The sequence below is a fragment of the Puccinia triticina genome, chromosome 10A (genome assembly GCF_026914185.1).
Source record: "Puccinia triticina chromosome 10A, complete sequence".
NCBI classification, from domain to species: domain Eukaryota; kingdom Fungi; phylum Basidiomycota; class Pucciniomycetes; order Pucciniales; family Pucciniaceae; genus Puccinia; species Puccinia triticina.
In genome coordinates, this window is record NC_070567.1 from 6,748,557 (window position 1) to 6,864,762 (window position 116,206).

At 47.0% G+C, this 116,206-nt stretch overlaps 15 protein-coding genes across 15 annotated transcripts; 8 read left to right on the forward strand and 7 right to left on the reverse strand.

The window, feature by feature from the left end:
- Positions 1-529: 529 nt before the first annotated feature.
- PtA15_10A706 (uncharacterized protein) lies at positions 530-2,545 on the forward strand (the record flags this gene model as incomplete). Its single annotated transcript, XM_053160910.1, has 8 exons — positions 530-729; positions 806-831; positions 906-1,097; positions 1,188-1,529; positions 1,634-1,761; positions 1,847-1,942; positions 2,024-2,230; positions 2,309-2,545. The coding sequence occupies 8 exons, from the start codon at positions 530-532 to the stop codon at positions 2,543-2,545; spliced, it is 1,428 nt and encodes a 475-aa protein (XP_053024837.1).
- A 737-nt stretch (positions 2,546-3,282) lies between these two features.
- On the reverse strand, positions 3,283-5,225 carry PtA15_10A707 (uncharacterized protein; the record flags this gene model as incomplete). The annotated part of the gene is made up of 7 exons (XM_053160911.1): positions 3,283-3,323; positions 3,412-3,530; positions 3,630-3,964; positions 4,057-4,362; positions 4,428-4,669; positions 4,779-4,998; positions 5,076-5,225. The coding sequence occupies 7 exons, from the start codon at positions 5,223-5,225 to the stop codon at positions 3,283-3,285; spliced, it is 1,413 nt and encodes a 470-aa protein (XP_053024838.1).
- A 47,479-nt stretch (positions 5,226-52,704) lies between these two features.
- Positions 52,705-54,140, reverse strand: PtA15_10A708 (uncharacterized protein; the record flags this gene model as incomplete). Its single annotated transcript, XM_053160912.1, has 5 exons — positions 52,705-52,833; positions 52,919-53,011; positions 53,099-53,617; positions 53,700-53,802; positions 53,893-54,140. 5 exons carry the CDS (start codon positions 54,138-54,140, stop codon positions 52,705-52,707), a joined length of 1,092 nt encoding a protein of 363 aa, XP_053024839.1.
- A 356-nt stretch (positions 54,141-54,496) lies between these two features.
- Positions 54,497-58,256, forward strand: PtA15_10A709 (uncharacterized protein; the record flags this gene model as incomplete). Its single annotated transcript, XM_053160913.1, has 4 exons — positions 54,497-54,521; positions 54,644-55,137; positions 55,429-55,810; positions 58,252-58,256. 4 exons carry the CDS (start codon positions 54,497-54,499, stop codon positions 58,254-58,256), a joined length of 906 nt encoding a protein of 301 aa, XP_053024840.1.
- Positions 58,257-66,772: 8,516 nt separating this feature from the next.
- Positions 66,773-69,106, forward strand: PtA15_10A710 (uncharacterized protein; the record flags this gene model as incomplete). The annotated part of the gene is made up of 2 exons (XM_053160915.1): positions 66,773-66,828; positions 68,770-69,106. The coding sequence occupies 2 exons, from the start codon at positions 66,773-66,775 to the stop codon at positions 69,104-69,106; spliced, it is 393 nt and encodes a 130-aa protein (XP_053024841.1).
- A 73-nt stretch (positions 69,107-69,179) lies between these two features.
- Positions 69,180-69,533, reverse strand: PtA15_10A711 (uncharacterized protein; the record flags this gene model as incomplete). The annotated part of the gene is made up of 1 exon (XM_053160916.1): positions 69,180-69,533. One exon carries the CDS (start codon positions 69,531-69,533, stop codon positions 69,180-69,182), a length of 354 nt encoding a protein of 117 aa, XP_053024842.1.
- Positions 69,534-82,048: 12,515 nt separating this feature from the next.
- Positions 82,049-83,243, forward strand: PtA15_10A712 (uncharacterized protein; the record flags this gene model as incomplete). Its single annotated transcript, XM_053160917.1, has 4 exons — positions 82,049-82,352; positions 82,437-82,472; positions 82,554-83,066; positions 83,152-83,243. 4 exons carry the CDS (start codon positions 82,049-82,051, stop codon positions 83,241-83,243), a joined length of 945 nt encoding a protein of 314 aa, XP_053024843.1.
- A 1,090-nt stretch (positions 83,244-84,333) lies between these two features.
- PtA15_10A713 (uncharacterized protein) lies at positions 84,334-84,804 on the forward strand (the record flags this gene model as incomplete). Its single annotated transcript, XM_053160918.1, has 2 exons — positions 84,334-84,430; positions 84,557-84,804. 2 exons carry the CDS (start codon positions 84,334-84,336, stop codon positions 84,802-84,804), a joined length of 345 nt encoding a protein of 114 aa, XP_053024844.1.
- A 1,159-nt stretch (positions 84,805-85,963) lies between these two features.
- Positions 85,964-88,115, reverse strand: PtA15_10A714 (uncharacterized protein; the record flags this gene model as incomplete). Its single annotated transcript, XM_053160919.1, has 6 exons — positions 85,964-86,002; positions 86,081-86,591; positions 86,692-87,369; positions 87,536-87,653; positions 87,760-87,778; positions 87,894-88,115. The coding sequence occupies 6 exons, from the start codon at positions 88,113-88,115 to the stop codon at positions 85,964-85,966; spliced, it is 1,587 nt and encodes a 528-aa protein (XP_053024845.1).
- A 548-nt stretch (positions 88,116-88,663) lies between these two features.
- Positions 88,664-92,349, forward strand: PtA15_10A715 (uncharacterized protein; the record flags this gene model as incomplete). The annotated part of the gene is made up of 14 exons (XM_053160920.1): positions 88,664-88,794; positions 88,868-88,945; positions 89,129-89,411; positions 89,523-89,911; positions 90,000-90,067; positions 90,164-90,310; positions 90,425-90,591; positions 90,666-90,889; positions 90,996-91,104; positions 91,199-91,287; positions 91,372-91,693; positions 91,778-91,828; positions 91,990-92,111; positions 92,307-92,349. 14 exons carry the CDS (start codon positions 88,664-88,666, stop codon positions 92,347-92,349), a joined length of 2,223 nt encoding a protein of 740 aa, XP_053024846.1.
- A 923-nt stretch (positions 92,350-93,272) lies between these two features.
- On the reverse strand, positions 93,273-95,834 carry PtA15_10A716 (uncharacterized protein; the record flags this gene model as incomplete). Its single annotated transcript, XM_053160921.1, has 12 exons — positions 93,273-93,307; positions 93,380-93,471; positions 93,570-93,725; positions 93,800-93,894; positions 93,964-94,043; positions 94,120-94,279; positions 94,347-94,487; positions 94,578-94,843; positions 94,935-95,050; positions 95,131-95,221; positions 95,319-95,494; positions 95,623-95,834. The coding sequence occupies 12 exons, from the start codon at positions 95,832-95,834 to the stop codon at positions 93,273-93,275; spliced, it is 1,620 nt and encodes a 539-aa protein (XP_053024847.1).
- An 895-nt stretch (positions 95,835-96,729) lies between these two features.
- PtA15_10A717 (uncharacterized protein) lies at positions 96,730-97,196 on the forward strand (the record flags this gene model as incomplete). The annotated part of the gene is made up of 3 exons (XM_053160922.1): positions 96,730-96,751; positions 96,822-96,994; positions 97,050-97,196. The coding sequence occupies 3 exons, from the start codon at positions 96,730-96,732 to the stop codon at positions 97,194-97,196; spliced, it is 342 nt and encodes a 113-aa protein (XP_053024848.1).
- Positions 97,197-97,603: 407 nt separating this feature from the next.
- Positions 97,604-98,286, reverse strand: PtA15_10A718 (uncharacterized protein; the record flags this gene model as incomplete). The annotated part of the gene is made up of 3 exons (XM_053160923.1): positions 97,604-97,731; positions 97,799-97,891; positions 98,013-98,286. The coding sequence occupies 3 exons, from the start codon at positions 98,284-98,286 to the stop codon at positions 97,604-97,606; spliced, it is 495 nt and encodes a 164-aa protein (XP_053024849.1).
- A 669-nt stretch (positions 98,287-98,955) lies between these two features.
- Positions 98,956-99,768, reverse strand: PtA15_10A719 (uncharacterized protein; the record flags this gene model as incomplete). Its single annotated transcript, XM_053160924.1, has 5 exons — positions 98,956-99,040; positions 99,118-99,223; positions 99,300-99,459; positions 99,577-99,627; positions 99,694-99,768. The coding sequence occupies 5 exons, from the start codon at positions 99,766-99,768 to the stop codon at positions 98,956-98,958; spliced, it is 477 nt and encodes a 158-aa protein (XP_053024850.1).
- Positions 99,769-99,842: 74 nt separating this feature from the next.
- PtA15_10A720 (uncharacterized protein) lies at positions 99,843-101,897 on the forward strand (the record flags this gene model as incomplete). The annotated part of the gene is made up of 3 exons (XM_053160926.1): positions 99,843-100,060; positions 100,178-100,274; positions 100,368-101,897. The coding sequence occupies 3 exons, from the start codon at positions 99,843-99,845 to the stop codon at positions 101,895-101,897; spliced, it is 1,845 nt and encodes a 614-aa protein (XP_053024851.1).
- Positions 101,898-116,206: the final 14,309 nt, after the last annotated feature.

The window sequence follows — 116,206 nt, forward strand, 5'->3', positions numbered from 1 at the left end:
CCAGCAGAGCAGGATGGTGTGAGCAGGATCAAACAAAAATGAAGCTCCCCAGGAATCATGAAGTACTTGTTCATGCAACTTGCTGCATCTGCAAGCGTATCGGAAAGCAAGTCATCTCCTCTTTTATCTGGAAAAAAGCGCACACACCCGATCCTGGAGTGGCATCTGAAAGACCGTCTCGTCTGTTTGAAGTTGCAACACAAACGAAAACAAGAAGAGAGTTGCAGGGTGGGGGTCCAAACAGCACGCATGGGCTCCTCCGACTTGCGACGTCGAGGCTGCCGAAACTGGGTGATGGTCGTTTCGGTTGCTGTCCGATTCCGGATTCTCGAACCACATCTCCGAAGAAAACTGGAGCTTACATAATCATCCTCCATGAAACTCAAAAAGTTCCACAGCAACTGCAGGGCCCACGACCGTCGACAGCCCCCACGACCCACCACGAACCACTGCCGACTCGAGCTGTGAACAACCTCATCTAGATCTTGAACCAACCACCCACACCCCCAAGAAACATACCTCCGAAAACATGTGTCCCCCAGCTGACCAGACCAACGGTGACCAACCTGCTACGACCAACGGCCACTCGATAGAAGAAACCCATGTCCCAATCGACTCACAGCCTGCCCAAGAAAACACCAAACAACACAACCCATACGGCCCTAGACTGTCTGACTTTTTGAGCAACACTTCCAACTTTTCAATCATCGAATCCACCTTGAGAGAAGGGTTGGTGGACTTGCAAATTTCTACTTATCTCTCCCAAAAAACGACTGACTTTGTCGCTCGATTTTCTGAACCATAGAGAGCAATTTGCCAACGCTTTCTTTGGTGAACATCTTACACTTCCTGATTTACCCAGGAACGACAAGGACTAGCTGACGTTTTTCGCTTTGTTTTGAAAGATACCGAAACGAAAATCAAGATTGCCCAAGCATTATCAGATTTTGGAGTAGAATATATCGAATTGACCAGTCCCGCTGCATCCGAGCAATCCAGACAAGATTGTGAAAAGATTTGCAAGTTGGGACTCAAGAGTAAAATTTTAACTCACATTCGATGTCACATGGACGATGCCAGAATCGCTGTGGAAACAGGTTGGCCTCTCTTGCTTGAGATTTCCAGAATATGATATGAAAGACAAAAATACCCAGACAGGTTGTTACTTTTTTTTAAAAAAAAATAAGGGGTCGATGGAGTCGATGTAGTAATTGGAACATCGTCATTTTTACGCAAATATTCACACGGGAAGGATATGACTTATATCTTGAAAACCGCTGTCGAGGTGATCGAATTTGTCAAATCGAAGGGAATTGAAGTCCGATTTTCATCCGAAGACAGCTTTAGATCGGACCTGGTTGATCTTCTCAGTATCTACAGGGCAGTCGATAAAGTTGGCGTCAACCGAGTCGGAATTGCTGATACAGTGGGCTGCGCCAATCCTCGTCAAGTTTATGATCTCGTCAGAACTTTGAGAGGCGTCGTCGGTTGTGATATTGAGTGTCACTTCCACGATGACACCGGATGTTGTTCAGTTCAAATTTCTTTAACTATCTTACCTCTACCCAAGCTTTTCACGCGATCTCTTCCACTTATACTCGAAATTCCGCCCTCTGTATGCCCCATCATCCAGCCGTTGCAAATGCCTTTTGTGCCTTGGAAGCTGGTGCCACGCATGTTGACACTTCAGTGTTGGGAATTGGCGAAAGAAATGGAATTACTCCCCTCGGTGCACTAATCGCCAGGATGTACGTAGTGAACGTGAGTTTTTGTCTCTCGCCCCTTTTCCTCTTTCTACGATAAAAACGGAACAACCAGCGTTAACCCCATACCTAATTTTCATCAGCCTGAATACATTAAAAAGAAGTACAACCTCGCAGCCCTGAGAGAGGTAGAAAACCTGGTTGCACAGGCAGTCGGCATTCAGGTGCCATTTAACAACGTTAGTCTTCGACAAATTCCAACCTGTCTTCTGCTTTTTTTCTCAAAGCGCATGTCATTTCTATTTTTCACCGCACATTAGCACATCACTGGATTCTGCGCCTTTACCCACAAGGCCGGTATCCATGCCAAAGCGATCTTAGCTAATCCCAACACGTACGAAATCTTGAAACCCGAAGACTTTGGTATGACTCGTTACGTTCCGATCGGCCATCGTTTGGTTGGCTGGAACTCAGTCAAAAGCCGTGCGGAGCAACTTGGACTTCAGCTAACTGATGAACAAGTCAAAGTAGGCACCTTCGATGCTTCCAGCCCCCTCTTGATTCAATCATTAACCTTTGCTTGTTACACTGGACTGTTTCTGTAGGATGTCACGGCCAAGTTGAAAGCACTGGCTGACGTCAAAACACAGACGAGTGAAGATGTTGATGTTTTGCTACGAGTTTACCACTCACACATCACGGCCGGAACTCTCAGCATCGGACAACACAACACACTCGATGAGTTGTTGGAGGAACACAAGGGTCAGAACGGCTCTTTGAAACACGCCCCTTCAGGTGATATTGATGTTCAAAACAAGAGAGCTAAGGTCGAAGCTGCCTGAGAGCTTCCAGAACTTTTCATCTTGTTTCCTACCCTTACCTGTTTTTACTCAAAAGTCGACTATTCGACCCTCCTGCTCGAATTAGACAATTGTTTGATGCCTTTCTTCTTCCCTCTAATCATTGACGAGAACGAAGAGGCTCGCGACATATAGTCTCACTTCATGTTTTCTTTGCTTTTCTCAGCTTCTATGTACCGTCTCATGTCCCATGACACATTGGAAAACTCTACGGATCTACAAAAAAACATGAAAAAACATTATTGTACCTCCTATCCAACCTGAGAAACAGAACTTGATTTTCATGAAAATCACTTTCACGGACGTCATCATGCCTTCGCAATAAAAAGCTGTTTTGCGAGAATGGTCCATCACTTCGATCCATGTGGTGTTACAATATCGCTCAAAGTTGTGGTGGGTGTACGAGACGCTCCATAACATCGAATCACATGGCTCGATGGGACACAGCAGTCTCAAAACCCAGAATCAAAAATTGTGCCGCGAGCTCGCTGACTGGAGTGGGCCACATGTATTATCCTCTTCCAGGAAGTGTAAGGCAAATCATGAAAGATTAATTGAGTGGAATTTGGATGTCATGTGGTATTCCTATTAGGACGCAACAACATGGAATAACTGTTGCTGCAAGGGAAGGGACATTCCAACGTGGCAAGCCTTGCACAGCTTGGGGAATATCTCAAGAAGCAGACTGTAGGTTTTGTTTACATCCATAACAACATGATTCATCGGATATATTGACCTTCATAATTTGCCAGCATCCGCGCTGCCACGACGAAAAAAGAGAAATGGTTAGCTAATCAGACCATGCATTTGATGGAAAAGCGGACAGTATCAACAAAAGCTTGACTCACCTGACGACTTTGCGTCCATAAATAAGTTATCAGTTTCTCCAACATCCTGCAGATTGATGCCTTCTTGTCCAGAAACGGTACTCAGGATTGCACTGGGTGTCAATAATTGTAGGGCATATCTTTTGAATAAAAACAATGACGAAAATATGAAGAAAGAAATTAGAATCATCGGGACTAGCAGGCACGGTAACGAGGATAATAGAGAAGCGAATGAATACCGAAGAGAAGTTTCCATGGCCCGGTCCGCAAGTTTCTCCAGAGCGGCTTCATCCACTTTGAGATCTTCGACTTTAGCCCTCAGACTCAATATTGTTTTGCGCTCTTCCCGGTTGTAGGGCACCGTCCGGACAATCATACATCTATCTAACAGATCGACGGGTATCCCGTGGGGTGCGATGATTCCCTCTGAGCTGGCTGAACCGGATCCTAGTTCATTTTCTGTACCCCTGATCGTGCACATGCCTCGATTTGTGGCAAGGATAACATGAGGAGATATTGCCGATTCTAGTGCCCGATTCAAGTAAGTAAACGATTCGATGTCTAACATGTGGACCTAAACAAGTATTTCCAATCCAATTAGCTTTCATCGTGCTGATACAGACTAGAATGCCCCGGTGGTGGCGGAAAGAAAGATGTTCCAAGTACTTCGTCGATAAATAATACACCGGGGACGAGTTCGGCGATTCCCTGTGCGATGTACCGATCGACGACTTTGTTGATTTCTTCGCGCAATTTGTCAGTCACTTCTGTCCTTCTACCTTTGACAATTTGACCCATGACGCTCATGATATCTTGACCACCTTGAGGCCGCGCATTAGCCATGTCGAGATCATGGAGAGTGACATCCTGTACAATTTCCTTCTTCTTGTGAACCTCTCCTTTAGGTAGTGGCACGTATTCTTCTGCCTCCAAATCGAACTCTGTTGCGAATACATCTGACCTACCCACACGCTGGAGGCAAACAACTGTTTAGAATGATCTACCCTCTCACCAGAGCAAGTGGACGCAAGATTCACCTTGACAGCACCGGTATTGGCCTCGATGTAAATCACATCCCCGACGGTGACTCTCTCCTGTTGAATACTATCGAAAATGCTTGGATCGAGCCGAAGCTGCTTGGTACCCTTGGCAGTTTTAAGTGAGACTACTACATGTGAAATGGTTTTGCCGTAAGCTGAAAGTGGATTTTCGGTTTCTGCTGGCGTCAGTTCTGTCACTTCGCCTTCGTAGACCTCCTTCGTTTCTTTCACACGGAGCCCTGTTTATTCATCGTCGAGCAAGCAATAAGAAGCAACGACAGAGATTAGTGTCGTCATTACCACTGTTTTATTTAGTTTTTTCCCTTCGAAAGGATTCATGCGTCGTACCAATTGCGCGGCGAAAGTTTTCCATTAAAACCTCTGTCTTTTTTACTTCATTGCTGTAAACTTCGCTTCCAACCATTGGGCAGAAAGGCACTTTAGGACCTAGCTCCTGAGCCATTGCTAGTGCCAGCGCTGTTTTTCCGGATCCAGGTCCGCCAGCCAAGAGCAAAGCCCGTCCAGAGAACCGCCTCGTACGGATAAGATCTAACACAAGCCCACAAGCCTAACACAGAGGAAATCAAATTCCGATTTCTCCTAGTGTGATGAAAATTGCAATTTTAGAAGCTGTTGAATGCTGACCTCTCTTGCGCCCCGCTGGCCAATAAACCCTTGCCCGTCTTCCTTTCCTAGACCATCTTCATCGAGGCCGAGACCATGGATATGGGAGTGGACGGCAATTCTTGCAGCTCTAGATCCAGTGCTGGTAGCCTTAAGGGCGTTCGACCGCATCGTTTATCGTTCGGCTTAGAGCGGTAGATGGTGTTGGAATCTGGCTGCCTGGTATCGTGTTTTTCGACTGGACATGTAAAACCCCCGCCTCGCGGGTTTCGCAAACCTTTCACAAGACTCAACTCTGGCCTACATAGGGGCCCGGGGGACTTGTGTGTACACCCGGAGAGTCCTTCGACCGGTCCTCGAAGTGCATTGATGTGCCGGGTTCGACCCCGGTAGCAAGCCATATTTTTGTTACCCGCTCACCGGACCCCGACCGCGGCGCCCACGGCGAGCCAACTTGAGGAATTCGCTGACCGCGGGCCCCGCACGTGGGAATCACGTGGGAGGTCGCGCCGACCGCGGGTGGTGATCACTCCCGCTCCGGGTGACACCAAAACTTCAGGGTGGGGTCGCGGGGGTCGTCTCCACATTGCGTCCGACGTCAAGCCGCGGTTGGGGGCGCTCTGTGGTGTAGAGTAGACTCAGTACACCCGGGGAGTCCTTTGACAAGGATATCTCGAGGAATCCTCGTAGATTCCCCGTAGTGCCCCTGCGCGAGGTTGGACCAGCCAGCCGCTGGTCCACACGTTCACGTGCTCTCCACCAAGTGGATCACGGGGGCACCTCGTGATGGCCCCGAGGGTTCCACGGATATTTACACCACGGACGCACTTCGTTGCGTCTTTTCCGAACGCCGTTCGAAGTGACGGAAAATTATCAAAAGAAATTCAAAGTGGCCCCACTCGTTGGGATTTCGAATACTCCTCGATTTTTTTCCCAATTTTTGGGAAATAATTCGAGGAATAATTGAGTGGAAACTCAATCCGGCAAATATCCGGGATATCTGCTGGAGTTGCCGGAGAAACTCTGGTGAAAACCTTATTTGACTGCCATTCAAATCTCATTCGATTGCCCTCCAAACCGCTTTTGAGGTCATTTCGATTCCACTTCAACTATCATCCTCAGCCACCAACAATCGAACAGAATTCAAACATCACCAGAAATATTCGTTCAAAAATCAATCATCGCCAGCAGTATATGAACTCAAGTCAAGCATCCAACATGGATATCTCCCCCATTGCGATTTGTCTCCGCATCGCAAACTCGCCCTCCCAGCTTGCCTCCAACCCACCTTGCACGTTATGGAAAACCGGGAACCTAGCTCACACCACGACAACGAAGGAGGAGAAAACCAGAGTGGTATCTCCCAAAACGTAAGTTAACTCCCTCCCATCTTTGCCCTGATATTGATATCCATTTGGGCCATGCACTGATGGCTTGCACCACCCGGCTCAGGCCCAATCGCAGCCTTGCCGCAATGAGGCTCCAGCCCCTCTCTCAGGCAACAATGACGGACCCTCCCCCCGCGGTGCCTGCTACCTCGGAAGCGCAAGTCTACCATTGAGAGGCTTCAGGCACTCTGCCCGGACATGTTTGACCCGTCACGTGCCGAGGCCAAAGATCGCAAGCCGTCGCCATCTTTACTTGTCAACCAACTTCAGTCATCGGGCTCTTCAACCCCGCCAAACCCAAAGCGCGCAGAGTCAAGCTTCAGTTCCCCCCCCTCTGATGGCGACCTCACAATGGAGGCCTATCTCGACCTCTGCCACATCCAGCCCGGCGACACCCAGACTCACGCGGCAATCAAGAGGCACTCCCTCTACCACTGGTCGATCTTCAAGACCACCTTGATCCGAAGGCTCTGCAAACTGGGGATCCGCTATGGCCCGGCAGTCTTGCTCAAGGGCAGGGTCCACGAAGCCATGAAGAGACTGCACCAGGATTAACAATCCCAATCCTGTCCTGGAAATCCCTTGTTCTGCACATGCCTCGCTCCCCCCCCCCCCCCCCCCCCCCCCCCCCCCTCCCCTGTTCATCCTCCATTGGCGATGTTTTTTTTCTTGCTTATCTTACACTTCCACCTATCTTTTCCAGGCTTGTCCTGAATTTTATTTTCTGCTACTGGTCAGAAAACTTTGTGTTGTATGCTGCTGCATTCTTTATCTTATTCTCCAGATAATTTTATATGATTTCTTGGGTGCTTCCTTAAAAATAGATATGATAAATTTTCTGCTTATCATATCTCTGCCAACTTAAGTCTGTCTGCCAACTTAAGTCTGAAGAGTAACTCTGAGTCAATTCAACACCATCATGCAGTATAGTCTGGTGACAAGTTGAACATGCTTTAAAATATACACAGGTGTAAGGTAACATTTTAAGGTAAAATATATGGCCAAACAGCCTCCACAGGGGTAGGGTAAGAGAAATAAAAACAGGAAAACATTTACACAAGTCCCAAAGATTTTTTTTCAAAATTTGCTGATTTCACACACAATAACAATAACTACCAGCTTGGATTCACATCTAATTGCTTGGATTCACATCTAATCACTGACATCATCACCATCATTTTCTCCTTGCCACTTCTGAAGTCCCTCGGTCAATGCTTGCATCATCTGTGATCCTGTAACAACCATGTGCAGCAATCCTGATAGCTGGCGGTGGCGTTGAGCCTCGTGATGTGCAAATGCATTCAACAGATAACTATTGTGATTAGTTTGTTGGATGTGATAACAGACAGATGTGCCCTCTTGTCGCTTGTTCACTGGCACAGCTGCCTCCACTGCGGCACACCCTCCTTCAATGCAATTATGCTGTACGTTGAGGCAACACTTAATCCACTGATCAAATGATTTTGCTGTCAATTTTCCTGGTGACATAATGTTTGAGGTTTATGTATATTTGGGGGAATTTACTTACTGGGACAGGTACAATAGCATAGCTGGACCTCTTCTGCAGTGTAGGCATTTGGGTATGACGATTGATGTGTCCTCTCTGACATTCCACACGTCTCACATAATAGTGATTCCCTGGGGTGACCTCCCACAACAATTGGACACATGCAATAACTTCATCTTGATTTGGACCCCCTTGCTCCTCTTCACACAAAATTGGGTTGTCAGTGCATTTTTGTATGATAGCATAATTAAATTTTCCTGTGGTTAGCTTACCAAATAAAACATCCCCTTGTGAATTGTTTCCTTGGCATTCAGATGGATAGCAGATACTTGTCTAACACTGCTTTTTGGGTTGAGTCTTGCAGTAAGCGCCTCAGGAATCGGTTCAAGTTCTGCCTCTGGGATATTTGGTTTGTTTGAGTGTAAGCAGGGGTATGATTTCATGGGGTTGACTAAGGTGGAGTTGTACCCAAATAATTTTTGGATCAGGACATTTGATTTAAATATGTTGGTAACATTAGGTTTGGCTTGAAAGTATTCCCCTGTCTTGGAATCATGAAGGTAGGCGCCAGAGTATAATAGCCTCTCAATGTGATAGTTGCTGAAAGTCAGGGCTAAATTGTGACTTGGTGCTTGTCTGTTGGAATGGCTCGCACTACACTTTACCAATGAAGGATCAATGGTGGGCCATCATGTAAGTTGCCTGAAGTTGTGGAAAGTTGAGGGCATCAATGTTGAATGATTGCAAGCGGGCCTCCACTTCTTTCAATTTGCTCTTGGGTATCCTATTTGTCATAAGGTCAGCCATAAGATATTTGACACATCCTAGGAGGACTACGTGTAGTATCTCCACTGGGGTGTCATTACATCCATCAAATGATGCTAGTTCCAAATAAGAGTTGAATATTCTTGGATGGGAGTGTTCTGCAAGTTGGGCAATTCTGACCCGTTCATGGACCTTCTGAGTATGCAATTCCATCAACCTGTGTGTTATTTGGTCCTTCAATCCATACTCTGCAGTTTTCAACTTGAATTGATTCTTGGATTTTGTATAGTATAGCTCCCAAAGTTCATGAGATCCACTCTTGGTTTCATGCCACTTTCTAGCAACGGGTAAAGCTGGTAGGACAAAAAAGGCACGGAGGAATTCCAAACTGCACCGGTGTTCTTTTGATTGAGTACTGAGATGACACATCCTGCAAGGGTTATTGGCTTGACCTGGGTTGAATGTGCTTGTAATTTCTGCAGACATAGGTGAGTCCGCAAGGAAAGCAAGTGCGACCACCATATACAATACTTCGTGTTTCAGACCTGCATCAAATGCTATGCTACCTTGAGTTGCCAAATGACTGTGTGGATATTATACAATGTCAGAGACAATGAAAGGAACTATCCATTATGTGTTGTTCACTCACTTGATCTCTGCAACAATGGGCTCACCAATCTCCAAAGCTGAAGCAACATTGGAGGTTGCAATAAAATGACAATTGTATTCCATGTTGGTCATTTCAGGCAGCAGTCCTCCCAATGTGAAATAGTAAGAAATATGTTTGTTCCATCTCTTAGACTGGTTACCTGAAGTGTCATCAGAGTAGAGGGTAATGGGGACATGTCAAATGATCTTTTTACCTGCCCTCTCTCTCCAGGGATTGGGTATGCAAATAGGGTCGGCCCCAATTGGGGCGCCATGTTCTGTCAAAACAACACAAAAAGTTGGGGTGATACTTGTCAAAACAACACAAAAAGTAGGGGTGATACTATCATGTGAAGAGTTTCATTAACTGCTTACCATATAGCAAATTATCACACTTTGACATAAGCAATGATCCATCCTGATGGCGAATTTCTGAGTATAACTTGTTGAACTTCCTGACAGGAATATCAAGCAAATCTTGGTCGTTATATCCAATATTTGCACGTATGTAGAATATCATGTTACCAGACTGATTTGGTCTGGAAAATTTGGCACGAAAACACTTGCCCCATATTTCATCTTGATACTGGTAGAAAAATATTGGCACCACAATGTGACTATCTGGGTGATCCATCAAAGTTGTGGGCTCAAATATATAGTAGTGTTTGCCATTGTAAGGTGCCATTTGGACGCGGTGTTCTTGGTTAAGACTTTCACGCCACTTTTCACTTTGGTACAGAGCCCTGATGTTCTTCCCTTTGGTGTCATGTGGGTAGAATTGCATATGTGGGAGAACAATGGGATTTGCCAATTCCTGGGAAATAAAATGTCAGGGGAGATAATGTGTCAGTCAATTGCAAAATCAAGCAGAAGGTAACAAGTTGACCCACATGTCAAATCAAGTCATGCAGACTCAGATAATAACATGTATTATTAAATATGGAGACATGCTTGTTGATTTTCACATCTAAAGTCTTCCGGATCATATCCCAGTTTTGTTTGTTTCTGTCCCAATGGGGCAGCTTCATGCCCCACACAAGTAGGATGACCCGCAACTGGTGATACATGGTGCGTGATAAGCGATTGTGCAGATGGCCTAGCATGAGTGCTGAGACCAGATGCTGCGAGTTTGTATGTATGGTAAGCGTGGGGTGGTCTGATCAGCCCAGATTTATACATACAATCTCAAGGTTAAATTTGCCACTCACCCCCTTGGACCTAAAGGGAAACCAATTGGAATTTTCCATTGTTGCCTCTGATTGTTAATCATCATCATCATCCTCTTGACCAGGGGTTAACACTTCATCTTCCATCAATCCAGCCATAAGTGCATCATGAACCCACTGAAGCATGCCTTGATCCCCACCCATGACTTCCTCTTGATCCTCAGAACCAAAACCAAAGGCCGCACTGTCATTCATATCAACATCCACTGTTTGAGGCTCTTCTGGACCCATCTACAGGGATCCAAGATTTTGATCAGGAATTTCCACCTGGGGATCTGCAGGCACCTGATTCCAAACATGAGGGAGTGACGAGCTAGAACCATGTGTTTGAGAATTTGATTGAGCCATTGCATTTTGGAAACTCTGGAGTTCTGCCAACTTGTTCATATGAGTTCTGGTTTGAAGATGTAATGGTATGTTGCTCTCCTTGGCCCATTTGGATTTGCAAATCACACATCTGTAAAGGTATCTACCATCTTGATCCAAATTAGCCTCAAAAACTGAGGGTAATATATTTCCCATCAGAATAGAATAACACAACCAAAAAAACACCATATCAAAAAAACACCATATAAGAATCATAACCAGATGGACACAATCATATACCATTGTGTCAATGAATGCACTAAACAGGATGATTGTTTGGTGCCATAGCCACCAAGTAGGGGGGGGGGGGGAGGGGAGACTGAGGGATAATATGTATATCCTTGGAAATTCTGGAGGAACTTGAATGATTGGCTTGATAATTATTGATTTATTTAAAACAGTAGGGACTGATTCTTGGGGCTCAAATATAGGAATGATAGATATCTGATTTCCAAATTATTTGATGAACCTGAAGTTTTGTGAGATCAAAGGTGGGTTTAATTCCTTGGAAATTCTGGAGGAACTTGAATGATTGGCTTGATATTATTGATTTATTTAAAACAGTAGGGACTGATTCTTGGGGCTCAATAGGAATGATAGATATCTGATTTCCAAATTATTTGATGATCCTGAATGCCTTGAGTTTTGTGAGATCAAAGGTGGGTTTAATTCTGAAATGTTGTGTTTTGGCTGGTTGAACCCAACTGTGGGTGGTTTGTGGCAAGAGGCAAGGAAGTCAGGATTTTGCGCGGCATGCACGCAGCTTGGCCCCACAGTCAAGTCTGGTCCTCAGCAACGGTTGAGGTTTTCTCCGACCCCGTCGGAAGTCTGGCTCCATCGGAAAGGCCAATCTCAATCAGTTCTCACGGTTTGTTTCATTCCTGCGGTCATCGGTGAGTGTTCTATGAGCCACCACCCCCTAATCCCTCCCTTCAGTCGGTAGTGAAACCGCCAACGCTCATGAACGCCTGTAAAATATCAAACTGAAACCCGTAAGTATTTTATTTTGATATGTGATCCGACTGAGCCCAATGCTGATCGCTTATCTTACCCGTATGAGACCGCTGTAGGACACAGGTCATTGAAAAAGCAAATATGTTGCAGCCCCTCAGCGGGCACCCCTCATGGGACAAGCTTGAAAGCTACCCAAATCCGTTGTCCAACCCAAACTCAAACCGCGGGCCACTGTCAAATCCAAATCCCCTCCTCCCAAGCGATGGCGGTGTCAATCACGGCCAATACAACTACTCTAACATGGCCAACCCAAACTCAAACTGTGGGCCACTGTCAAATCCCCTCCTCCCAAGCAATGGCCGTGTTGATCACGGCCAATATAACTACTCTAACATGGCCGGATTCAACCACACCCCCACTCCCATGGCGCAACCCAAAGCGCAAGACCAACATGTCAATACTCGACTGATGGACGTGGCGGATCAGGGCCATGGAGGCCCGGGCTTTCCGCAAGGCCCAAACCCTCCTGGTGAGTCCCTCGTGCGCTGGAGGATGACATATGTAATAAAATTCCATCCCCGCACTCCTTAGGCGTTTCAAATCGCCAGAGCCAAGCTGGGCCCCAGCAATCGCCGACTTTTACCCAAATGGGTCCACCCCCCTCGCCATATCCGCCGCAGGGTAGTCCAGGTATGCCTTACAGCCCCCCTAGCGCCAGTCCTGCCCCGAGCCAATCCTCCCGTTTGAGTTTTACGGGCTCCATCGGAGTCCGCCCAGACAACCTTGAATTGATTGGGAACGCCCTGCAACTGGTTGAGAGCTCCTTCACCCTCAGCAGCGAGCTTATTCAACGGGCACAGCCCTTAATACAGGTTAGTGTTGTGAAATGCCATGGGGGTCACATCCACTAACCCCCCATCTTGATTGTAGATGACCTCAGAAGAACGCACCCTTGCGATCTTGCTATTGGCCCTCCACCGTGGCCCCCTCCCTCAGCAGCCAATCGCCATCCCAGTTGCGGAGCCAACTGCGGCCCACTCGACGCCGGACCCCTCGCAGGGCTATAGTCAGGATTTCAAGGCCCACCTCCGAAACACCGTACGCGAAGTCCTGCTCCAAGAGGACCTTCAGTCCTATGGCAGCCGGGCATCCCGTCGCTTGAAGGTGTTGGACACACCGTTCAATCGCGTCACCGTGAGTACCCATCCTGTGGCTCAGACCAATGATGACACTTCAAATCACTGACATGCGGGTCGCCAGGCTGCCATTGCCAAGGAACCCCAAGAGTTCCGCGCCACGCACCTACCGGCAAACTACAACAAAGGCCAAAACAAGGATTACTTTGAGGGCCTGGTCTCTGACTGTATCAAAGAGCAGAAATCAATCCTCGCCACTTTGCTCAAGGCTGGCATGACCGGCAAAGGATTGGAAAAGGTACCTTCCCTTTGGAGTCTCATCGCCAACATCTACTCCGTCTTCCATCCAACGTTCAAAAAACACGGTGCAAAGCAGATTCACTCAGACAAGCAAATTACCTCGGGGGCCAAGGTAAGGTTGTGCTACATCCGCTTCATGGTCAACCTCAATCAAGTCAACCTGCGCAACAAGAACAAGTCGAAGCAAGTGTCATTCTGGGACGACATTGACAAGGACCTTGCCTCATTAAGGAGGAAGTCCCTGGGGTATGGTACCGCTTACGCTACAATGATTTACGAGATTGACAAGCGACTCTGGGATGATGTGAAAACCATCCGGAGTCATGAACCAGCAGATCAACAACCTCCATCTGAAGAAGAGGTCAAGGCGCGTGCGCAATCTATTCTCCAAGCCCAAAATGCGCCTGAGGTCGAGATTGAACTTGGACCACCAAACTAGTATCCACTCCTTACTCCCCCTCCCTCTCGCTCTCTCTCTCTCTCCTCCAATCCATATGCCTCCTCCCCCCAGTTTATTATCTAGTTAGTTAGTTTGCTACATCTACCTCCCAGATACACGAGTCTCCTCCCCACTGTTTATTAACTTGTTAGATTGCTACACCTAACTCCCAGATACACAACATTATACACGATAAGAAATGATATTACAATACTATTTACACAAAATGAGTGCCCCTTGTGGGGCTCTGAGCCATTTGAACCCTGGCGAGCAGAACAATGATATTGCTAGGGGGTGTGGGGCGGGTACGAGGGATCAATTCCCCGGGTCTGCATCCCAGGCATATCGATTTCATATCGAACATTGAGTACTCTCCAATGTACGTTTGAATTTCAATTGAAACTCCAAGGTATCCCAAAGTCAAAAATCAAATATAATTCAAACACCTCTGAGTTCGAAATATATTCAAATGTAATTCAAAAAATAATTGAAGAGACTTTGGGTTTTGTTCAAAGTCTCCACCCAATCAATATTTGAGGTCATGGGCCCATCGGATTACATCCAATGGGTGTTCGAAAGGACTTCAAACACTCAGTTCGGACTCACTTGGTCAACTAGTTTGACAAAGTTGGCGACGTCCCCTCTTGCTGGCAGGGAGTTCGAACATCTTTCGATTGAACTTCGGAAGGCTTTTGATCTTTTGCGTCTGTGGTGTACAGATCACGGCGGACGCACTTTTAAGGTTTTTCTCCGAAAAACCTTTGAAGTGGGCGATTTCAGTTGGAGGACCTCCAAAGTCTAGGTCCTTCGCACATTCTCCGAAGTATCTCTGAAGTTTCCCCGAAGTTGCGGTGAAATCTTCGAAGTCCATTCGAATGTGACAGAAATATCTGTCCGACCAGCGGGTTGGACCGGATCAGTACCCACTCTGAAGGGCCTTCGGAGGTGGAACCCTGGCCTCCCAAGGATTTTTGGAGGTCATTTGGAGGCCCTTTGAATGTTATCCACTCCGAAGGGCCTTCGGAGCTGGAATCCTGGCCTCCCAAGGATATTTGGAGGTCATTCGGAGGCCCTTTGGAGTGGATAACATCCAAAGGGCCTGCGGATGACCTCTGAGTATCCTTGGGAGGTCATTTGGAGGCCCTTCGGAGTGGATAACATCCGAAGGGCCTCCGGATGACCTCCAAAGCTTGGGAGGTCATTCGGAGGCTCTTTGGATGTTATCCACTCTGAAGGGACTTTGCATGTGGAATCCTGTCCTCCCAAGGACATTTGAAGGGCCTTTGGAGGCCCTCCGGATGTCAACCGGACATCCTTTGGCAGACACCTTGATCGGAGCCAACATCCCCCACCAGGATGCTCCGCTCAACATCCCCGACCAGCTCCCCTCGGAGAGGAACACCTGTTGAATTTGAGAGCCTCTTCTGACTTCCTTACCATAGCGTTGTGGTACACAGAAATGTGAAAAATCAAAAGTTTTTCTCATGTACATATAGAAGGCCTCAAGATACCATCCATTGGACACCATAAATGGAATCCACGGCTAAATCAACCCCTATCCCCCACTGGAAGCATCACTGGAGCCCCACTACACTGGAAGTTAGACCCTCTGGACAGCCTGTAGCACCCAGTCAACCACCTGTCAGGCGCCCCAAGTCACATTCCCCGCACCATTCTATCCCCACTACATATATAGGTTTGGTTTTGTTTGTTATGTACATGACATCATGCAGCACTGCCCCTGCAGGCTGTGCCCCTTCAACTGAATGGTTCCCCGCATTCTAGTTCCTTCTAACTCCACTTTGTTTGGTCTTATTACATCACCTGATCATTCCCTGCACAGCTTATGCACCCCTTGCATAAATTATGACATCATCTGGCACAGCCCCTCATCATGTATGCACCCCTTGCATAAATTGTACACAGCCACTCCCTCTTAACTCCCTCATGTTGTACAGTCCAGGCCAGCTAGAATACCTCACTCAGGGGCTGCCCTGGAGCCAAAATCCCTCACATTTGTCTATATAAGGAGCTCTCTTCCCCCCCATTTGTAGTTCCTCAGTTTATTACTCATCAAGTTTTATACTCACCCATCACCCAAAACACTTACGTACCCACTCAACCCTCTTACTTACATATAACAACTCTTACATACTGAATAACAACCTTTTTTTTTATACTGTGTCACGAGAAACTTATCTTGAGCTAACTACTCCTATCACTTATTAAAACTTGCCAAGCTTACCTTGGTGGGTCTTGTAGCTGGTAGTATAGAAGGGCAGAGCTTGCACCTCCTTCATCCCCTTCTCCATTCAGCAAAAGGGTTCCACAACCACTTTTGAGTCTTACAAGGGAGTCCCCAACGTGATAGGATAACCTTTTTTGATCAACACCGTATTACCGGTTTCAACGACTCGAACTAACGTCAAAGGAAAACGACTTCTAGCGGCAAAAGGATCAAATTCATCGACAAAATCTACAAACTCAACGGCGTATTCAGTTATTCTGTTGGACAACTAGTCAAATATTAGACACCATCTTACGAAACAAATTACGTACCTCTGAAAAGAAACGTTACGACCACTCTGAGACGAGGATCTTGAAGAAGCAGTATAACTTATTAAACCAGGAAACGGGCAGAACGACCTTAGGAATCTGGATAAGTTAGGGGTCTGTTGAAGAGAACTTTGGAACTACTAGAAGGAGCAGCCTGATTTATTAAACCAAAAGACGGGCAGAACGACCCTAGGAATTTGGATAAATTGGTAGACTGTTGAACAGTACTTCCCAGATTGTTAAGTAATTTTTGATATCAAAATATAAGAAATAACCCCCAATTTGCCCTGGTAAAGAGACCAGAGACCAGATATTATTGTTTCTTTTTCAGAGCACAGTAAAACCAGTTATCAACAGATCGTGATATTACAAAACTAGGAATCAACAAGACAACATGAGTTTACCGTTCAGCGCACCAGATTTGGAAAATGGATTCGCTCCTCCATCGACCCCTTTTAGGAACAGACCTGCGGCCGGAACTTCAGCCTTGAATTGGAATACGGATACGACGAATCCACCTGCACCACCCAGAAAAGACAAAGGAAAGGGAATCGACCTTCAACTCAGAGACCAATATGAAGATGAATTGTCAGATTCAGACGAAACTCCTCAAAACACTAACTTACCGCAACGTAACAACACCACACGTCAACCTATATCCGGGTACGGAATTCACAACACGGAAAATATTCGAGAACCTATGTATCAACCTCAATTTCAACAACGACAACAACCGGTCCCACCCCCACCGTTTCAGCAACCACCTATTCAGCACCCACAAGCTTTTTATCCGCAGTACTACCAACCACCAGCGGTCCAACAAGTCAAACCGGTCATTATTAAGGAACCTGGTCTCTTAATTCTATGATGGCAACCAATTCATGAAGTTCTTAAAAAGTTTTGAAAGAACGGCCAATGCTTTCCAAGCGACGGATTACAATAAGGCGCTTCAGATTGGACGATTTGTGCGGACGGAGGAACTCAAGAGCGAACTTGAGGAGATGGACGGATACGACGACTGCGACTGGAAAAAATTACGAAAAGAAATGGTCAAAACGTGGGGGGACTTAGATAATACCATTATGTACACCACCAACGACCTAATCAAATTGACTAAACAACAAGCCAAGAGCGGGATTACGAACTACCGAGATTACAAATCTTACCTTGGAAAATTTACCTCAATCCTCAAGTACCTTGTCAAGAATGATCATATTAGCAAGGAGGAGGACGCGGCCCTGTTATTCTTGAGTGCCTTTTCAAACGAAAGTCAGAGAAGCATTAAACGAACCCTAGTCAACAAAGGGCAACTCCCAAAAGCCAAGGATGGAAGCAACAAGGCACCCAAATGGGATGATCTTGTGGCAGCGGCAGAAACCGAAATCCGAATTGATGAAGGCTATGTCAACTTCTCAAGCTTTTCCGAATCCAACCAAGTAATGCAGAAATCTCTAGATGCAAAGAAAGGCGATAGTCAACGACGAGACCGAATGGTTGCTGAAGCTCCCACCGCTAAGGTGGTTGACAACAAAATGGATGAAGTAATGCAAGAACTTGCTGCTCTTAAACAACAATTGAGAAGTGTTCTACCTGTCTCCTACAATCAACCTGGATCTTCCGACAAACCTGAATTTGCCCGCGGAAATACTCAACCGGCAACTCCATTATATGAAAGCAAGATTTGCTACTATTGTCTACGGGATGGGCATACAACCTTTAAATGTCCTGATCTAGCTAAGGATGAACGCCAAGGATTAGTGATTTGCAGGGGCAAGGATTACTTCTTGCCAAACGGACAACAAATACCTTGGGTATCTTCTAGACCTATACGATTGGTAGTGGCAACAGCTTTGGCGGACCCTCAAATGCAAGATGCAATAAGGAATCTGGCAGAATCAAGACAATCAGGAAACACCTCAACAGGGAATGGTCCAGTTGTGCAAACTTCAGCGCAGACCATTGACTGGCAACCACCTCAAATTGGAGCCGAGAACTACCTTAAAACTCACGCAATTACTCGATCTGAAGCCCAGAAAGGTCGTCGTAACGTTAGGATCCAGGAACCCAAAAAAGATGATATGGATGTGGATCAAGAAGACGAGATAGCCGACCTTACTCAAAAGGAAACTCCAAGAAGAGCAACAGAGAAAGTTTGGAGTCGAGCCCAAACTCCACCCGTTACCAAGAAGGATTTGCCAGAAAACACCTTGCTACAGGATTTAGATCATGTTAAAATCCCAACAACATTTGCTCAACTCACAGCTATTTCGCCATCTTATACGGAGCAAATCATTGCTAAGCTACAAGGACGTCTCCAAGGAAAGAATACTACAACTTACATGGCTACAGAAACTACCAAGGTTGCCGCGGCAATGGCCAACCCTCCGCAAGAAGAAGATCCATCGGACCCTTGCTACTATAGCTGCGCCTTAGGATACGTAACAGCCGAAATTGGTGGAGCTAAGGTTGACTTTATGGTTGATTCTGGCTCCATGGTTAATGTCATGCCTCAAACTGTAGCAGATGACTTGGATCTAGACATAGTATCAGTTAACATACCTATGAAAGGAGTCGGCGGAGCTAGGTGTGATATAACCGGTGTAGCTGAAAACTGTCCAGTAGGAATCGGACGATTTTCCGGTCCAGCCCATCTTTTTGTTTCGCCAAAAGCACAGGACTGTATCCTAGGACGACCTTTTCTTTTTGACTACAACTGCACTTTGGAGTACCATGAAACCGGTGAAACACTCTCTTTCCAAGGAACTAAAGGCAGGAGAATATCTGTACCTCTAGCTAGGATTGGTCACGGACAAGGCTGGGATAACAGGAAGGACCTTAGTGCCAATGTAATAAGGCCATTTACTGGATTGACTCCTAACCGGGCGGATAATGAAGAACATCAAATGTTTACAAAGAAATCTATTCAGCATTTTTTATGATCACCGGTGTTCACCTAGGGAATAACTCACTGAAGCTAGTTGAGCGGGTTATATCTCGAACGCCGGGTTTTCTAGACTGGCTCAAAACATTTTCTCTTGACTTATTCAAAAAACTACCAAAACAAACTAAAAAATATTTCTTTAAATTGATGCTATTAAAAAAGAACATATTGATTATTTTCCTTCTACTATTAAAAATCTGTAAAACAAGCACGACTGGACTTACCGATATGAAAACGATAAAACACAATAAAAAATTTCAAACTTCCAAGATCTCCGGACCGATTTCATCTATCAATACTGTACAATTATCTCGACCAACAAAACCAATTGGCTACCAAGAGATGGGACGTCTATTTGCGAAAGGACTAGGATTAACGGTTCAAACCAAATTATGTCAGAGCTGGAAAGACGGAAACCTATGGTGCATGACCAAGGACAAGCCTGTGGCAAAGAAAATCCGGCCCATCAACCAACCCATTCCTCAAATGCTAAATCCACCTCTTCAACAACCACCACTCTCACGAGATCCGTACAAGACACCACTCACACCAGATCCTCCAGAATTCGAACCCACCGCCAGGATTACAGAAGAACGCCTGAAGGTAGTCAACTTTGGACCAGAAGGGTGGCTTTGGGAAGAAGAATTGAAGCTCTTCAAGCACTTAATTGTAATTCGGGAAAAAGCGATAGCATTCACCCCGGAGGAGAGAGGACTCTTGAAGCATTCCCATGGTCTACCGTATATTATACCAGTAGTAGATCACCAACCTTGGCAGAAAAAACCAATTCCAATACCTGCGGCAATTAAGGACGAATACGTGGAGCAAGTACGGGAACGTATACAAAACAAACTTTACGAACAATCAACATCCAGCTACTCCAGCCCAGTTTTCTGTGTCCTCAAGCATGATGGAAAACTAAGAATTGTTCATGACTTACAAGAAATGAACAAGGTCACCATCAAGGATGCTGGGCTACCTCCTGCAACAGAAGAATTTGTGGAATCCTTTGCAGGGCGCGCCTGTTACGGACTAGGCGATATCATGGGCGGCTACGACAAAAGAGAATTGGCCCCAGAGTCAAGACCCTTAACCACCTTTGATACACCACTAGGAAGATTCCAACTTACAAGGCTTCCCCGAGGAGCAACAAATTCTGTGGCGGTTTACCAAGCTCAAATGATGTGGATCCTCCAGGACAAGATACTGGAACACGTAGGCGTATTTATTGACGATGGCAGTATAAAAGGACCTGTTTCAACATACTATGATGAGACACTAGAAGAAAATCCGGGAATTTGGCAGTTTATTTGGGAATACGCTCAAACTCTTGAAAGAGTTTTATTTCGGATTGAAGAAGCAGGACTCACCATCTCAGGAAAGAAGTTTGCGTGTTGTGTACCCGCTTTGGACATTGTTGGACACGTGGTCTGCAGAGAAGGAAGGCGTGTGTCATCCCAGAAGAAAAACAAAATCTTAACCTGGCCTACTCCGAATAATGTCACAGAACTTCGAGGCTTCCTGGGAATAGTAACCTATGTCAGAATTTTTATCAAAAATCTGTCAGAGATTGCTGCACCTCTCAGAAAGCTCACACAAAAGGATATCGAATGGGTCTGGGACAAGGACTGTGATCAAGCTTTCAACCGGCTCAAAGAGATCATTGGAGAAGACATCACCTTGAAAAGCCTTGACTATTCTGAAGATGCCGGACTTATTATCTTAGCTGTGGATTCCAGCTTCATTGCGGCAGGAGGAGTACTTTCTCAACAAGAACTAGAAACAGGACTTATTCGACCAGTCCTTTACAAATCAGTTGTCTTCTCGCCGGTGGAGTCAAAATATTCTCAGCCAAAGCTAGAACTCTGTGGCGTAGCCAGGATCCTCAAGAAACTACAAACACTACTGTGGGGTCAACACTTTGAGTTGCAAGTGGATGCACAATCTTTAATCCAAATGATCAACTCACCATCCCTTCCAAATGCACCTATGACCAGATGGGTAGCATTCATTCAGCTTTTCTCATTTGACATGGTTCACAAACCTGGTAAAACATTCACTATGCCGGATGCCTTGTCAAGACGACCAATAAGTGATGAGGAAGACGAATTCTACAAGGACGCGGAAGATTTCGAGGAAGAGGAACCAGTAATCAAAGCCTGCTCTTGGTTCAGAATGATTTCAGCTTCTACGCATCTTTTGGAATGGGAGGCACCTGGATTTTGGAAAGATCTCAAGGACTATTTGCAAACGTTACGTAAACCTGAAAGCTTGGGTCCTCAAGAATTTCAGAAACTCAGGCGGAAATCAGTCAACTACTTTATTCAAGATGGACAACTGATGCGTAGACACTCTCCAATGGCGCAACTAGTAATCTCAAACATATCTTATCAAAGTAGACTCTTACGGAAGTTTCACGAGGAGCTTGGTCATCGAGGACGTGAAGAAACATACCAACGCCTAGTATGCCAATTTTGGTGGCCAAGTCTGAAGAAAAAAGTCCGTTTATGGGTACAAAGCTGTGAACCCTGTCAAAAGAGAGACCGACTAGTACCTAGGGAAATTCGAAATCCAACTGGCGAAAACACTTTATTCGGACGAGTAGCACTGGACGTCTGTCACATCAAGGCTGGAAGATATAAATATCTACTTGTGGCTCGAGATGACTTATCAGGATGGGTGGAAGCAGCACCTTTGGTCAAGCTAACATCCGCAACAATCGCAAAGTTTCTCTTGGAGGAATGGGTTTATCAATACGGGGCAATCAAGACGGTTACTGCGGACAATGGACCTGAATTCAAGAATGAGTTTATCAAAGCTGTAGAAAAGATTGGTGCAAATTTTAAACCACCTACACCTTACTATCCTGAGGCCAACGGAATGATCAAAAGAGGACATAAACCAATTAAAGACACCTTGATCAAGATGTGCGGCAAATCTGGAGGAAAATGGAGAGAATATCTGCCTTTAGTGCTCTTTTCCGACCGAATATCAACAAAGCGAACCACAGGATACTCGCCGTTTGAGCTTGTTTTTGGACAAAAAGCAGTTTTACCAGTTGATCTGGAGATGGACACCTATCTAGCAATTGATTGGACGGAAATAAAAACTACGGAAGAACTCTTAGAAGCTCGAACAAAGCAGTTAGAACGACGGGAAGAAATTCTAGTGATAGCTCACGAAAAACTGATGAAAGTAAGGGAATCTTCTATCCGGTACTGGGATAGAAAGATGGCAGCACGACTTCGAAAACCTCTGAAACCTGGCGAATTGGTTCTAATCTATAATAAGAGTTTGGAAGACCAATGGGGAAAACGTTTTGCAAATCAATGGAATGGGCCATTTAGAATTACCAAACAATTACCAAAAGGATCTTATATCTTGGAGGAATTGGATGGTGTAGAACTTAAAAGGGCTTACACAGCTTCCCATATCAAACGGTTTTATCCTCGTGGACGGGAACTTGAAGAAATTCGACAAGACGAGGATCCAGATCAACCAGATTCATCAGAGGAAGAGGACAGCTTGGAAGATAACCCACCTGAAGACTCTGACAATGAGCTGGCCAACAATTCCAACTTTGATCTATCTCCTGGGCAGGAGACTAAACTGTTCAAACAACACAAACATTAATTGTTCTTTTTCATAAAAAAGTTGGGGGAGGATCCACTTTCCTTAAAAATATTCACTCATTTAAAATAGAATGAAATAAATAAAAAACAAACCTCTCCCCAGCTTTCTCTGGTCACTTTTGCTTACCCAGGTCAATCTTTCAAGACTCACACTCATCTATTTTCTGAATCTCTGTTCTTCATAAATATTCTCTCTCAAAAAGAAAAAAAAAAAAAAAGCTTACCTTTTTTTTCTCTTACAAACACTTACTTTTCTCTCAAGAGGTTGAGGACAACCTTTTAAGTTGGGGGAGGGGTGTTGAGGGATTCATTTCAGACTAACATAACATAAAAGATAAAATAAATAAAATAAAAATAGATACTTTACAAAAAAAAAATAAAAATAAAAAATAAACAAAACATTTTTTTATCCTTATATGATTTTTTTTAGCTTTACTATTATCTATCGATTTTTTTTCTTTTATGGTGATTTTACCCCAGGGAAGAACTCGACATAGGCACTGGAAACTCAAACAACTTAGTACAATCACAAGAAAACAAATAATATGATAATAATACTAACATCTTTTTAGTAGTGATTTTGTCAAAGACTGTAGTCGCCTTCAAGGTATCGACGGCCCCAGTGCTGGAAAAGGGCGACGCGTTCAAGATGATCGAATTCGCTAGTAGACGGGCTTTGATTTGAGTAGGTGATAAAGCCCTCGACGAAGCTAGTATACATATGAAACAAGGCAGCGGGTTCTACAGCGGTGTGCGGCGGGGCTTGACCTACATCGCGGGTTAAGAGAGCTCCAATCTGATGCGGTTGTAAGAAAGGTAACTCAGTGATACTATAGTCCCCACGATGGATCGGGGACGGAATTCGCGGGAAATCCGGGTTGCTATGGTGATCTTCACTAGCACCATTGTTATTTTCGGTATTGGACCTTGTATCGATTGGAACGACTTCAGGACTAGCGCGAAGGTTGTTCGATACCAAAGGATCAACCTCGATGGGTTGTTGATGATCGACAAGAGGAGTAGATTGACGATGGACAACAGGATCCCAGATCCAAGACGCTTCATCGAGCCAACTATTGTTGAACACAACTTGGTTGGACGATAAACCCTGCTCAAAAACAAAAACAAGAACCATCAGCCTCGAAGTAGATAGAATCTAGGATAAACTGCCCACTTACCGGCGATTGAGGCATGCTCAAAGCACCAGGCCGATAAACCGGTGAGTTACCCGAGGGACGCCATCCAGGACTGCGAGGACAATATTTGGGCGAGGCTGGGTCTGGCCCGGCCACTTCAGAAGAATCCACAGGGAACGGCGTGGGAGCACGGAAGCGGGGAGGCAAACCAACCAACTCAGGTGGATTTGCTGGGGCACCGGCTATAAAAGGAGCCTCAACACTTGGGGGGGCCTGATTAGCGTTAAATGGATCCAAAAATATTTGATCATATAGTCAGCGTGGGATTAACAAGAAGACAAGGAAAGAAACTTACAGTACCCACACTGGGGATCACTAACTCATCTGCTACGGAGGGACGACAGGTCATCGGGGAGGCTGAACGACGTGGCGGTACTCCAACGGAGAAGAAATCCATCCTCTCACGGGCCCATTGCATTCGGTCAGGCGACGATGGAGAGTGCGGCTCAAGAATAGCCTCGGACCCCAACTAAAACAAACTATTAGTATACATTCAGTGCCGACCAGCCATTCTGAAGACAGGCACTTACAATTGATTGCTGTCTTAAGGGATGATGGTTTAAAATATTCCTATTAACCTCGATGGAGTTCATGGTTGGGGAGCCGGGCTATAAGCGAGAAGAAAAAAAAAAATCAGCCGCCGCGGGCAAAAAAAAAAAAAAAAAAGGGAATACTTCGGACATTCAGACGCACTCGAGTCGCAGCGGAGCTCGCCCAAGGGCGCAAGCTATAAGGGTGAGAAGATCGCCTGGAAAGCATGTTTGAGGATGTAGAAGTGGATGTAGGAACTGCGGTAGATACTGATGTGGAAGCTGAAGGGATGGAGAGATAGACCAAAAGCGAGGAAAACAAGCTTCTTTTATACTCTTCAGGAGGGGATGAGCTGTTGTCGGGACCCCAGGATGTCGGCGACCCAATGGCAACTCACCAAACTGCTTTGGAAGACGATGCAACACCTCACCCATTGACCAGCTCCGCTGATTGAGACTCACCAAGGTATCGCCAAGGTCATTAAGCCAAACATATCGACGATGGCGGGCATAATCCAAGTGAAACAACTGGCACATGTTAACAGCACTATTCAAAACAACTCAGCAGTGCGCTCCTATTCAGTTGAGCCATGTACATAGAACAAGGTGAACAAATAAAAGAACGTACCTGGTGGTGCTCTCGGCTCCAGCCATTCAAGGTCGTCGGCCAAAGATTGTAGAAGACGATTCCATAAACAATTCGAGTCCAGCCCGTCGACTGAAGTGCCTGCCAGCTGCAGGTGGTGGAACGGGTCGATGAAGTGGCGAATTGAGTCGAGTCGGATCCAAGGCGGCGGTTTGTTGAATAGAGGTGACTGAGCTACCTCGCCGCCGAGGTAACTCCACCTCCGGTCGGAGCAGAACCAAACACGGCGCTGCAGCGCAAGCCGGGAGCCAACCCAAAACTCGAAGCAGACGGGTAACGGGCCCCCGATCACTACTCGACATCCGGGCCGCGCGGACCGAAGAGCGCGCACTACATGCAAGCCCAGCGCGACAGCTGCGGCCACTACGACACCACAACGACATAGCGACCACTACTGCGCAGCTGCGCGCAGCATTTTTGGACCCCTCAATGACAGCAAATTTTTCTTCAAGTCAAAACCCCAAAAAGTGACAAAAGTCAATTTTGGCCTATTTTTACTCCACAAAGCTCCTCAGCTCACGGTATCAGGAGGACGTCTGGCCGCCAACTTTTCAAGGATTCTGGAAAAACCACAGATATACATATCGACCTTCAAGCTTAAATCTTCAAGATACAGCCCTCTTCACAGCGGAATTGTCTGGGGACAGACAATAAGTTGGGGGAGGATGTGGTACACAGAAATGTGAAAAATCAAAAGTTTTTCTCATGTACATATAGAAGGCCTCAAGATACCATCCATTGGACACCATAAATGGAATCCACGGCTAAATCAACCCCTATCCCCCACTGGAAGCATCACTGGAGCCCCACTACACTGGAAGTTAGACCCTCTGGACAGCCTGTAGCACCCAGTCAACCACCTGTCAGGCGCCCCAAGTCACATTCCCCGCACCATTCTATCCCCACTACATATATAGGTTTGGTTTTGTTTGTTATGTACATGACATCATGCAGCACTGCCCCTGCAGGCTGTGCCCCTTCAACTGAATGGTTCCCCGCATTCTAGTTCCTTCTAACTCCACTTTGTTTGGTCTTATTACATCACCTGATCATTCCCTGCACAGCTTATGCACCCCTTGCATAAATTATGACATCATCTGGCACAGCCCCTCATCATGTATGCACCCCTTGCATAAATTGTACACAGCCACTCCCTCTTAACTCCCTCATGTTGTACAGTCCAGGCCAGCTAGAATACCTCACTCAGGGGCTGCCCTGGAGCCAAAATCCCTCACATTTGTCTATATAAGGAGCTCTCTTCCCCCCCATTTGTAGTTCCTCAGTTTATTACTCATCAAGTTTTATACTCACCCATCACCCAAAACACTTACGTACCCACTCAACCCTCTTACTTACATATAACAACTCTTACATACTGAATAACAACCTTTTTTTTTATACTGTGTCACGAGAAACTTATCTTGAGCTAACTACTCCTATCACTTATTAAAACTTGCCAAGCTTACCTTGGTGGGTCTTGTAGCTGGTAGTATAGAAGGGCAGAGCTTGCACCTCCTTCATCCCCTTCTCCATTCAGCAAAAGGGTTCCACAACCACTTTTGAGTCTTACAGCGTCTTGCAGAACCCTGCAACAAGCTGGATATTGGGTCGCCGTCTTGGAAGCCTCTGATATCACCAAACTCAGCAACTGGTCTCTCCCACCCAATCAATGGAGCAATCGAGTCAGCTTGATCACCAACAAAAATCTTCAATTCCTCAAGCGTGAGTCTTGTCCTGGATTTCTAGAACCTTGGAGCTGAGCCAGCTGGGATGAACTTTGGCTCTAGGTATGGGACAGGCTCTTGGATGCACAAATTGTGTTTGACTTGCTTGACGGGCTTCTGCCATCACCTGACACTGCAAGAAAAACTCTAGAAACTGCTTGCAGTTGAGATGCAGAAAGCTTGAATCAAGCCTCAGCTCAAGCTGGAGTCAAGCATCCAAATTCTGTGCTGGTGCACCTTGAGTGTATGCCTTGTTCAGCATCCCAATGCTGAACATTCTGTAGTGAGCATGCAGTAGGATGAGGCAAATGTTCAACCTTGAAAATGAGCATCCCCCTGAGCACCCTTTTATTTTATTTTATTAAACACTCCATATGCCATTGAATCCAGCCAGAATAACATAAAAAGGGTGTGTACACATGAAAGGGATATGTACATAAGAAATGAATATGTAAGCATGAAAGGGGAATGTGAGAAGGTGTATTAACACATAAAAGGGATATTTACACATGATGAAAGGGGTATGTATGCATGAAAGGGGTTTGTATGTATGAAAGGAGTATGTGCATTAAGGGGTATTTGCACATGAAAGGGATATGTAAACATCAAAAGGGTATGTAAACCTGAATGATAAAAGGGGTATTGAAATGGATGTAGAAAATTCAAAGGGGAAATGTAAACATGAAAGGTTCATGAACACGTGATGAAAGGGGTATGTACACATTTTGAAAGTGATACATGCACATGAAAGGGATACACACACATGAAAGGGGTATGTGCACATAAAGGGGTATGGACACATTATGAAAGGGGTGAATGCATAAAAAGGGATATGTGCACATGAGAGGGGAATTTGCACAGGTATCAACTCAGTATTTTGGAGCCTGTACTCAGTTTCTTGGAGCTTAGACTCACTCTTTCATAAATTATGCAATTTGCATGTAATCAACCAGTGCTTGATTCCTGCGTGAGGCACAGCTTGCCTTGAGCTCTTGCATCTCAACTGCAAGCAGTTTCTAGAGTTTTTCTTGCAGTGTGAGCTGTTATCAGTGCATGCAGCAGACCACTTGGCCCAGAAATTGAAACAGATGGCGGAGTCCCTAGATCAGTCCATCAATACTCGCCAGGGAAATCGCGCAAGGACTCAATGTAACTGATTGATGGCAACAAGTTTTTGTCGTACACATTGGCTGATCTTTTCTATGTGAAGCCGCAGGCTGGACACCCTTTGGGCAGTTGATGGGCTGACCAAAGCCACAATCCCTGGTACGGCTGCTATCCATTTCTTTTTTCTGATTGGGGATTACTAACCTTCCTTGGGTCTTCCCTCTTCACATTTAAAGCCCCCACATCCAAGTCCTATGTATCTGAAAGACATCACTGAAGAATCAAGCAGCAGATATGGGAACAAGAGGCGGTTAGGAGTTGTATCAAAGAATTGTAAGAACTGATCATTTTTTGCTATGCACTGATTATTAGCCACTAAGAATCTCCAAAAACCTAATGTCATATTTAATTATCAAAAAAAAAACCCACCCAGTCACCAAGAGTGATTGACGCAACGGACAAGTGAATGAGCTCCTAAACAGCCATAGATCACACTTGTCAGCTTGAGTCCCTTCAAGCAATTATTTGACTGATCCCGGAGAGATTGCCCGGCGGGCCAGTCATATAAGCGTATCGAGCTCAATTCTTGGAAGTATTTTCTCGCTTGGAAAGGGTTGTCAATGTGTTTCTTACCCTGCTGGACTCCTCAAGTCAGTTAGCTATCTCTCTCTCTCTCTGACAGTGAACCCCTTCATATAAATCCTTTCTAGATGCGAGAATTACCAATGATCTGTGGAACAACGGTGATGGAGAGTCAAGCAGGAACATAGATATCAAGCCTATGTTAAACAACACCCCATCACCACTTCAACGGATTGCGGAGAAAGGCCACCACCCTACGGGCTCAATTGACGACGCAGAGGAGGGGGAAGCAGATGAAGAAGAGCACGGGAGGGTGTATAGAAAGAGGTCTTTGGAGGAGGACGAGCACTTGGAAGGTGAAGGGGAAAACAACGAGGAGACCAACAAGATCTGCAGGCTGTTGTTTGCCCGTCCCGCTTTGAGATCCAGGTGTTCCAGAGCTACCCTTGGACAGTATGTCATGGATATGATTATAGCTATCTACATATAAGAAGTGCCCATTCAGGGGCACCATGAGCACTGCAAGCCATTTGTGGCTTATGCCACCTATGTACAGCAGTTCCGAGAAAGCTTGCCTTTCCGGACCTGCGATTCTGCCCCCCGAACTCGACTTCAACTTCAGCCACATCCCCTCTGTATTCTAGACAGCCCGGGTTATACAGGGCTGAGGGGCCTGACTGGGCAGCCTGGTGCCCGGTCATGCCCCACGGGCGCAGGGGAGCGGATGACCACTGGACTCAAAATTTGACGAGGAGTCCAACAATGCCACTCTCCAAAGCTAAAAGCTAGCTATCACAAAGATAGCTTTTGCACCAAATGCATGTTCCTGTATGGCGACGGCCATACAGGTGGCTGAAGTCGAGTTCGGGGGGCAAAATCGCAGGTCCAGAAGCGCAAGCTTTCTTTGAACTGCTGTATCCATTGCTGAACGGGCAGCAATTGCGACCCACCCAAACTGGAAATGTGGCCCATATGTGAATCGGGCCGGGTGGCCCGTTCCAACAAGCAACCCAATCAAAACCAGCCCACTTCAAAGTTCCTTCAAATGTGCCCTTCAAACCAATTGGAGGGCATTCAAAGGCGGCAATCAAAGAAAATTCGAAGTCCAAACACTTCAGAGCCCCTTCGGAATATATTTGAATGCACTTTGAATATTCCCTTCGGAGGAGAGCTGAAGTAGCTTTCCTCCGGAGATACTCTGAAGCGCATTCGAAATACATTCAACATCCCACTTTGGAGGACCTTTTTTTCTGCTGTGGACCAAGTTCCGCAACGTCCCCTGCTACTGGCGGGAACTTCAAAGGATCCCCGAATATTATTTGGGCATCCTTTGGAGTTTTGTGTCCGCCGTGTATGTACCTGTGGAATCCACGTGGCCATGTAGACGGGCGCTAAAAATGCGGCGGGATATCAGCCAGGCAAAAATTATCATTAGCAGGACTCGAACTCATAGGCAGCAAGCAAGCATGCCGGCCATCGAGAGGACATGCACACATTCTGTATTACCGGCCATCAAGAGCAAACAGTATGCTTCTTGATGACTGGTACTGACCGATCATCGAGAGCACATAAATCTTCTCGATGACCGGTACTGACCGGTCATTGAGAGCAGTACCGGTCATCAAGAGCAACGTACATGTGACACTCTTGACGGCTGGTACTGACCGGCCATTGAGAGGACAACGCACTCTTGATGGCTGGTTCCGGTCATCAAGAGCAAAGCTGCCCTCTCGATGACCAGTACTGACCGATCATTGAGAGCAAAGCAATCCTCTCGATGACCGGTACCGACCAATCATCAAGAGCAACGTACTACACTCTTGATGGCTGGTACTAACTGGTCATCGAGAGGACGGTCAGTACCAGCCGTCAAGAGTGTTGCATGTACGTTGCCCTCAATGACCGGTACTGCTCTTGATGACCGGTCAGTACTGGTCATCAAGAAGATTTATGTGCTCTCGATGATTGGTCAGTACCGGTCATCAAGAAGCATGCTGTTTGCTCTTGATGGCCGGTACTACAGAATGTGTGCATGTCCTCTCAATGGCCGGTCAGTCCCGGTCATTGAGAGAGCTTGCTCTGTGTGGCAGGTGTAACAGCCATCCAGAGGTGCACTTGCACCTGCCATTGATTTGCAATGGCAGGTGACAAAATGCCAGCCAGCTGACGACTGGGCAGGGGTGGGATCTTGGGGTGACATTTGAATTTTGTCAGCGCGACGAAATTCAAATTTTGTCACCCGTTTGCGGGCTGTGCAACTCGACCATTTCACATTGTTGCGCGCAGCGCTTTACGCATTATCAACCCCCCAAACAATGGTTTGCAATTGGTTTTTTTGTGAAGTTTTTTTTTTTTCAATTTTTTTTTCTCTCTTCAAAATCCAGCTTTCTTGGACTTTCAAAACCTCAGGAGCAGCCTGTGGTGGTCCTGGCTGGAAGTAAAAAAAAAAAAAAAAGCCGTGGAACCAACGTGAGCAACAAGCTGACGTGGTCTCCACGCGTGCCAGGAAGGCACATTGTGGAACCGACGGGGAAAAGTGTGAAGCCCATTGGCTCCACGTGGAGAAAAAAGCATTTTGTGGAACTGACGAGCTTACTGAGGGGTTACCAAGCCAATCCTCGTTGGTCCCACGGATTACCCTCCTGTTTTTGGTTCCAGTACGGGCATGGCAGGAAGTACCCTCGCCGTGTAGTTGGGAAACCCCAAATGGAGTTATACACGGCGGGGGTACTTCCTGCCACACCCGTTTGTGGAACCAACAATAGGAGGGTAATCCGTGGGACCAACAAGGATCGGCTCGGCAAGCTTGTTGGTTCCACAAAACACTTTTTTTCCCCGTGGAACCAATGGGCTTCACACTTTTCCCCGTCGGTTCCACGATGTGCCTTCCTGGCACTCGTGGAGACCACGTCAGCTCGTTGCTCACGTTGGTTCCACGGCATTTTTTTTATTTTTACTTCCAGCCAGGACCACCACAGGCTGCTCCTGAGGTTTATGAAATTACAAGAAAGCTGGATTTTGAAGAGAGGAAAAAAAAATTGAAAAAAAACTTAACAAAAAAACCAATCACAAACCATTGTTTGGGGAGTTGATGATGCGTAAAGCACTACTCACAACAATTTGAAATGGTCGAGTTGTGTGGCACTCCCTTGCATCCATGCTTGCCTCCTGGATGTGAGTTTGAGTCCCGCTGTTGACAGTTTTTGATGGGCTGATATCCCGCCGCATTTTTAGCGCCCGTCTACATGGTCATGTGGATTAGAGATCGCCCGTGGGTACCCGTGGGGGGTACCCGGTATCCATGGGCGGTAACCCGCCAGCCCTTGGCGGGTACCCACCCGCGGGTGCCGTGTGCAGGTCCGGGTATGTAAATTTTGGATGGCGGGTACCCGTCCAGGTACCCGCTGCAAAAGGTCTGGAGACGAGCAGTCGTGGACAACCTTTTGCAGCGCAATCATGGCCGCCCCTATAACATAAAACCCTCTCGGTGTCCAGCATGTGCTGGACACCAAGAGGGCATACACTCTTGATGTCCGGCACAGACTGGAAATCAAGAGGGCATACACTCTTGATGTCCGGCACAGACCAGACATCGAGAGGGCATACACTCTTGATGTCCAGCACAGACCGGACATTGAGAGGGTGTATGTATGCCCTCTCAATGTCCGGTAAGAGGGTGTATGTATGCCCTCTCAATGTCCGGTATGTGCTGGACACTGAGGGGGCATACACTCTTGATGTCCGGCACAGAGCGGACATCGGGAGGGTGTATGTACATATGCCCTCTTGATGTCTGGTCTGTTCTGGACACCAAGAGGGCACACTCTCAATGTCCGGCCCAGACCAGACATCAAGAATTCACACACAGACATCCCTCTTGATATCCGGCCCAGACCGGGCACCAAGAGGGTATACACACCCTCAATGACGGTCTATGCCGGCTTTGAGGGTGGTGTAAGCTCTTGGTGACCGGCACAGACCGGAAATTGGGAGGGTAAAAACACACCCTCTCAATGTCCTTCTGTGCCATCAAGACTGTATGCCCTCTTGGTGTCCAGAACAGACCGGACATCGAGAGGGCATATGTACATACACCCTCCCGATGTCCGCTCTGTGCCGGACATTGAGAGGGTATATACACCCTTGATGACCGTCCTGTGTTGGTCATCAAGAGGTTACACCACCCTTGAAGCCGGCATAGACTGGCTAGAGGGTTGAATCGTAGGCGGTACCCGTGATACCCGCCACGGGTACCGCCGGTACCCGCCCTATGGGTGCCGGGTCCAAGTCCGGGTATCTAAATATGCCCAAAATGACCGCAGGTACCCGTACCCGCCACGGGTACCCGGGTCCACTCGGCAATCTCTAACGTGGATTCCACGGGTACATATCTGTAAATATCCGTGGAACCCTTGGGGCCATCACAAGGTGCCCCCGTGATCCACTTGGTGGAGAGCACGTGAACGTGTGGACCAGCAGCCGCTGGTCCAACCTTGCGCAGGAGCACTACAGGGAATCCAAAAGGATTCCTTGAGATATCCTTGTCAAAGGACTCCCCGGGTGTACTGCCTGTGCTCCACCGCGGGCGGGAAACCCAGGGAGGTAAAATTATTGGATGGCGCCCCCAAACTTAACACAAGTACCTCCCTCACTTACGCTTGGGGAGGCCCAAAGGGCCCGTCTTCCGAAGGGAGGGACTTGCACCAAGTTACAAGGGGGAGAGCTACCAGCCAAAGGGTGTGGAGGTGATCTCACCCCCCTCTTTTCCCCAGTAGTTCTTGTTGAGATAGTGTACTAGCATCCCTCTATGTAGTATGCTTCTAATCTATACACCCACAACTTAGCCTATACTGTACATGTATATAGCCTAGTTGTTCCCCTCACTGAATGATGATTATACTTTGACTCATTGTGCTTGGACTTTGTCCTTGAAATCTTGTCAAAATTCTCTTAGTCTTGTGTCACCCAAGTTACCCTCAACAGCTCTTCTATAAACCTCTGGCCCTTGGCACCATTAGAAGCGCAAGACATCCAGCATACTGATTCCAGCTTGAAGAGCCCAAATATCTCTATCCTCTCCCAATAATCCCTGTGTAAATAAAATAAAATTTCAAGCTATCCGACCCCTTCAAGCCCGGATATCCCAATAGATACATCCGGTGCTAAATTCATGAACAAGTATTGCACAGGAGCCACAATTGTACATTAGATTCCAGAATCTATGAATTTAACACTGCCAACTGGCTGTATTGAGTCAAAAACCCGTGAGAGGGTCCATGGACCAATGATCCAAATCAAGGGTGGGCAGTTATCCAGATGAAAATCTGGCTGCAACTGACTGTAAAAAGCTGTAGAGAGGTGCAATAGAGTTTTTATTGTATCTTTGTGTTGCTTGATAGTCCTCCTAACATATATTCATTGTATTTACATATTGGCTCACTGGCTGCTTTTTAATCATTAAATCTAGGTCAAAAATTCAGTTATCCGTAACTATTTGGTTGGATAACTAATTTCAGGTTTCTTTTCAGGAATACTTTTTTACAGAGGTAAAGCAAATGGATCCGCACCTGTCAAAATCTACTTCCCAAAAAACCAGGGGATGATGGACTACAAATCACAAGCCACTGGCTATTTTTGGCCAATTGTTTCCAAAAAAAAGAGAATACACCTGAGAGTAAAGATGTCATCAGGTACCCGTTTCCGGGCACCGGGCACCCGTTTGCGGGTACCTGTTTTTGAAAACAGGTACCCGCAAACAAGTGCCGGGTGCGGGTGCGGGTGTCAGGTTTAAATGGGTAAAAACCAGCGGGTACCTGCAGCAACTACTTGCCAACACCCGCGGATTTGAGAGGGTCCAGATCTGCATGTTTATAGTTACATACAAGCATATTATTATCCATAATACTATCCTTATAAACATATGTATCCCTGTCCCCGTGACATCTGTCACTCAACCCCGTCATCAGAGAAATCATATCCATCACAGCCAATCCCCTCACCAACACCTCCGCACCCCTTAGTGTGGTGGCCCCTCACATGGCCAGCTATTCAGGAGCATCACCGCCGCCAGCAAGATCATCAAGGCCTAAACTCCACTCCCATCAAGATTTCACCCTCAAGAAAACAAGATCTTCAAGACCCTCAAGAATTCACCCACTCCCCATCTCACCTCCTCTTCCACTTCTCCCTTCCAAAGTCCTTCCCTACTTTCATTCCCTGTCTCCCACATCTCTTTCATTTTTCTTGGTCCTAAAACAGCACCAGCTGTGGGTTTATCTCTTTGTTTGCTTCTGGTTTCTTTCCATTTCTGATTGGTTTGTCTGTTCCCTGTCTTCTCTTCTCTTTCTTTCTTCTCTCTGCCTCATCTCACTGTGCTTTCCTTGTTTCTTTGTGTTGTTTCCTCTTTTCCTGTTTCTTTTGTCTTTTGTGTGTGTGCGCTGTGGAACTACTCAAAGGGCAGAATAGAGCTTGGAAGGGAAATGGATAGCAACACTAGTACTAATGTAAGCTATGCAAGGGTGTTGATGAGGCTGCCTTCCTGACTAATGCTGAGGGGATGAGAGTAACACTAAGAAAAAGAAGAAAAAGGTGTGGCTGATTTCTACTTGATCTTAGGAGCTAGTACTATGAGCTGACTACTGCCTACTGAAGGTGAGAGGGTTGGAGCAATGGTTGAAGGGGGAAAGCAATTGGAAATGATTCAATGGCAATGGGTTGATGAGAATGGGCACTATAATTTCTGTATCTAAAATTCTCTATAAATTCTGCATAAGGTACAAGTGAGGGGGGAAGGACAGCTCTTATATGAAGGAAGGATGAGCACAGACAATGAGGAGTTCTCTAGCTATGGGAATAAAGGAATGTACAAATGGGGAAGAGTGATGTGAACATAGTAACAGTATGTAATGATGAGCAGTGCTGAAAGGGGAATGCTGATTATGGGAATAAAAGAATGTACTAATGGGGAAGAGTGATGAGAACATAGTAACAACTTGTAATGATGAGCACTACTGAAAGAGGTAAGCACAGATCCAATGATGTAATGTGTACAATAGGCATAATACATGATGAGCATTGTATGTAAAGGGTTTAGTATGTAAGAATATGTCTGTGAAAAGAATGTAATGAAATGATTCAAGTAAGTTACTAAAGAAATGAGTATTGTAACTAATGAAGACTGTAGGTTTTCTGTAAGTCTTGTATCCTCTATAACTACTGAACCATTGGAGATAAGGGGGTACTATGTACGAGTGACTATGGTGAAATTTGGCGTAGAATCTGAATATGCAATAATAATGAGGTATTTGTGAAGGGTTATGGGGAGATGGGTAATATAATGATGAATATATGTAAAGAAAAGCAGTAAAATACTACTTATGGTTTGGAATGGAGCACCACAGCGCGCGCGTAGGGATGTGATGAAATGTATGTGACAGGTCGCCTCTTGCGGTCCAAGTTCGCCAAACTTGGATGATGGGACTTGCGGTGGCTAGTTACAATACGCCACAATAACTGCCGTTATTTGCGCAGCGTAACGCTTGCCATTACTGCGCTCAGGCGTTAGCGCTAATAGTAACGACCAGTTGTAACCCCGGGCCCGTATCGTAACGGACCTGTTTTTTTTGGTGCGTTACTTGCATTACTAGTAGCGTAACGCGTTAACCACCGGTTAACAAGATAAAGAGGGGCAAATGGCCCCCTCTGGATCATATTCAGTCCGATATCTGCCCCTCCGTGCGGGCAGATATTGTAACGGATGTCAAATTTCAAGCATCCTGGGTGTGTGATATTGTAACGCACTTCCGTTACGGTAACAAGAGAAAAACCGTTACCAATAACCGTACCGTAACTACCCACCGTTGATGGGAGAGGGATGGCATTCTGATCCCCAGAATACGGTCCATCCTGAGTTTATAGATCAAATCTTCAGAGTTCAAAACTTTTGAGCTCAGCTCGCCAATCTTTCTTCATCTAGAGTTTCGCGATCCCCTTTCCTTCTCTTCTTTAAGATCACCTACCCTCCCTTCAACAACAACAAACAACCGCCGCCAAGGATCCAAACCCCTGGCAAACATCTCAAAACCACCCCCAAACCCAAAAGCTTGTTGAAATTACTCAGGTGAAAAGAATTGTGTGTTGTGGGATTTGAACCCACGACCTTCTACATTCACAAGAGCTGCTCTTATACCACTGACACCGCCAGCAAACAGCTGACGTAACCCGGATTTCGTCGCGCTGACGAAATCCAAACTCAAATTCAAACTCGCGCCCCGGGTGTGTCGTCACCTGTTGTGGATTTCGTCACCTGCCATTCTCAGTGGCAGGTGCAAGAGAGCACGACTACCTCGATGGCCGGTGCTAACCGGTCATCGAGGGGACACACACACCTAGCTCCCTTGATGGCCCGTCTGTACCGGCCATCAAGAGGAACACCCTACACCCTCTCGATGGCTGGTCAGTACCGGCCAGCGAGAGTAACGCACTATTTATACCCTTGATGGCCGCTACTGACCGGCCATCAAGAGGTGATACACATACCCCTCGATGGCCTGTCAGTACACCGGCCATCGAGACAAAAACACTAAACTCTCGAAGGCCCGTACTGGCCGGTCATCGAGAGCAAAACTCTCTTGGTGATGTGTATACACATCACCCTCGATGGCCCGTCAGTACCGGCCATTGAGAGGAACATAATACACTCTCGATGGCCTGGACTGATTGGCCATCAAGAGGAAATACACACCCCACTCGATGGCCCGTCAGTACCGGCCATCAAGAGGAATATACTACACTCTTGATGGCCTGCGCTGACTGGCCATCAAGCGTGCAGCGCTTTGCTCTTGATGACCAGTTGGTTCACTGTGCAAGATGCGCATGTCCTCTCGATGGCCAATCAGTCCAGGCCATCGAGAGTGTATTATGTTCCTCTCGATGGCCGGTACTGACGGGCCATTGAGGGTGATGTGTATACACATCGAGAAAAGAGTTTTGCTCTCAATGGCCGGCCAGTACGGGCCATCGAGCGTTTAGTGTTTTCGTCTTGATGGCCGGTGTACTGACAGGTCACCTTTCGATGGCCGGTCAGTAGCGGCCATCAAGAGTGCAAACAGTGCCTTACTCTCGCTGGCCGGTACTGACCGGCCAACGAGATAATGTTGTGTGTTCCTCTTGATAGCCGGTCCAGACGGGCCATCAAGGGAGGTGTGTGTGTCCCCTCGATGACCGGTTAGCACCGGCCATCAAGGGAGTCGTGCTTTCGTCTTCAACTGCCACTGAGAATGGCAGGTGACGAAATCCACAACCGGTGACAACACACCCGGGGCGCGGGTTTGAATTGGAATCTGGATTACGTCAGCGCGACGAAACCCGGATCACGTCACCTGTTTGCTGGCAGTGTGAGCTAAACACACAGTTGGTCTTACTGGTGATATTTGGATATTAGATCATATAGCTTGACCCCTCAAATGGAGCTTGAAGCATATATTCCAACAAAGCTATCTCCAATCCCATTTTCTGCGCTCATTTTCACGCACCACCAACCTTGAGGGCAGCCTAAACAGCAACCATCCCCTCACACGACTGCCACCGCTAGTACGGACAGGAGTCCCTCATTGGCCGCACCACCACACCACCGCACCCCTCCGCCACTACCATGGGAGAAAAAAAAACGTCACAGGGCCACAGGATCACCAACATCTTCAATCTCCATCCCCACCAAAGATCCAGACCATTCTAAAAAAACAAAAAGCCACTCAACCGTCAAAGTACCAGACAATTCTGATGAAAGCAAACATGTTGTCTCCAACTCAGAAGCTGTGGCAAGCACTCAGAACTCAAAGGGTCATCAGTACATGTGTAGTAACGGCAATGCAAGAGAGATTCAATTCTGAGCCGGAAACAGATTGTGTACCTGTGGGTAACTGCCCACTGCACCCTCTGTGGGTGCTGGTGCGTATTTCACAATATCTGAGGCGGGTACCTGCACCCATTTGGGGTACCCGGGTATCAGATGCCATCTTTCCCTGAGAGGCAAGGCTACAGCTTTGTCTACTCAGAATTATCTTTGAGAGGTTCTGTTTTTTTAAATAGAGGTTGAGTTTAAAAAATGTGAAAATCAGGCCAATTTCTCAAAGTGCTCAGGCCGCGCGGCCAACTTTTGGCGTAAGCCTCTCCTACGGAGAGTCCCTTTGGGACCCCCGCTGTAAGACTCAACGGTGTTGATCAAACGAAGTTATCCTATCACGTTGGGTACTCCCTTGTAAGACTCAAAAGTGGTTTTGAAACCCTTTTGCTGAATGGAGAAGGGGATGTCAGAGGTGCAAGCTCTGCTCTTCTATACTACCAGCTACAAGACCCACCAAGCTCCACTTGGCAGGTTTTAATAAGGTGATAGGAGTGGTATGCTCAAGATGAGTTTGTTCAAGGCACGGTATAAGGTTGTAGTGCTATGTAAGGGTTTTTATGAGTTTAGTAGTAAGTTGTAAGTGTTGTGAGTGCAGGTGGTGAGTAAATCACTGATCAGTAATAGACTGGGGAACAGAATGGGGGGGGAGGGGGGGGGGGGGGGGGAAGAGAACTCCTTATATAAACAAATGTGAGGGATTTTTGCTCCAGGGGGGCTGTGCAAATACAGGAGTGGCTGTGTACAATTTATGCAAGGGGTGCTTGCATGAGTGAGGCTGTGCTTAATTTATGCAAGGAGGTGCATAAATGAGGCGGGGAACAATGGGGTTGTGGGGCACAGCCCGCAGGGGCAGTGCTACATGATGTAATGCGGATGACAAAAAAATACAAACTAATATATGCAGTGGAGCTGGAGTGGAGCGGGGGACGTATTGGTGTGTATGTGCACAGTGAGGGAAAGGTGACTTGAGGTGTGTGGCAGGGGTTTGATGGGATGCTACAGGTTGTCCAAAAGGGCTAACTTCCAGTGTAGTGGGGCTCTGGTTAGGCTTACAGTGGTTAATAGGGGTAAGTTTGGTTGCAGATTCCATTTCTGGGGTCTGTTTGGATGTACTGTGAGGCCTTCTTTGAGTAAATATACATATGAGAAAAAAACTTTTGATTTTCCCCATTTTGTATACCACACCGTTCATGAGGCTTTGTTAAGCTTGGGCACCCTGCCTACCAGCTTTGCCTCCCCTGTGTGCTGTGACACCGGAGGAGCTATTGGGGAGCTATCAAGACATCTCACCTATCACCTAAAAAACCACCATCCACCATCCACTCCATCTCCTCTTTAGAATCCAGTCAACTGGAATCTGTTGAAAATTAAACATCCTTGTATTAGATCAACGGTGGGCCAATGCGTTACGTTATGATATTTGGGCCTAAATGTTGAGTATCAGTTCCTGTGTTTCCTGTTTCATCTGCTTCCTACATTTCATTCACCTATCACATCCATGTTACACATTGTATGTAGACTACCTGAGGCAGCAGTCGTGGAAGGCCTTTCATCATCCTTCCACAAACCTCGACCACCACCCACATCCTGTGCCTGCTGTCCTCAGCTCTCAGCGCTCATCCACTCATCACTAAACGCGTAAAGTATGGACCATTATTTTTAAGAAAAATGTGTTAATTTTATCAAAAAAATATCCAGTTTTCAATACTTTACAATAAATTACAATACATTTTTGGCTGTATCTGTGAAAAATGGCCAATATTTGCTGTTATTTAGGGTATTTTTGTGTATTTTTGCACCCGTGAGTGTTATAGTTAACTCATTTTAAACACTTGATAATCAAAATTTCCTGTATTGTATCTTATTTTTTGATACTTTACAATACTTTACAGTTACACTTAACTGTAACGGCCCACCGTTGATTAGATGGACCTCTGGTAGTGGTTGAAGTGGAGAGATGTCTTCTCCAACAAAGTTCAACTGCAACAGATGAGGAATAATCAGCAAGGGGTTCCCAGAAATTATGAGATAGCAAGCCTGGGTGACACACATACAATGAAGGATTCTAGTGGGAATTCACAATAGCCAAATGGTGGAGGGTATTGGCAGGGAAAGCTAAGGCTTTCAAAGTGGCTGACACAGGAATATGTAAAAAGCAGGCTGAGGCTGCGGAGAACACCAAAAAGGCTATGAAAAACACAGAAAACAGACAAGAGAATGAGGACTGGAGTGAACTGGACTCAATGGAGCCAAAGATAAGTTGAGAGTTTCAATAAATCCTCCAGATATGCACTCACACAAGAACAGAAAAGGGAAGGAACAAGCAGGCAAGCTGGGCCTATGATGGTGTTGGCTTTATGGACCTCTTTGGCAGCGGCTTACCTATAGAGATGGAAAATGAGTACCTGCCACCCATTGGCAGGTACCCGCCCACACCTGTTTGGGACCGCCTGGTGTGTCCTGGTACAGGTATGGGGCCCTGGTTTTCCGGCGCTGGCAGGTATTTACCCGGGTACCCGCCATCTCTACCCGCCTCCCGGATACACTTATTCCTAATTCAGTTGTGATGCCTAGGATTTCACTACAATGTACAAAGCTGCTCTGAGGAACACCCAACAGGTGCTTGAAGTTGTACAAAGCTTCTCTGAGGGAGGCCCAATGGGCGCTTGAAGTCCTCCAAGACCACTTTGTGATTTTTACCAGGCTGTTGTCTTCATGGAGTTGCCAGCTGGATCTCAAATTAATAATGGTGCTGACAGTGAAAATTTGCATCATCTTTCCTACATAACATGAGTGTGTAGACAATGATTGCTCTCTCCCCGTCCAGCCTGACGCTTATGTATCTTTACAACCGCAATGCGCGGGTCCTGGTGGTATACCCACAGGCACATCACCCAAGTACCGCCAGCACCCGCCTGACAGGTACGGGTGTCTGATTTGGCAAAAGAAATTACTTACCACCACAGCATCTCAGTCAAGCCTTTTTCCTTTTTGCAATAACAGTGCTTAGAAAAAATCCTCTGAGAGACGTTGTGATGAACAAAAGTGGTCACTGCGTAGAATTGGCAGGACTCTGCCGCTCCAAGATGATTCCCGGGTAAAGTCGGGTGATCTGGAGAAACTCTGCTCTGCTGTGTTGTAGGGCTCTGAGTGGGATAAATAAAGTAAAGCTCTGCAGACGTAAACCGTAAAATAAAGCTCTGCTGCATGAAGAAGATAAATCTGCCACAAAACTCCACAAAACTGCAAGAAAACAGCCGTAAAGCAAGCACAAAAGCTCCACAAAGCACAATTGTAACCATAAAGCAAGTCTGCAACGTAAAACCCCACTCTGTACGCAGAGTAAAAGAAGCACAACAATCCCCAAGTAAAGTAAAAAACTGTAAAAAGAGAGTCTGTGGGGAGTATATGATGAATCCTCCCTCCCCCACTGTGGTTTTATAGAGAAAAGGAAGAGAAATAAAAGATATCCTCTGCACGCCATCCGCTAACTCCGTTCACACATGCACACTTGTCATCCACCAAGAGCTATACAAACACGCATGTCATTCGCCAAGCTCCGCTCTCACTCTTACTCCTGTTGTCTCCGCCGCTTGCCTTCAACCACCGTCAAACTCCTCTCCCTAGCTTCCACGCCCCTGTCTAGCCTATCATGTCAGGATCCCACACGCCGCTCTTTTGGCTGCCACAGCTTCCCCCAATCACCATCTCTGCTAGCCTGCTCAGCTTGAGTCCAGTTTCGCCGTCGAGCTCCGCGCGCCGCCACTGTAAAACCCCCGCGCCGCGGGCGCCACGGGTTTCACAAACCCTTCCACAAGGACCAGTTTCGACCCCATATACCACTGTCGCCACCGCCCTCTTAGCTCAGCAGAGATCCCCGACCAACCGACATCTCTCCTGAGCTAGGTAAGCCACTATTCCTTTTCCCTTTCCCTTTCCTCATTTTCATGATATTTTACGTAGACTGAGAGATCCCCGACCAACCGGCATCTCTCCTGAGCTAGATGAAACAAAGACTCCCCTACGTTAGCATCAGAACCCTCGAGACCGTTGTCTCTCTGAGTGCCCGTGCCTTAGCCCAGTGAAGAGCTCTCCGCTTTTCTGATCCCGACCGAAGTAATTTTTTCGGACTCTTTACGGACTTTTACGGACTTGAGCGCATCAGACCGGTTTGACTAAAAACTGGATCAGACTATTTCCTTGCGCAGACTTTTGAACTACCTACAAACCCGCTCTTCCGGACTCAACAGACTGTTGACACTCATTCACCCGACTTCTTGATAAGCCAAACCCCCTGTTCTGTTTCCTCTACGACAGAGGATCCATGTCCACTAGGCGAACCACATCTTCTGACCAACTCCTCCCCCTGGCCAACCCTGAGGAAATCTTGCGACAAGCACGAGCGGAGCGGCGGAGACTCCAACAATAAGCATGAGCCTCCACTCAACTCCGGGAATCTACAGTAATCAACAGACCTGAGGGGACCGCACACTTGACTCTTAACGCTACCAACATCAACCCCGCTCCGCACGGCTCCAACATCACACTGGTAGTTGGATCAGCTCCAGCGTTGCTCCCATCACAACTATCCCCCACACACTTCTCCCAAGAGCCATCCAACCCCTCCCCATTAGTCCCTTCTTCGTTGGGTGCCCCCGAAGCCAGCCAACCAACAAGCCACTTCACTAAGGAAATGCCGGACGCTTCCATCAACCCCGCCGGTCCCGAAACCAAACCGGGAGAGGATTGTTACCCAGGAGATTGCCCACCCGCCGCCCCTCTGAACGAACCGGACCCACCGGCGCCACCGCCTCAAAACGCATCCAGCAACCTGTCCACGAGGGACTGTATGAAAATGCTGATGTCGTCCCAGCAAGCTAGCATCGCCCAAGCCCACTCAGATCGGGTGTAATACGCGGCTCGACTGGCACGGGCCAAAGAAACGGCCGCTATCCGCGCGGCACGGTTGGAAGAGGCCTTTGCAAGACTACTCAAGGGACCCCTAGCAACTGGACGTTCCCAGACGGTAGCAATAGATCCCATATACCATTGGCGCTTCAACACATCCAACGCACCAAAATACATGGGCCCGTACATGGAAGTGGAGCCTTTTTTGGTGCGGATCAACGGCGTGGAAATCTTCTTCACATCTAAGGATGTCACGAAGGATCGGGACAAAATCCTCATCACCGGGCGTTTGATCGCGGAAACTAACCTGCTCTTGTTCTTTCAAGCTGAAGCCCAGAAAATGATCGAGAAGACCTGGCTTGAGGTCAAAGAGGACCTTTTCGAGGCGGCCCTCCCATCGCAGTAGCGCACTGCCTTACAGAAAGAGGTCCGTTATTTGAAAATGCTTGACTCGGAAACGTTCCGTCAGTACACAACCCGTGCTCGGACACTCCAACGGATGATCAATTTCAAATGGCATACCTTGTCCGACTTTCAACTCGCGGAGGGGATGGCTTTTGGACTCCTGACTGAATTGGAGAACAAAGTCAATAAACTGGACCTCCTCAAGCGAGAAGAATTCAAGTTTAAAGAGTTCATTCGTCGAGTGGGTAATTGCTATGACGCCCTCCCAAAGAAGACTTATTGCCCCAGGGCGGGAGCCACCAACACGCCATCTCAACAAAACTCTAACGTAGGCAACATTCCCCGTGAAGAGTACATCTGGCGAATACACTGTTACCTAGACTCGGTGGGGAAATTCCACCACTGTAAACAATACTGTGGGAATGCAGCTGGGACTTGCCCAGGACCAGCCTACCGCGGACCCGTCGACATCCCTCCAACCTTTGTGGTGCCGCCCAAACCAACCAACTATGTGGCACCATGGGCTTGGACCAAGCCCCACGGCACAGGAACACGGGCAGGATTGGCACAGCCGGGTCGACCAACGGGACGACCCGCTGGAGTAGCAGCCGTTACTGACAACAGAGCGGCATCGCAAGAACAATCGGCTAAGATGTATGACGACACCGATTTTGAGAAATATCACGCGGCAGCCATTGCAACACTCGACAAGATCGAATCCTCACTCGCCGACGAGATGAACACCAGCACCCCCACACCAGATGATGGCTCTGCGGCCTACGTGGCAACCGCTGAAATCCTTGATGCAGAGCACCGGTTGTTCACCGAAGGTGAGGCCCTAATCCTGCAACACCCCGGATTCGACCCTTCACTGCTTGGTAGAGTAGAGGGTGAATTCTCCGAAGACAACTCTGAGGAAATTGGGTATGTACTCCCTCTTCTGCCGTGCCGCCGGGTCCTCCATCAGTTCCATGCGGGCAGGTGCTTACGGGGTACGGTTCGCACAGCTCCAACAGCTAAACTCCCGACCCGGCACACCACTTCCGTCCATCGACCTCTACCGCGACATACGCCCAATTTGTCAATCATCCCTCTACACTCTACTTTTCCAACCGTCCTTGCTTGCCCAATTGCCCCCACCCAACCGCCGGACTTAACACACCGCCAAAAGACAGGAACCAATGGCAAGAATAGACAATCAGCCGTATCCAGTCTCTGTCTTGCTGATCACTCTCAATGGCCCGCGCCCCAATTCCCCCGTTATCCTTACACACATGCTCCGACTCACCCCCTACCCCCTTCTCTACACCCTCGCCGCGCTAAATTCCAGCAATTCACTTACCGCTATGGCCCTCACCCTTTTTTTCTTCTCAATATAGGGGGGGAGACTGTAAAACCCCCGCGCCGCGGGCGCCACGAGTTTCACAAACCCTTTCACAAGGACCAGCTTCGACCCCATATACCACTGTCGCCGCCGCCCTCCTAGCTCAGCAGAGATCCCCAACCAACCAAAATCTCTCCTGAGCTAGGTAAGCCACTATTCCTTTTCCCTTTCCCTTTCCTCATTTTCATGATATTGTACGTAGACTGAGAGATCCCCAACCAACCAAAATCTCTCCTGAGCTAGATGAAACAAAGACTCCCCTACGTTGGCATCAGAACCCTTGAGACCGTTGTCTCTCTGAGTGCCCGTGCCTTAGCCCAGTGAAGAGCTCTCCGCTCTTACAGCCACCCTCAGTTGTGCGCTCCGTTCCGCTCTGTTCTGCACTGCCTATGCTCCGCACTGATTGCTCCGTGGACAATTTGACACATGTTCCAGAATTGATCAGCACAACATGCCAAGCTCTATTCACTGCAGTCACAGTAACAATTTTCTGCGTGCAGCATCTTTTCAACAATGTCTAGCCCTGGCATATTTGCCTGAAATTGAAGAATGAAGGATGCTCTTGCAGGCTTGACTTTGTTTGGCAGCAGTATCTGTGGCATCATTTGATCACCACACAATTGATCAAATCACTTTGTTAGTAGACTCACAGCTCTAGGTTGCCCAGCCCCAGTACCTTCTTACAGGAGGGTTGCACTTGAAGAAAGCCAGCACATTGTTGGGCTCACAACAAGATTAGGGTCAATAATAATCAGAAGACAACCTCAGAACATCTACATGTCAAATTATCCAAAAAATCATTTAGATTTGTCTCACACTTCTGGGAAACCAATTGCCACTCAGTGTGCATATAAGCTGCTCCAAATTTGGAAAAATAATAACAAAAAATTGAAAAATCAAAAAGGACAGGCACTTGCAAGAGCAGGGAGAGTGAGATCACCAAGAATTTTGACCATATATTATCGGACTTACTTCGCGCACTGCGGAAAACTCTTTGCGCACTGTGGGGGTCGTCTTCTCGCCGTCCCGCCCCCAGTGCGCGCTTTCGCCACGGCTCTTCGCGCACTGTGCATTCCCCCAAAAAAATGGCTTGCATTTCTTGAAATATTTTCTGATGAATCAATAGAATGACTTTTTATGATCCCCCTAAAAAATAATCAAGTCATTTAGGGGTCTCCTTGAGCCTAGAGAAACTTGACATGAAAAAATCATATTTTAACGCGGCAGGGACCTGTAATTAGGGTGTTCATGTGAAACACCAGACTTGCAGCTGTGAGCTAGAAGGGCCGATTATGGGAGGCCGAGACGATGAGAAAAGAGAATGGGACGACTTATGCACCTATTGAGGTGCGTGAGGAGTGAGGCAAGAAAACGGATGAGTGAATGAAGAAAAGAGAAGCGGAGCCGATACAACTGTAGAACTAAATACAACTGCTAAACCTAAACAGAAGATAAATACAGTTGACGGATCCGCATGCTCGCCCGCCTTGCCGCAGTAGCCCCTAAAACCCTTCTCTGGCCTGTAACGCCACAGTTCAAAGTTGACTTGCATAAAATCATAACACCATAAAATCATAAAATTCTAAGCTGAAAAAAATATGTTGCACCCAAGCACTCAAATTAGAGCAACATTTCTAGAATGGTACATATGAAATCATCACTTGAAAGTTTTATAATTTTATGATTTTATGCATTGAAAATTTTATGATTTCAACTTTGAACACCCTTAATATCGCTTCCTGTGCCCCAGTAGCCCCAAAAATTTCACAGTATCATGGTAAATGTGCAAATTGATGACCTGATAATTTTCAGAATTTTCACCAGCTTTCCTGTAGCCCAAATAGGTATTGCGTTTATTATTTTGCGTATATGTATAACTTTTTTGTTACACACCAAAGGCAAAAAATTTTGAGAGCACAGAGAGATATGCTTCAAATTAATTCCCTGAAATTCCTAGCAATAGTGTGTCATTATAAAATGAGATATAAGGGGTGCGCAGCAGGCTTAGTAGGAAAATTACTGCTAACTTTATAGCTTTTTTGTTTCACACCCAAACAGTCCCAAAATTTCAGAAATGTTTTCATTGTGGATATTCTCCGCGCCATAAATTTCTTGGAAATATTGTGTCATTATAACATGAGATATAAGGGGTGCGCGGCGGGCTTAGTAGGAAAATGGCTGCTACATGTATAGTTTTTTTGTTACACACTGAAACAGTCTAAAATTTTCAGGAATGTTTCAATTTTGCATGTTCTCCGCGCCATAAAGCTCTTAGCAATAGTGTGTCATTAAAACATGAGATAAGTTAGCAGTAATTTTCCAACTAAGCCCGCCACACTACATCTCATGTTATCATGACACACTATTGCCAAGAAATTTATGGCGCGGAGAATATTCACAATGCAAACATTTCTGAAATTTTGGGACTGTTTGGGTGTGTAACAAAAAAGCTATACATTTAGCAGTAATTTTTCTACTAAGCCTGCCGCGCACCCCTTATATCTCTGGGAAAAATTCTGAAAATTATTGGGTCATGAATTTGCACATGTGCCATGATACTGTGAAATTTTTGGGGCTACTGGGGCACAGGAAGCGATATTACAGGTCCCTGCCGTGTTAAAATATGATTTTTTCATGTCAATTTTATCTAGGCTCAAGGAGACCCCTAAATGACTTGATTATTTTTTAGGGGGATCATAAAAAGTCATTCTATTGATTCATCAAAAAATATCTCAAGAAATGCAAGCCATTTTTTTGGGGGAATGCACAGTGCGCGAAGAGCCGTGGCGAAAACGCGCACTGGGGGCGGGACGTCAAGAAGACAACCCCCACAGTGCGCGAAGAGTTTTCCGCAGTGCGCGAAGTAAGTCCGTATATTATAGCAAACTTAACTAAGTCCCTGCCTGAGGCTTTGCCAGAGGTACTTAGGTTCTTGCATGAGAGAACCAGATATTTTAGTCCTCATTTTGTTACATCCACCATATCTCATGTAATTCTGAACCATGATTCACAAGACCAACTTTTTATACATCACACGCTTTTTCTCATATTTTGCACATTTTCCAGATTCTCTATTTCTTATCTCAAATTTTTTAAAAATTTTATTGAGAAAATAAGAATTAAACTCCTTAAATACACCAGTCTTGTACTTGGTGCAATTTTTGGGCAGCAGTTCCCCCTTTATTGGGTTTACTGGCGCAGCCCAAAAATACAGCAAGCGCAGGCCTGGTGGATTTAAGAAGTTTGTTGATCATTAATCCGACGCGGGGAGGACGATAATTAGGCCAAGCCATCAATACCTCCCCGCGTGGGATACGCTCACAATCCCTCACAACGCTCCTCCTTTTATATTAATCTTTGTGTCTTTTGTTCTCTGGAACCATCACCTCTTTTGTGTTTTGGCGCCCACCACCGAGCAAATGCCTGTAACTTGTGACCCACCCACTGCCTTCTTTGCTGCTGTTTACTTTTCATAGTACTTTTCCCGGCAGAAAATTTGTCCCTTTTTGCTTGTATGTACATTTTATAAATTACTCTACCCGGCTGAAAGCGCATGTACACTCCGTCTAGCAATCTTCAAATGCATTCCTGCTTAATACGCCAAAAAGAAGTAGCTTGGTCCTCTAAGCTGCGAAGCCTGGGCTTCTGGTTAAGGTAATATGTAGCCTCCGGTCATCCTGTATAGGTAAAAGGTCCGGCTATCTGTTGTACTCTTATGACCGCTCTTAGTCTCTCTTCCTTTCTCCCTACACTGCTCTCAAGCCACGTCAATGCACTGGAGGGTTTGGTTGGGAGTTGCTTCACTTCTTCAATGAACATCATCCTGCATTTCTGCGACCACCAAAGCTGTCCCCAGCTTGAGCCAAGTGTCTCAAGTCAGGACCCATTGCGATGGCTTGGCAAGCCAGTGGCCCAACAGCCACAAGGGACTTTTTTAACTTAAAAGCTGTCCCCGCCCGTTTCTTGTTATAATCCTCATAGGATTTCACACCATTCCGGTCTGTGTTTTTTTGTTGCGCCATGGAGCCATTTGCAAATATTTGTGGGTCCAGATCACCCATGATGAATCTGAGCCAGGTGTCAAAGAATGAAATGTGGATGTTTTTGTGTGTTTGCCGGTCGGACTGGGAGGCGCAACTGAGTCGTCTCATTAAGCTCTGGCTTGATTCCCACCGGCACCACCCAACCGCCAAAAATGTTCCGGTCCACCTGACCTATGCGCCCCTAGATACTCCAATATCCCGAAGCCCAAGCACCCGTTTGTCAATCGCCCCAACCAACCAAGCCCAGCCTTGCCCGCCCTTGAGTTCCTCCCTCCGGCCAAGTTCACAATCTCCATTGTCTCGCTCTCCTACAACCAGCCTAACATCCAAGCCCTGCTCAGCCCGAGCTTCCCCACCAGCCTCTTGGTCAGACACACCGGCCTCTTCCTGCTCGCCGCCATCCCCTCCCGCTTTGTCAGCCTTGTCCAGCTCATCTCATCCCACATCCAGACTCTCAGCTCGTGCTTCTCTAAAGAAGACCAGGAGCGCTGGGTGGAGCAAAGGGCCACAAGACAGGAAGCCAGAGCCAGGTCGTATAGACCCTTCTTTCAGCTCAGACTCACCTTCTTGCTCAGGATCAATGGGCACCATAAGTCATCTGCTGTACGCAAAACCCTCCGCAAACGCTGGATTGCTGCGCTCAAGCTGATTGTCCAGTACGGCGCCTACCTCCACAAGCACCCATCATCATTGTCAATTTCACCCTCACTGACAACAATTGAAGGCCAAGAAGAACCAAGAGCTTCATGCTCCAATCAACAGGAAGACCACAAAGTAAAAGGAGTCATAAGGCTTGACCCAAGCCAGGAAGGCTGGCATGAGCTCTTTGGTAACATCCAAATAGGATATGCTGTTGACCATCATGACTAGAAAAAGGTGGTGCGACTCTTGGCATACCTTGAATCTGTAGCTGTTTGTGCCCATCTTTTATAGAGTCTGATATCTTGTCTCTCCTACTCTTTTGTATCAGATTGCCAAACTTGGGCCAGACTTCCACAATTCCAGCCATCTCTTTGTCAACTCCTACATATTACTAGGAGTCTCATCTGATGAGACTAATCCCTTTCCTCTGGGACACTTCTCTTATCTTTGTACTGTTGCCCGGGTTCATATTCTTTGCTCATACTTACTGTTCAACAAATATTCTTATTCTTTGCAAAATTAGCCCAGAAGCTGTTGTACCAGGGTGTGCCATGGCATTTCTATTGGAAACACAGATCCCCAGGACCACCTTCAATACCATTAGCCATCTATTCTTTGCAAGTCATTTGCAGGGAGAGCGGTGGTATCTCTGGGTACAGCTCCAGCACATGAGTTCAGTTATTTGAGATGTTGGGACGGTATTGCTTATGTAACATTAAGGGAATCTGCCAAAGCTCACAGAATTTTTCAGATTCACACTACAAAATTTGCATTTCTGGGGCCACAAAATGGATGGTAGGGGCTGAGTGCACCTGTTGCCTTTCATGTCTAATCCATTTTATGTTCTTTAATTTTTGCAATGTGTTTCACTGCATCAGGCCACACTGCTTTTACAACTGGAATCTGTCTGTATTTGGTGCTTTTGAAAGTTCCTAATTTGATCTGCCCAACAGACAATTGAATTCCAGATTCCAAGTTGACTGTTTGACTTCAACTTGGTATCAAGCGGTTGAGTGGAGTGTACCTGGCAAGTTGCCTTTGAAACAAAATCATCTGCTGTGTATGTATTGTGGTGAGCCAAATCCTTGAAGTCATCCCTTATTCAAGGCCACTCCCGGTGTGGTGACCCATTTCGTGGCCAGCTAGTCAGAAGCATCTCTGCCACCAGGATCATCACGACTCATCAAGGTAACAAGAACCCAAAACCTCAAGATCCTTTCTCATCCCTCCTCATCACCTTCCAACCTCCAACTGGCTCCCCCTCCTTCAAGATCTTCCCCCCCCCCTCCTTTTTTTCCTTCTTTCCATCTTTCCATCTCCTCTCCTTCTCAGTCCCCCATCCTCCTTCCCTTTTCTTGGTCCTAACACAGCATCTGCTTTGGGTTTATTCATCTGTCCTTTATTTTCTTTGGCTTTTTCTTTCTTTTTCTGTTTGTTCTTGTTTGTCCTGAGTGCTCTGCTGGTTCTCCTCTTTTCTTTTCTTTTTTTTTCTTTTCCTCTGGTTCATTTCTTTCTTCCTGTCTCATCTCATTGTGTTTCATCCCTTCTTCTGTGTCTCTTTGTCTTTTCTCCGTTTCCTTGTTTCTTTCTGCTGTTTGTGTTGTGTGTGCGCGCGTAGCGCGCGGAGGATGTGATGAAATGTATGTGACAGGTCGCCTCCCGGAGTCCAAGTTCGCCAAACTTGGATGATGGGAGAGGCATGGCATTCTGATCCCCAGAATACGGACCATCAAGAGTTTATAGATCATATTTTCAGAGTTCAAACCTTCGAGCGCAGCTCGCCAATCTTTCTTCATCTAGAGTTTCGCGATCCCCTTTCCTCCTCTTCCTTAAGATCGCCTCCCATCCCTTCAACAACAACAAACAACCGCAGCCGAGGATCCAAACCCCCGACAAACATCTCAAAACCACCCCAACCAAAAGCTATCTTTGATCTTTTTCCGCGCTCATCTCTACGGACCACCGCCACAAGGGCAGCCTAAACAGCACCATTCCCCTCACACGACTGTCACCGCTTAGCACGGACAGGAGTCTCTCACCGGCTATACACTTTTTTTCCTTTGACTCACCACTCTTGGCCATATCCCTGTTCAAGTGCCTTTTGCCGTCACTACATGATGTGTGCTCCGAAATTCCTGTTAATTTTAAGTTCCAAACCGCGGCCCTGCCGCAGCTTTTCCCTAGTTCTATAAAAATACAGCGCTGTGGCTGAATGCACTCGGACCTTTTCTATGTGATCCGGTCCATTCCTTCAGAAATGAGACTTCTCAAAAAATAACAGAGAGATGAAGATGGAGGAAAGGGGTTCTGAAATTATATCAGAAGTAAGGGAAGATGTAAGGGTACCATCCACCAGAAACTTAGAAAATTTTGTGTTATCAGGGTTGAGTTCTGGTGGTTCAAAGAAAACACCATCAAAAACCAAATTTATCTCATCCAAAGATTCCTGATAAGTCATAAGTTCCTCTGGCAAAGCCTCAGGCAAGAGAGGGACTTAGTTAAGTTCAATATTATGGCCAAGTGAACAAGAAAGACATCCAAGTTTTTCAGAGAAGAAGCAATGCTTGGTTTGCAAAAAAAATAACCTTCAAATGTTGCATGACTTTTAATTTGTCTGTGCTTTGAACAATCAAGACAAAGAGACTCAATTCAACAAATTCTGCATTACTTATAGCTTAATTATGATCCACCTCTGGTGGAATAATATTCATGATCAGTCGGTTACTCTTTAACGTCCAGGAGTTTCACTACCCAGTAGCTAGCAGCAGCCGCTCCTCCACCAACAACAATTGTTGATAAACTTCCTTTGAGGTATCCCATAAAACCAATCCTGGCGCCAGTGAAGTAAGCCTGGATGAAAAGTAGAGAAAAAAAATCTGGTTTGTCAATTTCAATTGCAATTTTGAAGTTTGCTTCCTTCTTTCTGTCTATTTACCTTAAGTGATCCAAAAACCAACAAAGTTAATACCATAACACCAATGCTCCAAAATAAGGCAACATTTGCTTTCTCAACAAAGAAGTAGGGTGCCTGTTGATAATGAGAAAGTACATAGATACCGTAACCGTTAGTCAACAAACTTTCTAAATGGCCAAAATAAATAGAAAAGGTATTGACCATAGGAATAAGCCCCCCAAACAAGTAAGAAAACCCAATTGTGAATGCCGAGAGGTACATCTGATATGTTGAAACTTCTTCCACGCCTTCACCATACTTAAGGAGAAATTGTGTCATGCCTAGACCCAAAGATTCTGATTCAAATCCGCTGAGTTGTATAGTTTCCTCGTCCGCACTTTTTTCGCGTGAAATTGAGTCGTAATCAGGCGTCCTTCTTGAAAATAGCTTCAGTAAAATGGATACGAGTGTACTCTTCTTCCAGCTTGATGAGATGTTTTCCTGATCAGAGGAGGTCGTTCTGAGATACTCAAATTTTAACAAGTCATTGCTAACCATACCGCAAAGACCTTGACTGATACCAAAGGGTTGCAAGATTTCTTGCACCTGTCGATCCTTCGCGTTCGAGCAAGAGTGTGCTACTCGTTTTCGAATCAGTCTTTCTCGATATCTGAATTGGTCACGGTCGGCTTCAGAGGCAAGGTATCCCCCGACTCCCATCGAGATTGCCCCGGAAATTAGCTAATGTAATCAAGTGATAGAACATGTTTGTATAAGCTTTTTGTAGGGAGCCGAACCCAGGAAAAAAGAGGAAATTGCGTACCTCTGCCATTCCAGCAACAACGACCAGCCGCGAGGAGCCTAAGGATGATAATCCGGCAGTAAGCCCGAAGGGTACTGTCAAGCCATCACTTAGTCCTATAATTCTGCAAAACAAAAGTAATCACGGAATGTTTTATTGAAAAAAAGACTGTCAGTTTAGTGAGGCAAAGACAGGAAGAAATCGCAAGACCGACATGTTTCGAACTACGTCAATATCAATCAATGTTCTTTCCTCGTCTGAGCCTGGTGCTCGGCAGATACATAACCGATCATCACATGTGTTTTGGGCGCAGCCCTCTACTTCAATGGTCGGGAGTGGTTCCTTCAAGGCACCCATTTTATGATATATGAACTTTGTGGTAGGGCGCTGAGTCGAAGGCGAGGATTGAGGTGAAAGCGACTGGCGAGCACAAAGATGGATGGAGAAGGCTGAGAGGGCCATGACCCCGTATAAAGGATTGAATCCGACTTCACCGACAATCCGTGCGTGCGTTTGCCGATTCGGCTGGGTCCCGGCAACGAGGCTGCCACCTGGCCAGTCCGCCAGCAATCACCGGAGACCGTCCAATAAGCACGATGCCGCGCCGAAGACCAGCCAGCAACCGACACATCAACGGGCCCAACAACGAAATTGGAGGGACAGTTCTGCGGGCACTAATTCTACTCTGAGGCTAAATCGTCCTGGCCTGAATCGGCTGGCTGGGGTGCCCAGGCGGGAGTGGCGGTCACAATGCGCCGACCCCATACTGGCCGATTCAGATCCCAGAAAACCGTCGGACACAACCCTCCAAGACCACAATGACCAAAACATCGTTGCTGGCCGGTGAAGTCAAGGTGCTGATTATTGACAAATATGACATGCAAGCTTCTGCAATCAAAGTACCTGAATCCTAGTCAATGACCGGCATTCTATTACCCAGCCTGACTAACTTGCTTTGCTGCCAGCCCACAGTTTCACCTGGAACCTTTATCAATACTTCTGTCTACTCGGCGCATCTGTCTCCGTCATCCGCTCTCAAGCCTGTACCCTGGATGAACTCATAGCCTCCTACCCAAACCTCACCCATCTATTCATCTCATCCGGTCCCGGTCATCCTACTACCGACTCGGGAATCTCGATCCCAGCTATCCATCATTATGCTGGCAAGATTCCGATTCTTGGGATCTGTATGGGCCTTCAATGTATCTACTCGGCCTTCGGCGGTGAAGTCTCCAAAGTTGGAGAGATCGTCCACGGAAAGACTTCGCTCGTCTCACATGACGCCAAAGGTCTCTTCAAAGCCCTCCCTCCGCACATCCAGTGCACCCGATACCACAGCCTTGCCGGTCGATTCGGCACCCTACCCTCCGAGCTAGAGGTGACCTGCTGGACCAATTCAAATCCCCAGCTGGCCAACGACCCTGCTCCGTTTGACGACAAATCCTCGATCATCATGGGCGTCTGACATAAGCTGCTGACTATCGAATCAGTTCAATACCACCCCGAGAGCATCCTTTTTGAAGAGAGCAAACCCTTCATATTGATTTTTTTTTTTTTGAATCTTTGAGCCGGCCACTGGTCCAAAAATCCCGACTTTCAATTTTCTCTCACTCCCAAGTCTAAGCCCACCGCACCCGCCGAATCATCAAATCAGTAAACAACATTGGAAAAAAATTGCGTGCAAAAAGTAAATAAAGGATCTCATTGAGGCCAAGTGTATCCCCGGTCCATCCGGCCCACCGACCTTAAGCGCAAACTTGCTGCCAATGTCCCACCAGTCCAAATCGACTTCTATGAACGCATTCGCCAAACCTCGACCGGCAAGGTAGCCTTGATGGCCGAGTCCAAACGTGTATCTCCTTCAAAAGGCTCTTTCATGACTCCAACCACGCCAAGCTCACCCGCGATCGCTGTCTCGTATGCCGCCGCTGGCGCATCCGTCATCTCAGTCTTGACCGAGCCCAAGTGGTTCAAGGGTACCCTGTTAGACATGCTTGAAGTCCGCCTGTCAGTCGAAAACGCGCCCAACCGACCAGCAATATTATGCAAAGATTTTATCATCGATCCTTATCAAATTGACGAGGCTAGATGTTATGGGGCTGACACGATCTTGTTGATTGTCGCCTGCCTCAGTCTTGATCAACTGAGGCTCCTCTACAACCACGCCAGATCACTCGGCATGCAGAGCCTGTAAGCTCTCGATGGGGAGGGCTTCACTGTTCAAGGATTGAGGGGCGAGGGCGAGGCACGAGGGGCGAGGGCGAGCTTAAAAAAGCCTCTCCGAGGAGGCGCGAAGCGTCTCTACGCGACCTCCGAAGGAGGGTAATTGTGTTAAGTTCGGGGCGAGGGCAGCTTCTAGAACCTCTGTCTGTTTCGAGCTTAACTAAGCCTCTCGTTCGGAGGGTCGGGGGGGCCCGACCCCGCGTCCCGAAGGGACGCTCTCCGAAGGAGAGGCTTGCTTGTATTAGTAAAGTCCGACCCGCGGCCTGAGGACAGTCAAATTTTGGCAGAGAAATGATAAAAAATAAACTCAGCACAAAGTTAAAAATAAATAAATAAACTCTCTTCAATGCCTTTTGGCACAGCTGTAGCTGCCCATCTTGAGCATCTGCTGGATGTTTTTGGGGGAAATTCAGCCATAAATGGCCTGCTCAGCTGCTATTTTTGCAAGGGCACTTACACATTTGGGAAATTAGATTTTGATGACCCGCTGGATTCCACTCTTGTCGGATCAGGGAGAGTCCCACGGTTCTTGAAGTATTAAATTGTATTTTTAATGAAATATGTACATATTTGCAATCGGTGGCGCTTATGGCTTATAATGTATGCATTTTGCTATTTATGCCATAAGGAGTGGATCAATCCAAGAGTTTATCTGGGCTTGCATTGGGCGGATCACTCCAATGCCCAATACTTATCCATCCCCACAGTTTCCTAATGCTATGGAAATGCGGAGCTTTGAGGGCCGTACATATACCAAAAAATCACAAGCTTTTCAATGGTCTGGGAGGCGTGACCAGAATCAGAGCGCTGGTGGGTGATTTGGGGGTTGTAATGCCCTCCCCAGCCAAATGGCTGGTTGCGCTCACGCAAGATTTGGGACATTATATTCAAGTCCCTCCTTCGGAGGCGCTTTGCGCCTCCTTGGAAGGAGGGGACTTGTGTTAAGTTAGTGTCTGTTTATTGCAGGGGAGGTTGCACTAGTTCGGGGCAAGTCTCAGTGCTTCCCTCCGTATATACAACTTCATACAGCAAAAGCGAAAAAGCTTGCGGTCCGGCAGGCCCAATTTTGGAATCTCAGCCACTGCCCTTCAAGCCTGTATAGGTCCTGTATGTCAAGCTGCATACAGGAATATCATTGGAAGAAAAATTCTATTTCCTTCATTATTAACATTGGGGTATTGAGGGTTGCACCATTGGAATCCTGGTGCAATTTTACCCCCATCGGCCGCTTTGCCAGGACTACGTGCCCCACCCAACAGTTGGCCCGACACGCGACTCAAGCTCAACCAGTCGCCCGGAGGCGATGTGACATCCTGTACAGCGGAGCTGCACAGGTGGCTGAAATGCAGCAGGCAATTTTCAGCCTCCCGCACCCGCAAGCTTTTTCGCTTTTGCTGTATAAGAGCATCTCCACCCGGGGAGGTAAACCGGGTTGCTATCCCGGGTTTACCCGAGCTTAACTAAGCCTCTCCGAGGAGGCGCAAAGGCTTAGCACTAAAGTCCCAATCTCTGCCTGAGGCTGGGGACATTTCCACAGAAAATCAGGATTTTTGTTTTACATCTCTTTTACAGATTTTCCTTGGCTTAAAATCCAAAGCCTCCTATACCATATTGTAGCACTGATTCTCAGCTTTCTTATACACATTTTTTCAAGTAAATTTGTCACAAGCTCGCTTTTCAGCGACCATTCCTGTGAGGGGCTGTCTTGAGCAATGCGATGAAGCCATTGGATCATCCAAAGGTCAAGGTCAGACGTGGGTTTGTTCAGTATGGACTTAACAGTGACAGGTCTTGTTGAATACAGAATTCCCAAGAAATTTAATGAAATATGATGTCAAATTGTATTTTCATGTGTATAGGCTGGGCAGGTTATCCGGGGAACATTGGGCCGGATATAGGCTCTCAGGTGGATTTTTTACATCCAATTCTTTTCCAAGGGATATGGGTAGCTGTTATTTGTAAAACACAATAATATGTAGAAACAAATTCTGATTCTAATGGTACTAGAGGCTGTGAGGAAATCAGAGTTGTACCAGGTGATACATGGGTCCAAAAGGAAATTTGGACAATTGGCTGGGCAGCCTCAAGCCAAATCTGGGACATTGGGCACAAGTCCCTCCTTTGGAGGTTGCTGTGCTCCCCCAAGGAGGGACTTGCGTTAAGTTCGGCGTTTACCAACCCAAAACCAAAAAAACACCACCCACCCGGGGTGGCAAACCAGTTTCTATTTTGCCTCTGGAGGTGAAAATTGACATTGGGTTGCTACATCTGGCAACCCGCTAGCAACTCAATAGCAACTCATCCCAGCTCATCCCCCCTCCAAACTCACCAACCCAAATAATACAACAAGCCTAGAACAGCTACAACCCGCCATCAAAACAGTCATCAAGAGCAATTCAAGCTATCAATGACTGGCTGTCCGGTCATCAAGAGCATCAAAAGCTATCAATTACCGGTTACATATACCAACCATTGAGAACATCAATGACCAGCTATACCAGTCATCAAGAACATTGATGACCATCTATACCGGTCATCAGGAGCTATTTCAATGACTGGCTCACTGGTCATTGAGACGGTCATTGAGAGCTCTCTCAATTACTGGAGCTCTTGATGACTGGCTGTACCGGTCATTGAGAGCTCTCTTGATGACTGGCTACCCCGGTCATAGTGAGCTCTCTCAATGACTGGCTACCTGTAAGCCCTGCTCCTCATAGGCTTACACAGACATGTCACTAGATTACATAATCCTAGTTCTCCCTTGTACTTAGTCTTCACCCTCTGCTTCCTTAGTCCGGCAGAGAGCTTCCCTCTCTCCCGGCTAGGTAAGCTCCTTTCCACTTTCTCTCATTCTGTCTAGTTGTACTTACCAGAGAGAGCTTCCCTCTCTCCCGGCTAGCCCTTTGCAATCGAGTCCCCCACCGTTTGGAACTAGAAAGTTCCCAAAGGCTCCGGCCTCATCCCCTTTGGCCCCGGTTTCCTTGTCTTCATCAGTGAGGGTCTACTGGACCCTTACACTTTTTTTTTCTTGTTCCGAATGTACCTGGATCACTGAATCTGATCGGAAAACTCTCTGCTCCTGGTCAACCGTGACCTATCTGGCAAATCCTTGTACCTGTGGCAACGTGGGCCGGCCTTCATTGGCATTCGGTCACCAAAAACAGAAATCAGTTACGCAGCCTGCAACACCACCAGCACCCACAACGTCTCGCCAGCCGACCAGCCTCATCCAGATCCCCAACCACCGCCAGCCTCTTCTCCGAGCACCACACGCCCCGGGCCCCTGCCGACCTCCTCCGCGGATTCCGCCCGGAGCCACTCCGCCCCGCCGAACAGCACTGGCCCCAGTGGGCCGCCAAGCTCCGCCAGGGCTTCTCGCTCCTCTTCCATGGCCTCGGCAGCAAGCGCGCCGCCCTCAACCACTTCCTCCACGAACACCTCGTCCCCCGTCTCGGCTGGGAGGCCCTCGTCATCAACGGCTTCCAGGCCGACGCCACCCTCCCCGCCATCCTCGCCGAGCTCGAGGCCATCATCCTCGACCACCCGTCCCCCGCGTCTTCCAATGACGAAGATCAGCCCCACCACCATGCGCCCCGGAAAGCGAGCTCGCTCGAGGCCCTCGAGGCCCAGGCCCAGTGCCTCTGCGGCCTCCTGAGCCGCCGCCGCCAGCATGACCAGCCAGACATCGTCCTGCTCCTCCACAACCTCGACGGCCACGGCTTCCGGAGCCCGAAGATCCAGACCATCCTGGGCCTGCTCGTCGCCCAGCCCTCGCTGCATCTGCTTGCCACCCTCGACCACATCCACGCCCCCGTCCTGCGGCCCCTCCACCGCGCCTCCGCACGCCCAGGCGGCCAGGCCCCCCTCGCCTCCGCCTTCAACTTCCTCTACCACCAACTGCCCACCCCGACCGGATATGTGCTCGAGAGTCTGCTCGGCACCACCTTCGACGCCCTCCTCCCCCCCTCCATCCTGCTGCCCTCCGGCCTGCTCCTGCCCACCAGGATCGCCGCTGGTCTAGCTCCACCCGCCGCCAGCTTCCCCACCGTCGGCGCCACCGGGCCCGCCGCTGTCCACGTCAACCTTGGCCAAGCCGGGTTTGTCTTCATCGAGGCTAACGTCAAGAAATGGGGTCTGGCACCCATGGCCGGCACCCTCGCTCCACCCCCCGCTTATGGGCACCAGATCGGATCCATCCTGCTCGCCTCTGACACCCACGCACGCCGTAACTTGATGCCCTCCCCCTCCCATTCCCACTACGACCCGCTCCAACCCTCCTCCGAACACGTCGACGACCACCGGACCGATTGTTCTTCCGTAGAGACCGTCCGTGCGGTCTCCCAGAGACGTTGGCACCGCCTGATAGGCTACTCCACCATCGACACCTCCCGCTCTCCCTTGCCCTCGCACCCTCTTCAACAACTCTTCCCCTACCCAAGCCCATGCCGGTAACTTGCTCTTCCAATCTTCCGCCGTCTGCCCAGAGGCTCTGATGGCCGCCTCCGGCCCCACCAGTGTCCACGATCGCCTGAAGACCACCCCTCAGCTGGCGGTCCGCCACCAGAGACTACGCTAACCTGCACGACGTCACCACCTCCTTTGTCCTTGCTCTCTCTCCCAACCAAAAGGATCAACAACCAATTGATCGCCGGCCCAGCAGCTCCTTGACCTCATTGCCTTCGCCACTGACAAACTTGACCGCCTGAAGCTGCGTCATCTCTCGCCTTCTCCCCCCATCTTGGATGCAATCACTCGCCACGCCCCTGTCTTCTCGCGCAACGTCTTGCCTCCTCGCCGACCCGCGCGCTGCCACCGCCATTAGGCCTCCTCGAGTGCTCAGCATAAACCCCCTCCATCTCTGACCCCGTTCTCTCCTTGACAGCACCATTTCCTCTCCGACGACTCCTGAGACTCCCCGATGACCCCTGAGACCCCCCCCACATCACCTGGGATCCCCATTGACTCCTCGCAACTGGCCCATACGGCCCCTCGCCCTTGAGCCTTGCAACTGGCCCATACGGCCCCTTGCCCTCGAACCTCGCAACTGGCCATAAGGCCCCTTGCCCTCAAACCTCGCAACTGGCCCATGCGGCCCCTCGCCCTCGAACCTCGCAACTGGCCATAAGGCCCCTCGCCCTTGAACCTTGCAACTGGCCCATACGGCCCCTCGCCCTCGAACCTCGCAACTGGCCATAAGGCCCCCTCGCCCTCGAACCTTGCGTCTCCCACCCACTTCCCAGTTCTATCATTCACTCCTACTGTTAATTTTCCCCATCTTTATTTTTTTATAGGAGGGGAGAATGTAAGCCCTGCTCACCATAGGCTTACACAGACATGTCACTAGATTACATAATCCTAGTTCTCCCTTGTACTTAGTCTTCACCCTCTGCTTCCTTAGTCCGGCAGAGAGCTTCCCTCTCTCCCGGCTAGGTAAGCTCCTTTCCACTTTCTCTCATTCTGTCTAGTTGTACTTACCAGAGAGAGCTTCCCTCTCTCCCGGCTAGCCCTTTGCAATCGAGTCCCCCACCGTTTGGAACTAGAAAGTTCCCAAAGGCTCCGGCCTCGTCCCCTTTGGCCCCGGTTTCCTTGTCTTCATCAGTGAGGGTCTACTGGACCCTTACACTACCCCGGTCATAGTGAGCTGTCTCAATGACTGGCTGTAGTCATCAAGAGCTCTCTCGATGAATTGATGACTGGCTACTGGACCGGGGTAGCCAGTCATCAAGAGAGCTCTTGATGACTACACCCAGTCATCAAGAGAGCTCTTGATGACTACACCCAGTCATCAAGAGAGCTCTTGATGACTACACCCAGTCATCAAGAGAGCTCTTGATGACTACACCCAGTCATCAAGAGAGCTCTTGATGACTACACCCAGTCATCAAGAGAGCTCTTGATGACTACACCCAGTCATCAAGAGCTCTTGATAACTGGCAATGTTGGTCTTAGGGAGGTTTTCAAGCTATCAAAAACCGGCTACACTGGTCAGCAAGAGCTTTATTCATACGCTAGTGTGATATGTGAGTCATCAATGACCGGCTGTATGGTCATGGAGCGCTGTAGCTCCCTTTGATGACTTGGTCATTGGGGGGTGCTTCTAGTGCGTATGTGTATTATAGCACCCACGGGTGGGTGCCAGAGTCTTGCAGGTTGCTATATGCAAAAGTTGAGTCGCCATCCTGGGGTTTTAGCAACCCCATTTTACCTCCCCAGGTGGAGATGCTCTAAGGGATAAAAGAAAGGGAAGAGAGAGAGAAGGTAAGGGGAAGCTACTTGCCTAGTTCAGGGGAAGTCTCAGTGCTTCCCTGCCAAACTAGGAGGGAGCGGGAATGAGGGGACTACGTTGTGAGAACTCCTTTGGGACGGGTGGCAGTCCTGCGAGGGGGAAATACCAGTTATAATATTTCAAAGATGTAAGAAGCTATTACAACTGTTACGGGTGGTTTGAAAGACCTGCCCCTCTATGATACTACACAAGAGCTTTCACAACAAATTTATTTATTGTTGTGGCAAACTAATGATAGAGAAACCTATGTGCAGCAGTCTCTTATCAGACCTAGATCAAACTTGAATTCAGCGGAAAAGTGGATTTTGTAAGGGAAATGGAGTTAGAGTGGTTTACAGCAGCCTTGAGTCAGATAATGGAAATGAGCCTAAACGTAAGATATGTTTTATATGGTTTGATATGTTTGTGATATGAAAGTGGAGATAAACTGATACAAGACTTCTGAGAGAACTGATGTTATATGTGAACTATTCAAAGTGTCTTTGCCCTCTTCCTTAACCTTCAGTTAAGAGCACAATGGGTTAAGATCACTTTGACTTGTTAAGAGCACAAGTGGGTGATGCTTGCTACTTGACTACTTAGAACTACTCTGAGGCATGAAAGATGTTAATGGGCAACTTGATTGAGATCACACTGCTGGATTTATGTGGATGTGACTTGTAGCTCTGAGTGAGATGTGTGTTCTGGTTAGGATTGCCTGAGTGGCATGCTGAAAACTGAGGAGGGAAAATCTCCTCCTTTTATAGTAAAATGTGAGGGATTTTTGCTGGTGGGGATCCTTGTGAGGGATTTTTGCTGGTGTGACCACCACACAGGTGTCCATGTGGTGATGGTATCCACGTGGTTGTGGTGGTGGTGTCCATATGGTATCCACGTGGTTGTGGTGGTGGTGTCCATGTGGTGTCCACGTGGTGGTGTCCATGGCGCCTACACAATTATGGAGGTGTCCACAGGTGGAGCCATGCTGTGGTACGTGGGTGGAGCCAAACAACAACCCTGGAGGTGTCCACAGGTGGAACCATGCCATGGTGCGTGGGTGGAGCCAAACAACAATCATGGAGTTGTCCACAGGTGGAACAATGCCATGGGCAGAGCCAAACCACGCCACTACATACACTATAAATATGTCCTTGAGTCTAATTCTATGCTATGTACTATCAAAATATCTCTACAGTATGTAATTATGCTTATGAACACAGTATAATACTCGTAACTTTTGCCTGAGTGCAGCTAGCCTAGTGGTTCCAGTGAGTGACTAGGGGTTAAATGACCTGTAGAATCCAATTATGCAATAATACATCTAGAAATATGTCTCCTTCTCAATAGTAAACTGTGACTTTATGTGATTTGATACTTGAAACACTTTTGGCACACCACAACGTAGGCGGTCAATGTTGGTCCGTGACACCTGAGTGATACTCTCTGTGAGTTTGCAGGAGCCGCGGCTCACAGAGCAGCCAAACTTGAAGTGGCACTCCAGATTAAGCCCCAAGTGATTGGTGTCAACAATTGGAACCTGCATGATTTCTGGGTCAACATGAATACAACCTTGAAGATGTTGGATGAACCACCAGGGGGGAATCTGTTGCACTTTCTACAGAGTGCCATACTGTGATTTCTTTCTGTAACCTTTCCAGATGTGAGCCTGTGCCTCTAAAGTGACAAAAGAACACAAGAGAAGAAGGGGAACACTGGTTTTATTTCTTGGGATAAAGATGTAAGGGTTTCACCCTTACTGAGACAGAACTAAGTTAGATTCACATATGCATATTCATTTACGTAGTTGGATTTCTATTTAAGTTGTTGTACTTGACTTCTCTCACTTTCTCTTCTTCCCCAAGCTGGTCTTCACCCCTCTCCTCCTTTCATCGGCCGATCTCAGGAAATTACATTCTTTTTTATAGACTTCTGGCCTTTGGCCCTCCGTCCCACCGATCCTTCCAGTGAGGGTTCACAGAACCCTTACAAAAGAACTACAAACAGAAGGAGAGAGAAAGAGAGAGGGAAAGAGAAAGAGAGAGAGAAAGATATGATCTGGAGGGGGTCTAACTACTCTTTATAAGAGGATCCTCAAAGTCAACTTGAACCACCTGGAAAAGTGGTAAGGACAGCTGTGCCAGACCAACAAGGGCTACAGCCTCCACACGCACCAAGGAGACGGTGGGGGGACACAGAATAGTAAACTAATCTGCTTTGATTTTTAGACTAAGTCTAGGATTAACAGAGTAACCTTGTCCTTGGGAGGGGTTGGTGTGAAGAGAAATAAAGAAGAAGCAATCAAGAGACACAGAGTAGCACTCTGGATAATCAAGGTTCAAAGAAATAGTATACTTACTGTCAATATCCTAGGGGCCTGTGATGGTAGGTGTACTGGGAGCGTGGTATCCTCTTTGGTGGCAATCCTGGGTTATCTGGGGCGTGGTTCCGCTTGTCTGAAGTCTGTAGATCCTCCTCAGGCAAGGGGGATCCTGAATTCGAAAATTTTCAGAGTTTGCTTACATAATCACACATGTACATGTGGTTTGGAGCGCCCAGGTGCGACTACACAGTGCCGCTGCGCATACATGTCACAAACCACAAACTCTATGAAGGAGTAGAGATATTGGAAAGTGATCAGTGAACACTACGGTCAAAATTGCATAAGAAATCAGAGTCTGAAGTCAAAACAACCTTATGTCTTAAGGTTAAAAAGATATAATAAAAGGCAGCTTTAGGTCAACTATGTTGACTCTAAGGCTGACACCAGAATTCAACTGCTTGTGCATGTGTAAGCAATCCTAAATAATGTTCATCTGCTGTTGAAATCATAATTAACTCTTCTCTAACAAATAAATAAGCTACCCAGAAAGTATGGGGAATATTTGACTTCAATTGAACCAACAATGTCAAAACTACTAGAATAAATAACTTCTAAACTAAAAGAGCTAGCTTTCTAAACTAAAAAAGCTAGCTGGGTAGTTGAAGTGAGTGACTAGGGTTAGATTTGTATGTAGAATCTATTTCTCTAATAATATTCTATCCACTTCAAGGATAATTAAATTTCCCAAAAAAAATACTCAAAGTTTGAGGTTGGGAAAATCATTGAAAAAAAATCACTCTGTACTGAAAAAAAATGCAAACTGAGCGTGCTCAGCCAAAAAAATAAAAATGTGTCAGGCTGAGTAAAAAACAATGGGGCACATTTTTTGGGTGATTTGTTGGGCAGGCCTGCACAAGGCCTGCATGGGCCCCTAAAAGGCCCGTTGGGCCCATTGAAAAAGTAGTATTTGCTTGGAATTCCAATGCTCTGCTAAAATGTGAAATGGGTCAAACTGAATAAAAAACATGGGGGTACATTTTTGGGGAGATTTTTTGGGTGGGCCTCAATGAGGCCCACATGGCCCCCACAAAGCCCACTGGGCCCATTGAAAGAGTAGCCTTGGTTAAGAAAGCATATGCTCAGCTAAGAAATAAAAATGTGTCAGACTGAGTAAAAACCCTAGGGGCACATTGTTGGGGAGGCTTTTTGGACGGGCCTGCATCAGGCCCGTATGGGCAAACAGGTTTCCAAGGGAAAGGAAAGGGCCTGGACATACATTCTGTGAGTGCACAAATGTCATACAGATGTCAGAAGCCCTTCAATATCTTCTGTTGATTAGTGGTCAATTGGTGCTGTTCTGGAACATCATGTGGGCATTCTTAACCAAGACTACTTCTGGGTTGGCCAAACCAGCTTTGGGTGGGCCCTGACGGGCCTGATGCAGGTCTTTCAATAAGCCCTCCCCAAAAGTGTGGCCCCATGTTTTTTACTCAGGTTGACACATTTTTGTTTCTTAGCTGAGCATAGGCATTCTTGACCAAGGCTACTCTTTCAATGGGCCCAGTGGGCTTTGTGGGGGCCATGTGGGACTCATTCAGGCCCATCCAAAACATCTCCCCAAAAATTTACCCCCTCATTTTTGATTCAGCTCAACCCATTTCACATTTGAGCAGAGCATGGGAATTCCAAACAAATACTACTTTTTCAATGGGCTCAACAGGCCTGTTAGGGGCCCATGTGGGCCTTGTGCAGGCCCTTCCAACAAATCACCCTAAAAATGTGCCCCATTGTTTTTTACTCAGTCTGACACATTTTTATTTTTTTGGCTGAGCATGCTCAGTTTGCATTTTTTTTCAGTATGGAGTGATTTTTTTTCAATGATTTTCCCAACCTCAAACTTTGAGTATTTATTTTGGGAAATTTAATTATCCTTGAAGTGTATCATATGCAAGTATTTTAGACTGTGAGTTGAGGTTTTGGCAGTTTTGTTGCGCGCAACAGATCTGGATCACCACAGCGCTGTGGAGCACACCAAAATATGTATCAAAGCGGGGGCAGGAAGGTTTGCCCCGCATTGGCTCCCACATCAGATCGTGGTTGGGTGCACTCTGTGGTGTATGTAAGAATGTGGGATCCGAAATATCAGCCCATATCTGCAGGTTTCAGAGCCTTGGGTCTCAGATATCTGGTGTGATCTGCGGTCTCTTAACAGATATCTTGGATTATCTACCGGATATCCCACGCGGGTAATCCGGCACTACCCAATTGAATGTTGGGTTGGGTTGGATGTTGACAGGGCTCTGTGTACATCTGGAATCCGGCAGCATCCGGCCGGGTGGAAAGTAGGCCCCCCCTGGGCCTCAAAGTGAGCAACTGGACCTTTTTCCAATTCTTTGTTTTGAACTACAATTACACACCAGGGGAGAAAGTGTGAAACTCTCTAGAGAGTGCCAGACCCTAACTTCCTTGATCAGCAACCCTGGCGGGTATCAAGCATGCAACATGTGTGCCACATACACAACTTAAGCTTGTGTCAATAGTGATGTCATGTTCAACTCAGGCTGATATCATCTTCATCCTAACCTCATGGCAAATTCCATAACTTCACCTCACCCAATGCTCAACTCCAGCTTGACTCAACCTGGAACACATTCCATGGTTGTTCCAGCTGAGGATCCTAAAATTCATGTGTCCATCAGAAGAGGCCAATCTTGGTCAACTTCACTGTGACCAGGCAGCCTCAACTGATTGAGCCACAAGGGGACCTCAAGATTTATGCATCTCCTGGTTATCATTTCAGGGTGGTACAATACAACTTCTCTGTCAGATAGACCTGAAGTGGGAGGAGATGGAAGACACCATAATCATCTCTTACCTGCCTGACGTGTTGCAAAAATTGTGTTCAGGCCAAACATTGTTCAAATGTGATGTAATTAGCATCAATTTTTCAAATTGCCTGACCACTGGAAACACATGATCCCCTGGGATCCACAGTTTAATAGTTAATCATCACTAGACCTGAGTAGTGGCTACCTTATCAAGGATTGTACCTTAAGTTATAAAGTGCGTGGAAAAGTGTGGTCTTGGAATCACTGTTTTTACCAACCTCATTTGACAGAGTTTTGATTCCAGGGCTGTACTAGCCATTTGAGGGAGTGTCTCATCAATGGCCAACACAAACATGCCATCAAGAGGAGTGTGCACTGTTTTTAATGGCAGAGTCTTACCAGCCTTTGAAGGGAGTGTGTACTCCCTTCAATAGCTGCTACAACCCAGCCAATGAAGGAAGTGTGAATTTCTCCTCATGGATGGTACAGAGCACTGGTTAATTGGAGGCAACCTGCTTATGATGGCTAATTTATACCAGTCATTGATGGGATTGTCAACTACTCTTGATGGCAATTACAAATCAGACATGAATTTCACCCTCAAATTTGGGCAAGCTTCAGGGTGGAAATGGTTGAACAGGATCTTGTGAAATTTCTGGCCTACTTCACAGTTGGACCTGTAGGATGCAGCTAGTGGGAAACTCCCTTTGATGGCCAGTTTTTACTGGCCATCAAAGTGATTTTGTCTCCTCAATGGCTGGTACAACCCAGCCATCAAGAGGATTTCCCACTCCCCCACTTCCTTTGATGGAAGATTTGCACCAGCCATCAAAGGGATAGTGTACTCCTTTTTATGGCAGATACAGCCTATTGATCAAAGGGAGTGTGAGATCCCCCCAATGGCCGGTATAGCTCAGAACAACAGTGCAACAAATGCAATATGTGTATTGTATAGGCATATAAATTGTATTGTATTTATTTTTGAATACAAAATGTCTTGGTGTATTTGTATTGCATTGGTCACCCAATACAATACAATACATTTCAAAAAAAAATTATTGACCGTGCCAATCCCCAAGATATTACATTTGGGGAGGGCAATACATTATGCAAAAAATACATTGTATTGTATTGGATAAAAAATACAATACAAATACAATGTATATGCTATACAAAACAATACAATACATGCCATATACAAATACATGTATAGTATTTGTTGCACCGTTGCTCAGAAATTGGATGTAGACTCCCTTCAATAGCTGTTTTTCATGGGCGCTTACCGGGAGCGCAGCGGGAGGTGGGTCGAGTCCAAGGAGGGCGGCAGTGGAGCACCTGCTCGGTGCGTGGGCAGAAGCGCCCGCAGCGCGCAGTCGAGGCGCACCCAGACGGGCCAAACCTAGTTGGCCAAGGAGCAACCGGTACCGGCAGAAATCCAACAACCGGGACCGGCAGTAGAACACGACTCGCCGAGCACAACAGCGCCGAAATCTTCCCGGAAAATTTCGCCAAACTAAGTGGTTTCGTTTTAAATCAACCCAAGCTAATCACAATGTTCAACTCGATCGCAGCAGCGACCTCAGCGGTGAAAGTGGCGGCTGGCTTGGCGACAGGCGACTCGGGCACACAAGCCGACGGAGGGGCAGGTATCGCAAGGGATCGTAGGGACTCAGGACGAGTCGGAAGCGCCGGCAGCGCCAGAAGAAGAACAACCTGGAGAAGGGGCTGCGGACGAACCAATAACGGTCCCGCCAAAGAAACCGAAAAAGGTAACCGTGAAAGCAGCCACTAGAAGATCGACCCGAGCGACTTTGAAAAGACCAGGGGAGCAAGGGAAGGAGGACGGTCGGGGGGGGTGAGGAGGATCAAGAGGAAGAGGGAGAAGCAGGGCTAGGGGGATTGGAGGAGTCGGTAATGGGAGGCATTGGAGGACAAGGGAACCGGGAAGGAACCAGTAAGTACGGGGTTGGAAGCTGGTGGTTGGGAGTACAGATGGGGTAAACAGCAGGGGCTAACGTGGTGCGACGGTTATTTCGCTTAGCTGGAAATCCGGTCAATGCGGAGGAAGAGATTAGGGTCATAGGGGGGACGAGAAGGAGGACGGATTTACAGGGTACCATGCTGCAAGTCATCGAGAGGGCGTTAGCAGCCGACGCGGCAGGGCTGTCAGAGAAGGCAACAATGCTCTTCAGGATCTGCGAAGGCCTCGGCAGCACCATTCCGAGCAACCAGGCGACCGCAGTACCACAACCCACGAACCCACCAGCCCAGAGGCCCACCGGCCTAGCCCAGTCGACCGGCACATCTTCATTCCCGCCACCGACCGCTGCCTTGGGCAACCCGGCCCCCTCCGACCAGCACCTCGGTTTCAAGGTCCCAACCCCAGCCCCGGCAGTCACCCCGAAGGTTAGAGACTATGACGGGATGGTTATCTCTTCGGGACCAGAAGCGGCGGTTCTTTTCGACGACACCGCTATTCCAAATAATGATGACATCGGCCTTCCCCAGTTCTTCGCAAAGAACCTCGCCGAATTCCGAGCCCCCTTGCCACTCACGATCTTCAACGAGTGGTGGCAAGAACAGGCATTCCTTCACCACGCAGAGAAAAGAAACAAATCCGACGACGCTAGCGGGGATAGGTTACGCTACATGGGCTTTCCGTACCCAAGCGAGTACCTTCAGACGTACCAAGAGTGGTCCGTCAACCACCAGGGATTTCTTCGGGCGGTCAGCAGGATACCTACTCACAGGAACCTCGCCAACTGGCTGGTGGCGCACAAAAAGAACGCAGACGGGATCATACGGCGAGAAGGTTTCATGACTGCACTGAGGTACGACATCCATGTAAGGATGAACGCTCTCTGCCATTGGGTGCAAGTTCAAGGGGGGCGGCTCTTGGTCGCGAACATCTCAGTCTTCCGGACCAAAATCGTGCAGGAAGTCCACGCCAAGACGGTCAGGTTTGGCGAGACCGAATTCACTGACAATCCTTACGCTGCTGGGGGATGCCGGTTCGGTTGGGACCCCACAACCGGTCAACAAGCTAGGAAGAAAGACGAGCAAGGGAGCAAGACACCTCTCCACCTACAGCAACCCGGTAAAGCGATCATCCCGGCCAACAAGCCTGGACCGGAAACGCCGCGGGGCCCCAGCAACCCGAAGGGGCCAGGCGGCAAGGACGGAGGTTTCAAAGGGAGCAAGTGGGGGCAAAGCTACGACCGAGACGGGGGGGATCGGGCGGCGGCGGAGGAGGGAACGGCGGTGGTGGAGGAGGGGGAGCAGGGGGCAGTTATGGGAAAGGGAAAGCTTACTAGTTAGCGCTACTCCTTTATTATTGTTTTGTATGCCCAGCACCGAGCCCTTAAGGGCGGTGCCCTCATTACATGTGTGCAAAGAATACATGAATGAGGATCATAACCTGACGGTGGAATTTTTGTGATCGTGTGTGAGAAACAGTGAGAGAAAAGAGGAAGACAACCACAAGGCGGGTAGCGATCCAAAAGAATATGGTATGCAAATGGGATACAGACAAGCGAGGACCGTAGACCATCAACAGTGCAAGACAAAATGGCCATCAGAAGTCTCATGCGAGATGAAGGTCAGCGCCTGGGAAGTCGCGCTACGGAAGGCGGACCTCCTCCCGAGATTCCAAGACGTACTGGACGGCTTCCGGGATGGCTTTGACCAGGGAATCCCAGAACACAGGCTGTCGAAGGATCTACCCTACTTCACACCTCCAAACCATACGTCGGCGCTGATGGCAAAAGACAAGATAGAAGCCTCCATTCGCAAGGAATTGGAGGCAGGCAGGATGTTCGGGCCTTTTACTTACGATCAGGTCCAACAGCGGTATAGCTTCTTCAGGACAAATCCTCTGGGAGCAGTGATTAACGGCGACGGCTCCCTTCGACCGATCAATGACCTTTCATTCCCACGAGGGGAGACCGGAATCCCCTCCGTGAACTCATTCGTAGACGCTAGCGAGTTCAAAACGTCGTGGGACGACTTCAACGCGGTTGCTAATTTCCTCAAAGAACAAAAGGAACCGGTACTGTTAGCTCTCTTCGACTGGGAGAAAGCCTACCGACAGATCCCCACCGCACCAGCTCAATGGCCGTACCTCATGGTACGAGACTTCGACGATTGGCTCCTGTTAGATACCCGGATAACCTTCGGGGGAGTAGCAGGCTGCGGTTCTTTTGGCAGGCCGGCAGACGCTTGGAAGGAGCTTATGATGGCCGAATTCGACGTTTTAAACGTTTTTCGATGGGTAGATGACAATTTATTTGTCAAAAGACCAAGCTCAGGAACTCTGATGGCCGACATTGTGAAGAGATCCGACGAACTGGGCGTAAAAACAAATAAGGAGAAGTATTCACCTTTTCTAGAAGAACAGAAATACGTCGGGTTCGTCTGGAACGGAACCGACAAGACCGTACGGCTCCCAGAAGCAAAACTAACTAAGAGGATCAATCAGATTCGAAGTTTTCTCGAGATAGGAGCGACTTTCGCGTACAACGACGTGGAGGTCATCGCGGGCAGGCTGAACCATGTGGCCTACATCTTGCCACAACTAAGATGTTACTTATGTGGACTGTATAGATGGCTCATGAATTGGGTGCACCGCGAGACGGCCCGCCCGCTACCCCCCGACGCTGAGGAAGATCTACACATGTGGCTTACGACACTGTCCAATTTCAAACCGACAAGGCTGATCGCAAGGCAAGAGCCAACCGAGGTAGGTTGGGTCGGCGACGCGTCGACCGGATTTGGGATAGGTGTACTCATTGGGAAACGGTGGGCCCAATTCCGCCTGCAATCTATGGCGGAACTAGATAAGAACATCGACGAAGAAAAGAGGGAAGAAGAAAGAATAGCAAGACTAGAAACCATCGCGGTACGACTAGGATTAATGATGTTGATAAAGCTCGGGGCAAGAGGGGGGAAGACTTTCATCGTCTGGACAGACAACACTACGACGGAGAGCGTCATCACCAAAAGGAAGTCAAAGGATCGGTTTGTTAACGCGGAATGGAAAAAGATTCAAGCGACGTTGATTGAGAACCAGATCAACCTCGTCGCGAAGCGCGTCACTTCAGCGGAAAATCGAGCAGACGAACTGTCAAGGGGGATTAGGCGGAACCACCGGACCCGCTATCAGTTACGGGTCGGGGTCCCTCATGATTTGGAAGAACTAATCGAACAGGTAACGGAGGCCTGAAGGTTTGTAGACGCACGGTTGGGGCGGAGGAAGGTATGCAATAAATCCATAATTTCATTGGAAGGGGAGGGGAAAGGAGGGCATCTAGCCTTCACTAGGACCAGGTTCCCTGGAGTGTTGGGTCTGAGCAGGCTCCAGGCCACCTGGAGTAGCGGGTCGGGCTCAGACCCCCACATCTTAGTGCTCACACTGGAGGAGGGGCCACACTCCGCAAGGAGCAGTAGCCACTCCCCCAGCTCATCTGTCCGTCGCACCACGCCCTCCAACATGGAGAGGAGAAACGCGGTGAAACAGCCGGAGAGATGGGAGAGAACCTTTCCCACACTCAGGCGGCTTGGGGAGTTGGAGGAACAACTCCCGGGTCACCTAGGCAACCCTCAGCAACAAAGGGATGCAAAGAGAAACCCACACAGGCTGAGTACCGTCCTGATACTCAGCCCAAACCCAGGCGGAACGGTAGCCATAGGATTGGACCGGACATTGAAGGGAGTTCAAAATTGGTTTGATGGCTGTTACAACTCGGCCATCAAAGCCCTTAGATTGCTGAGTTGTAACAGACATTGAACAGGGTGTGTACTCCCTTTGATGGCCAGTAAAACCTGGCCATCAAAGGGAGTCTGCCTCCGATGGCCAAGTTGTACCCACCTTCAACTCCTCTTGATGGCGGGTACAACCTGGCCATGAATGGAGGACTTCCCGTGGCAATCTGAGAGCAATCTGGGAGGCTCCCAGAGTCCCAAAGCCTAGATTTCACTGCAAAATTGGGCTCAGATCTGGGTCTGGAAGGGGTTCCCAGATTGACGGGAAGTCCTCCAATGTCACCCTGATGTTCAGGCGAACATCAGGGTGACAATTTCGAGCAGGATCTTAATGTGACATTGATGGCCTATGTCACGGATAGACCTGTAGGATGAAACTAGCAGGAAACTCCCTTTGATGGCCCGGTTTTACTGGACATTAAAGGGAGGGTGTCTCTTCAATGGCCGGTACAACCCTGCCATGAAGAGAATTTTCCACTCCCCCACTCCTTTTGATGGCAGAGTTGTACCAGCAAAAAGGGAGTGTGTACTCCTTTTGATGGCCACTGCAGCCCAGCAATTGAAGGAAGTGTGAACTCCCTGAAATGACTGGTACAGCGCGGACAATTAATGAAGGCAGCCTCCCTTTGATAGCCGGGTTGCACTGGACATAAAAGGAAGTAAAAAATCTGTTTGATGACTGTTACAACTCGGCCATTGAAGCCCTTTGATGGCTGAGTTTCAACAGCCATCAAACAGGGTGTGTACTCCCTTTGATGGCCAGTGGAACCCTGCCATCAAAGGGAGTCTGCATCCAAATCAATGGCCAAGTTGTACTCGCCATCAACTCCTCTTTATGGCGGGTACAACCTGGCCATGAATGTCACCCTGATGTTTGGGCAAACATCAGGGTGACAATGTTGCACAGGATCTTCATGTGACATTGCTGGCCTATGTCACAGGTGGACATGTAGTATGCAACTAGGGGGTGACTCCCTTTGATGGCTGGGCTGTACTGGCCATCAAAGGGGGTGTGTCTCCTCAATGGACAGTACAACCATGCCATCAAGAGTATTCCCCAATCCCCTGAATGGGCACCATCACCCACTCTCCAGGTCATCATGGTCAAGAAACAGCTGCAGGAAACCACTAGGAGACAAACAATATGGGTCATAGGGAGAAACCAGATAATTCACATCTGCATCCAAATAGCTCATGTGAATAAGGTGGCTGAATATGGTCCATGAGTAAGCCAAAACAAAATCTTCACAAATCACGCAAATGACCTGCAATGAGGACAGAATCAGACAAGTTTAGGTAAGTATCTGGCAGTCATCATGACTTATCTTCAAATCCAGATGCCTGAAGTATAGAATAAAATCCAAACTGATACTATCAGGAGTTACAGATGAGTTGCACTGAACTCATCATACTCTTATACAATAGTTGCCAATAAGTTTGCCAACAAAGTTGAACACAAGTTACCCACCCACATTGAACTGACTTCTGACCAAGTCAAAGATAAATTTACAGTCTGGCACTCTCTAGAGAGTGCCACACTTTCTCCCCTGGTGACATATGTAACTGCAACCCAGTATCTGGACTGTATTTGCCGGTTTCTGATGTCGGACAAGCTCTACCCAAGCCCTATGGGCAATGTAGCATGCTAATTCTAACCAAGCTTAACCAAGCCTCTCTGGATTAGGGCACCGCAGGGTCTCTGTCTCACAGAGACGGAGGCCCACCAAACTTAACAAATTCCCGCGAGACTTTGGGGGTGAACTTGCAAAGCAAGGCTCCATCAGGAGGGACTTCCCCTTACACAGCGGGGGTACTTCCTTCCACACCCATTTGTGGAACCAAAGACAGGAGGGTAATCTGTGGAGCCAAGAAGGATTGGCTCGGTAACCCCTTGTTAAGCTCATTGGTTCCACAAAACGGTTTTCTCCACGTGGAACTGATGGGCTTCACACTTTTCCCCGTTGGTTCCACAATGTGCCTTCCTGGAACGCTTGGAGACCACGTCGGCTCGTTGCTCACGTTGGTTCCAGGTCATTTGTTTTTTTTTTACTTCGAGCCAGGACCACCTCAGGCTGGTCCTGTGGTTTTGAAAGTCCAAGAAAACTTGATTTTGAAGAGAGGAAAAAAAAATTGAAAAAAAACTTAACAAAAATACCAATTGCAAACCATTGTTTGGGGGGTTGGTGTTGTGAAAATCAGTAGTGCACAACAACGTGAAATTGCTGAGTTGTGTGGCACTCCTTTGCACATAGGGTCCCTGCCTGGTTGTGAGTTTGAGTCCCACTAAGGATAGTTTTTGACAGGCTGTTCTCCCGCTGCATTTTTAAGGCCCGCCTACATGGCCATGTGGATTCCACGGGTACATATCTTCAAATATCCGTGGAATCCTTGGGGCCATCACGAGGTGCCCCTGTGATCCACTTGGTGGAGAGCACGTGAACGTGTGGACCAGCAGCCACTGGTCCAACCTTGCGCAGGGGCGCTACGGGGAATCCACGAGGATTCCTCAAGATATCCTTGTCAAAGGACTCCCCAAACCTGTGCACCAAGAATGGATTTTGAAGGTATTTTGTTTAAATTGTTAGCTCACTTTCATCAGAAGATGCTGCAGAAAATAGTGCAATTTTTCATATTGCCAATGATCCCCTCTATGTTCTGATGGAGAGCCAACTGTGGAAACCAAGTTGGTGAGCACAGACCCTCTCCATGCAAAATTCATATTTTGGGTGGATTTGATGTTTTTATTTGGAATGGAAGGAATATCTTCAGATAGCTCAGATTCTATAGGTTGGACAGGCACAAGCCAGTCTTCAAACTCAGCAAATTTAATCTTGAGAAAATTGTGGAAGCAAGGAATTATACACATCTGAAAATTCCTTCCACCCAAATTTAGAATCTAGCCCTGGCAAAAAGGGGCAATGGAGGACTTCCCGTCAATCTGGGAACCCAGATTTTTCCAGATTTTGCGGGGAAATCTGGGCTCGATCTTCCCAAATCCTAGATCTTCCCAGATTTCCCTGCAAAATCTGGGAAAATCTGGGTTTCCAGATTGGCAGGAAGTCCTCCAATAGGCAAACTTAACTAAGTACAAAGGTGGAGGCGCGAAGCGCCTCCACCGGAGGGACTTATGTGGTATCGGTGATTTAGGACTGAGAGCAATGCCCAAAACCACCATGCCCCACAAATGTTGCTATAGCTCTGCAACCTGCCATGAACCCATCAATATTTTTTGATAATCTGAAAGCTGTGGATCTTTCCTAATTTTTGATGCACTAAAATCAACATAGCTCCTCCTGCTTTGCTCAGAATACCTTGTTGAAGATGGTGGACTGCAAAAGCCAACCCGAGCTCCTTACACCAGGGGGGAAAGTGTGGCACTCCCTGGAGAGTGCCAGACCGTATGTTCCTTTGGTAAGACTGTCTGATGTCAAATTTGTGAGCATGTGGGATTTAGGCTTCAAATATGTTGACCTTATGTTCAACTCAGGCTGATCTTTGATCCACTCCATGGTGAACATGTTGGTAATTGAGTTGAGGGTACCCCCACTTGATGCCTGGTACACCCTGGTATTCTACACTTAGTGGTGTGTTTCAGGAATCAATTTGAGACCCCCTCCACTCAATTAATGGGTTGTAAAGTCATTGAGTGGAGATTCCCTCCACTTGATGACTGTTGGAAAACCATTGATTGAAGGTTGTGTCCACTCAATGACCATATCTAAATTACCAGCCACCAAGTGGATACATCCTCCACTCAATGACTGGTTTTCAATGTCATTGAGTGGAGGGATTCTCCACTCGAGGACTGGTGTGTATACTGGCTGTTGAGTGGGGGGGTTCCTTACTCGGTGACTGGTTCTACTGGCCATTGAGTGGAGACACCCTCCACTTGATCACAGCTCACTAGGATGGGAAAATCCCAGAGCATTGACCAGTACTGCATGTTGGTCATTGAGCCGGGCCTCTCCCAGCTTTAAGGACTGTATTTACTGTACTCAGCGCGGGGAAAGTCCCGGCTTGATGGACAGTATGTACTATCCATCCTGCTGCACTTTTCCAAGCTGAGTGGCCAGTGTAGGCTGCCTACCGCGCTTGGAAAGGCTGACTAGATGACCAGCATTTGCTGGTGATTGGGCCAGGGCTTCTCGCTGGATGACCAGTATCTACTGGTCATCGGATTTGAGCTCGGAGAGGCTGCAGATCGATGACCAGGGCATGATGCCTGTCAAGCGCGGCCTCTCTGAACTCGATGGCCAGTTTGTGTTGGCCATCCAGTCGGAGAAGCCCTGGTCCGATGACCAGCACCTATTGGTCATCGTTCTGGGCCTGTCTGAGCTTGGTGAGCAGCCTGTACTGTCCACCAACCTCGGAAAAGCCAAGCTGAATGAACAGTATTTATTGTACTGTTCATGGAGTTGGGGCTTTCCCAGCTCAATGACCAGCAAATAAAGGTCATCGAGCCCGTGTAAACAAGCAACTCACCAATGTCCACCCTGATGTTCGGCCAAACATGACAGTGGACATAGCGACAAAAAAAACACGCTCCCCGGGGACACCCGGGGATACAGAGCTGATCCCTGTTGCCCCGCTGCCACCGTAGTTGACTTGTGCCCAGATTGAAACTCCTGGAACACAAGCTTTTTTGGTGATTTGCTACACATATGAACACCATTTTTGCCACTACAAAATGATGATGATTTTGATTGTTCTGGATTCAGCAGGTCAAAAGAGCATCATTCTTATCTTACACCTGGTGCTAATAATTACCATGTGATAAGAGCAATCAACCCCATTTTGTTGCACAATGGCCACGGACATAATGGTAGGTGTGATGAAGGTATGCTACCTGGAGGAAAAAATTGCCCAAAACATCCAGGCAAAAGGTGTGAAGATGATCAATCTACAAGACAAACGGTATGACCCTGCATGCTGAGATGTGTGTGGACATTTCAGAGTTGAATTTTCACCTCAGAGTTCAGACCAGCTATTGAAATCTTTCTCCTGCTGGTTCCAGGATCATCAAAATATTGATGCATCTATTGATATCCACCAATCTGCCCCCTTCCCTCTGTGAAGCTTAATAATTTTAACCTCTAGCTGCTACATTTTTCAGTCAGATGGAGGTCAAGTGAAGGAAAATTGTGCAATTTGTATTCACATACAAAAGGTGCATGGACCCATATGAACAGCTGACCGTATGGCAAACTTTAGCCTGCATAAGTGGACCATCACTTGGTAAACATCGTTGGTGAAAAGGCCTCTTTGATTGTTCACATTTCATATTACAGGGAGGGAAGACAGGTTACAGAGGTTTTCCCAGCTTTGACACTGTGTTATACTCAAAAAAGAGAAATTTAATTTTACATAACTTTCCTCCCAATTGATGAAGGGAACAGGCATGGCAGAAATATCCCACAAGGATTAATCTACCAGTTAACTGAGTCTTTGCGGTTGCTATAATTTACAGCTATCTTTCATTATGTGATTTTATGTGGGTTTTGATTGAAAAAAATCAGCCCTGAAAAATCTTCCTTCTCACTTGGTCAAGGATATCTTTGAGCATCAGGATAGTTACATTCTTGGCAAAACATGTTGTGAATTGAAGCTCACATCCTGGATTTTGTTTGATATGAATCAAACAGAAAATTTCAACTAAGATATTTCCATGTGTTGGAATTGAGTTACAGATCGTCCCGCAACCACTTCACCTACAGTTACACATCTGTTGGGAAGAAAATTGAACAAAGAGTTGCGACTCACATCTAACTCACATCAGACCATTTGACTGACAGAATTACGGCCTGGCACTCTCCAGAGAGTGCCACACTTTCCCCCCTTGTGTTAAAACAGCATCTCTAGTGCAAATCCATAAGTTGCCTTGAGAAAAAAAACTGGCAACTATCCAGGACTAACATCAAACAATGTCAAATGCTATTTCACATTCCCATTGATGTGCATACCCAATCGTGGCCATCCACTGTTGGCGTTCAATGTGGAGATGATGGCGGTGGACGAGACAATCAAACAGGTCCTCTGGATCCGCAACCTGCTCAAATCCCTGCTTGGCGCCAGCCTCACCATCCGGCTCAACTGCAACAGCAACCCCGTCGGCACACACGTCCATGCCGGCGCGACTATCCTGTTGAGAATAGCCGACCATCCCACTATTCGCGCCGGACTCGCCGTCCTTGCCTGGATCCCTCCCGCAGACCAACTCGCCAACATCCTCACCAAGCCGCTTCCAAAGACGTCCTTTGACCTCCTTGCGCCCAAAGTTCCAAGGGCGACCAACTGGCCTTGTCCCCTTCCTCTTGATTCCTTGACCACCCTCAGAGTCCACCACCTGATTGCCTTGAGAATATATTGATTGCCTGTCAAGAGAGCCCGCCGCCTGAGTACCTTGAGATTCCGTTGCTTGCCTGTCTGGAGATTTCGCCCCCTGAGCACCTTGAGAGTTTGACTTTGCCACTTGATTGGCTTTCTTCTGAAGATCTACTGCCTTCTTGGCCGCTTGTCGATGTTCCTTTTGTTTTTGCTCTCTTTTGGCACTGGTTTGACAGATCTGAGACCTTGGGAAAGGTGCAGGATGCTTGTGGGAACATGCATTTGCCCCAGTTCAATCCAAATCCCAAGGGAGCCAAGTCAAAAAACAATGATGCCTTGGCTGTTTTAGCGAGCATGAGGTTTTTTTTACTACATGCCTAGTATCTTGAGTTTGGGAGGGAGAAAAATAAAGATGAAGGTGGCAGGGGATAGCCAGGCTTCTAATGATTCTAAGTGACAATGTAGAGGGTGATTAAACAAAGATGGCACCGCGCAGGGGCCTTAGCATAAAAAAGGAAGGATTATCAACATTTCTCTCAGGCAAATTTCACCGATAAGGCATAAGTCCCTCCCAGAGATTGGGAGGTACTTAGTTAAGTTAGGGCTATAGGGTGCAAGTCCCACCTGCCAAGGGCTGTCAGAGGCTCGCTTTGCGAGTCACACGCCTGCAGCAGCGAGGGACTTAAGTTCGGAGGCCCGCGCTTCGCGCGAGGGGCGCCTGAAGAAGGGACTGACTAGGTTCAAATTCTAACACAATTTGGCACAGTTGGAAAGTTTCCGAGTTGGTACTCCAAAATTCCAAAGGTCCAAGGTTCAGGCCCCTTTTGGCAGGGCCCAGCGTCATATGTGGGAATAAACCGCAGCGTAATAATCCAAATAAGCTTTACTAAACCTTATTTGTATTATTACTGGGCTTACGCAATTATAGAGGGCCGTTTGGGACGGCCATCGTAATATAGCGACAGCAGTCCTGTCTGTTTGGTGCGCCACTCAAAAACAAGTCCGGCCTGCGCTTCTCTCCTCCTCAAATCCAATGCCACAATGCCCCCACCGGGCTCCGCAACCCTTGACAACATCCGCCTCTTGCCTCGCTTCCAAGACGAACGCCAGCAGAAAATCATCAAGCTGGTCATCTTGATGGTGATTGTAGCCTCGCTTCGTTTGGGTCAGGAAGCGGAGGCGGGATTGAAGCCTCGGTCGATTGGGGGGGAGGTTTCGAGGATGGAGGTCTCTTGCGTTGGGGTGCCATTGAGTCGCACGGATTCGAGGCTGAAGGGAGCGATTATGACCGCAAATTTTGGGGTCAGGGTGAAATATCCCAAATGGCGGGGGGAATAATGGAGCGTGAACTCCTGTCGTCAACTTTATGACGCTCGGTGGGCTGCCAAACAGGGACAGGGGATAGCGTAATATCCCCTGTCCCCCCGAAAATAATCTGCAAGGTTTTTTATTACGCTCCCACATTTTTGTGGACAGCCAAACGGAGCCTCAATTTTCCGCGCAGGAAACAATTATCCCAGCGCAAGTTGAAAAGATAAGATCCGGCGGGTACCCGGCGCCGGGACCGGATTTACCGGGTTCGGATGTCGGACAAGGTCTACCCCAGCCCGATGCGCCGGGTGGCATCGGTTGAAGTGTCCGGGACATTTTTTTGGTGCGCTGTCCCTGGGAGTCCGGGACATCAAAGTGCACCCGTGTTTACATACATGATGATGTACCAACAGGGACTGGGAGTCGAAGCCGGTCATATCTGCAGACTGTCGAGCTAGAAGACGGAACAAATGATGTCACGGAGAAACGACCCTCGGAGTCCCCATCGTCGTTCAGCCATGATAACAGTTTGTGTAAATATCTTGTTCTCTAAATGGTGTCAGCTGTGTCAGTGGGTAACGGTTGACAGGTGCCCGGTATCCGGGTTGATCAATCGACAACATTGCCTGTCCTTCCTTTTACTGCTAACCTTGCAACCAGCTCTAAATATGTATCTACAAGGGCGAGTCCAATCCGTATAGGACCTTCGAAAAACGTCATCATGAGCTTCCTTTCAACATTGTTATGCAAAATATTTATGTAAAATACCAGCGCACAATATCCTTTTCGCGTTCACTGAGTCACATCCGTTATATCCCTTGTGTGGGTTGTATCCAGTCTCCCTTTTGCCTATTAACATAGGCGTCAACAGATTCACCAAAACGTAAGTAGTCAATAGACAGTAAGGTATGCCTAAGTATTAAGTAACAAAAGGAGCTGTTTATGCGCGCTATGCAATGTTATTTCACCTCAGTGCTGACTTTAATATGACTATTCCCATTGATGCCGGAGGCAATTGAGGAGCAGATTACTCTCCGGCACTATTTGTTTGTTGAAAACTCAGCGTTTCTAGCCTGGTTGATACCCGTCCGGGTTAGCTCAGTCAATGAAATGGCCACTTATAAGCCGCACTCGTCGTCGTTGGAGTCATCCATTCGCCCTCCACATCATTTGACTCCCCTCTACCCACCACTCTCCCTCTGGTTTCTCCCACGAAAAAGAATTCGCGCTCCGAGGTTTTGAAAACCAATCCATCTCCCAAATCGCTACTCTTAAAACCCGCGTCTCATTCCCTTGCTAGATCCCTTAAATACACACTTCAGAGAACCTACCAATCGAAATGTGCCATCCAACTATCCTTCTAGTCATTTTACTCTTTATATCGCAAGGTCTTTCTCGCTTCATAGAGCCTGGTGTGGTCCCTATCAACCTTATCAATCTTCAGCGTCGCGGGATCGATCAGAGTGTTCTACTAGAAAACGGCAAAGAGGCACAAAAGCTAAACGCGAAGTTCTCTGGCATGAATCCTAACTCGCCATGTAAGACGGGCGATTCCGCATGTATCTCTGGGGGATTCTCTCAATGCGTGGGAGGCAAATATGTGGGTGGTCCTTGTGCCCAAGGCTCGAAATGTTTTGCGATGCGTGAGTTGATTTCAATAGATGCCTCATTGGACAGCAATACTCGGTACTCAGTCTTTTCACTTGTTATGTATGGAAATTTTACAGCTCTTTTATTGAAGAAAGGAACATCCTTAGGTTGTGGTAAGCTCAACCGCTCGGCTAACTCGCCTCCCTGCGTGACGGATATTCTTGGAGATTAACTCTGAACGTCCTTGATCATAGATACCGAATCAGATGCAACCGCCAGAATCAGTAACACTGGTGCCACTGGTGGTCTAACTGGGACAGGCGATTCTGACAAGACATCGAACGGCAACTCAACCCAGGCAAGCCCAACAGGAGACAAGACTGTCAACGGTTCAAAATCTGATTCAACCGAGAAAGATGACAATTCCACTGGATCGACCGCGGATTCAGCTGCGGATACGAACAAAAATTCCACTGCAATGGGTTCATCGGCAGGATCTTCCAATCCACCCGACGTCTCAGATTCAGGCACCGATGAGAAAAAAAAATCGCCCTCAAAGGATTCTTCTTCAGGAGATTCCGATTCATCCGACAGTTCGGCTTCCGGCACCGAAAAGAGCTCGAATAAATCGTCCGACTCGAGTGATGCCAAGTCAGATTCTGGGAAAGCCTCGGAGGGAAGTAAGAATTCAACATCCCTCTCGGATGGGAAGGAATCTAACCCCAAAGAATCCAGCTCCAACTCTAGTAACGATAAAAAGATTGCAGGTGAGTTCAGATCTATGCGCAAAAAAGAATGCTTCAATTGATTAATCTAACCGGGTTTTTCTTCGGACACTTTCGTTTTTTGTAGATCCGGTTAGAGGAGCCGACGGTGAAGATGTTGAAGATCTCAGTTTTGCCAAGGATAATTCGGAAGAAAACGACTGCACAGATGAATCCTAACTCTACGTAACAATGAGCTAGTACCAGCGGTGGTTTCTCCGATTTCCATTTTTATTTCATGATATTTATATGATTTTTTTATCAGTTGGGTTTCAAGAGAACAGAGGCAGCTACGTGGGCTCATTTTGTTAAAGCGTTTAGAATCCAACTTCCGACCCAAATTACTTAAAATAGAATTTTGGCTCGAATATATAAATATGTACGCTTGATGTAGATAGTTTCTTCCAAACTGGGTCTGGATTATTCAAGAAATTTATGGGTCCGGAATCATTGAATGATTTCGTGATAGGTTTACACAACAAAAACCATTCTTATTACTCGATTAAGGCTAGAGTTGTTGCGAACGTTTTCCAATCTGTGTGATTTTGTAACGTTGTCCGTTGGAAGCAAAAGGGTCCAAGCGAAGCTCAACGCTCCAACGCATACAAAAGTAACATTCCAGATCTTTTCTTGACTACCCTCACGCGAGCTCACGCGACACTCATCTGCTGAAGCAATATAGAGCAATATCGACTTCAAAAAAAACACCCAATGTCGACAGCCAGATTGCAGCTTGATACCTTGCAGATTTATAAGGTGGTTGGGATCCCCTGTGTATGTAAATCAATGTTTGAGTATGCGTGTAGCGGAGGATGTGTGTATCAATCTAGATCCGTTGGGTTGGGGGAGGAGAGCAGGAGCTTGAAAACTGCCAGTGGGACTGGTCTATAAAGGTATCTGTTGATCCGTCAGCTGGGGGCGGTTTCTTCACCACACCGTGCTCCGTTTTCTTTTTTTTTTGCTGCTGCATTACTTCATCTTAACCAGATTTTGCAGAGAGAAATACGAAGCTTGACAATTTGCCTCGCCAATTCCACAAACGTAGATTGTAACACATTTATTTATCTCGAGTAAGTATTTAGCAATTATCTGAGTAGCATTTCAGGCTGAGCTCTTGTCAGCTTATTGATATCTTAGATTCGCAGTATATCTGTCCAACAGAAATCACAATCAACAGCTCCTCAAGTCTCTGATTCTCCTTCACCCAGATAGACTCTCTTGGACCTGTCAATCCTCCCCGATTCGTCTCACTCAAAATACCACAAGCGATATGCTCCACTTAATCCGAACTCTGTTTTCTTTGACATTGGTTCTGGCCTTCACCGTGGCAGGATACCCTATCCAAAATGAAAACACACTGCTCAAAAGTGGGTCATTATCTTTAAATTCTGAATTTGACAGCCAACGATTTGGGAAGCCATAATACTTTTGAATGCTCATCAATCCTTCTCTCCGTCCCCTTTTCGCGCATTTTGTTGTGATCTTCATCATAGACGAGCTCAAAGGTTTAGGAAAAAGATTCCACTCGATCCGCCCCCAAGCATCCGCCCCACGGCCATGGGTCAAGACCGCTCGAAATTTTATTCAAGAAGCTCCTCGTGAGATTCATGCCGAAAAACGAGCGAGCCGACCAATCCCTCGAAGTCCAGGGAGAGATGTCGCCACCTCTCGCCAGACAACTGGATGGTCCAACCCGCGCCCATGGGTCCGAAAAGATGAAGTTATCTCATCAACGAAGTGAATAAATAACGTTTTGATCGGTGAGCACTTATTACACTAACTTATCAGCGCGCCCATCCTTTCCTGCTTTGGTTTCAACTGACACCTCCCAGGAATTTCTTCATCATAGCGCGCCGGCTTGGACATAGGGACCTCGCGGCGTAAATGGCTTCCGAATCGGTTGAAATTCTGAAATTGGGTTCGGTTTAGTTTATGTCTCCAGGTTTGGGTTTTAAAAAAATATGACATGCATTGCAGAGTTAATCCAGAAACAGATTTCATGTATTTACATAATATAAACTGGGGGAGTCTTCCAGGAACCTTAGTTCTGCAGCCCCAAGATGGACCATGAATCACTCAAAGGATTGTTTCATTTAGGGTCCCGGGCAGAATCTGTGCCGTGAGACAATCGAAGAAAGTGACGCTGAGTGAGGCTTGGTATGGCTGATTGAGAGAGATAAAGCATTGGTAAAGTGCTCATCGCTTCCAAGTGATGACTTGCTAGTGAAAATCAATTGAGATCAACTTGTCACCATCAAGGAGTGTCCTCCTCAATCAAGCCTTTAAAGGCAACAGGAAGTCCTCAGCTTAGAGACCTTCACTGCACATGAGTAGAGATCTGCTGGTTCGAAGAAACTATGCACACACAGGTGAGCATTCAACTTTTGGTCAACATGTATCATGGGGCCCTGGGCAAAGCAAGACGTCTATTTACAAATTGTTGAAACCTCGATTTATTTTGCTCTTTCCACTTGTCTATCAGACAATGTGGTTGGATGCATCTCTGTTTAATGAATAAATGTATGGATTCTAAACACAAAGAATCCTAGATACATACGACTTTCAATGAGAAGGGCAAGGGTTGGAATCAAAACAAAAAATGCAACAGATTTCCTGAAGGGGAACAAAAGGAAGGCAAGATAAGGAAGACAAAAAAAAGATGAGTGGGCCTGGGGAGTATACAACGAGCGGCCAAAAACTTGAATTTGCCCTTGCCTGCCGGAGGGCACGGCGCAAACCGCCTCGCACGAAAGGCGACCTCAGACCCTGTGGGGCCGCCCTTTCAGGCCCATCACTGGGAAGCTTTGTCAAGCTTTCCAAAAACTGGGTTTTCAATGTTTCTTGCATGATGTCTAAATGAGGTAACGAAGAGGACAGATAGAGAGGGAAAACAGATCGATTTATTCATCCGAGTCTGTCATGAATTCGCCCTCCTCGCCCTAGTTCAATTACAGCATAAGTTGGGTTAGTACTGAAAGATTATCTCAAAAGATGAAAAGGGACAGGATGAAACTAACATCCTCAAAGGCATCAGCAATCAAACCAAAGTCGACTTTGTATCTCAGGACCCCGCCGATCCCACCGAAACCGCGGACAAATTGAGAACCTTCGGTACTTCGATTTGTGACGAACTCTAAGGCCGCCCCGAACTCCTGATACTTTTCAGCCAACCATTCGAGTAGAGATTGAGGTTCGGCGGCTTGTTCCATCTCCAGCCCGGTAGCCTTATCGATAAATTTCTCTCGCTCCTTTTCGGGTAAATGGGCCAATGCTAGCGAGGTACCTCCGCTGTTCGCTCCAGATTGTCCCGCACTTGTGTTGTTCGAGGCCGTTGGTGGGGGCGCATTTGTGTGAATGATAATCGTTTCTCCTGTTGAGGATCGCAAGGTGTGACGTGTGATATCAAGGTTCTCCCAGACGATTAGTGTCTCGACTGCTCCCAGTTCTAGACCTCTGAGGGTATCTTCAACTCCAAAACAATACTTTCCTGTATCAAGTGCGATTTCGTCAAAATATTTTTGAATCAATCTGAAAGAACCATAAAATAAGTTGAAATAGATGGTGAGTATGGTTTCCTGAGCGACGGGGGAAACAAAATGAGGATAATCAATGTTTTTTGTCACTAAACTTCTTCTCTTGGATGAATTTGACCTGCGATAAACTTTCAGCAGCTAATTCGATAGCTTGATTGAATCCGTTTTCACCGCCATAACTGACATCGACTACTTTGATGACTTTAGCAGCCAACCGAGGGTCGAACATGTCACTCTGGTTTAGCTCTGTTTTGAAATCCGCACTACCGGCCATCACGATTCCTTGGACATTGACTTTGTCATTCGTGATGAAATGTTGGACAGCGAATTCGGCCACCTTACGGACGTAGTTGTGTCTCTTTTCTTCTCGAAGTCGGGCGAAACGGAGCGCAGATTGACCACCACGGCCGTGTTTCTTGGGCAAGTCAACTGTAAACTTGTGAATGACTTCTCGAGTATTACCGGCCAGTGTCCCGAACAAGGAGCCGTTTCCGTCCATGACGATGAACCCAAACTTGGCATCCGATTCCAATAGTTCAGAGAGCGCTTCGGTGTGGAACTTGTTGTCACACAGATAGAGCGAGGTGTTGATTGGCTTGAAGGGTTCAAAGTCGAAGTTCACTTTCTTTTCCTTGCCCTCATCCGTGAGGATTGTTCCACAATAGACAATTAGACCGTTTGGTGGGATCCGATTATAGAGCTTGAGTCTTTGTTGAGTAGATGTAATAGCCGCCAAAACAGACAACCGATTCACCCGGGATTTGATATTGGAGCTGAGGTGGGGATAATGACCCGTCAGGAATGTCAAAGTTTTCGTCAGCTTTCAACCCTGTTCCCGGGGATATTTAGTTAGAAGTGGGGTGCATTGTAGCAGTTCTAAAAAGGCTGTGGGGGCGTTTATCCCAGTGACGGAGCTCAGGGCGATGGAGATAGACTAACGCTGTACCATATTCTTGAGCCAGCATATTAGCCGCTTGACTGATTTGCGATTTGGGTGGTAAGATCAAGCTGATCATACTAGTTCCGGCACCTCGAGCGGCCTCAAGACTTTTGACCACTAGATAACAGGAAACGGAAATGAGAGTAGCTTTAGTAACCCTTCGGAAAAATATCGTTTTGTATATCGAAGCCAATCAGTTGCTAGAAAAAAGTTTCGAAATCACACTTCTTGATCTTCCATATCTGTTGATGATCAAAACGGAACAGTGGCAATGGGCTCATCAGCCTCTGGCGAGTTTCTGTGCAAGTAAACCAGAAGCAGTTAAGGAGAAGGATATAAATCTGAACCAGGACTGACTTGAATGTTTTGCTCGGCTTCTGACTGCGGTTGTCCGGACATATCGTTGACTGTGTTGGTAATTCCCAAGTCTTTTGGGGCTAGTGAAACGATATCCGACGCAGTGTTCCTAGGTGGTTTCCAAGAGTTGTTGCTCCGCAACACGTTGGACCACGGCGCCGTTCTCACGGGTCCCCCGACCTGACCCGTGACGCCTCGACGTCGTGCGGGCAGTTGCTGCATCACATGAGCCCGCAGCAAAGTCAAAGCCAAGGAAACAAGCAGCACACTGCAGCGTCGTCCAACTCAAGCGTCCCAAGTTCCAAATGAATCAGATATTTGCACCACATTGACTTGCTCCAACTTTAGGACCAGCCTGAAAAAAAAAGATAACTTCTCTGATTCATGTTTTACCTCCACGAAGAGTTTCTTGAAGGGACTGATGCCAAAAGGTGCAAATTTTATTCCATGAGCTCAAAATTGCTCTAAATACAAATTTACGTTGGCGGAGATGGTGTTTGATTTAAAGCTTGGAGCTGATTTACTGGGTTCAAGAAAGTGCGTGGATTGAAGCCCAAACGGCCATTATATAATTTAGGTTGTTTTTCTTTTTCCTCCTGCTCTGGCGCCATCTTCACTTTCAATCATCAACATATTTACATAGTCTGTTATGAGAGACGTTTAGGCACATGAGATACCTCGAGGGGCTGTTTGGATTAAGGTATTTATGGATCCTTGAAGGGTGTTTGGTGAAGGATGATTCGAGGGGTCTTCGATGGGCTTATAGGTGCATGTTTCGGTTGAGACCCAAGCCGAACTCGCGTCACACCGCTGAGAAGCCGCGAGGAGATCAGATTAACCCGATCAGGTCGATCGACACTTCCTTTTGGTCTGACTCCGAGCAGAAGAACCGAGACTCTGAGTCCGGCAAGACCTTCTAACTTGGAAGAACTTGCCGACCAACCATCGTTGATATTAACCTCCTTGTGGCGAAGTGTTGAGTTGAAACCGTCAGTACTTTTCCTCCCTGCCGATCGAATGTATGCGTCTCTAGCTTCACATCCGACTGACTTGTATGGATGTAATAATGTATGCAATTGGTTCCACCTCAGGCTCGTTTGACTAGAACTCGTATCGTTGAAGGAAACTCGAGAATTGTATTCCGATCAAGATTGTGAATGAACTATGAGGTTAACTCACCTGACGTGGCTTTAAAACTGACCAGTTGGACGACAACCTTGACCCTGATGCTTTAGGTTCGACAACAACATGCAATCAGCTACTCTCAATCAACAGCCGGGTCGTACCTCCGATCAACCGCATAGCCAGAATGGCAGCAAGTCGAATCCTATCATTAATTTCCAAAAAGAAATCGATGAGATTGCTCGCAAGAACAACCACCCAGCAGCCACCGCCATAAATCCAGATAATCATGCCCATGCACTGGCCTCTCAGCTAGAGAATTCACATATCACGGACGATTCTCTCTTGGTTGAATTAGAGAAAGTCAACCAAGTCGAACCAGGCGTTGCCCTCAAGGTACGGCCCAAGATTTTTAATTAACACCATGTTGGATCTGTGATAGGAATTTAACTGTCCTGAAGAGCTCCTGATGACGCTAACTTTTTCATGCTCCACAAATGATGAAAGACACGATTGCTCAATCGATCCAGCTTCCTGATCAAGTCACTCTCAACTTATATTGAGAAAAGGCTGGTAACCGATCATGAGTTAATCATCTACCTTGGCCTACACAACCTCCATCATTCGTCACTTGGTGTCCTTTTTCAATCCGAATATCAGCTGCCTTCCGACAATCAAGACCAAAAACTTTCGCTTACATCAAATGATAAGACGCGAATCATTCAAGGATTACAAGAGATTTCAAATTCTATTGGGGCCGAGGTTTTTACTCTCTGGGATGGTCTTCAAGATGAGAAAATACATGAGCCTTCACCCGACGAAGGGAATCTCATTGATAAGCTGGCCGTAAACGACGAGGCCATTTTGGAGCGTTGGAATCCTAGCTCAATGAGAATGTTAATACTTTCAGCCCTACCAAACAATCTTCTCCAGTTCAATTACTAGTCCTCCAGTGTTGTTGATGCTTCTTGTATCTCTTCCCAGTATGATTCGGAGCATCCCGGAAAGTGTACATGACATTGTAGAGCTACGTGTAGCCTGTGTAGGAAACGGTACGTTTGCGGCATTATCATTTGTCAAAAAGTTGACAACATACTTTCTGCTAACGATTGACTTCCGTCCTTGTTGCGGTACATCCGGTTTGGTAGTGGATTCTGGGAAAAGTACCACTTTGGGGGTACTTACAAAAGGAAAATTAGACGATGGGCGTGGCCGGGCCCGAGTTTCCTTGTTTCGACATAAGCATGAGCTGGACAGTGGTCGTACCTCATCTGTGGGTATGGAAATTATGGGTTGTAAGTCGCCAGTCAATAGGTTTAGGCTTCTCAATCTTCACGTTCGTCTGGTACTTCTACACCACAGTTTAAATTGACAATGAATTCAACATATAATATCACCGAGCCTTGTAGTTGACGCCAAAGGTAAGGAGGTTCGCCCTGAGGGTGCTGCTGGTGACCTGCTTGCTTCGAATCAAGTTGGATTAAGAAAACAGCAACTCAGCTGGGATGACATATGTAAAAAGGCAGCCAAGGTGGTCAGCTTCATTGATTTGGCTGGGCATGAGCGTTATCTCAAGGTGAGCTTTGCTTGGTCGCCGAACAACAAATGAACTGGACATCTTTCTTACCTGGCTTTTGTCGAGTTTTACAGACAACCATCTTCGGCTTGACTGGCTGTTCGCCCGACTTTGTGCTCTTGATCATCGGCGCCAACGCCGGGCTGATCGGGATGAGCAAGGAGCATTTATCGGTCGCTTTGGCATTGTCGATCCCAGTCGTTGCGGTTATTACTAAAGTTGACACTTTGACACCAGCAAATGTTTTGGAACAGACCATTAAGCAACTTGTCAAGATCCTGAAAAGTCCTGGCTGTCGGTGAGTTGTTTTTCGCTATGACGAGGATTCTTCCTGTTCTGTACCCTTAATGCTTTCCCTGAACAATTCTACCTAAGCTTGATTTTTATCTTGTGTTCTTCTTTAGGAAGGTCCCCGTGTTCGTCAAGAATGAAGGAATGAGTTCGGAGTTGGCTCAAACCTTTATCAAAGATAAGGCCTGTCCAATCTTCATGATCAGCAATGTTACTGGAAATGTTAGCAAACATGCCAATCAATACATCCCATTCAATTATGTCCGGATTGAACAAGCTTACTCAAAAAAAGCAAATGTTATTTTCTGTCCCATAGGGCATTGCACCGCTGAAGTTATTCTTGAACAGCCTTCCTGCTGGTCTTGAGGCGCAATATCCCATCGATGATCCTTTAGAATTCACTATGTGAGTTTCTTCCTTGACTTGCAGCAGTCTTGAAGCTTCGTACGGACCCTGCTGATAGCAGTCATTGCGTCTCGGTTAATCAAGATCCGATGCGTTTTCAGTACCATTCGTTGGGACAGTAGTTTCAGGAGTGATAGGGTCGGGTCATTTGGCCACAGGCCAAGAGGTGTGGCTAGGCCCGGATGGCCTTGGACACTTTTCTCTCACCATCATTAAATCAATCCAACGGAAGCGTGTCAACGTTGATCATGCTCATGCTGGTCAAAGTGTTAGCCTTAACCTAAAGCGAATCAAACGGTCTGGAGTTCGAAAAGGAATGGTCATCCTTTCTAAGAATCTCGAAAGCCCCCCGAAGGCCACTAAAGTCTTCGAAGGTCAGGTATTAATCCTATACCACAACAGTACCGTCAGTTATCATTCCGATCAAGTTTTACCACATTGTAGCCAAACTTTCCCTGATATTCCAAACACTTGTACTTCTGGTCACCAGATCCAGCCCAACTATCAAGCAATGCTTCATGTCGGGAGTGTAAGACAAACCGTGAGTGGTATTTGATTGTCCATCTGTAATTTCAGGAGAAGAAAATAACTTATAGCCCTCCTTGAAATTGATGATCCCAATAAACTGATTGACCGCTCACCGATATTCCGATTGCGAACAAAAACTCCGATGCGAGACGGTTGAATTATATCCGAAAACAGGTCAAAATATTATCTATCGAGAAAAGTCAAGTCTTGAGGACTGGTGACCGAGCTAAGATCAAGTTCGAATTCATGAAGCAACCGGAGTTCGTCAAACTTGGCCAAAAACTTCTATTCAGAGAGTTGAGTTTCATGCTTCTTAAAGACCTCAGTTTCCATCTTTCATGAACGATCGGGCGTTGTGAATTGATGCATTGATACTGATTAACGTTTTGCGTCACTTGTCATTCTTGTAACTCGCCCACAATATATTCTCATAAATACGACTCGGTCGATCCCAAATTTCCGTTGTAAAACATCGAAACAAATTAAATCAGAGGTAAGACAAAAGGTTTAGGTGTGATTACTAAACTCCTTTGAACGTGGGGAGAAAACCAACAAATCAAAAACGTATCACACTTATTACGAGACGAATTGGTTATTTGCAACAATAAGGATTTCTGAAACTTTTGCTTTTGTCATATGTTTTCTTATTTCCCAATTCTGATGTTTGTCAATTGATTTATGTTGTAGAAACACTTCATTTTCCCAAAAACCTATAACCACCCCTGACCAAAAAAAACATACTGTCTCTCGTGCTGTTTGTGGATTTCTAAATGAATCTCCTTCCTCCTGTCAATTAAACTTGTCTGACTTGCGCTCAAGCTTCAAGCAGATTTTGGATGGTTGGTTTCTTGAGACAAAAAGTCAAAGTAAAAGTAAAATGTGCAGCATCCTGGCTCACATTGTGGGTGAATAATTGGCTGGGTTGAGGATCTCTCAGTTGAAATGGGGTACGCTCAACCATTGAGTCACAAATTGACATCATTATGTTCAAGTATTTATATCTTTGAGACCAAAGGAAAACTGCCAGAATTAGCACAAGCTTTGAGTGTATATATTTAATTTAACAAAAGCAAACCAAAATTATGTGTTTGGTTTTTTTATTCGATATTTAGATCCACGTTGAATACAATGTATTGTGTGATTCCGTGTTTAGTCCATCACAAGTATTTCATCTATTGCCCATCACAACCTACATACAGCGGAGCTGAAGTGATCGTCAAGCTCTTTTGGAAGTCCATCTACCATCATGGTGTCACTTGAAGCCATCAGCCCCGATTATGGGACCCCAAAGCTCTTACTGCATATTCCCTTTTCTACAAAAACCACCGCGCGACTTCTCTTCCTGACGAGTCCATCCACACCGTGGGGGATTATTTACGAATTGTTCAAAACCAACCCCTCTAATTAACAAACAGTCCAAAGTCCTCATGAAACCCAAATTGAAATCCAGAAACCGATCACGATTGTACAAACTCATCTTGGTCCTCTCCCGCTGTGTATAGATTTCATACACTAGTCAGCGCTCTTCGGTGCTGGTGATGTTGGTCATGAATGTGTGACTTACATAGTTCTTCTAGAGATTTGCCTTTGGTTTCAGGTAGCAGGAAGGTCGATAGCAAACCAGTAAACATAAAGGCAGCGAAGATTTGGAAGATGCTAAGATGAACAAAAAGAGCGTAGGTTAGTGATTGGTGATAACCTGATGAACCCATCAACATAGAAACGTTTTTCATTCAAGAGGTTTAACACTCAACTGGTCGATAAATTGGTCCTTTCCCCCAATATCCTTCAGTCTAGCAAATCCAACTTGGGCAATGATCGCACCCAGTTTCCCGGAAGCAGCCGAGATTCCGTGAGAGGTGGACCTATATCGGGTGGGGAAGCATTCTCCAGGAATGACGAAGGTGGTACTAAGATCGGTAGAATTGCGTCAGTTTAACCGACAGTTTCAGTTTGCGACAGTACTGTGAATTAAACAACATACGTGTTAGGTCCGAAATTTTGGAAGAAGTTCGCGAAGCAGTAGAAGGCGATGAATAGGCCGACCGTGTGTTGAATAAGTTGATGATAGGCAGTTCCCTGTTGAAAAATAATAATATGCGCTGAGTGTGGTGAACTACGGTTGAAATTCAAGGAGGATTGACGGACCATGATGATAAACAGTACTGTGAGAACTGAGAATCCCATGATTTGAATTGGCTTTCTGCCCCACCAATCAATGAATGCGACTGTTAAAGAGAGAAACAAAGCGAGTTGTGAGAAGAATTTCATAAATTCAAGGGTCGGAATTAAGTGGGGACCTACACGCAACCCAATACCCAGGGATCAGCCCGGCCACGGATAGGATGACATTCCCACTCGAAACATTGATAAGGGTTTGATAGATCTGCTCGTTTTTGGTGCCCGTAGTTGCGGCTCCAAAGCCGATTGCTTTCAGAACGATCGATGAGTTCAATCCAAGACCCTGTGGAAATTTAGCGACACCTTAGTTTCTGGTCTGTCGAGATCTCAAGGGGTGGTTTGTATCTTACATAAAATGCGACATCAAGAGCGAACCATGACCACGCGCATCCGAACAAAATCTTAAAGTTACGCCATTGCGAGTAATGATGGATGAAATCACGGCGAGAAGCTTTGGGCACTTCGGCAGGAGCCGCGTTTTTTTCATAATCCTATGCATGGGGTAATAATAAGTCAAGTGTGAATAATTTTTGGAAAAGAGATAGTGATGAAGGATGTCCGGGATTTCCATAAGAACTAACGTGCGCATATCCACCGGTCGAAAGAAATGCATCAACATCGCCAGCGGCACCTTGAATGTCCCTTTCGATATCCATGGTGTATCTCGGTGTCTCAGGAATCGTCAATCGGAAGTAGAGCGCTACAGCTCCCGGTAACGCTCCGAGTCCGATCAACAACCTCCAGCAGTAATCGACCGACTCGCCCGCGATGAGGTCCTCCTTGATCGAGCCTTCAAAGGCTTTGACGACGACCACTGCTACTATGGCTGCAGTAAGCTGACCAAAGCCTGCACATGATCAAGGTTTGTTGGATACGTTAGTTCTTATTTCGGTCATCAGTTTTTCTCTGGTTTACGTGCTTTGGAGTCTTGGAGTCACCTTGAGAAGCAAACACCGCAGTCATCATTCGCCCTCGGATCCGGATTGCGGCAAATTCAGAGGTGATACAGGCTGAGAGTGGATAATCACCGCCGATACCTAGTCCCAAGAAAAACCTGCAAGAACAGTAGGCCATATCCGCTTAGTCGTCTTCGTTTTGCGCTCGTTGGACTGATGATGATGGTTTTGAACTTACCGCCACATTATCAAGACTCCGATGAGGGAAGCCCCTGGGCCAGATCCGGAAACAGCCTGTCCAACAGTCGCTATAATAATAATCATCAATTCTACATGTCATGCATACCAGACCGCAAAGTGTTAGCTCATCTTTAACAAGGCTTATGGTCAAGGGCCATCTAGCACATGTCTGGTTTCTGGACTGACCAATCCCATACATCCGTTTTCGCCCATAAACATCTGCTAGCCATCCGAACAATAGCTGGCCACAAAACGTGCCGACCGGTGTGGCCACCTTGATCCCGAGATCTTGGTTTGTGGTTAGACTGGCTCCTTGTTTGAGAACGTACCCCAACATGATACTCGCGATGTTGATGGCAAAGCTAGGGGGTACACATAAAAGGACGATCAGACCGAGTTAGAAACTGACAAAAAAGAACGCCAAAGAAGACACGTGTGACGCGCGAGATCATAATGGATCCCAAAGCCAAAAATAATTAAATAAACTTACATGTCATAAGCATCGGTGAAGAAGCCAACGCCCGAGACGAGGACGGCGCGGACATGAAACCAGCCAAACTTGGCAGTGTCGATTTCAGCCAGGGCGGCCCGACGACGTTCGGTGAGTTCATTAGTGTGAGGGGCGAGACGAGTCTGTGTGGTGATGTTGTGGTCATCTGAGGAGGTTAAGGTCTTGGGCAGAGGGTCGGTTTCTGCGACCATCTTTGGCAGACTTTCGGGGGCAGAGGGCAACAAAGGGGTTATAGACCGATAGGCTGGCTAGGGCTGTAGAATTTGCTATGGGGAGATGGCGATTGGATGGGGATGAGCTGTTGGTCCTCGTTCGATCCTGGGGGGGTCCTTGAAATATCAGAATGATAAAAAATGGGACGGAGAGTTTATGGTGTCAGGATTTCTCAATGTTATAGGCTTAGAGTCTAGCCTACGGGGAAAGAAAAGCGAGATGTTGATTAGGCAGATGGATCAGCTCATCGGGTGTCGACGAGTGTCGGCAGAAAGGCAAAAGAAGCTTGGCTGGGCAGCGCAGAAAGATCCGGTGGGGGACTCCGGAAGATTGGGTCGGGGAGAGCTGGGAAAGGATCTGAGCAGGGTGAGAGATTAAAGGCTCACAAGGGCTGGCCGAGGCAGAAGGTCAATTGGAGAGGACGGAAAAGAGGCTGCAAGTGCAGGTACAAGTCTAAAAGTGTGGAGGGTCGGTTTGCAGGAGACCCACGGGCAGGAAAGTGTCCTTGAACCAGAAAATGTCTATGGATCTATAAAATGTGAGGAACGGTCGTTGGCAGGCTGGATGAGGGCTTAATATTTAAAATATTGAACTTGGATGCAAAGAGTTCGCTCTCTTTTTTTTTGTCGGAGTGCACGGCGACCGGGAGTGAGGGATGAGGAGAGAGCTTTGCTGAGGACGACAACAGTATGCACTCGCTGAGACGACGAAGGAGTCAGCCAGTCGCCATTTCGTGCGGGGCGTACATAATTAAGCTGGTTGGCTCGAGGATTCGCCAGCTGGGAGCCACCAGAACGTGGGCAGAGCAGCCGATTGATTGTACAGGATGGCAAGAATTGGGAGAGAGAACGTGGGCAGCAGGAGGGCCGACGCATGGACGAAAGATCACACAGCGGTAAGCAGGATGGAAAACCGCACACACCCACACAACAGACAGGCAGATTGCTGGGTGAGGCCGCCGACAGCCTCGGCGAATCCAATGGTAGCCGAGGAGCGCGTCGACTTGTGTTTCGTCGGTTCGTTGGAAACAGCTCGCGAGACAATCGTGTCGGGAACGGAGCTCGATCGTCAAGAACGGGCAGGGGCGTCTGGCAGGGGAGGAGAGCATACGCTTTCAGGTTTCCTTCTCGGCGCTCGAGTGCGGCTGGACTTTATATAAACAAATATATATATGTATGTGACTAGTACAATAGGAGGAAGCTGCTGAGAAGGAACGCGCCATCAACGTCCTGGACTACAACAATGCTACTGCGATCGCCGAGGAGAAGAAGAAGGAAGCAGCAGGAGCACCGGAAAGCAGAAACAAGGCTTTCGGGATTAGTAAATACACAAGTTCATAAATATGTACTACATACATATATATTCCTCAGCAGGGTACATATTTAAACATGAACTGGCAGCGATTGCCCACGTTCGACTCCCAGCTTGGCACTTGGGGGTTGGGGTGCACAGCGAAGATCCAGCCAAGTGTCAACCACACAAGCTCATCTTGTCCAAACTCAGCATTTTCAGAAGGGGGTATGATGCGTTGTTAGAAGGGCCACCTAGATTCCGGGTGCGCATTGGGCGGGCATACAACATGAATGATCCTGATAGGTCACTGCTTTAGTCCACGCACGCTGGCTGGCTCATAGATTACAACGTTGGCACCACAAGCAGGGGGGGGTCTTCAGAAGGCGAAGGTAGGAAATCAATGACAGGAAGGAGCAAGAACACAAATACAAGACGATGTAAATATGCCATATCTTCAAGTACGAGGACGGACACGGCGATCACCGCGAGTTCCTGATCCAGAAGGCCTGGGGCGAGAACTACCAATAATGGGAGTAGCGGTGCCTGGAGTAGCGGTGCCTGGAGTAGAGGTTCCCTCTTGGTCTTTAAGTTGGGGTACTTGTTCTTCAGTCTAACGTTTCTTTCCAACAAGTATGAAAAAGTAACTTACCATCTTCCATGGCGATTAACTTCATCGATGTTTTCAACAGAGCTAGAAACGCTTCTGCAACAAGCGTATCGGTGATAGGTATCGTTGAATGAGCTATGAGACGTAGTATAGCCAGGCAGAAGAGAAAAGAAGAAGAAAAAACACAGAGGGGGCTATCAGTAATACTCTTCCTGGGTTAACTTCAGGTTTCAACGGAGAAATGGAGCGTAAATACCTTGGCGATTGGTGACTTGAAAGAAGTAAATGGCTTGTCGAGATACGCACTGCAAGGTTGGGGGGTCAAGTGCCACTGGAGGAGCAGCGGGCAAGTCGAGTTGAGCAGGAAGAAAGGGCATGTCGTGGACTTCTCCCAAGGGTATTTTAAATTTACTCGGAGAGGGCGTTGTAGAATGAGAATGATGGGATGATCGTTGAAAAGAAGAAATGGTCAAAGATCCGTTCATTAAATACCCTTTCCCGTTAGAGCCCTTCGCCCAGCTTACATCCATCTCCAGCCAAACTTGGAAGCACTTCTTCAGAGTAGACCAACCTAGTCCAACCGAGGCGGAAGCCGTGTTGGGCGCACTGGACTAGGCCGTTCACCAATCATGAGCACATTGTATAGATACAAAGCCAGTGAAAAAAAGATGCTCTGTAAAAGAAGATGCTTGGTACAATTCCAAACACTTGTCGAACTGGCCCAACCGACTCATGCGGCTACTTACGGTATGTATGTCCAAAAGGAGGGACTTGCTAAGTCCCTCGATTGGAACTTGAAGCGCGCGAGCGCTGTCGCGAAGCCACACTCCAAAGGAGAGACTTCTACACCGGGGGTCCTGGGGCACTCTCCAGCGGGGGTTTCGGGTGTGCTACGCGCGCTTTGAGCTAGTGCCGACCGCGCTTGGCCTTTTTACTCCCGAACTTGGGCATGTGCCCTGACGCACTTGATCCACTATATGAGCTCGTGTGTCTCGTCTCAGGAAGCCATTCACCTTCTGGTGGAAGCCGCCACATATCAACAGCCATTTTGTTGTTTGCGTAATCGTTTCCCATAAAAAAGATTATCACAACATCAACTCATTATAGGCCACCATTGAAAATTACAAAAATGTAGAGATTCGTCGATGAGACTGTGCTGAGTGTTGGGCCGCCAAATTCTCAAGAGATGGCCGTCAAAGTTATGCGTCGTCTTCCTCCTCTGCGTCCGGCTCGTCTACCAAGAAGTATCTGAGCTCATAAGTATTCTTGCTCGAGGCAATCACACTAGTAACACCATTTAACAAACTGTTCGTTAGTATTGTTGACCAGCATACATGTCAAGGAGTACCACTCGTACTCACCGAATGTAGTTTCGGATCTGGTGTTTCTTGAGGAACTTTTTCGTCAGGTATTTGAGGTAACGTTTCGAGAATGGGATTGTCGAGGAGACCGAGAGTTTGTGAACACCTAGAAAGGGGTTGTAAGGACTTCTGTTCAGCCAAGTAAAGTAATTGTGAGAGGGGAAGAGATTCCTAGCACTGACCCTCTGACTGGATTTTGATTTTGTCGCCGAGTTGGCCGGCCCGACCGTCAACCTTGATTCGATCGTGGAGAAACTTCTCGAAAGCGGGACCATCGAACACACCATCGCTGGCGGGTTTCTTGAAGTCGACGAAAAACTTGTGGGAAACGGCAGCCTTGGACTGCGAGCCAGAGTCGATGCCGATCAAAAGAGGTGAAGGTTGTAAGTCTCAACCTCTACCGAGACGCTGTTGATAGCCATTCGGAAAAAGGTGAGAAGAGTGAATGTTCAAACTCACAGTCATCTTGATCGGTCTGGAAGTAGGATGGGATCTAGCTCTAGGGGTGGCCTACACGCAAGTTGTGCAAAGCTGGAGGGAGAGACGGGGCAGATGGCGGGTGACCGGTTGGCCAACAAGCGCTGATGGGATGGTTTCCAGGGTTAGGTTTCCGGGTGAGAATACGGCCGACTGCGCCGGCACAGCAGACATCGGGTGTTATTATCCTCGGGTTCGGGGGCAGTTTAGTCGAATATTACGGAAGAGAACAATTCAACCAATCAACCATGCTCGGTCACTCCGTAAAACGAATCTCGATCAGGTCACCTTTCCATACCATACCATGTAACCTCAAACCAGCAGCAACTCGCAACCTCTCCCTGGTATCCGCGCGAAGCATAGCCATTGAGGCAGGCGATCTTGGCCGCCTTGACGGAGGTGATTTGTTGGAGGCGAAAGAAAGAACCAGTTTAAGCTTTGCCGATATCGCTAATCAGATTGGGAGGTGAATCCGGTTTGTGGTTTGTCTTTCCTTTCTCTTTCTTATTCTTTCTTTACTGACGCCAATCCTTAACTGGGTTCTTGTACTTTATTTCTACGACTAAACACAATTAACTCAAAGATCAGAAAGCTGGACCGCCGGCTTATTTTATGGAAAGAATCAGCCGACTGCATCAGATTCTCAGAAATTGGCCGAAATACTGAACCTACCCCTGCAGGTTAGTTTGTCTTTCTTCCAATTTTGTGAACGGTAAAAGCAAGTAGCCCCAATTCATTTCCCTGATTTGTTTCTTTCGATACACGCAATCAAGGCGCACCATTCAACCCCTCCTCCACCCTCGATTTCACTTGCTTCAAGATCCTCGTTATTTCCTGTGCTCGAAGAAATCCTGCTACTTCCAATCTCTCACGACCGTCTCGTTACAGCTCACGGATGGATCAAGACGATTCGGAGACAGAAGAACGTCACATTCGTTGAACTGACTGATGGCTCAACACCCAAGCACTTACAAATTGTTGTCGGACCCAAAGACTCGGAAGAGCTTGAAACCGGCTGTGCGATTCGAGTAACTGGGTACTTAGTTTTGAGTTGCGGCAATCGACAATCTAAGGAGCTCAAAGCACGTTCTGTGAGCTTGATCGGATCATGCTCGGCAGCCGAATACCCTCTGCAAAAGAAAAAACACAGCGCGGTTTTCTTGAGAAGTATCCCTCATCTGCGTGCTCGTACACAAGAGACCAGTGCTCTGATGCGAATACGATCGACGATGGTCCAAGAAGCATCCTCGTTTCTGCATGCGCAGCATTTCTTCCGCTCCGAAATACCAGTTATCACGTTTAACGATTGTGAAGGTGCCGGTGAAGTGTTCTCTGTCGCCCCTGACAGCCAATCAAGAACAATTCCAAAACCACCCAACCCAACATCTGAAGTTAGCCCTTCTCTTGAACAGAGGTTCTTCGGTCGCCCGGCTTTCCTGACCGTTTCTGGGCAGTTGCACTTGGAAGCTCTCTCAAGTAGTCTTGGAAGAGTCTACTCCTTCGGACCAGCTTTCCGGGCCGAGAAGTCTCAGACAAATCGACACCTTGCCGAATTTTGGATGCTCGAGGCTGAAATGTCGTTCATTGAAGACCTAGAAAGCCTGATGAATTTACTTGAGAGCTTGATCAAGTCTATCATTCAGAATCTTCACCAGTCCGATAGTCTTTCCTTGCTAGATCTAAAATCCCTTCAAGCCCCCAAAGAGCCATTCGAATCAACAGAAAAAAGCTGGCCTCGGATAACATATACGCAAGCCGTAGAGCTCATCCAATCGCATCACAAGGAACATTCATCCGGTACAAATATACTGCCTCCTCTCACTTGGGGCCAACCGCTGGCCTCGGAACATGAGAAATGGCTCTCTGGAACCTATGCCCAAGGGCCAATTTTTGTGACCGATTATCCGGCTTCACTCAAACCGTTCTACATGAGACAGACTGCAGGATCCTTCGACTCGTCTCAAACGCACGCAACTACTGTCGCATGCTTCGATCTACTGGTCCCGGGGGTGGGAGAATTAGTGGGCGGATCACTCCGAGAATCGAATCTGGCCAAGTTACAAGAAAACATGATACAAAAAGGGTTGATCGATCGAGCTGAAGCAGCTCACAACGGTCTCTCTGGTACAAATGAAGATCAAGACCACAAATTTCGATGGTATCTTGAGCTGCGTAAATTCGGGAATCCTGCCACTGGTGGGTTTGGGATCGGCTGGGAGAGGCTTTTGTCGTGGATAACGGGGGTGGAGAACGTTCGAGAATGTATTGCTTTTCCGCGTGTAACTGGTTCGGGTCATTGCTGAATGCATCTCCATAGCTTCACGGTCGTTGATTATTGTGAGTGCAATATGACGGGGGTCATCCGACGCCCTGAGTCATCAAGGCCGCTCATTGCTCATGAGATAACAGCCTTCCCCAGTTCTAATGGTCATCTCTATCTGAACAAGTTAAATGTTCCTTGTCAGAATTTAATAAACAACTTGAAAAAGTTGGTGGACTTCTTCGTGTAGACGCTGCAGGACAGCTTCAGGACAACCGCCTGTGGTTGCGCTGACTGCCTTCTTGGTTCGGGATTTTTTGCGAGTTATTCCTGCATTTGCGGAGCCTAGATTGGGAGTAGTTTCCCTGATTCCCTAAATATAGGGTGTTCAAAGTTGAAATCATATATTTTTTTTGAGTGATTGGGTGTTACATTTTTTTTGAGATAAAATTTTATGATTTTATGGTGTTATGATTTTATGCAAGTCAACTTTGAACAACCCTAATTTTGGAACACTCTGAGAAAGGCCACTCTGACAGCTTATTTTTAGAGGTGTTCACACTGCCAAATGGATTGAGACTGGTGCCATTTCATAAGACTTCTGGTTGAGATGAAGCCCATGTGTAGTCTTTGTGTGTGTATGTACAGTTGTTACATTATTTAATGGGAACATATGGGAATTTGAGGTCACCAAATTTCCCACTAAAATAGTGCAGAGCATATTTTGAGTTCTGCAGATACTCAAACAAACTCATGAGATCTCCAACAGGCAATGGATAGGGGGGATAGATGGGGGAGATGATTGCTTCACTCTCCAATCATGCCTCTCAACAAGATAATGCCTGACCTTGGAAGCCGTCCTTCAAGCCTTCATCTCATTGCAAATCACAATGTGATCCTTGCCAAGTTTGCAAATGATGGATGATAGGAGACTTCCCCAGGACACCTTCTGTGTGTTACTTTCTGTGATCCTGGATCAGGACACCTCAGATAGACCCCAGCACTGTGAAAAAAAACTCAAGAAACTGCTGCCAGTTGACATGCAATATTACAAGGGCGCCTTTGTAATAAGGGGTTTCAAAGTAGACCCGCGCATGCAACTTGCAAGCAACACTGGGTTGCTACGCTAACCATAGCGGTTAGCATAGCGTAGCGCAGCGCGAATGCGCTATTTTTTAGCGTAGCGTTAGCGCAATTGCACGCATATGCGCTAACGCTACGCGCACGCGGTGCGCAGCTATTTTAGCTGATAGCGTAGCGTTAGCGCAGATGCGCACAATTGCGCTAACACTACGCATGCAGGGCGCAAAAGAGCGCGCGCTACGCTGCGCTACAGCGCCTTTAGCCGGAAAAAAGGGCTTTTTTGCCGCTAAAAGTGCTGTAGCGCAGCGCAGCGTAGCGTAGCGACTGTAGCGGCGCGCTAACGCTAACAAAGAATTGGCGCGCTGTTAGCGCCACTGAAAATTAGCGCAGCGTAGCGGCGCTAACAGCGCGCTAACGCTATGCAAAATAGATGGGCGCTTTTTGCCGCTACGCTAACGCGTAGCGTAGCGTAGCGACCCAGTGTTGTTGCAAGGCAAGGCAAGCCGGTGTTCAACTCAAATGTTGAATATAGACTTGCAGTCTCACCGCAAAACTGGGTTATGCAAAGTGACCTGCATGCACGCGCGGGTCTACTTTGAAACCCCCTAATATTGCATGTCAACTGGCAGCAGTTTCTTGAATTTTTTCACAGTGCAGCAAGTTCCTTGTGGGGCTTGATAAGGTGATGATGATTGACTGACAGGGGAGGACCGGTCTCAGAGGAGATTTCAGAGCTGTTCCTTGTCTCTATTAGCCCTTCTCTGGTCTCCAATCTGCCTGCCTGAAATGTCACTCTTACTGCTGGTTGGCACGGGTTGCTCTGAGCTCTGGCTTGTTGAAAAGTTTGAAGGGTGAGGTTTGGATGAACATCCGGAGGGTCTCCTGGAGAGGCTAACATCATCATCATTGTGACACCTCTAGATGTTTATCACATGATCTCAACCAATGAGCTTGTCAGCCATCACTCCCGGCTTCTCAGGGTTCTTTTTGATTTTGACAGGTGATTGACGGTCTCTTGATATTGTGAACAGCCATCTTCTGATTCCAGAACTCCAAGGTGAGTAATTTGGTGTAGGGGTTGATGAATTGACGGGTCATCCATTAGTGGGGTTCATGTCAGCCTGATTTTGACTTCTTTTCACGGATGGTTTGAAATCTCATGCACGCTTCCTGCATAAACTTAAAATACTGCATAAGCATTCCCTTCAGCAAGGCCTTGACAGGGTAGGTCTTGCTGAGAACTCTATTTATTTTACAGAATATCCTTGCATTGACCTGCATGAGCAGCCATCAATTTTTTAGCAAGGTTTGCAGACTGATTTTGAAATCAGGCTAACATGAACCCCCCTATTGCAATTGTTTGGACAGGGTGGTTTTGTGGATTGGAAATCACACACTTCACACACATTGATGATTGTGGGCCCCAAAAGGGGGATCTGGCCTGATCTGGCACAACTCTGTTTTGCCAATCTGCAGAACTCAAGATATGCTCCACACTATTTTAGTGAGAAATTTGGCAACCTCAAATTCCCATTCCCATTAAATAATGTAACAACTGTAGATATGCTTCTACCAAGCAGACCATTACTACAGTCTACTGGTTTCTCACTCACATTTATTTCCTTGCTGAATACCATATCTACCATTCACCATCAAGTCCTACCATGATTATTGGTAGCTTTTGGTAAGTTATTGGGATTATATTTTTCTTATAAAACATGGTTACATACTATAGGCTATATTGGTAGTGCCCAGTATAGAATTAGGTACAAGTACATATTAGGGTGTAGTCTATACAGACACACACATGCACTCCTAAATGGTCCCATGACATCATCAGTCCCATGGTTTGATCACATAATTATCACATGGCTCACTAGCAAAAATAGCTCAATAGAAGAAGAAGCTTCTATTAGCAAAAATTCCTTGGAAGAAGCTTCCAAAATACATGTAATAATCTGTATACAGCAATACAAGTCACATGATCCCACTAGCTAAAATCCCTCAATAGAAGTTTCCATCAAGCAGAAATCCCTAGCTAAAATTCCTCAATAGGAACATCAAGCAGAAATCCCACACAGGGGAATTCACACCAGGAACAAAGGGTAGTTACATTACATTGCGTTATCTGCACAATTCTGGTAACATAACTACCCCCGTTATCCAGGCCCCCCGTTACTTTAATAGTAACAGGTCATTTCAGGCCCCGCGTGTAATGTGAAGAGCCTCAAAAATGAGGCCTGTTATTGCCTTATCCCCTGGATAACACAATAACAGACAATTTAAGGCTTTTTTAGCCTTATTTTTTGCTTTTTTTCAGGGGCTCTGCGCGCCCAGATAACGCAATGAGCATAAAAAAATGGCTTAATGTGGTGTGATATTGTAATTGCACCACCATTAAGCGTAATGTGTAGATAACAACAAAAATTCTGTTACGTTACCGTTATCTACGCATCATGTGTAGCATAACTACCCTTTGTTGACACCAGCATAAATCCCTCAACTTACTTCCCCACCAGCAAAGTTTCCTCATCTTACTTTCCCACCAACAAAAATCCCTCACATTTTCTCATAGAAGGAGGATGTTTTCCCTCTTCAGTTTTAGCATGCCACTCAGGCAATTCTAACCAGAACTAGAGATAGTCATTTAGTACCCGCGGCGGGTACCTAGTACCGCCTGGCGGGTACCCCCTTGCACCCGCGCAGTGGTGCCGGGTGCGGTACTAGGTACCTGGTTTTGGCTGGAAAGCGGTGCAGTACCCAGGTACCGCCCACAAGTACCTCCCACCCCTCGGGGGATTGAGAGCCTGGACTTGGTAGATCCAGCTCGGCAAAAGCCTCCCAGCAAGCTGGGAGGATTTCTCTTGGCGTATCCAGCTTGCCAAGGGGATTCCTCCCGCAAAGCTGGATACATATATTGTATCCAGCTTGCGGACGCCAAAGAACCTCTTGATGAGCTGGAGAGGAGTCCCCTCGCCAAGCAGGATACATATGTATCCAGCTGAGGAATCTTCCAAGGGAGCTGGATGTGTCCAGCTCGCCGTGAGACCTCCCTAGCCAAGCTGGATATTGTGTATCCATCTCGGTGAGGGACGAGCCATCTCGGCAAGCTGGATACATATTATTTATCCAGCTTGGCAAGGGATGTCCACCGGGTGAGCTGGACGCATATCCAGCTTGCTGGGTGGACTTGCCTCTTTGACCGGAGCCATTCCTCCGGTCAAAGAGGTGTACATGCCTCCAATTGGATGGATCAATTCCTCCGGTCAGAGGTGTGTATTCCTCCTCAACCGGAGGGATTCCTCCGGTCAAAGAGGAGAGCCAGTGCTTGCCGGGAGGAGTCCCTCCCGGCAAACAGTGGCCTGTTTGCCCTCCAGCTTGTCGCAAAAGACGGCAACAAACTGGATGGAGCAAGCAGGACAGCAGCACGCTGCCACACCAAAAAATATCATGGGTGGTACCCGCAGTACCCGCCAGCGGTACCCGTGGTACCTCCCAGGCGGTGCCGGGTGCGGTACTAGGTACCTGAAATTGGCCAAAAAGCGGTGCGGTACCCGGGTACCGCTTGGTACCCGGGTCCCAAATGAATATCTCTAACCAGAACACACTTCACTTAGAGCTTCCCTAGTCCCAAATCCTATAGAATGAGAAGGTGCAAGGGGTCTTTTAAAAGAACAGCAAGTGAGTGAAGCTTAAAAGACCAGAAAGTGAGTGAAGCACACAAGCAACCTGACAAGACACCAACAAGCACACCTGATTGTGCAGAGAGGAGTTGAGACAGAGTGAGAAACTGGATAAATTTCATGAAGAAAAAGAAAGAAATGAAATACAAAGAAGTTTTGAGATGAACCTTTTAAAAGACCAGAGAGTGAGTGAAGCTGTCAAGCCCTGCACGTCCTGCGGGTTTCACAAGGCCATACAGGCCATGTCACTTGATGAGGATAGTCCAGCCGTCCCCCCTTGCCCCATCTAGCCCGGCAGAGACTCTGACCCCATTCTCTCTCTGCTTAGGCTAGGTAAGCCTTTCATCTCTTGTCTTTTCCTCTTGGTTTCTCTCAGGTGTGCACCAGGAAAAAAAGAAGTCACTTGATGGCAAGTGACATGATGCAGCTTTGTTTTCAGCTCCAACACTGCTCCAATGCTGCTCCTCTCCACCAGAACATCTAGGTCTCACATGACAGGTGTCAGGATCAAAGCATTCAATAAGACAAAACCAGATGATTCTCAGCTTTGGCCCTGGCCCAGCTGATACTCAGCTTTTACCCTGGATCAGCTGATGCTCAGTTTTTGCCCTGGCCCAGCTGATGCTCAGCTTTGGCACCAGCCACCTTATGATCATCTTTGGCCCTGGCACAGCTGATGCTCAGCCTTGGCCATGGCTAAGCTGATGCTCATATTTGGCCCTAGCCTAGCTGATTTTCAGCTCTGGTCCTGTCGAAGCTGATTCCCATCTTTTTCCCTGGCCTGGCTCAGCTGATACTCAGTAAGCTGAGCATCAGCTGGCCAGCCGGCCCAGGACTGGGTCAAAGCTGAGCATCAGCTGGGAAAGGACTAGGAAAAGGCTGAGCAAGGACTGGTAAAAAGGTGAGCATCACCTGGGCAAGGACTGGTCAAAAGGATTTATTCCAATTCTGAGATTGAGCTGCGTGAAAAAGCTGAGTATGAGCTGAGCAAAAAAGCTGAGTATGAGCTGTGTACCAAAACTGAGTATCAGCTGGAAAGAACTGAGGATCAGTTGGGCTCATCAAAAACTGAACAGGACCTCCTTGGTAAATTTTGGAAGTTGAGATGGTTGGGAAATTGGGTTAGATAGTGGATAGATATTGGATAGATGGTGGGTAGCTGGCTGGAGCTGGTGTGATGTCACTTGTCATCAACTGACTTCCTGGTGGTGTACATAGACTAATGGAGAGACTCCAACCCCATTCTCTCTCTGCTTGGGCCAGCCACACAATCCAAGCTCCCCAACTGTTGGTTCTAGAACCATTAGGCCTCCAAGCCCGTACCACCGTGCTAAGGATGATCATTGGCACCGGGGTACCGCTAGCGGTACCGGGGTACTGGGTGTTTTTTGGGCCAAAATGGGCACCGGGCACCGCACCGGGCACCGCCCAGTTGGTGCAGGCGGTACTTACTGCCGGTACCAGCGGTACCAGAAGTGTAACTTTCATCGCTTTTGATTCTGAATTGCATAAAGTTTCACTAACACCTTGGTCATCACTAATCATCTAATTCTATCAATTTTCTTTTACCCTTATTCTTGGATTTTGCCTTCTTGGCAGTCTGAATTCTATCTTTCCACTTTGCAAGAACACCCTCCTTGATCATCCCATTTTTTGAATAGAAGGCAACAGCCATCCCCCTAGTTAGTGACTGCGCCAAGAGCCGGTGCCTATTGGATGAAACATAATCACCTCCAAAGCTAAATGCCCTCTCAATGTCAACAGATGTGGCTGAAAAAAGATGAAGAGATTTCAGTTTGTGCAACATACCAGGCCGGGGCTAGGGTCAATGATGTACACCCACCTGGAAAACTCAGCACATCCAACACCATTTGTAACAGGCCGCCATGTGTGTTCTCAATCCGCTTCTGTTGCAACCACCACTTCAGGGCATTGACTGGTTTGTTATCGTCCAGGATGAGCGCTCCTGCTAGCCAGATGTCCAAAGGGTCAGATAAGGAGTTGCCTCCTCGGGCTGCGGCTGCCTCTCCCAGGCCAGCAAGTGTTCCAGTCTTGGGCTGTAATGTTGATGATGGCAATCAAGACCGGAAAGAATGATTGGTTTGATTGGTTAATCTGAATGCTTACCTTGTGGACGACCATTGCGGCTGAGGCCAAAGGAGCTACTGGTGTAGGCTTATAAATAGATAACCACATATGCCGTGCAAGTCGTATAGTTTTGGTTATCCACTCTGGTTCCCAGTGAGCCAGCTTGAAATATTTGTCCCGGAACAATGGGTGAAGCACTGCAGCATACAATTGAGTTAGTGAATCAATATTTCAATTGAGAGTAGGAAGAAAAACTTAAAAATTGCAATCCTAAAAAGGGGAGAGGAATCAGTCAAGCTATAATACTTATTGTTTATCTTCAACCCAACCCAAATAACATTCCTCAAGGCTGGTGGATATTTTTTTCCACTGATTGCTGTTGACAGATGGTCAGTTATTTGATTGATGTATATAACAACATTTGATAATTGAGCCAAGCCAGAGGTTGAGATTTGAAGGGTTATCTTGTGAAAAAGGTTCAGTACCTCCACCAGGTCGCGGGCCAAGTCAAAGTCCGATTTGTCCAAGTGGTACTTCCTATCAAACCCATGCCTTCTATGACGCTGCCATTCAAGACTGGGGTAAAAATTCTGGTTAAGTTCAATACATATAATAAACAATCCAAAGATTGACTTACATGGCTTTCTCACACCTGATTATGCTGATGAGTTGGGAGTTGGTAGAGTTCCATCTGGTTTGTACGTCCCGTTCAATTGTGTGAGGAGTTGGACATTGCTTTTCCTGATCTGAATAAACTCAATTTTTGAGTTGGGGGAGTACCTGAGCTTCTTGGCAATCACACAAAACTGGAGAATTTTTTTTTTTTCAGTCGGTGATGTGATCTGTCAAAAAAGAACAAACAAAACATGCTTATAGTGCATCAAGCCCGTCTGGGCACATGCACAAGTTCGGGGGTGAAAAGCCCAAGCCCAAAGTGTGTGTGACACACCTGAAACCCCCGCTTGGCACATGGCCAAGTTGGCGGGGTTCGGCACAAAGCCCCGCTGGGCCAAGGCCAAGCGAGGTTGCCACGCCTGCCAAAGATGCTGGCCATCGAGGAGAAAAGTTCCACTCCTCAATGGTTGGTCTACAGACCGGTCATCAAGACTTTCTCTTCTTGATGACCAATACAAGTACATATTGACCAGCAAGAAGGGAGTTGTCTCTCCCTCTCGATGACCGGTTTGCAGACCAACCATTGAGGAGGGGTAGTTCTCTCCTTGATGGGGGCCCTCCTCCGCAAGACTAGCAGTGTATCGGCCCTTCATATTGACACATCCAATGGCCGGTACACACATCAGTCTAGATATGTTACCGCAATGATCCTATTGGCCCAGAGCTTGGGGTCGGCCAAGTGGGACTTGGGCATGTGCCAAGATCCGCCGCCAGCCCAACCTCCCCAATCAAGCCCTCTGGGCACCCCCCAAACCCCCGGTGGCGCTCGGCTGCGCGGGACTGGGGCATGTGCCCAGACGCGCTTGATGTACTATACTTTTGCCAATGTCTGTCTGCAACTCTGTATTGTATACATATTGGATTCATCCTCATCACTATTGTTTTCAATATTGTCAAGACTGAGTGATTCAGTATTCTCTTGGTTGTTTATTATTGACTTGGCCTTGCTTTCCAAATCTTGATTGTCTGAGCATGAGTCTTCTCTGTCTTCATGCAACCTATAGTGCAAAAAATAGATAACAAGTGAGAAAAAAACAGTGATTGCAAGGGAATCAAGTTCAACTTACAATCATATTTGTCTATTGGTATCTTCATCCTCAGCATTGGAATTGCCTGAGGAATCAAGATCCATTGTTGAGGTGTTTTTTGAATTGTCTTTCTTCTGAGTTCCAAACGGTCGGAGGATACCTTGAACTATTAAGTTGAGGACATGCACAAAACACCATATCCACTGCAGCTTGCCTTTGAAACATGGCCACCTCTTCTTCTTTAGTTTGCTTACCATGACCTTGTTGTTGGATGCATTGTCACTGACAATACCACATATCTAAGGGGTTGCCGGTCGGCTTTGAGAGGGGATATGGGATACTGAGTGAAATGATTAAATGTACCTGATCCTGAATCTCAAACTTCTCCACAACCAACGCTACCTTCTGGGCCAAATAATTGCCAGTGTGACTTTTTGTAATACAAATAAAGTCAAGAGGCACTGCCTCAAGCTTTGGATTGCCAGAGTCGTTGTTGTCATCTAACCAATAGATGACAATGCCCAAGACGTCAAATCCGTTTGGTGACTTCCAGGTATTGACACCCAAGTACAACGCTCCTTTGTGTGCCTAGAATTGAGAGCATGATGAATTTTGATTAGCAATTGGTGGGATCATTAAGACATGATGTTTGTAATAAAAATCAGAGCTGACCTTCAGAACGGACTTATACTCATGTTGTACAGCCGAGTATATCATGTGGATGTCTCTCAAAACCGTCAGTCTTCCGGGCAATAATTTTATTATTGTTGGATGAAGTAGTGCTTTATGGCTAGCTTTGACTAGAGCTGAAAAAGGCCTAGCTGCCTTGGCACACCATATTGCACATAGATGATTAACCTATGAATATCATGAAGCTCAAAAAAATCAGCTGGGCTACATACAAATGGATCAAATGGTTCAAAGAATTTCTTACCTCTTGGGGATTGATGTCTCCTGTTCCTTTGATCCCAAATTGAACAAGAGACTGATTGGACTTTGACTCGTTTTGCTTCCGGAGGCAAATTGATGCATGTTTGTTGAGGTTGCTACAGGAGGAGTCTGAGGTCGGCCGGTTTATGCGAGTGCCACATCTGAGTTTTGATGTAAGCTAAAAAATCAGATCATTTCTGTATTTTGAGTTGAACAAGCTAGCTCACATTTTACATGGGTAGGATATCATGCGCCTTCCGTTCTTGCAAAGTTGGTCGGAGAGCTCAGGTATCATGAAAGACTTATAGCTGGTACTAAGGGCATTGGCAGCAATTCTCTGGGATTTTCCTGAATGCGCAAGTCTCTGGTTAGTATTGAGCTTTAGCAATTGGATAGAGAAACTACCTGCGTAGCTCCTGTGCGTCACTTGCTTCATGATTTGTTTCTGAAGGGGGCTGAGTGCTGCTTGGAGTGATGAGTGGATTGATTTCTTGTGGTTGGATTATAGTGGGTTGGCTGTCATCCCAATTGCGAGGTTGAGGGGAGGAGCTTGATGATGCACGAGGTCGCTTGTTTCTCTTGCGGTTGGATGCCATGATGGGTTGATCTGAGGTGGTGAGTGCAATTGGATATGTATGCAAATAAAGGACCTGTGACAAGTCTGAAACAGTGTCACAGGACCTCTGTCCGTTTGCACGCAAACAGACAGGACAAAACATTGGGTCTGTCCTGTCTGTTTGCACGCAAATGGACAGGAAAAAACATTGGTGTCCTGTCTGTTCGCACGCAAACGGACTGGTTGCCCCTCCCTTGTTATAAGGTAGGAACACATTATAATGTAGTAAAAGGCAAAACTAATGTTAAAAATAAAAAAAATGTACTATTTTTTTGAGCCCGCCCGATTATCATCCCTATCACAGGTCCATTGTAAAGTCTTGTTGCCGCACATGGTAGCACCCCCGGGGAATGTTACGGAGGTGAGGTGGTACATGCAGAGGGTAACATGGTACCTCCTGTATTTCTGTCCCAAAACAGACACCCGGCACTGCCCAGCTGGTGCGAGCGCTACCGGGCTGGCTGGTGCCGGGTACCCCCAAATGGGTACCAATGATCATCCTTACACCGTGCCTCTCCAGCCTCTGATCAGTGAAGGGTCTCCCAAACCTTACATAAGCACACAAGCAACCTGAAGAGACACTGAAAAGCACACCTGATTGTGCAGAGAGGAGTTGAGACAGAGTGAGAAACTGAATGAAGAAAAAGAAAATACGATCCAATACATTAAGGCAACTCATTTAGGTTTCAAAACTAGGTTTCAACTCTATTTATCACTACACAACCGGTTGAAGAGTATGCTACTAATGAGATATCTCAATGATCCCAGTAGAAGCCACCAGTGTGATCTAAATCAAGTTGCCCATCAACACCCTTTGTAACCCAGAGGATATATAGTCAAGTTGCAAGCATCACCACTTCTAACAAGTCAAACTTATTTCAACCCATTATGCTCTTAACGGAAGGTTAAATTGAATCAATTCCTCTATCTTCTCCTTTGCAATCTCAGAGGATTTGTGGTTTTCTGGTGTGAAAAATTGTAGATCCGCAATCCTATGTTCAGGGATCCCCTGATCAAAACAACTCTCAAAGCCTACCAATACGTTGTTGTAAAGCCGCATTCCAGCAAGGTGGTATGCCAACCCGTCATATTCATTTCGCACCTTACCCCTGAGGGCCAGGCAACCAAGTTATTGTCTTTGACGATCTGTTGTCCTGCAATATGTGGAAGACATACATTCCTTCTACCGCAACAACAAAGTAGGGCATGGGTTTTGACAAAAATGGGTGAAAAAAAGTACTTGATGAGCATCACATGATAAATAAAAATTGATTGTCATGAAGACCAAAAGATGAAGGGGATTGTTCTTTGATCTGAATCCTTAGAATTTTCATTCATAGAAGAAACTTTGAATAGATCACATCTACCACAAGTTTTCTTTCAACATTCCATAGCTCATCTTCTACACATTTCACTCATAAAACATATGAAACCATATAAAACATATCTTACATTCCTACTGATTTACTCTATTTCCCATACTTATATCTCCACTACACATTCCCACTGAATTAAATTGTACACTGAAACTGTGGTGTGCCCATGGTTCTTGAGTTTTTCTAAAAGTATAGGCGGGTGTAAGGACTCCATTTCAGTCCTTCACTGTTTGTCATCCAGGGGCACAAAAGACAATGCAAAAATCCTAAGAAATCATCAAGTACCAACCTAAAGGCTTTGTTGCAGGTATCTAGCTGGGAGAGAGGGAAACTCTCTCATGTGTAAGTACAACCAGATCATAAGGGAATGAGAAGAATGGAATATAACTTGCCTAGCCAGGAGAGAGAAAAGCTCTCTGAGGGACTAGGGAAGTAGAGGGAGGAGACTAAGTACTCTATGTAGCTCATGTAATAATGAGACAGCTCTTGTGAAACCCCACAAGGGGTGGGGTTTTTACAGGTTTATTGTGTGGTAGGCTACACTCAGGCTATTTTGATGCATTTTAAAAGCCCTTTCAGGAAATTGTAAAGTTTGGTCAGTGATTTCACTTGTTTTGCAATAAGGATCACCATGGGAGTTTGCTTGGCACTTGTGTGCAAGTGCCATCACACAATATTCTTTAAGAACCCTGTTAGATATATCCTGGAACATTAACCTCAAAACACACAGAGGTCATGATGAATTCATATTGAGATGATGCTCAATTGAGCTGAAGGAAAGCTGAAAAAGGGCTGAATTCAATTGAAAACCAGCCCAAACTTGACTCTATGTATTATAGGAACTATTTTAGAACAAATTTCAAAATGCCTTGCAAAACAATATCAAATACTTTGCAGAAAAAAGGGGTTTTTCACGGGAATGATATATTTGGATTTATCATGTGTTTATCATAAATTCCAAAAATCTTTATGTATGTTAGTGTCACAAAAACATGCACATGTACATTTAAGTGACACATTAAGTTTTTCAAAACATAGCTGAAGCTCAGGGAAAAGTCCATGAGAAAAACCTCATATTAACTAGGAGTACTTGGACATGACTTCACAAAATCTCCCTAAAATTATATTTATACATATTGTTGAAAATTACATACAATTTGTGAAGGGTCCACATAAGCCTGTGGTGCTGCATGCACACTCAGCTTGGTGTCAGTTGGCTTGGTGTTACGAGCTGCGCCCACGCGCCGTAAGCTGTCCCAGGGCATGTCATCTTGTACATACATGTCACAGCTCCACCGCCTGTAGTGTGAGCCGGGGGGAGATCATCCAACTCTCCCCAGCTAGCAATTTACCATCTAGCTAGAAAGACCCGCGCACCAGAACCCCAGACCCCTCCTCACTGCACAGCCCAGCCCTAACACTTGGTGATGAAAAATGTGAAACACCACCATGCATGTGTAAATTTGTGTAAAATATTCTTCAGCTGCTAAAGTTTTCCCCCAGGGAGTTCAAATTCTGGGACAAGTCCAGGGGGGCCGCAGATTACATGGGGTTTGTGAATGACTTCAGAAAATATCCTCAAAGAGATTTATGTACAGATGTATGAAAATCAAGTAAAATTTGTCAAGGATTCTCTGAATTCCCTTGTTTTGCGGGGGCACTCAGTGTGGGGCAATATTGTTGTGTGATGGACAATGTGTCACACAAACGTGCGCGCGTACGTTTGTGTGACACAAGTTGTCACACAAGCCCGCATGCATTATACATTTGTGTGACAGTGAGAACCTCAGCCAATGCAAGCCAAAGTCAAACCATAGTACCAGGGAAAAATCAGACCTCCAAGAGTCTCACTACACTTCATCATAAGTTTTAACCATGTGTAATAGAAAAAATTTAAACAAAACTAGCAGATTTTTGGTGTGCGCCCTGAAAATTAATAGAAAAAACGGACCTACTTCGCGCAGCAGAGAAAAACTCTTCGCACACAGAATGGACTGTCCCCCAACGTCAAGCCCGCTGTGCGGGCAAGCCGAAAAATACTTTGCGCACAGCAACTTCCCCCAAAAGAAGGAGGAAGTTTTTCTGGATTTTTTTTGATGGATCAAAAGAGGGGGTATTGCTTGCCCCCTCCAAAAAATCTTGGATTTTTTGGAGGTATCCTCCATCATGTAAATCTTTTTAATATATTAATCCAAGAAATAAGCTCCCCCTGCCCCAATAACCCACCCGGGGAATTCAATTTTGACCTGCCAAAACTTAAGCGGTTGGGTATTCAGCCCCTCAAAAAGAAAGTTCGAGGGGCAGCAGCTCCAGGTCTGGCTATGCCCCAGCCGCCGTGCCAATGGCCGGCACAGGCCATCAAGCGGATTTAAACACTCCCCCAATGACTGGCAAGCACATGTATGCATGTGGCAGAAATTGCCAGTCATCGAGGGGGTGTTCACTCCTCTTGATGACCGGGTCCGTGCTGGTCATTGAGAGCAGTACATAATTCCATCAATGACCGGGTCCGTTCCGGTCATCAAGGAGAATGTTCACTCCTCTCAACAACCGGAGAAATTGGGTCACCGAGGGGAGTGTGTACTCCTCTTGATGGTTGGAACAGGGTGTCCATCGAGAGGAGTACATCCTTCCCTTGATGACCAAGTCCGTTCCGGTCATCCAGGGAGTGTTCACTCCTCTCAACAACCGGAGAAACCAGGTCACCAAGAGGAGTACGTACTCCTCTTGAGAATGCCCGGGATGTTCCGGTCATTGAGAGGAGTACACACTCCCCTCAATGACCCAATTTCTCCGGTCGTTGAGACGAGTGAACATTCCCCTTGATGACCAGAACGGTGTAAGACTCGTGTGGGACACTAAATATAATTTGG